Source organism: Mustela putorius, unplaced genomic scaffold (assembly GCF_011764305.1).
Source record: "Mustela putorius furo isolate JIRA1106 unplaced genomic scaffold, ASM1176430v1.1 tig00003983_pilon_pilon_pilon, whole genome shotgun sequence".
NCBI classification, from domain to species: Eukaryota; Metazoa; Chordata; class Mammalia; order Carnivora; family Mustelidae; genus Mustela; species Mustela putorius.
In genome coordinates this window covers 10,960,450-11,095,000 of record NW_025422123.1, presented here as the reverse complement: position 1 = coordinate 11,095,000, position 134,551 = coordinate 10,960,450, and the positions used below count along the sequence as shown (strand labels likewise).

The following is a 134,551-nucleotide window of genomic DNA, read 5'->3' as shown; positions in this document are numbered from 1 at the left end:
GCTGTGTGTCAATGACAGCTCAGTAAAACCAGGAGAGAGCTACCTTTCCTGTCTGAGCCTCAACTTCCTCATCTGTAACATGGTGAGAGTAAGCAATACCTCATGCCTTCAGGGGGTGTGGTAAGGGTGAGCGATATTGACTCGAAGTGCTCAGCAAGGCACCATTGCAAGGCAGACATTGGACACCTGCTGATACTACAAATGACAGCATAAGTTTATGTGATCTCCTGTGATAACACATGATTGTCATGATAAACCATGGCTTCTAGTTCCCTTCCTTCTCATCTACTCCCAGCCATCCACCCCAAGGTATCTGTTCGTTGTTTGGCACTGGTATTATTTCCATGGGTTGGATTTTCAGAACTAAAAATATTGGGCCAAAGGATAAAAAAAAAAATCAGAGTTGGAATATATTGGTAACTTCACTTATATTTAAAAACAGGACCCTATGAAGACCTAAGAGATGTTGTTAATGTTGAATAAAAACCACTAAGGACATGTTAATAGAAGGAATTTCTTGGGAAATGCTCAGAGGTATGGAGGTAAGGAACGGCCTGGAACACACCCAGACAGTAGGAGGATGTTAGTAGGAGCAGGAGGTAAAGGACATGAGAGAAGACATGGAATCTGGTACAGATGTGGATTTTACCCTGAAGGCAGAGGGGGAGACACTGGGCTTTAAAGTAAGTGTCAGGCATGCACCCAAATGTTTATAGCAGCAATGTCCACAAAAGCCAAACTATGGAAAGAACCTAGATGTCCATCAACAGATGACTGAATAAAGAAGATGTGGTCTATATATGCAATGGAATATTATGCAGTCATCCAAAAAACAAAATCTTGCCATTTGCAAGGACATGGAAGGAACTAGAGGGTATCATGCTAAGCGAAATAAGTCAATCAGAGAAAGATAATCATCATATGATCTCTCTCATATGAGGAATTTGAGAGGCAGGGTGGGGGGATCATGGGGGGTAGTGAAGGAAAAAATGAAACAAGATGGGATCAGGAGGGAGACAAACCATGAGAGACTCTTAATCTCAGGAAACTCAGGAAATCTCAGGAAACCCCAACAACTGAGAGTTGTTCGGGGTCAGTGGGGGGAAGGATGAGGTGACTGAGTGATGGACACTGGGGAGGATATGAGTAAGCGTGAGTGCGGTGAATTGTGTAAGCCTGACGATTTACAGACCTATACCCCTGAAACAAATAATGCATTAGGTATTAAAAGGAAAAAAATAAAAAATAAAGTAAGTGTCAGGGCTGGAGCCATATCTCAGGAAGCAGGCAGCACAGAAAGTGGGGATTGAGAAGAGGGGCAGACCAGAAGATGCTTAAAATCACTGTTTTAAGTTGTGGTAAAATACATACATATAGGGGCGCCTGGGTGGCTCAGTGGGTTAAGCCGCTGCCTTCGGCTCAGGTCCTGATCTCAGGGTCCTGGGATCGAGTCCCGCATCGGGCTCTCTGCTCGGCAGGGAGCCTGTTTCCTCCTCTCTCTCTCTCTGCCTGCCTCTCTGCCTACTTGTGATCTCTCTCTGTCAAATAAATAAATAAAAATCTTTAAAAAAAAATACATACATATAAGGTTTACCATCTTAATCATTTTCAAGTGTACAATTCAATAGATTAGGCATATTCACATAGTTCTGCAAGCTGTCTCCAGAACTTTCTCATCTTGCAAAATTAAAACTCTGTACTCATTGAACAACTCCCATCCCTGACCCAGATCACTTTTTTGGGCTTATTGACCTACTAGATGTGGAGTTGAGCAAGATGGGACATGACAGGTTGACTCCCAGGTTTTAAGGTTAAAAGGCTGGTTGGGTGGCACTGCTGCCACCCAATCTAGGGGTATAGGATACTTCACTTATCTACTGCTCATAACAGACACCCAAAACTTAGGGACTTAAAGCAACAAAGATTTACAGTTGCTCGTGATTTGGGGGTTAGCTGAATGCATCTTCTGCTGGCTTTGTCTGGGCTACTCATTCAGCCATAATGAGCTGGTAGAGGTTCTAGGCTGGAAAGTCCAAGCTGGCCTCACCCCTGAGCCTGGCGGTTGGCACTGGCTGTCAGCTGGGGCACTTCGGTTCTCCCACACCTCGCACCCTCTGTCAGGCTAGACTGGCTTCCTCACCTGGCAGCTGCCTTATCCCAGGCCTCGGCTTCAGACTCTTACAAAGTCCCAAGGCCAGCCCAGATTCAAGGGGAGGAAAAGTAGATTTCACTTCTTGATAGGAGGAGCTACAAAGAAGGTGTGGCCATATTGGATGAGCCACAGAAGAGGAGGACCAAGTTTTCTCAGGGAAAAAGAGTTTATGGCCACAGAGATAGAAGAGGAAGTTGGCATCAACTCCAAGAAAGAGACTTCCCAACCCAAAGGGAACATAACACTACAAGGATTGTAAAAGAGAGGGGAAGAGATGGGTCCAGAGAGACAGAGATGAGGTGTCCAGAGGCATGGAAAGAACCAGGAGAAAACTCCTCTAGAAGCTGAGAGAGGAGAGTAGTTGACAGAATCGTATGTTGCCAGCACACAACCTGTCTAAAAACGAGAAAAAAGAATCGCTACATGTGATAATAATCATGGTGAGGGAATTCTGATAGAATGCTAAGAACAGACACAAAACTACTCCAGATAAGTCTGAGGGAGCTGAATTTTTCCTGGTATACCCAGGACGCATCACACCCGTAAATGGAGATGCTTCTGGTAGCACTCCCTGGCGTGATGAAATCTTCCTCCCCATCCCTCTGACTTCAGACTTGGTCATATGACTGCTTCAGCCAACAGGAGGCGAACAGAAGTCACGTGTGCCAATCTAAACACAAGTATTAAGAACCACCCAGGGTTGCTCTCTTTTTCCCCCTCTTGGTCCTGTTCCTTCAGCCTGGATCCCAGAATGAACCACTGAGAAGTTGGGGTTGTCGGCTGACCCACTATAACTTAGCAAAAGCTGACTTATCTGGTAGTCAGTAAAAGTTCATCGAATTCTATCAACTAAAGACAAAGTGGTAGGAGCCCAAAATTGGAAGTGCTCAACTGTGACCTGGGGATGGTTAGAGAGGGACCCCAGAGAAGGGAACTTTTGTGCAAAACCCTGAAATCTGGCCAGGATTTAAAGAGGAAGCAACTGGAGAAGCAGTATGTTTGTGTCCCAATAACCAAGACCACGCATAGTCTTGGGGAGATTTTTTATGTTACAAATTCTGTATAAAAACTTTCTAGTTCCTATGAATTACTCATTTAATGGTTCATTTTGGTTCCCTTTTGAAATATGCTTCAAAAACCTGTAACAGCAAATAGAGACTGCATATTAATGGCTTGGCCCAGCTTGTGCATCAGAAGGAGTTCCAAATAAAATTGGAGTTACAGAGTCAAGAACATAAAGAGGGATCCGAAAAGAGCCCCAGGTTCTTGCCACCCCCCCCCCGAAAAAAATTACTCTCTTTTTAAAAGACAGACATCTAACACCCAGGAGAAGCTCACTCAGAGAAACTGAGCCCCCTTCACAATGTGGTTAGTTGGGGCCTTGCTGTAATGATATGGCCTCACGAATGTTCCCCTTCCATCCCCCGGGCCTAGCTGTCTTCAAAATGTAGCAGGAGAAGGCAAGCTGAGAGCAGGTTGGGAGTCGGAAGCCTCTGGAATTCAGAGGCTATACCTCCCCTATTCCAAGGCTTTGGGTGAGCAGCTCTGACTGGGGTGACTCTGTGAGTGTGTGTGTGTGTGTGTGTGTGTGTGTGTACTCATGCACATTCAATTTAGCAGAGGAAGTCAAGGCAAATAGTTTAATCACAACCATCCCTCGAGGCAATTTGGAATAATTTTCTCATTAGAGAACGTAACGTGCAGCATGACTAAAGCTCGGTCAGACAGTAGCTTGCAGTCCCGGTGCTCACCACCGCCCCGCTGGCCTCAGCTCTGATTAATAGCGGAGGAGGGCGTCCTCCTTCCTTTCTGGGCCTGGGATGGCGGCTGGAGTCTGATGATGGGGAAGAGAAAGGCAGGGGAGGGAACATCCCGTTTCAAATATAAACATGATAAATAAAATAATGGGACCCCTTCAGGGCTTGGAGCGGCCGCGATTAGAGCTGGAAGCAGTGTCCTCCTCTTCCCCAGGGGACCAGGAGGTTGGAGCAGCACACTCCACCCCTGAAGAAGGCAGAGCCGGGACCCTCCTCTTCTCCCCATGCTCCCATTTCCCTCCACTCCCCACCTGTGCTGTCCCAGGCTTTCCTCCTTCTCTGTCTCTGTGCGCAGGTCTCCCCCTCTGTGTCTGCTCCCGGCCACACGGTGCCCCCCACCCGTTTTTCCATCCTTTCTGCCTTTGTCTCTGCTCCTATGATATGTGTGTGTGACGTCTGAGTCCAGAGCTGTGTCTTGAGAAAACCTCTGAAATGGGGGGACCCCAGCTCTGCTTGCCCACTTCAAAACCACAGTTTGGGACACTCACATGGAAAGGACTCTTGGGGCTCCTGGGTGGCTCAGTCGGTTAAGTGCAAAGCGTCTGATTCTTAGCTTTGGTTCTGATCATGATCTCAGAATCATGAGATGGAGCCCCAAGTCCAGCTCCGTGCTCAGCCTGGAGCCAGCTTGAGGTGCTCCCTCTCCCTCTGCCCCTCCCCTCCCTAGGGGGAAAAAAAGAGAGAAGAAAGGACTCTTGGCAACTTTCTAGAGCTTTGCCATTCCCCGTGTAGCCTGTGGAGCAGCAGCAGTGGCTTCATCTGGCACTGGTTAGAAATGCTCTCAAGCCCTTCAGATCTACCAAATCAGAGCCTGCGTTTCATCAGGATCCCCAGGGAACTGATATGCATAGGAAAATCTGGGAAGTGCCAGCTTCGCTGCCTCACTTCAGAGGACACACTTGCCCTGAGCCCCAGAGTGACACAACTCACCCTTAGTTAAAGACTGTCGCGGCCCCAAACCCAGGACCCCTACCTCACCATAGTCCACACTGCACCCGTAATGACAAGAAGCCCTGTTATTGTCACGATGCCTCTCATTTTAGGACGTCCAGTTTTCAAGTGTTTCCTGCAGAGGTCACTTTAGAGAAGGGTTAGCCCCAAATACAGAAAGATCTCTCTCTTTGCTGGGGAACCAACCCCACGCCTTTTACCTCGAGTGCATTAAGTTACAGGCATTCAGAAAACCTAATAACACACACATGTTTTAGAAGCACATCTGTGCTATGGCAAGTGAGCCCATTGTCCAGACATGATGCAGGGCTATAGGAAACTCAGAGCTCAGTTCCTGCCTCCAAGAAAACTTCATTCCCAAGGATTCCCACCTGCTCCAAGATACATCAACAGCTCAAGTCCTCAGGCGCCATACACCCTTGTACACTAATTATGCCCATGTCAACACACACACGCATACACACACACACACACACACACACACACAGATTAAGTAAACCAAATAACCCAACCAGCATGGCATGACTGGGGCCAGATACATAGTTATCAGGCAAGACTCCCGTTGAGCTAGAACTTCTCACCACCCTCCTGAAAGCTGCTTTGGGGCAAACCACCCCCTCCCACGCCCCAGTTTCCCCAGTGTGAAAAAGCAGCAGGACCCGAGGAGCAGGAGGGAGTCACCCTTCTTTTCTCCCTCTCGGAAGTCCAAGGTTCCATGAAGCCGGAAATGGAGAGACGGGAGGGGACGTGGAGCAGGGGACCCCAACTCCACATTTCCCTTCTCCCGTCCCAGGCCTAGACTATGGGCATTGGCTACCGCACGGCTACAGACACCCAGACAGGAACCTGCGCACGCGGTACCGCGCATCACGGTGAGCGCATCCCACCCCCACCCCCACTCCCACCCCCACCGACCTGCCCCGCCCACTAGCCTAAATGCCAGAAATCTGACCACGGTGGAGGAAGCATCGTCGGCGGCGGCGGGGTCAGGAGGACCTGCATGGTGCCCAGCCTCTTCCAGGCGTGCAGACCCGACGTGGCCCTCGACCTCCCTCAGCCTCGCCTTCCTCATCTGGGGAACCAGCCGGCGAGGGGAGGTACGTGTTGCCTCTGGACTGGGGCTTGTGCGCCTCCCGCAGGTGGCGCTCCCAGGGGGTGCTGGCGAAACCCTTGAAAACCCCGGAGGCGCGAAGCCGGAGGCCTGGGGTAAGCTCTGGGATGGGCCGAGTGTTGGTTTTCATTACACAGCACATGAGAACTCAAAGGTCTGCCAGGCCTCCCCGACCCCCAGCCCCACCTGGCAGCTCACGGAGTCAGGGGCACAGCTGGAACCCATCAGCACCACAGGTGGGGACCCCTTTCAACACCACCTTGTGCTTCCACAGGCTGGAGTGCGAGGTGGGATGTCAACACCAACGAAGAACCCACTTCACCCCCTACCGCCTCCCACGGAAGCCGCTGGACAAGCCCCCACCTGCAGGCCTGAATGCACCACCGCGGGGAGTGCGTGTGAGGAGAGCAGGATTTGCTCTGGGGCACCCCCCTTCTCTTCACCACACCCATGTCCTCGGGGCAAGCACCACCCTCTGCCAACACCTGGCACATGCCATTTAAGCAGTCGCCCACCCTTCAACATGCCCAGCCCATGTTTTCATGCCCCTGGTTGCCCAGACATCCATGTGGACCTTAATGGGATGGTCAGTCGCCCCCTCCCCCTCAAAGCCCTCAGTGACTTTACAGGAGTAGCCACCAGCTTAGTGAGGGGCTGACCCCTTACCTGACTCGTTCAAGATTATTCACCCCAAAGTCATGGCTTAATAAAGCAATTGAAGTCTAAATCGAGAGGAGGAGGAGCGGGAGGAATACCAGCCAGGAGAGGCCTGCCGAGCCCAGTGTGGGTCTGCCAACCAGGGTCTAGCAGGGACCTTCTGATTCCGCAGCTTGCGGAGCTGGACAGGGATGGGGTAGGGAGCAATGGGCCTGCCTCCGCTCTGCCCTGGATGCAGCATGACCCTGGGCCAATATCTTCTTCAGTCCCACTTACCCAGGGACAGATAGAAAGACCTCCACGTTTTTAGAATCCTGAATCCCCTGGGTTGCGAGCCTCTTCCCATGTTGAACCTGAACCCTTCACGACCTTTGACACCAGCTCCCCTTGTCCCATCATCCCTCCTCCCTCCAAGCGCCCCAGTCACTTCGGGCCTTCAGCAGCCTCCCCACACAGAACTAAATCCCAGAAGGGGATGGGGGCGTGACCGCTGGGGGCAGGTGGCTCCAAGCCAGCCACCTTCTCTCCCAAGGGCCCAAACTCTGATTTTAAAGACTAAATGAAATGGAGGACATGAGTATGATTTAGAAACTGGGACAGTGAGAGCAATGTTCTTAGAGTTACCTGTATCTTGACTTCTCTCCCTCTCTTGAGGGTGAGGACCTTATTCTTTCATTTTTTAATCTCCCTATGGTGCATAGGACCATTCCTGGCTCACGGTAGGAAAGCAAAAGATATTTTGGATAGATGGATGGCTGGCTGGCTCCATGGTTGGGAGGGTGCAGCCAAGATGAAGGAACGTTGACTGCCAAACACAGAGAGTGGCCAGCCCTCCTATGGACAAGGCCTGGAAGTTAGGCCCAGTGAAAAGCAGTGGATGGCATTCTAGTAGTTCAGCAATCAATATGGAATATTTGTCATTAAATTCACATCAGTCTTTTTATCATTATGTTCAGTTAGCCACCATATAGTACATCATTAGTTTTTTTTTTTAAGATTTTATTTATTTATCTGACAGAGAGAGAGAGATCACAAGTAGGCAGAGAGGCAGGCAGAGAGAGAGAAGGGGAAGCAGGTTCCCTGCCGAGCAGAGAGCACGATGCAGGGCTCCATGCCAGGACCCGGAGATCATGACCTGAGCCAAAGGCAGAGGCTTAACCCACTGAGCCACCCACCAGATGCTCCTCATCATTGGTTTTTGAAGTAGTGTTCAAGGATCCATTTGTTGCGTATAACACCCAGTGCTCATCACATGCCAAACCAATCTTTCAAAAAAAAAAAAAAAGCCCAGTAGAGAGCCTCTCTGCATAGAAGGGCCACACCTGACACCTTCACTGTCTAAGAACCAATCCATCTTCCCTGGTCAATTCCTCAAACCAAGCTTTGCCACAATGATGAGACATAGGAAGAAGGAACTCAGGGGATGGGGACTGGGATCCCACAGCCACCAGCTGCCAGTCCCCAGTCCCTAGCATCCTGCATAGAAAAGACCCACTGGGATCCTGAGTCCTGGAAGGTGACTCAGCCCAGGCTCCCCAACCTGAGCCTCGGTCTTCAGGGCTAGCTGGTCCGGTGCCCTCCCGGCCCTAACACTGTGGGTACAGTGATTGTGGTCCAAGTGCCCACCACACTGGATGTCAGCAAAGGCTCCCACACCGCAAATGTCTTCTGGACACTACTGAAGCTACCCTACACCAAAGCCTCATTGCTCCAAGAGCGGTCCAGACCGGTAGCGTGAGCACCACGTGGGAGCTTACGAGAGAGGTGCCCTCCCCAGACCAAGTGGATCAGACTCCCCATCGTCACACCATCCCCAGGGCACACATATGCACACCGACGCGTGAGAAGAGGGTTCCGAGCCAGAGGGCCCCAGGCAGGGACCCAAGGCCAGCAGGCTCTGTGCCTCACTAGCTGCGTGGCCCCAGGACTTTGGCACATCTGTGTTGTGGCTTTATGTCTGTAAAGAAGAGGGATGATGTCTGACCTACGCCCATCAGATACCAGACGGGAAAGAGCTTCTGTAGGTCAACTTGTGACCAGTTAGGTGCTGGCCAGCAGCAGAGCTGAGTGCACCCCCAGCGTCAGCCGGGAGGGGACCGCTGCGGGAACAGAGCTGAGGCCACACCGGGCAGGACAGACCCTGGAGAAGGATAAACGAGGTCTATGGGCTTGCTGTCTGTTTGCTAAGTGAAAAAAGCAGAATTGTGATATGTGCAGTGTGATGCCAACTGGGTCAAAAACAAAACACACCCGGACATGTCTATGTACAGATGGAAAAGTCTGGAAAATTATAGCCCAAACTGCTCTGTGTGGATAACAGAGAAATAGAGGAACCGAACGGGGGGCAGAGAAGAGGCTTTTGCTTCCTCGGTGTTGTTTCAAATATTAAAATGATCAAAAAAGGGTGCCTACGTGGCTCAGTTGGTTAAGCATCTGCCTTCTGCTCAGGTCATGATCCCAGGGCTCTGGGATCAAGTCCTGCATCAGGCTCCCTGTTCAGCGAAGAAGAGTCTGCTTCTCCTTCTCCCTCTCCCTCTGTGCTCTCTTTCCCCCAAATAAATGACAGAATCTTTAAAAAATAAAATGGATCAGAAAAAATATACCATGCTGTGTAAATCTAAAGTATTGTTACCACCAGTACTGATGGGATGGAAGTAACGCAGTGGTTACCCAGGAGAGAGAACACATTCAGAGAGTTGTTCTCTCCTTTGCACTACTAACCTCCACTGGATGGAGACACTGGGGCCACGGGGACAGTGTGAGGCTCCAGGGGGTTCTCAGACTTAGTTCCTGGGATCAGGTATGTTGCCCTTGGTGAAATAACTCTCGGAGTGTAGAATGTTTCTGAATCTAAGTGTTGCCCTCCCTGTGAGCTTGTTTCTACTAAAATATCCTCAATCTCTAAGAGCATACAGGTTAAAACGGCATCCAGTTTAGAGCAGACTTATATGGTACTCTGTCATTCTGACTTGAATATATCTGTATCTCACGGGGTTCCACAATGTCCTGAGCCCCACAGCTGTGGCTAGCAGGTGGTGGCAGGTCTGTGGGGTGCTTGGGGGATACCAGGCGGGCTACAGAGGGGTCAAGGGGCACTGCAGGAGATCGCCATGCCCAGGCAGCCCAGAAAGGGGCCCCACGAGAGGAAGGGCATCCTGGCAGACCCCAGTCTCTGCCTGGAGATGCCCAGGAAAGTCAGTTCTATATGAGCCACCCCAGAAGGGAGGATAAAGACTGGGGTCCAAGGCCTTCTCAAATGGCAGCACTGCTGCCGTCCACTCACACCTGCACAAAAGATTGAGCCTCGGCGGGATCCGAGGAGACAAGGGGAGGCTGGATAAGTAAGGCCTTTGGGGAAAACCACTCCTGACCCGGGGCTTACCTGAAAACAAGCATAGAAAGCCAATGGCTGAAGCCCCAGAATTATTTCCAAATATACTCCCTAACGAGGCCCAAATGGGTTCTGGGTGCAGGTGAGGTCTGGGAGGCCGAGGGAATCAGAAGCAGGGCTCACACCTACAAACAGGGGGTAAACGTGGAGACTGGAGTGTTTACCACCTGCCTGGCACACAGTACATCCTGTGTGAGGGCGCCCTCCCTACCCCTGCTGCTCCAGGGCCTCTGTCCTCCTGCCTTTGTCAGTGCTAGAGGAGCTGTCTCCAGTCCAAGGATGGATGAACCCTGACCTCCCTGGGAAAAAGGAGCCCTCTTGACCCAAAAGGACAGGGCCAGCTGGGGCCCTGAGCAATCATCCTGCCAGAGCCTATCTCCAGCTCACTTCCACATGCTCCAGCCCAGGTAGGGTTGCCAGAGAAAATAAAATGAAATACATATCTCTCCTGAATAGTTACTCATGGTTCATTTGCAATTCAAATTTAACTAGGCCTCTTGCTGGGTTTTATGTTGTCTTGTTTGCTTGTTTGCTTGCTCAGTGGGGCTAAATCCAACTCCAGAACAATCTCTGGGCAGGCAGGCATCAAGGATGTCAACACCCTTCCACTGCAAAGAAGAAGGTGAGGTCCAGGATTTCTTACCATGCTCGCATCCCCAGGGCTGGTGAGTGATGGGGCCAGGACAGAAACTCAGTTTTCAGATTCCCAGCCTACCCTGTCCCCCACGATAGCTCCCCATCTTCCCATGGAGTAGAACCAGCTGGGGAAGGAACTTAGTAACACTAAAAATGAGAGGTGCATCCCTAACCCAGGGGCCTTCACAGGGGGACATGCTCAGTGGGGGAAACCCAAGGACTGGGTGTTTGGTTTCACACACCTTCATACTGTTGGACTTGGTCTCCTTGAGCACGCGTTAAAACTACGAAAATAAATGGGCAAATGCTCCTCATTGGTGGTGGGTGATTTGGGGGGAGCGGGACCCAGCACAAGGGAATGCACAATGCTAAGTATTTCAAACTCTTGAGCTTTGTCACATACCCAAAACCCAGCCTGCGGAAGTAAGCAGCAGACATGCAGACAAAGATTCCCTTATGTGTGGCCTGCACAAAACATGCTTTCAGAAAACACTGAATGTCACGAGAAAATACTTGTGATGCGCAAAAAGGAAAGGACACCAAAGTGGCACTTCTCCAGATAAAACGGACAAATGGACAAGGAGAAAGACTAGAAAGTTTGCAAAATCGTTTGATGTGACTGTTGGAGGGGATGGAAACCTTATGGGTTGATATTTTCTTCATTCTCTAAAGGTTTCAAATGAACATGCACACTTACATACTTTTTAAAATAAAAATAAAAATGCTTGAGTCCCACATGAGGTAGACTAAACCAGAATCTCTGAAGTCTGTGAAACCTGGAAATCCGTACTTGTAGAGTGTTTGGGATTCCACGGCGGGGAAGAGGGCTTGCCTGCGCAAGTCTCCGCCCACCTGATTCATTCTGCCCTTCCAGCTGGTTCTAGGGAAGGAATGGCCTTAGGGGAGAGGGGGGCCCATCGGGGAGGAAGGTCACCTCCCAGGCAAATGCTCACCAGCACGTGACTTCCTCTAACTTGAAGAAAACAGAGCTCTGTGGCTCCATGGAAATCACTTTGCAAACAAAATGGAAAACAGGGCCCTTGAGTCAGCCAGCCCCGCAACATGCACCCAGAGTCCCTCCTTTGGAAACACAGTTATCACCAAACAGGTGGCACAAAGCAACAAATGTTTCACACATCACTCTGCCATGGGGGCCGCCATTTTGGCCTTTGGAGTCCAGGAGGCCCTTGGGCTTCACAAGAAGAAATCCACATACAGTCGGACCAAGTCAGTGAGTAGGTGACCTGTAATCATCTTAGCCAGGGGTCTGGTGGCGCCTGGGCAGAATGGGAGATAGAACAGGCCAGCTCGGAGAGCTGAGAAAAGGTGGACCCCTGAAGTGCCTAAAATGCCCTCCCACAGGTGCCACCATCTGGGCCCCCCCTACAGGTCTGTTTACTGAAATTCCCTCTCTCAATCTGTTCTTTCTCCCAAGAGAAAGCCCCTTGGTGGGCAGGCTTGACTGCATATTAAGCAGAAAGAAAAATGATCCAATTAATTCACATGAAGGTGGGAGGGACCTGCAAATGGACCCCTGTGAGCCACAGGACGTGGGCAAGCCACGGAAAACACCTTGGTTCCTGCCCCTCTCTGGGATCGGGGGCCTGCACCCCACGAAGGGCTCGGAAGAGAGGCTCTTTTAGATAACGGCCACCATCTAGAAAGGAGGCTTCTCCCTGGGCCGCCTCAGTGACCATCAGCAGGCCTGGAGCCCTGACGAGAGACTCACGGGGCAATTACATCAGCACAGGACGCCTTTGTTTTGAGCTGAGCCTGCTTTTCCCACAAGCGACTGAAATAAATTAGAGCATTTTCAACGAGGGCGGTTGAAAGCAGCCCTCTTGGAAAAATCTCAGCAGCTGCTCTTTATTGGATTATAACTAGGAGCAAAACACCCCAAACCACACAATCGGCCTGCAAAGGGGGGGAAAGAATCAAATCAAATGCAACATTGTTGTAGGCTCTGGAAAATGTTTCCCCAGGAAAACCAGCCTGGGAACCTGGTCAATGTTCTCCAGCTCCACGGCTGGAGGAGACAGACACCGCTCCTCGGGGGTCAGATATAGCTCGTCTACACACCCGCGGCCAGAGACACCGACAGACAGCCACACACAGGCAGGCTGGAGACAGGGAACAGGCACCCCAGTGCACACTGCCGCCGCGGGGGGATGCAGAAGCCCCACGAGTAGGACCTATGTGCAGGGGCGGCCCAACCCCGGGCCGAGACACACTGGGCCCTCTTTGCCAAGAGATCTTTGAAAATAGGTGAAACCACTCTATTTGTGAGGCAAGCAATTCCCACCGTGCCCTGGAAGCCAGAGGCCCTAGGAAGCCCACGGAGGCACCAAAGCCACTTCTCAGTTCAGCAGCTGTTTGGAAACAGAAGAGGGGGGCACTCGGCTGGGAAACCGGAAACGTGGGTCATTTGAATTCTGCCACCACCTAGCTCCGTGAGCTCAAGCAAGCCATTTGCATTTCTCTGAGCCTCTGTTCTCTTATCCATAAAATGGGTATTATCTTACTTGTTTTCCTTCTTTCCAGGATGGTGAGGATGGCGGGGACTGGGGGATGTTTCTAAGCCTCAAATGAAAAGCAGAAGGAGACAGGAATGAGAACAGAGGTTGTTTGATAGGGCTGGGATGGACCAGGAAGGGGCAAAGGGAAATCTCTGGGCAGGCGTGAACATTCCAGATCTTGACCGGGGTACCAGTCCTCCGGGTCCAGGTCCTCGCATCTGTCAGAACCAATCAGGCTGCACATTTAAGATCTGTACGTTCCACTACATTTAAAGTTGAGGAATAAGGTTAAAATGCTGAACAAATGAGTGCGACTCTTGCCATAAGGGAAACTCTGCTGGCCTGCTGGGAACAGGACACTCTCAAGCAAATAAGTCTCACTTCGCCCTCGGATAGGAGATTATTTTGAAGTTCAGGTTCAATAGTTTCAGAAAACACACATGTTTGTGTCTAGTTCAAACTGGCTGGGTAGGTATTTAAGAAAAAAACAGTTCAACTCAGAGTTCAGTCAAAAAATAATAATATTTGGATTCGGTTTTGGGTTCAGTGAATCAGGGCAGTGTTTTCCAATTTGGGGGTCATGGTTCGGTTCAGTTCAAGTTCTTTTTTTTACTTTTAAAGATTTTATTTATTTACTTGAAGGAGAGAGAGAATGAGAGAGCATGAATTGGGAGAACATTACAGGGAGAAGCATACGCCCCTCAGAACTGGGAGCCCAATACAGGACTCGATCCCAGGACTCTGGGATCATGACCGGAGCCGAAGGCAGTGGCTTAACCAACTGAGCCACCCAGGTGCCCCTCCATTCAAGTTCTTATTAGAGCAGCCCAGTATGGGGCTAGGCCTATGGGACACAGCCAGCCTGGCCCACCGACCATTGTCTGCATACTTTCAGCCCTTTCAGATCTGCATCAGTCAAAGGGGTCCTTTCCAGCCTCTTTCTTATGCCTTCCAAAAGAGAAAAACCAGAACACAAGAGAAAAAAGAAAATTGCTAAATTCTCTGGCTACAGAAAACCAAACTTAGGTCCAAGCTGGTATGCACGTGGGCGAGAGGCAGGAGTGGGTCCTCGAGATACAGCTGCCCACCAGGAGGAAGGGTAAATAATTTGACATCTGGAAAGCGTATGCCTTGGCCATGGGGAGAGTGCAAGCCGCTGGGCTGTTCTGCAGGTGGGGGGATCCCGAGGCCCTCCACAGGGGTAGAGACCGTGCCCACAGCCAGATCTACACAAGCCGTGGGCAGGTATGAGGAGTCCTTCCAGACCAGCCCAAGCACCGGGCGGGCTCCTTCCAAGCACCAACCCCCGCCCAGCACTCTTTGCCCCCCGTTACTCCCAGCAGACACACGGGTGGTATCAGAACTCTTTTCCTCGGACGTGGCATTACTGTTGAGAGTCAGGTTCCCAGCTTTTATTCCCAAGACTCCCAGTAGGAGCAGGCACAATGGGCAGAAGGTGGAGCTCAGAGCTACGGCTGGAGGTTTCTGGGCATAGCATTTATGTGGGATGTGATTAAATACGAAGGGAAGCTACGGAAAAGCATTTCCTCCCCCCCCCCCCCCGCCGCCCACCTTGCTGCCCCCTTCTCTGCAGTCCAGCTCACCCCAACCTCAACTACAGAACAACGCACAGACACCCAGGCCTCTGCCGTCTGGCCCTGGCTCATTTCGTCACCCACCATCCCCACCTTGCACTCCAGGCAGCCTGGAGATTTCATGCCTCTGTGCCTCTCCACAGGCTATTCCTTTTGCCCAGGAGGCACCTCCTCCTTGTCTTCCTGAGTAACTTCTCCTGGGCACTTCCCAGGCAGAGGTGACCACTCTGAGCACACTCCAGCTTCACTCCTGAAGCCACTCCTGCCTGTCACTCTCCTTCTTCTTGATGCTTTCTCTCCCAAAAGGCTTCTCAGTCCCTGATGCAAACAGGGTTCCGTCTGCAGGACAGCCATGCACAGTTGTGCAGTTTACACACTGCACAAAGGCACCCAGCTGAGGGGGCTTGTGGGGTCTGAACTTGCAAAGCAGTGCTGCTGAGAGCTATGCTCTGGTGCATTTTTCCTTCATCACTCATCCTGCTTGCAGTGCCTTGCTGTGGAGTCTGTCAGCTGTAGGACTGGGAGCTCTCAAAGACAGAGACAGGGGGTGCCTGGGTGGCTCAGTGGGTTAAAGCCTCTGCCTTCGGCTCAGGTCATGATCCCAGGGTCCTGGGTTCGAGCCCCGCATCGGGCTCTCTGCTCAGCAGGGAGCCTGCTTCCTCTTCTCTCTCTGCCTGCCTCTCTGCCTACTTATGATCTCTCTGTCAAATAAATAAATTTAAAAAAAAAAAAAAAAAAAGACAGAGACGGGAAAGCTGGGGCTGCTGTCTGTAACACTGGTCCTGAGCACAGCACTCAGCCTGGGTTGACAAGAGTTGCTTTTACCAGGTAGACCCAGGACCCTATGGATCATTTCATTTGGGTTTTCATGCGAGCTCGAGTGTTTTCCCAGCTTCTCTGTCAGAACCTGACATCATTTCATGACGAGCTACGGAGGTAACCAGGCTCGCAAGGAAGAGGATGGTGAATCTTCCTTCAGGATCTGCTTCTGCCCACGCACCTGGTCCTGTCCAGCTCAGCACACAGAAGTCATGAGCCCACCAGGCTTGGGGCTTTTGTTCTTATACTAAAAGATATTTCCAAAAACTGTCCGGGCTACTAAGGACGTAGATGAAGTTATCAAGGCCTTCTTGGTGGTGTGGTCTGGCCCCTCTCCAGCTGACATAACCTGGTCTTATCTCCCCCCAAGCCCCAGCAGCCCCAACAGCCCCAGCAGTGCGCCCTTGGCCTGGCCCACCGCACACCTTTCTGCTGCCTGCGCACTCGCTGACAAGTCCCCATCTCCCCCCACTTTCCAGCATGTTGCTTCCCTCACAACTCCAAGCCCTTGAGGAGCTCCTGGGCTGCTGCCCCGGCTCAGGCAACCACCACAGTACAGGTTATAATTATCTGTGCCCACGACCCACAGCTGCCTACTGTTTGGGCCTCCCAAATTGGCCTTTGAAAGTCACTTCTCAACTCCCAACTTCAGAGGCATCCAGGAGACCATGGAGTGCCATGGAAAGAACACCAGTTAAAGGGACTATCATTCAAATGTCAGCTCTTCCCTCCCCATTTGGAGACACTGGCCAGCTTGTGGAGCCTCTCTGACCCTTGGTTTCTTCTTCTGAACAATGGAGAAAACCATACTACCACCGATGTGGACTAAATGAGATAAAGCCTGAACATTGGCTGGTACCCAATTAGGATGACCAAGGTGTTCTCAGCCGCCTAGGGATCCCTAGGGCTTAGCACCAAAGTAGTGCATCCCACCAGCCTCCCAAGTGCTGAGGAAAGGATACCATCAGTCACCCTCTAACCCTATTCAGCTGAGCTACTTCCTTTTCTCCTATTCTCCTATTATTCAAGGGATGACTGAAAACCTAGAACAGACTCTTGCTTAGAACAGCCTCTGGAGTCAAGAAAAACCGGCTAGGAAGAAAATGGACTGGGCTTGTTGGACCCACGCTAGGTCCCTCTTTGTTACACTTGCAAATTCCCCTTCAAGTTGTCCATTCCCCGGCTGGATTCTGCAATCCATAACACCCTTCATCCGAGCACCCTGACGGCTCCATGCAGAGCCCGGCAGCAGCGGTGCCCTGGGGCCCCGCGTGCTGAACAGGCCCTGGCCAGTGGGTGAGGGACACCGCAGCGCGCAGCCGACCTGCACGGAATTCTCTTCTGAGAGCACCTTCCCAGCCTCTTGGCGGGGAGGAGAAAGCGGGCTGCCACTCCTCTTCACAGGCGGCAGTCTGGGGCGTGGGGGCGAACGGGCTTCTGACCCTGTGCCTGCCGACCGCAGAGCCCGCCAGGCGGGAGCCGAGCGGTTGGGCGGTGCGCGCGGCCGTCCGCTGGGGCAGCAGCGACACCTGCTGGTCGGGGCCGCTGAGGCCGTGCTCCGGCCGTAGTTCGCCGCCGCCGCCGCCGACACCGCAGCGATCCCCGCCCAGCCTCCGAGGCCTCGCCCTCGCCCTCGCCCTCGCCCTCGCCCTCGCCCTCGTCCGCCCCCGATCGCAGGCCCTGGGGCGGGCAGGCGCGGCCTCCGCCAGCCCGGAAGCGCGAGCACTGCTGGCCGGGACCCAGCGCCGGGCCTTGAGCCGCCCACACCCCTTCCCCGACGACCCCGTGGCCCTTCGGAGCGCCCCAGATTCCCCAAGAACACGTCCTTTCCCCCAGAACACTTCCGAACTGTGAGACTCATCCAGTTCTCTGCATCTTCATTTCGTCTCTGTTTCAGTTCTAGAGCTGGTTCTCTCTTCGGGGCTTCTTCCAGAAAGTACTATTTTCGCAAGGAATGAGCATTGTGGGGAGCTGCCACCGCCTGCCCTCCCTCCGTCCCCCAACCCCCCCGCCCCCCCGCGGCCTCCCTCGCAACAGCAGCTACGCGGAAGATGAGGCCACATCAGGGCCGAGGATCCATACAGCAGGCTGTCCCCGAAGGACCGATGGGGAAACGGAAGTGCCGAGCAGTGGAGTGACTCTGTGCCAAGCTTTAGGCTCCTGGAAGAAGTCTTATACATATTTGGGGATGCCATGATAGCAGAGAGAAACTGAGCACAACCCTAAATGTTTATCAGTGGGGGAACTGATGGCATAAACAGTGCCCCTCCACTCAGTGAAATACTGTGCTCACCTTAAAAAGTAGGACGGACAGCTACACAGAGAAATACCCTGCTACGTTTTGCCCACGCACGCACATCCATATTCATCTGTAGATGCAGGCTGCAAAACAACATACGTCCCTACTGTCAGTCAAGGTCCTACAAAACCTGAAGCGGGGTGATCTAAGGAGCATTTCATAAAAAGGGTTCTTTATAGGGCTGAGGGAACGTGCAAGGCACAAGGATGCGCCCAGGGTGAGCGCATGGGCACGCTTGCTCTAAGGTAAAGGGAAGAGGCCTGGTGAGAATGCAGAGAATTGGGGAAGCAGCCCACAGGAGCTGTGAGCTAGAGCAGAGACACCTGGCAGAGCCGTAACTAGCCAGGGAGTGAATACTCCGCACTCACGGTGCCCTGCAGGGGCAGAGAGAGGCACAGCAGGGTGGAGGAGAGGCACGCACCTGGAGGAGTGTTTAGGGAAGACATCAGGCAGGTTGTGTACATATAAAAATGTCCCAAACGATACAAAGCAACGTCCTGAAGTGCTGAGTGTTCATCTTAGGGGTGGGGGGCCAGAACTGCCGGCAGTGGAGGAAATGACATGTTGACCTTTTACTTCTATGCCTTCACTTTGGAACTGATAACAAGTAGCGTAGAGGAAAGGTACACTTGCTGACAAGAATGCATGTATTCCATTTTGGGAACAGTCCTTAGACTTCAGTGAGCTCTGATGGAAAGAGTCCCATGGGGGAAGGAGGGTCACCTCCTACAAGAGGTCCTGCCAGGCTTCCCACTCCAGCCACGTTCAGTCCTGCCTTCTCAGAGCGCCACGTGGACTCCAGCTCATCTTGGGCTGTCCTGGACTATTCCACTTAAGCGAGGAGCAGCCACCTCAAAGTCCTTGCCAGCAGCCCAGAGCGGGGCACAGAGAAGGAGGGTGCAGTCATGACAGACTGATGGAATGTGCAGGGCGACCAGCACTGTGAGTCATGAGGCATCCTCAGCTCTCGGGTGCAGAGATGAATGGAGGCCTTGCTCATTTCCCGGGGCTGCTGTGAACTGAAGCATTCCTCCAAAAAGGCAAAAAGCACATGGAAACCCAATGTGTCAGGAGTAACACATTTGGATTCATGCACCTTTGCAAATGCTTTTCTTTTCATTATATATATATATATACTTTTTTTTTTAAGTGTGTATAAGAAGAGTGATGGCTTCTCTTCATTTCCTGCCCTCTCCCCTTCACGGGGCCATGAGACATTTCATTCAGGGTCGCTGATTCTGTTTCCGTCTGGGGGAGGCGGACCTCGGGGGAATGGGCCCCCTTTAGGAATTGATACCGGCTGGGAAATATAATCCAGTGTTTTCCAGCCATCATTTAGCAGAAAGTTGTCATCAGAGTGGTTTTCTCCCGCCCAGTTCTGCCTCCCACTGGACCCCCTCCCAGCCCCCGAAGGACCGACTTGGTGACTCTCTTCGTAGTTATGAACAAGCAAATCTGCGAAAACTTAGGAGGCCTCGGCTGAACCAAAACGTTTTTCAAAGAAACACTTTCCAGCCCAAGAAAGGTAATATCCTGGAGGGCTGCCCGCCTTCCTGCAATTAACTAGAATACCACCCAACGGCGCTTTTGTTGGCTACCATTTCCCGTGGAAATACCTCAAATGCTTTTCCTCCTGGTGGCTCAGCAACTAGACATGGAAACAGACAGCAGCCCTCAAATGGGACCTTTGTCTCTTTCCTGTTCAAGCCACAGATGGGCAGCAGGGCCCGGGGAGCCCTTCCTCTGCCGCCCACCGCAGCCCGGGCAATGTGGGCAGGGACGAGGGGTCTGGCTCCCAGGTGGAGGGAGAGAGAGGAGGGGAGAGGAAGAGGCACGGTCTTGAGAACGGGCCAGGGCTTGAGATCCTACCAAATGTGCTTTTAAGAGCAGCCCCACCAGGGAACCGTCAGCTCTGTGTCCTCGACCCAGTAACTACCTGCTCTAGCCCCCAAACCTCCGCTTCCCTACCTGTTAAATGGGGAAGTAAACCCATTTGTTGTGGAGATGAAATGAGGTGATGCTTGCGCCCCAACACCCAGGAGGTGCTCATTTCTTTGGAACGTTGCCCTCTCCAGCTGCCTCACTGTCTCCTTTTATAATATAAATACTCCAGGAAGGGATAACGTTGGAGGGTTTCCAGGAGCCTATCAGGAAGAGGAAAGGAGGTGGTGATGTCAGGCAGAGGGGACCAAAGAAGTCACATCAGAGGAACCAAGCCACAAAGCAGCCGGTCTAGGAGATAGGATGAAGAGTAAAAGGAGAAAAAGAGCTGGGAGAAAGGGAGATGGGCTGTGTGATTCACAGGCAGCATGGAGACAGAGAGCTGAAACGCTTTTATTTACGACCCTAGTGTGTGTTTTATTTTGTTCACTGAATCATCTCATTCGGTATTATTTTCTCTGATCAGTTTTGCACTCAGGCAATGTATAAATTCGTTACTCCATGTAAGTTGGATATAGTCAATTTCAACATATAATTTGGTCAGAAAGTAACAACAAAGATGCTAATTGAATTCCATTTTTTACTTCTTGGTGTGTGAAAAACAGAGCTACAAGCTGCTGAGCCTTTATGAATGTAGTGTGTTGACTTTTGTCCATTTCTGAAAAGCCACTAAATTTATAGCAAAAGAAGAAATCTTTGCTATCACAGAGCAAAACTTTGGTTGGCTATTCATGTCCTTCAGATATCTTCAAGGAACAAGGAAGGAACAATTCAAAGTAAAAATAAGATAGCCAAAGTCTGGGTTTAAGAGGAAGAGACAAGGCACACCTGCCATCACCTGCCATGTTGTACAGAAGGTCAGGGGTGGTCAAGGACAGACAGTGGGGAACAGAGTGACCACGGGGACAGAGGTAACAGGGAAAAGAAACTGGAATGAGGAATTTTGAAAATAAAATTTACCTAATTTGCAATTTTTCTAAAAATCCCACTGGTGCCAAATGACCCCTTAGCAGGTGTACTTGTTTTTGCTGTTTTTTAAAAAGATGTCACACAATCGAATCTTCCAGAAATGTTTCAGATGGTCTAACTTTTCTCTTTCTGGGAATTTTTTTCATTCAGTACAAAAGATTAGAGAGAACAATACCAAGCAGTCATATTCACAGCACACTGAAATGGACTGTTCCTTTTCTAGGGAACATAACTGCGAGCTATGAACCGTGATGATTGTGCCTGTTGGGCTTTGCTTAGAGATTTGTGACAGGGATCTGTATTTGGGCAGTTCCCAACTGTACTGGTTGGCAGAAAGTTGAAGTTTTTGTATAGCGGTTGGCAAATACCCCTTGCCCTGGGCTCTTACCTGGTACTCCTGCACCTGTCCACAGCCCAGCACCTTAAGAGTCAGCACTTGGCAAAGCCCAGGGCCCGGGGAATCTAGGTTCCTGTTCTGTCAGCTCTCTGGAGCTCCCTGGTGCATGATGCCATCCCCATCTGCCTCCTCGGCCACAGCAGCCTGAACTCTATGTCAGTGGGGTTTCCATCCCGCGTGGAAACCACCAGCCCCCAGCCCCACTCTCAGAGGCTGTAGCCAGCTGCCCTTGCCCACTGCCAAGGATCTGGAGTTGCCCTCCCATGGCCACATGGAGGAACTGCAGGCTCCAAGGGACGGACAGTGTGAGACAGAAGTGGGCACCCATGAGGAAGGCAGAGATGATATAGGATGCCCAGATCTGTAGGGTGTAGGTCCCTCCTTCCATAGTCCCTGGTGAATTTCACCTCCTTTGAATGGAACGTGTATTAAAACTCTTTAAGCCCCAGCCCATCACTGGGATGAGTAATCTTAATTTAATTAATAGAAATAAGAGTTCACACCTTAACAGTCTGGCAACAGAGCCCACGCTCTCAGCCAAGCATGCCGCCCCCAACTTCTCATCTGCCTGTAACACTGGACTTGACCTCCGACCTTCCAAGGAACGATTTTCAATGATGTTGTCAATAATTAAAGGTATGAAATACATAGAAAGCTCAGATAATTTTATAAGGCCTGGAAAATGTTTAATTGCTGTTAGGTTGGCAGTATCTGAGAAGAGATCAGCGTCATTTATGATATCACAGACATTCAGAAAGATTTTTCACTTACGGAGGCTACAAGTTACCTAATGTAGGGAGCTTAATAGGGAGATTGCAGATTGCTGGAAGAGCTTGATGCCATTTCCTGCATCAAATCATGGCCCAGGCAGGAGCATCACCTCAAGAGGGTAGGCCACAATGAACACAAGCCCACACCAATAGTTCCTAAATGTGAACAGGTAATTTGGAAATTATCAGATATGTTTGATGAACCCTTTGTGCTACAAATGAATCCAAGAGAATAGATGTTTTAATTTATTCTGTCATTCTGAAGAATGGCAGACTTAACGTGACTCAAGTTCTGTTTCTTTGTCTTTATAATCATCACACCGTCATTGTCCATTTCAAATCTATTGTTTAAAAGCAGGAGGATGGGGTGCCTGGGTGGCTCAGTGGGTTAGGCCTCTGCCTTCGGCTCAGGTCATGATCTCAGGGTCCTGGGATTGAGCCCCACATCGGGCTTTCTGCTCACTCAGGGAGTCTCTTTTCCTCTCTCTCTGCCTGCCTCTCTGCCTACTTGTGATTTCTCTCTCTGTCAAATAGATAAATAAAATCTTAAAAAAATAATAATAATAGGGGAACCTGGGTGGCTCAGTGGGTTAAGCCTCTGCCTTCACCTCAGGTCATGATCTCAGGGTCCTGGGATTGAGCCCCACATCAGGCTCTCTGCTCGGCAGGGAGCCTGCTTCCCTTCCTCTCTCTGCCTGCCTCTCTGCCTACTTGTGATCTCTGTCTCTGTCAAATAAATAAATGAATAAAATCTTTAAAAAATAAAAATAATAATAATTAATTAATTAATAAAAGCAGGACTCACCCAGGGGCTGGAGACATGAATGGCTCACTAAGCCTGAATGATTCTGAGTAGTTGCAAACTTCTCCAAATGAATGTGTACACTGAGTCCCCATGGGTCGGAGGCCAACCTTAGAACAGGATGTTCTCCAAATTAACTTCCAGGTAGAATATAATACTTACTTCTTAAAGGAGAAGAAATTAGGGCACCTGGGTGGCTCAGTTGGTTAAGTGTCTGCCTTTGGCTCAAGTCATGATCTCAGGGTCCTGGGATCAAGTCCCACATAGGGCTCCCTGCTCAGCGGGGGAGTCTGCTACCCCTTCTGCCCCTCATGCTCGTTCTCTCTCTTTCAAATAAATAAAATCTTAAAAAGACAATAAAGGATAAAAATTATGACAAGCTAATTTGAAGTTTACGTGTATGTTACAACAGTAGTAACCTAGCAATTGTTTATGACTTAAGCCAACAAAACATTTTTTCAAGGAATAGGTTATCACTGCCATGGTTTGGAATTACTTATTACCGACGTGCGTGGGGATCGTGAAAAGCCCGTCTTTATTTGCTTTTGTTGTTGCTGTTGATACTTTCATACTTGAGTCAGTGTACCTCCTTGCCGACTGCTCCCACCACGCACACTACCGTCTTGCTCAGAAATGTTCCAGTTCAGATGATACATTATTTGGCCAATAATTTATTTGCATCTTTGTTTTTGCTTAGATGGGGCCAGGGTGGGGGAAGAAAATGGCCCTCGGGTACCAGCGGGAGCAGAGGGAAGCATGGAGCTACGCAGAAAACAGCCAGAGGCACAGAACCCCTGAGGCACAGCCCAGCGCCTCTGTCATCTGTCTCCGTGGAACAGCCACCCTGGCCTGCTTCCTGCCCTTTGAGGTCATGGGGGAGAAAAGCCTCTTTCATGTGATAACCCTCAAAGTATTAGAAGATGACGTGTTATGGCTGAATTGTATTCCCCCTCAAAAAAGATGCTAAAGTCCAAACCCCTAGTATCTGTAAATATCTTATTTGGGAGTATCTTATTTGGTGAATATCTTACTGGGAATTTACAGATGAGCAAGTAAAATGGAGTCACTGTGGAGTGGGCCCTAATTTAGTGTGGCTGTGTCCTCATCAAGGGGGGAGATTTGGACACAGTGAGAACACCACATGAAGATAAAAACAGAGATAGGGCTGATGTGTCTACAAGCCAAAGAATGCCAAAAGATCACTGGTAGATCACCAGAGGTGAGGACAGAGGCACCGAAGAAGGAGCCAATCCTACCAACACCTCAGTCTTGGCTTTCTAGCCTCCAGAACCGTGCAACAATTTATTTCCATTGGGCCAGAACTTGGCTTTGGCAGCCCTGGGAAACTAACACAAGGCTATTGCCTCATTTCGTCCCATCCGACCAGCTCTTTCCTCAACTGGCTGTTCCATCTGCAGTGTTTGAGTCTCTTCTGGCTGATGGCCAGTTACCCCCAAATGCACAACTCAACACAATCCCTGCAGTTAGAATTATACTGAGGCCACTGGTGTATGGGACCCACATCAGAAATTCCACTACCCGACCTCATCTTGTGGACCGTATTGCTACATTTGGTCCATAAGTCTTACTTCCTCTTCCTGTTTCTCTCATTCACAGCTGGCCCACCCTAATCGGGCGCTGAAGCCTGGTTATACCTACAGACCTCCTCAGTAGTGCGTTGGGAGACATCATCAGCTTCTTTAAGGCTATCTCTGCATGTTCAGGAAGTCCAGAGGTGGTCAAATGAAGACTAACGTAGCCTTCTCTGGTGTTGGGGACCTAGTAGCCTCTTATGTTGTTCTCTACCAGCCCGGCTTCCCTGCTCACCAGCTCCTTGTGGCATAGTGGCGACTGTGCCCTGTCCTGGCACAAACACCTAAGACCTTTTAGGACTTCCTGAGTGGTAGTGGTGATACAAGTGTCTTCTGTTATTCATAGCAAACCCCTTTAGACCTTATGTGAGTCTATGCTAATGAGGTGACTCTTGGTGGTCCCCCAGATAGCTTCAGGGCGGACAGCTGGTTGCCAGAGGACCCAGCCATGTGATTAGAAGAGTGGACCTTTCAGCCCAGCCCCCCACACACACTCCAGCGAGGGGCAGGGGCTGGAGGTTGAATGCAATCAGTTATGATCAAATCAATCACACCAATCACATCCGTAAAAACTCATAAATGACAGGATTTGGAAAGCTCCCAGATTGTGAATGCATCCACATGCTGGGAAGGTGGGGTACCCCAACCCTTCAGGGGCAGAAGGTCCTGGGCTTGAGACCCTTCCAGATTTCACCCTACGTACCTCTTTTTCTGGCCGTCCACTTATAGCCTTTATCGTATCCTTCCTAATAAACCAGTAATAATAAGGGAAGTGCTTTCTTGAGTTGTGTGAGCCATTCTAGCAAACTGTCAAAACAGGGGGCCAGGGGAACCCCCGATGTGTAGCCAGGTGGGTCAGAAGGGCAGGTGACCGCCCGGCACTTGTGACTGGCATCAGGTGGTGGCGGTCTCATGCGACAGAGCCCTCACCCCACAGGATCGGATGCCGACCCTCATCGGTAGTGTCAGAGCTGAACTGAATTGCCAGACACCCAGCTGGTGTCGAGAGAACCAGGGAGTGCTCGCTTCGGCAGCACATATACTGAAATTGGAGAGAACCAGGGAGTCGGTTGGTGTGGGCAACCAAACCCATACGTTTGGTGTCCTAAGTGCTGTGAGTAAAAACAGTGGGGAAACAGGGAAGAGGGACACATGACCTCTTTTTAAGAACATGTCTCTCTTGGGGTGCCTGGGTGGCTCAGTTGTTAAGCGTCTGCCTTCAGCTCAGGTCATGATCCCCGGGTCCTGGGATCAAGCCCTGTCTCAGGCTCCCTGCTCAGCGGGAAGCCTGCTTCTCCCTCTCTCACTCCCCCTGCTTGTGTTCCCTCTCTCGCTGTGTCTCTCTCTGTGAAATAAATAAATAAAAAGAACTCGTCTCTCACCCCCATTTCTGTTTTGAGTCCCACAGGCCCGAGACAGATAGGTCTTTGATACGTGGACTTGAAAACTTCCCGCTGGAAATGTTCGCTGAGAAAGTGGGAGTTATTTTGGAAAAATACAAAACAGGCTTAAAGGCTAGGCCACGTGTAGGCAGTTTGGGGCTTTTAACTTTGGATGCCTGTCCTAAGAAAGATGTGGAATCTATTTGTGAAGTAAGTGTATTAGTCAGGATTAAGTTCAGCTATAAGAGAAAAACCCCCGAAGTAACAGCAGTTTGGTCCCATTTCCTGTTTCTGGGCATGGTAACTGACGATAATACCTACCAGGGACCGGAGGCCTGCTCCGCGCCTGCAGGGGCCCCGACACTTCACATTTTATCTTCACAGGAGGCCCCCACTCTACAAGACAAGAGACTTATGCTCAGAGAAGGTAGGTCACTTGCCTAAGGTCACCCAGCTGCTTGGTGGTAGAGGCAGCAGGAATCCAAAGCTCTTCCCGCTCTGCGGCCTGCCCCTGGGCGGGGGGGGGGGAGGAGCCGTCTCCCTCTTAACTGCCCCATCAGCACAACGGAGGAAGGTCACCATCCAGCTAACCATGCGGTTGACAGGGGCACGTTTTTGGAGCGTGACTTTCAGAACATACGTGTGAAGGGTTGAAAACACAAACTGAAATGTGTTTCTACACTCATCCTCCACACTGGTCTTCCTGTTAATTTGTTTAAATCCCACAAAGGAACGTATTTTGGTTCACCAAGGACAGCTAGTCAGCACATCCACTCACTCAGATATAAACCAATGCCAAGGACTTCTGAGTCAAGACACTGTGGAATGACGAGTCTGCAGGCCCTCCCCCACAGTCCCCCCCCACCCCCTCCCCAGGCCCCTTTTCCTCCACAGAACAATATTTTGGCTCTCAACATGGCATGAGGCTTTCTCCGGTGTCTTTCTCCGTGAACCACGATCAAGAAGTCATGAAGAGCATGGGTGATAAGGCATCTTGCTGCTGTGGGTGCTCAGGAGCTCAGAAGCCACACTAACACTAACCAGACTCTCCAGACAATCCACAAGAGCAGAACAGCTGCCTCTCACACAGAGAAGTTCAGAGACATCAAGTCATTTGCCCCACGTCACACAGCCTGACAATATACAGAGGCAGGACTGCAAGCTAGGACTTGTGACTCTAGGAATAGAGCTTGTTCTCATTCCCAGGAAATTTCTCCTCAATGACTCCCCCTTCCCCTCCCCTCCTGTTCAGTGCAGTGGAAGTCATTGGTGACTTCCAGATGGAAGTGCTGGCGTGGGGGTCAGGAGTGGGGACTGCCGAGGGGATCTGGTGTCGGTGGATCAGAAAGGCCAGGAGACAAGAGCGGAAGGGAAAGAGACCCACAGAGTCAGAGAAACAGATCCAAAGAAAAAGAGTGAGCAAGATACTTAGATACACATGAATCTTTCCCAGGAGATCCCTGAGAAGACATGGTTCAAAGAAGCTCCTGATCTAGCTGAGGAGCTAAGATGAGGCAGGGGCAGAAACGAGGTCTAGAATACATGAAACCAAATACGTGTCAGCCCCGCAGAGGACAGAGGAGGGCTGAGTGGAGGAGGGCAAGCCAAAGCTGGCCTTGCTGGACTTGAATGGGGCCCAGCGAGAGGACAAAGTCAAGACCAAACCGAAACATAGGTGAGAGGGCAGGACAGAGGCCCACACAGTGTTCCATGGTGTGAGTGTTGCTGTGATGACTGGAATCCCTTTGTGGACATCTTGGCCGGCCCCGGAACACAGCAGGCGCGGAACCTCTCCCGTGCCGTGGCTGCAGCCGTAGGCGGTTAATCTTAGAGCTGTCTGATTGCTCCCTCAAAGAGCAGCGTGTGGGCATGCTTACCCCACTCTGCACTGCAGGACTGGGTGTTGTTTTTCTGCCAGTGCTGAGACAGCCCCTGAACTGCCCTCCTGCTGCTTTCCAGCTTTGCGATACGGTATGTGCCCTGATCGTGTAGTTGAGGAGAAGTAGAAATTAAGGTCTACGAGCTTCTTTTGCCCTTTTCAAACATCCTAGAGGGCCTAGATAGGTCTGCATGCCCCACACAGACTCTCAAATACAGAGAACAATCACTCTCTCTTTGATGCGCTGTGGGGAAATATCCAGGTTGTCGGATGGACTGGCGTTTGCTAGGCTCACTTGAAAACTGTCCTCTGGCAGCAATCTCCATGTCCCCGGGCCTGAGATGGCCAAGCAGACATGAGAATGACAAGTAGGCTGCACTGTGAAGGCCCCCTAACCCTTGTCCTCACCCTAATCTCATCTTCAGCTGCGGAGCCTGACTTGGGCATTCCTTCTCTTCCATCCACTTCAGTGTTGCTGAGTAAGCGGGTTTGCACCTGGGATCACACCGAGTCCATGTGATCTCAACAGAGTTTGAAATACACTGAAAAAGGCTATCAAAGCCCCGTGCACAGAGTGAATTCTGGGATGCTGTTGTACTTATGTGCGAGGAGAACCAACCAAAAGGGCTACGAAATGAGTCAAAAGAAAAAAGCTTAGCGACAGAGGAGAAAAACTGCAAAGACCAGGCGCTTTGCATTTTAGGCAGGCAATGTACAGACACATTTTATATGTGCAAACCCCTACATAAAATGTTGAGCTCTAGAAGAAAGGGAATACCTCTATGTTTGAAAATCCCATTTTGCTGAGAGGCCAGACTAACATTTTGTTATGTAAATCAGCCTACCTCAAGATTAGTTTCTAACCTGTTAAAATTGAACCTCAAAAGCAATGCTAAACTTGGACAGCTTCATATTCTAATACAGTTTAGAGAGCTCACTTCTGGGGCACCTGGGGAACTTGGCCGGCTAGGTGTCAGACTACTGATTTCAGCTCAGGTCATGATCTCAGGATGGTAGGATCGAGCCCCCCACTGCGCTCCATGCTTAGTGCTGAGTCTGCTTATCTCTCCTCCTCTTCCCCGCCTTGTACAAGCTCGCTAAAATAAATAAGTAAGTCACGCACTCACCTCTGCCTTGGTCACCATGCCAGTTTTCTTCTAGAGAGAATAATATGCAAGTTATTGAAAGTGCAGGGAGACAAGAGCGCATTTTTTCTTATTGTAGTTTTTGCTTTTGTTGCTGCTGCTGCATTTAACTGAGTAAGGATGCATGAGTTTTCAATTTGTAAGCCCTGTGCCTAATCCAGAACCACACCAGCTCTCTCTCCCTCTCTCCGGTGCCCAAGCACACTTCCCAGTCAGTGACTGTCCTTACATAATGAGATCACTAGCATTCCCTATTGTGTGTGTGTGTGACACACAGTGTGACAGAAGACAATGAAACCAGGTATTTGAGCTCAGTACAAGGCCCACAGCTCCCTATCACTTCAACAAAATGAGCACAGATGCCCTTGTTTTGTCTTCCAAGAAATCACAGAGCTGAAAAGCACACTTAGCCCACCATGTCAAGGGAAGACCATGCAGACCTTCAGATCTCCTCTTGTACAATTCTGTTTTGAGTGAGAAATAAGTGACTACTAGGGCGCTGGGCAGCTCAGCTGATTAAGCGTCTGACATCAGCTCAGGTCCTTGATACAGGAAACAAAAGCCAAAGAGAAATTATTAAATTTCCTTACTACCTACTGCCCATTGGCAAGTCCTTGAAACAGGCAGAGTGACATTCCTCTAGGGACTCAACTGCCTCAATGTCAATACTTTGCTAAGGGCAAAAGACAATCCTAGCCCAAACCACTGGGCCTCCTGCTCCTGGACAGGATCATGTAAGTCTACTTTAACATACAAAAGTTCCTTTAGAAATTTCCTTTATCTCTAAGCCCCACAATATATGTGTTGGCAATCATCCACCAAGTATATATGGCCCACCAATATATATCTGAAGGGTCTCATGACCAAGATTTTATTAGATGGTAATAAATGACATTTTCCCAACAGCAGCCAGCCCCCTCAAGGTCCTGGAAACCTTGCTTCCAAATTCCTTAGAGATTTACACTATCCCTAACCCCCTCCCAACTTGGGAGTATATAATGGGCCACTCCTCATGACCCTGGTGCAGCTCTTTCTGCCTAAAGGTCTTGTCCCTGTGCTTTCACAAAACCACCCTTTTTGTACCAAAGATGTCTCAAAAGTGCTTTCTTGGCCATCCCTAAGTCAGTGGGGAGTCTCCCTGTCCTTTTTGCTCTGCCTCTGCCCCTCCCCGTTTGTGCTCTTTCTCAAATAAATAAAATCTTAAAAAGAAAAAACTACGACTACATGCCAGCAGTCAGTATGTCAACCTTATATGACTTTCTAGAACAGCACTGCCCAAAAGAACGTCCTTGATGGTGGAAATATGGCTATTGAACACTTGAAATGTGGCTAGGATGACTGAACATAATTTTATTAAACTTAACTAATATATTCATTGTAATAGCTATATGGAGCTGATGTCCATACTGGACAGTGTAGCTCTAGAACCAGCACCTTTCTGAACCTTTATTTTTCCCTGGATTTCTCTGCCTCTTTGTTAAAGTACAAAAATGGCAACTTATGGATACAGCAAGAGCCCTTGTTCTCCCCATCCTCACCCCTGACTCCACCCGCCCTTTCTACCACCCTCCCTTCAACCCAAGGTCTCTAGAGTTTTCTAAGACCAAATATTATTTCTAATAACAGAGTTTTCTCACTCCAGTTATAATCACAAATCCCTCTGGGGAAAATACTGAAACAAATGGCCTATCCAAAGGTTTCAGAAAATTGCTTTTTAAAAACTCTTTGGAGTGGACTATGCAGGGAAATGAAGCAAGTATCAGGTTGGTTTGAGTAAGTTATCACATAAGCCCCATGAGCTTCAGGGCATGTTTTGAGAAGGCTTTTTTCACTGCTCCCAAATAACGGACAAATTGTTGATATAATGATGATCGAAGGAAGGGGTGGTCGGCAGCCTTCAGAGCAGGAAGGCCTCTGCAGGGAGGGGAATATTAATCAAGGCTTCCTGAGAGTGGGGAGCAAGCAGGAGAAAAACAAGCTTCTCCTTCAGGGATAAGGCAGCTCCTGGGTACAGTTTCAGCAGTTTCCCAAACTTCAGTGTGCATGCACACTATCTGGGGAACCACGTTAAAATGCAGATTCCCATCCAGTGGGAAAAGTGATACTAAAGCCACTGGCGCAGAGGCCACCCTCGGTGTAGTGACGCCTAAGACCACGATGCTCCTGAAGTCCATGGAGACATTCCACCGAGAAGAGGCAGCAGTGGTTCCAGTGCCATGACCCTCAGCCCCCTCTGCCTGCTGAAAGCTAGGTTCTCTCGAAATGATCATCCTGAAGCCTGTCTTCTAGGAAATCGGTCCTGCTTTATAAACGGACCTGCAGCCATCAGCAATCAACAGAACTTCGTGAAGTTGCCAGACCCGTTCAAACACAGAGGACCAAAGCCCTCAGAGACCAGTGTCTCTGCCAGAGAGGCAGCAGTCTGAGTGAAGGCATCTCCTCCACAAACCCGCCCTGGCTCATAGGGGGCTGTGCTGAGCGGAGGAAAGTACTAGGAAGCCACTGTTAGCACAAATCTATGCCCTATTTTCCAGTCCTGTTTAATCCGTAATAACGGTGATATTTTCATTTACTACTTCTTGTTTCCTCCTCTCTCTCACTTAATTCAGTCTTAACTGGGGGAGAGATGGGTATAATTTGCCCTCTGGAACCACTTTCCCTCCATCTATCAAATGAGGATAGGAGAGCGCCTATACTTCTCGGTTTTGTGAGGATTAAGTAACTACACAGGGATTTAGCACTATCCCTCTCGTGACAGGTGCTTACTAAATGCAAGCTGTTATTATAAGCACTTCACAGTGTTTGTTTCTTGAATCAGTACAGTCTCTGGGGATGACAGTCCTTTTGGCCTCCAGACCCAAGGCCTGCTTGGTAGTTCCACTGGAAGCGAACATTTCATCTTTTCTCCAAAATCAGTTCCCCTCACCATCCTCTGTCAGAGAGGACTAACCCAGCACTATCTTTCTGCTTCCATATCCAGGTCCCATCACTTTTTCATTCTACCTTCAGAAAACCCCCTGGATGCTTGTCTTCATTGTCTCCACCCTCATCACCTTGGGGTGACCCAACCTTGAGCTCCTGCAAGAACTTCTCACCAGTCTTTCTGCCTCCATCTTTCTCCTTCCCAACCCCATGACAGAAACGGCCTCCAAGTCAGGCTTTCCTGAGCACCACTGAAGAAACGCAGAACAAGGGTGCCTGGGAGGCTGGGTCAGTTAAGAGTCTGCCTTCCACTCAGGTCATGAACCCAAGATCCGGGGATCAAGCCCAGCATCAGGCTCCTTCTCATCAGGCAGTCTGTTCTCCCTCTGCCTGCCACTCCCCCTGCTTGTATGCTCACTCTCTTTCTCCAACATGTAAGTATATATAAAATCTTTAAAAAGAAAGAAAAAGAAATGCAAAACAATTCCAAGAAGCAGTTCCAAAGACCTGTTCTTGCTTTTGTTTTTGTTTTTGAAGCACCAGCAACACTACTGGAATTAAGTACAGACCTTCACTGCCTCGTCCACACTCGGGGAGCCCCTAGTAGGGCTAGATAGTGAGGCATGAAGAGCTCAGTCCATTGAGGGAGAGCGTGAAGTCTCAGGTCAGGTGAACTGGCTCACTGCTGGGCCTCAGTTCTCATAACCAAACACCATATTAAAACATGGCTGCCATCCCCTTTCTTCTTCCTCTACCAGATTTTGTGGACCAATTCTGAACTTTGAAGGGCAGACACTGGAAACTTCCACAGATGTTAAAAACTTAAAGATTCCTCAAGCAAGCAAATCCTCAATCTGGACAAGTTTTCTTGACATCTCCTTCCTCAAGAATTTTAAATTTAAAACTATAGTTAGCAGACCTAGCCTTTTTTGTTGGGGAGTAGGGAGTTCTCCTTGGAAGTAATGAAATAACCATTACCCACATATTTTGAACAGTTCTACACTCTGTCAAATATTAAGTTTCAAGGATGCCTGGGTGGCTCAGCTGGTTAAGCGGCTGTCTTCAGCTCAGGTCATGATCTCAGGGTCCTTGCTGAGCAGGGAGCGCGCTTCTCCCTCTGCTTATGCTCTGACAAATCAATAAAATCTTTAAAAAAAAAAAAAGAAAAGAAAATTAAGTTTCCCTGCAAGGGCTATTCTGGAAGCAGAGAGTATATTACATGTTTAATCTTCCAATTAACCCATAATATGCCTCCTAGAGGCAAGCCATATGCATTACTTCTAAAATCTGGTCAAATTTCTGTTTTCTGGCCACTTCACTATACACTGGGACAATCTTCAAGTACATTCCACCAAACGCTGTGCAAGGAGGGACATGGGGGCAGAACATCAAGTGATGATGGTGGGAAAGGATAACAAATGCTCTTCCATGAAATCAGTTTCAAGGGGAATCAGCACAAGACACACTCCCAAGATAAAGAAAGAACCTCCATAATTATTTGTGACTATTCATGACAGGTGTATTATTCAAGTTATTCAAAAAGATGGATTTCTTTAAAACTTCTGTTTATGCCAGTGTTCAGGGAGAGGAGTCTCTCAAGTTTATCAGACACAGTATAAGGGGTTGTTTTAAGACAAACAAGTGTCCTTGGATTCACTGTTTGAGATTTCAGATCCCATGATGGCCGGCTACAGTGGAAAAACAAGGCCTACATTTAGTCTGAACACCCATTTCACTATTTGGGCAATCCACTCCCCTCATGAGATTTCAGTTACCCCATCTGAAAAGGAGATTTTTACTGCACTAATTGCTTCACCTCTCTATTATCAAGATACGAAGAAGAATAAAAAACAACAATATCTAGTCACTTCTGCTGCTATTTAAATTGAAAAGTCTCAGAATCCAAGAATAAGAGTAAGGACAGGACAGTGCCACATCGCACACACAGGACACAGCCACCACCCACCTCTCTCTTAGCACCACACTTCTGATCAAAGACCAAGATCTCAATTTTGGGGCATCTCAGGATTCCTTTACACTTTCAAAAACTGATTACGCCAAAACTCTTTTATGTAAGTCATATCTATCACACTCTCTGATTTCTAACTACATTAGGAAGTTACAATAAGTAAAACAGTATGGTGTTGGCATAAAAACAGGCACAAAGATCCACGGAACAGAACCCACGGCACAGAAATAAACCCATGCATATGCGGCCAATTAATTTACAACAAAGGAGCCAAGAATATATACTGGGGAAAGAACAGTCGCAACAAATGGTGCTGGGAGAACTGGACAGCCACAGGCAAAAGAGTGAAAGTCGAACCTCGACTTACACCACACATAAAAATTAACTAAAAGTGGATTAAAGACTTAAAGGTAAGCCCTGTAACCATACAACTCCAAGAAGAAACACAGGCAGTAAGCTCCCTGACGTAGGTCTTAGTGATTTTTTTTTTTAAATATGACACCAAAAGCAACAAAAGTAAAAATACACAAGTGGGGCTACATCAAACTCAAAATCTTCTGCCCAGCAAATGAAACCAACAACAAAATGAAAAAACAAGCTATTGGATGGGAGAAAACATCCGCAAATCATGTATCTGGTAAGGGAGTAATATCTAAAATAAATAAAGAACTCATACAACCCAACAGAAAAAAAAATTTTGATTAAAAATGGACAGAGGCCCTAAAGAGACATTTTTCCAAAGACATACAGATGGCCAAAGGGCATATGAAAAGATGATCATCATTAATTTCCTGATGAAAATGCAAATCAAAATTGCAATAAGACATAACCTCACACCCATCAGAATGGCCAGTATCAAAAATACAAGAAATATTAAGTGTTGGTGAGGATGTGGAGAAAAGGAACCCCCATGCACTGTTTGTGGGAATGTAAACTGGTGCAACCACTATAAAAAACAGTATGGAGCCTCATCAAAAAATTAAAAATAGAACTACCATATGATTCAGCAGTTCTACTTCTGGGTATTTATTCAAGAAAATGAAAACACTGACTCCAAAAACCATCTGCACCCTCATATTCATTGCACCATTCAGTAGCCAAGATGTGGAAACAACCCAGATAATCTACCAATGAATACCAATGAATTCTATCTAACAAGAATGTGATACACATACACATATACACAGACACATAGAATATTATTCAGCATAAAAAAGAATGTTCCCTACTTGAGTACTCTCAATCTACAAGTAGTGGCTCCTCTCTGCATCTGCTAGCTCTGTGTTTCTTTTAAAGTTGTCTTTGCCCATCTTCGTGGTTAACCTCCTATTACTAGTAATTCTTCATATTAAATTTCCCTAATCAAATTACTGGTATGGTTTATTTCTCTTTTACTTTTTTTTTTTTTAAAGATTTTATTATTTGACAGAGAGAAACACAGTGAGAGGGAACACAAGGACAGGGAGTGGGAGAGGAAGAAGCAGGCTTCCTGCTGAGCAGGGAGCCCGATTGCAGGGCTCAATCCCAAGACCCTGGGATCATGACCTGAGCTGAAAGCAGATGCTTAGCGACTGAGCCACCCAGGGACCCCATGGTTTCTTTCTCTTGAATGGATCCTGAACCCGAAATGATACCATCATTATCTGTAAAACGTAAAAGAGAATGCATATTTCCTAAATCACTAAGAAAATTAAAGCCCAGGACATTACAGTCCATTTAGGAAATGAGAGGGTATCAGTGAGAAAGCATAAAACATGATCACAGAAGACCAGAGTCAGTAATTAACATAAAAGCAAATGGATTAGTCTCCCCTATTAAATTGCAAAAATTCTCCAAATGGGATGAAATATATAATCCAACAAAACATCCTATTTAGAGACAGAAAACTATTATATATATAGAAGTTTTTTTAAAAAGACAACTAATCAAACAAATATAAATAACAAAAAAAAGAATATTCCAATCTCAAAGAGGTAAATTTCAAAGCAGAAGTATAAAGGAGAGAAAGAGTAACTTTATAGACTAGCAAGTCTTTTATGAATGACCCCAACAGACACAAGAATTTATATACTAAACAACAGTATCAAAATGTATGAAACAAAAGCTTGAAAGACAAGCTGAAATTGAGAAAAAGATCTAGAAGATTTTAAGACACTTATACAAGATAAGAAAATAAAGTTTGAATAATATAATTAGAGTGACTGAATACTGTTCGTTCACCTCTATCGCATACAAACTGCATAAAGCTTCACTTAAAACATTCATAGAACTGTTTTTAAAATGCTGGGCCCCAAAAACCTCAATTTTTTTTTTTGAAAGATTTCATTTATTTATTTGACAGAGAGATAGACCGTCCAAGTAGGCAGAGCAGCACATAGAGAGAGAGGGAAAAGCAGGTTCCCCGCTGAACAGGGAGCCTGATGCAGGACTCAGAACCTGAGCTGAAGGCAGCCGCTTAACCCAACGAGCCACCCAGGAGCCCACAAAACCTCAATTCTAAAAAGCAGAAACTACATAAGCCATATTTCCTTGCTACAAGGTAAAAATGCTACAAGTAGCAACAATTTAAAAAAAAAAGCCAACCACACAGAAATTTTTAAATATTCTTATTAACCAAAAATTTAAGACAATAATAATAAACTACTTAGAAAACAAGAAACAACAGTAGCTGGGATATCTGAAATTAGAGATAACCAAAACCCTTCATTTGTATACAAATAAGAACAAAAACATCAGACTCAAACAGGGCAAGAAACTCTACAGAAAACAAAAGAAATACACATAAAATGAAAAATTAATATATTTTAAAACAAATGACAAGTGATAAATCCAAACACCAGGGTTTTTTCTGAAGAGAAAAGATTACCTTTAGCAAGGCAAATCAAGGAAAAAAACAGGAAATGGTAAAACTAAGGTCAATTTCTTTAACTTACCAGTAACAGACTTAATATGAGATTTCTTACTCTCTATTAAAATCCTCTGCAAATAAATGTCTTAAATTTCAACCAAATTAAGTTTTCTGGAAAAGTATAAATTACTTAAATTTAGCAAATAACAAAAACACAAAAGGAGAAATACATTTTAAAACAAAATTTTAAACAAAATTTTAAAATCAAATTTTATTAAAGATACTTCCATTTAAAAAGAAGTAACATAGTCACAGAAGAAACTGTTAGCAAGAAATTACTTCCCAAAAAGGCTCTCAGATCAGAAGTTTCTTAAGCGCAATCCTTCAATCTTCAATGGAACAAATCACTCCAATAACATAACTGCTTGATGAAAGAAAAATATACGTAGTTATCCTATTCGTCTTACACAGCTAGCAAAATCCCCATGTCAAAAATTGGACTGGGGCACCTAGGTGACTCGGTTGGGTGAGCACACCGCTCTTGATCTCAGCTCAGGTCTTGACCTCAGGGTTGTGAGTTCAGCCCTGTGTTTGGGCTCCACCCTAGATCTAGATGTAGAGCCTACTTTTACAAAAAAAAAAAAAAAAAAAAAAGAACAAAAGCCCAAGAGACTAAACTCACTTAGTAAAAATGGAATTTTCCTAAATAATCTATTAGCAAATCAAATTCTACAGGGCCAATAGGGCAGTCACATTTTAGGAGAAATGTACTGTAGGACATCATACTTCACAACTAATTTTCCAGAAAAGCAGATGTGAAAATAGGGAGGATAAAATGGTTGGACAGCTTAAGTCTACACCTGCTGTTAGGTATTTTTTTTCTTTAGAGACTGCATTTTCTTATCTAAGTGTTATTTCTAGTATTTCAAAGAGATCTCACTCATGCTGGTGGGGTTTTTTTGGCTCTTTATCGTAATTAATTTCTGTCCCAAAGTTACTGAGACCTAAACATGCTTTCCAACACTAGTTTTAACACAATCACTTAATGAATGCTTGTAAGAGAATTTGATAAATGTGAACATGAAAACAGTTACCAAAATCGCTCTCGGAGTCCTGTTGGTAAAGAACCCTGGGCTTTCCAGGGTACTAACAAAGATAATGCAGAGCTATCTGCCAGTTAAACCTGCACTGCTATATGGCAAAAGCATTCGCCGTCTGTCTACAATGCACTGAGACTGCCAGTTCTGAAATTATGCAAACCTTGGTCACTTTTTAAAATTCCCAACAGACCGTAAGCACCACAAAGCAGGAGTCATGCCTACATTATTCAATGTTCTATCTCCAAGACTCTGACACTGGGTATATAGTTAATAAATATCTGATGACTTCATGAATGAATCCCTCCTTCCCTCCTTTTAGTCCCGAGGATTCTTAAGATTGGGAAATTTCCCACATAAGTCCAACACACTATAGCCAACTAATAACTGTCCCAAAAGATTTCATGTGAATTATAAAGTCAGGTCTTCCCATTCCTACCCATTCCCCAAATTCTATACTTGGTAATGAACTTGCTAAGATAAACACAAAGCTTTACTAAAGTTCAATAGCCTTATTAAAATTAATCTTTAACATGCCTTTGTCAAAAAGACATTTACAAGAAAAGAACAGGTCGATAAAAATTGAATCTCTTGAGTCCTAATCCATAAATTGAGTAGCTGAGCAGAGAAGATACCTTCCCTAAAGTTAAACTGAGAAAAAAAAAAAAAAAAAAAACCCTAAGGTATTAAAATGTTAATCTATCTTGTCAGTGTACTGAGAAACAGTACTCTTGGCTAAAACAAAGCCACAAAAGGACTCCTCTTAAGGAATTAAGATACTGGATCACCATTTTGATTACCCAAGAGTTACTCATTAAATATGACACAGAGTACATACTTGCTGATTTGTGGGCACTTTAAGTATCTAATTACTTCAAACAAAAGGCTACACTCTCAATTTTTTATATTTTGTTTTTATTCAAGAGTTTACTCACAGGCAGCACTTAAAATCAGGCTTTTAAAATTAAAGGCCAAAACTAAAAAAATTTTGCAAATATGACACTGCTAAAAGAATGATCATCTTAATAATTTAAACCCTAAAATGTCCTGTGGAGTTAAAGTCTTTATACGTAGACTGTGTAAGATCGATATCATTTAAAATAAACAACTGAAAAGCCACAGATTGTGGGCAAATTTGTCAATGAAGATAATCATCAGTTTCAGCCTTCCAGAGTATGAAAACCAGTAATTAATTCATCTTGTGACAGAATATAAACTATGTTCAGAATTTGGACTTTAAAGTCTCTTTCTCCAGCAGCAAGTCAGCATATCTATGCTGAAGTTCTTTTTCTCTTTCCTGCTGTCGCTGAACATCTTCTTTTAGACACTTGAAGAGACAAAAATATTAAATAATTATTTCATATGCAAACACACTGAAAATTAAAAATATCTTACGGTACTTTATCATCTTACAAATAGCTGAGCTACATCATGACTCTTAAAGAGTTAAGTATTCCCCCAGAGAAACAATAAATAGCAACTACTTAGGCTATAAAACCACTGCTGCAACTATTCTCTGGCCAAACGACTACCATCCTGTTGCAAAGTCTCTGCTGCCATCTCAGATAAACAAACCACTGTCACCCTATCAACACCCCTAAACACACTTCAATAAGCCCTGACTGCCCTTTACCTGGGCAGCAACTATCATGCACACTTGGGAAATAAAGTTAAACTAAATCCTGCCAAAGGAATTTCCTGCTTTAGAATGACCAGCTATATTTCCAGCATCCTAAATTATAAAACAGACACTGGTTAAATGTACCTCAGAGAGCTATAAGGATGGGATGCAATTAAGCTTCAGGGAGACAAATCACAAGGGTTACTCATTCTATTTCACAGTGTATCAATAAACAAACCAGAAAATTAGTAAAGGAAAAGCCATTGGATCCATCACTGGACTGGTCTAACCATCTACACACAGACAATTCTAGATAAGAAAGTCAAAAACTTCAGGCTTTCATTGAAAAAAGCCAGAAAGTATCAACTTCAGAGACAGTCTGCACAGGAAAAAAGAAAAAACAGGAAGGCCCTGGTAATTCTTTGCAATTCTCTTTTTAAGCAATGCTGCAAAGCAATCATGTTACCTCTAGCCTCCGGGGAATGGCAGAATCTTCATGTTTCTTGAGTTCTTCAAAAGTACGTAACTCCAAGTAAGCCTGCTCAATTTGGTCCCATAAGTCATTCAACTGTTTCATGAGCCCCATAGCACGAGACTGGTAACCCCCAAGCAAAATTTTCATCTTCTTCTCCATCTTTGCAGCTCTCTTGGCTTCCGTCGTCATGTGACCCCTGTTTATCTGGGGCCGGGGGAAGATCACATCAGCAGGCATGAGAAAAGCAGGTTAAATAATAGAACTAAAAAGGCACTACTGCTTTGTTTATCTCCTCAAAGCAAAGGTACATCAGAATTCCTTATATTTTAACTACCGTAACACAAAATTTGGCCTGAGAAGGGTTTGTCTTGCCCTAGAGGTTTCACAGTTTAGTCCAACGTCATCTATCTATAGTAACTTCACCCAGGATTCAACTTCAAAGCAAGCTTGAATTTCGTAGTATAAGAAAAACTAATCTCTACTTCTGAAAATAACTTCTGCTATCATTAATCTGCATTGATTTGAGGACTGGCAGAGACCCATCTTTACTACCTTTATCCCCAAAGTGTACTTCGATACAATATGAAGACTACAGCTAACACTGCTGTATGATATACAGAAGGTTTGAAAAGAGTAAACCTTAAGATCACTAGAGGACATTTTTTTCTTTTTTTCTTTTCTTTCTTCCTTTTTATTTTATCTATGAGATGATGGAGGTTAAATGAATCTATCGCAATAATCATTTCACAATACATGTAAATCAAACCACCATCCTGAATACCTAAAGTTTATACAATGATGAACATCAATGATTTCTCAATAAAAGTCGGGAAAATGCACTTCTGTATTATATATGTAGTACATTTTTAACAACTGAATAATGTCCAACTGATGCACCATGGTTGTAATTGAAATATAACCCCCTTAAATTATAAATATTTTTAGAATGTTTTAATTTTAAATGTGGCACAAAACCCATTAAAGGAAAAAGAATATCACATTTGGCAAAGCAAAAAATCTTTAGTTTTTGAAAAGTGAAGACACCAGAAAATTGAGACAGTTTTCCTATTAATATGTATATTGAAAAATAATAAATAAATAAATAAATATGTATACTGAGCACAGATGGGCTGCCTCCTCAACTCATTCTAAAAATTAGGGGGAAAGAATTCAAACTCACTAAAGAAGAGGAGGAAGACCATTAACAAAGCAATGTATCAACAAAATTCTAGAGCTGATGCAGGGGAGAGAAAGCCCAGTTAAGAGTCCAAGGAGAGATGGTTGAGAAGGAAACAGGTGTGTAATAAAGAATCCCATTCACGGTATTGCTGCCGGAGAACCAGAGACGGTCCTGCTGCGGCCGCAAGCCCTTCCAGCCACCTGACAATGTCGTCTCATTTAGTAGACCAGCCACCGCTCCCGCACAACAACAACAACTGCGAAGAAGGTGAACAACCTTTGCCCCCGCCAGCCGGCCTCAACAGTTCCTGGGTGGAGCTACCCATGAACAGCAGCAATGGCAATGATAATGGCAATGGGAAAAATGGGGGGCTAGAACATGAACCATCCTCATCCTCTATCCACAATGGAAACATGGAGAAGATTCTTTTGGATGCACAACACAAATCAGGACAGAGTAGTTCAAGAGCCAGTTCTCACTGTGACAGCCCTTCCCCACAAGAAGATGGGCAGATTATGTTTGATGTGGAGATGGCACACCAGCAGGGACCATAGCTCTCAGTCAGAAAAAGAAGTTGCAGAAGGAGAGAAAGAAGTTGATTTGTTGAAGAAAAGCGTTGACTGGGTGTCTGACTGGTCCAGTAGACCTGAAAACATTCCACCTAAGGAGTTCCACTTCAGACACCCCAAGTGCTCTGTCTCTTTAAGCATGAGGAAAAGTGGGGCCATGAAGAAAGGGAGTATTTTCTCTGCAGAATTCCTTAAGGTGTTCATTCCTTCTCTCTTCCTCTCTCATGTTTTGGCTTTGGGCCTAGGCATCTATATTGGAAAGTGACTTGGCACACCTTCTGCCAGCACCTACTGAAGGAAAGAACAGCCCCAGAAAAGCGTGTGACCTGTGAAATGGTGTATTGTCACAGTAGTTTATTTGAACTTGAGACCATTGTAAGCATGACCCAACCTGCCACCCTATATTTACATATTCAAGTTCCAGTAACTCTCAAATCCAGTATTTTATTCAAACTCTGTTGAGGCATTTTACTAACCTCATTGCCTTTTTGGCCTGTAAGACACTTTTTAGAATTTCCTAACAGAGTTTACTGTTATTTAGAAATTTGCAAGGGCTTCTTTTCCGCAAATGCCACCAGCAGATTATTATTTTGTCAACAATGCTATGGTCTCCTTTTAGTGCCACTAGACTTAGACCTGCATCATTCATGGTATAAATTTTATACTTGCAGGATAACTACCACCTCTCTCTTCAAATGAGATCAGATTAGCAAATGATAGAACAGCTTTGTTGTTTTGTTTTGTTTTTTCAAGACAAAGCAAGCTTCACTAAGCTTGAATTTATAGTTATTTAAAAAGAAAACAAACAAAAAAACAAGACACAAGAAAAAAAATATCCTGGGCAATAAAAAATTATTTTAAACAAACAAACAAAAAAAAAGAATCCCATTCACGTTACACCTACTCTTGGTGTATATTATATAAGTCCCACAATATAATCACTTTGCATTTTTTCTATCACTTTGTATTTTAAAGTGATCTGCAAATACATGTTTTCAACAAATGACACAAATTACGAGGTCAGAGCCACAAGAATAATGATGAAATCTGTGTTACCTTCCTATGCATGTGTCTGTTTTCTTTCCTCCTCCCTCCCTCTCTCAGCTTACTTCCTCTCTCCCCCCACTCTCCCACCCCACCTCAACTGATTCCGTCAAGTGACTCCAAAACTAAGTACTTTCAAGATAATGTACACCCAAATAACAATCCATAAAAAGCTAGTAAGCTTTTATTCGAGTGCAATTCATTTGAATAATAAATAATGTCCTTTATAAAGGAGCCATTTTCCTCTAATAGATAACAAATCGAAGTAAATTCCATGGCAATGATGTGTGTCTAAGGAAACTGGGTGGAGTCAGGCAGCACAGGAGAGGGGGCAGCAAGTCACTCTCGCTCCCCAGAATGGCCCCCCAGCATTGCCACCCCGCCGTTCTCAGTCAATGCAAATTACTTAAACGTTCTTTCCCCATCAGTAAAATGGCAATCACTGCTGTAAGTTATTATGGAGCTTAAGTAAGACAACAGATGTCAAACCCTTAGCCTCCCAGTGACTAGCACAAAGGAAACAGTTAACAAATTGTCAGGTCTGATTACAATTATCTTATATACACTAAGAGTTTAACCTTTTTGCTCTCCCCTCTCCAATGGACCACGGGATTAATGATGAGGCTTTAAAACCTTAAAATCCCAACTTTAATAAAAAATGACCCAGAATCCTTCCTAAAAATAAAGCAAGGAAAAAATAGCTGTTTCTTCTTTTAAGAAGGCAGTTTGCCTTTCGAGGACAACCACAGCAAGTAACAGGTACTGGAATGTGTATTCTCAAGCCAGTGGCTTTCAACCCCAGCTCAACTTTAGACTCATCTGCAGAGCTTTTCAAATCTACCAGTGCCAGTGCCCTAAACTCATAGACCCTTATTTAAACGGTCTCAGACCTTGGTATTTTTAAAGCCCCAGATGACTCTACTAGGCAATCAGGATAGAGTTGCACCCAAATTCTTAGACTGTAATTCAGCATGTTCTAAGATACTCTAATCATATGTGGACTCAAATAAACATTCCAAAAACCTAACATTAACAGCACAGAATTTCAAATTAATACACATAGCACATTTTTTCTGAGAGAGTGAATGAGCAGGAGAGCAGAGGGGGATAAAGAAAAGGAGGGGGAGGGAAAGAGAATCTCAAGCAGACTCCCTGCTGAGCACAGAGCCCTACCACAGGGCTCAGTCTCACCACCCTGAGATCATGACGCAACCCGAAATCAAGAGTCTGATACTTAACCGACTGAGCCACCCAGGCACCCCTATATATAGCACATTTTAAAAATCAGACATACAAATTTTCATTTTCATTGATTAAGATAATTCAATTAGCTATGCACTGTACTGCATGAATTTTCAATTACCAATTTGGTAAAACAGCATAATACTTATGTTCTAAAAGTTTTTAATTAGTCATCAGGGCACATTTAGAATGACTGATACCTCATAACTGGGCATTACCTCACCTCCTACAGTTGAGTTATTACGCTTCCCAAACTATCAAGGATTTTAAAACTGCAAAGTTGCTAGCTTCCATTTCATGCTAACAATTTCATTTAACTTAGCTCAAGCTTTATATAAAATCTTCTGGCTCAAATATTGTACCTAAGGTTCCAAGAAAATATGGATAAACTATACCAAAAAAATTAAGCACAGGAAAAAATTAATTTATAGTCAAATAACTACATAAATTTAGTCACAAAAAGTGTAAGAAAAATTAAATGCAGCTTTAAACATTCAATTTAAGCTCAGCTACCTGACATCTACCACCTGATCTTTAAAATGTGAGGGAAGATTATCTGTACACTTTGTAAAATGTTCAACCTATACCTGCTCAATGTGCTTTAAGAGTGAAAAACACTAACCTATAAGGTCTGGCTTTTTTCTAGCCAAGAAACCTCAAACATGAAATGTACATGGATTCATGGAACAGAACTGCCTTAAATTAGTCCAATCCCCCCAACCCATACTCATACACCACAGAAACATTAAAAGTCCAACAAGGTGTAAAACCCTATTGTTTAAAATACAAAAAAAAAAAGAAAAAAAGGAAAAACTATACTGTGACTTAACCAAATTCGTATTGCTAAGCTTTTCTAAAAAAATTAAGTATTAGCAATTGCCATTCCTGAAGGACAACTTATATTGAACAAAACAATATTGGCCTAAGAAGCTTCCCCAGTGCTTTAGAACTAAGTTACAAAACTTTTCTTTTTTCCAAATCCTTATCTGCACTTAGAAATGCACTTCAAATTCTTCTTAAAACATCTAATAGAGATAGTAGCAGAGATAGGAGTGGAGATAAGGTTACTTTATAAACTTGTCACCAGACAAACCTACCACATATGGTTAGAATGGAAGCTTGTGCTTTACTTATGTATCAGCACAAAATTTCTAGTAATACTGAATAAAATTCACTATTAGAAAACTGTGCTTAGGGGTACCTGGGTGGTTCAGTTGGTTAAGCATCTGCCTTCCACTCAAGTCATGATCTCACGGTGCTGTGATGGAGCCCTGATGGAGCTGATGGAGCCCATGCTCAGCAGGGAGCCTGCTTTTCCCTCTCCCTGTCACTACCTCAGTCTCTCTCTAATAAATAAAATCTTAAAAAAGAAAAAAAGAAAAGAAAAGAAAGGAAAAGAAAAGAAAAGAAAAGAAAAAGAAAGAAAGAAAGAAAAAAAACTGTAACTATGAGAAAATTAAAAGTAGGATAACACTTGATATAATTAAAGCTGACTACATCCAAACTGAAAGAGTAAAAATTCAATCCAAAAGAGATGAATGAGAATGTATCTGTATATCAATGTGTGGGGGATACCAAACTGACAAATTTCATGTACTGTAACTCGGTTTTACAATACAATGTTTGGAATTTGCTTCAAAATAATGGGAAAGGGAAAACAACATAGGAAACAAAAGCAGCTGTGAGCTGATAACCCTAGCTGGATGCTAACACTTGAGGACTCATTAAACTCATCTATGGTAGGGTATATTTGAGAACTCCCATAATAAAAAGGTTCTATAAAATTCAAATTCAGTATCTACTGCAGAGGCTATTTTGTTAAGACTGTACACCACAAACCATGAACCATCAATACAGTGAAATATAAGAGAAATCAAAATTTACAAGTATGTCAAAGATTTCAACACACCAAAATGTATATATGAAATGTTAAATTACAATCCACAATTATGTTAAAATCCATTTTTACTAACCAAAATCTGAGCCTTAAGCCATACTCAATTTCTCTGTGAAAATCAACCATGTCTCAAATTTCAGACAGTCATCAAAATTTATAGAATAAAAACTCAGCCACTCTGTTGTTTAAGGTACCAAAAGTTACTTCTTGATATCTGAGAGCATCAAACCAAGTTTAACTCAATTCAGGTAACACTAAGGGTACTGACAGACCTGAAGAGACAGGGAGAGAATTTCCATTCACTAAACCTCCTAATTGCAAGGCACACAGTATCTCATTTAATCTTATAGTATCTCAAACTCTCACTTATGTGAGATTAAAAACTATTAGCCACTCAAATATTACAGGTAAGGAAAAATATTACAGGTGAGGCTCAGAGAGGTTAAGTAACTTGCCCTAGGCCAAACAGCAATGAAGTGAAGCAGCTACAGAATGTGTCCTACTTCAAAGTTCAACAAATTAGGCCACACCTAATGGACAAACGTCCTCCTTGCCTCAACCCCTGAAATGCAAACATGCCTGAAGAAATTCTAGCTGTGGGTCTAAATGGCTTAATGCCATCAGACAGTTCCCTGAAAAACAAGTTATTCTAGACACACATAAACAAGATCTTAATTTAATGAATCTGCCTATCATTCTTTCCCTGAGACATTAGCCTACAAGAATTTTATCTGACACTTGAAAAAAGCTTGGACTTTCCCCAGCTTATACTTTTAAATTCCTAATTCTTTTATTCCTAACAAGCTATAAAATCATAAGAAAACAAATATATCTCAGAAAAATTTTACAGGGAAGAAAAGGTTATTCAATAACTTGTTAAGAAGTTGGACAGAATATAACTAGCGTATTAATTACTTGGGGATTTTGCCAAAGCTGTTCTTTGCCACAACTTTATAAATGAGAGCAAGTGATCTGGTTTTTTTTTTTTTTTAATGATATCTGTAATAGTATACTATTAAATTAACAAAGTAGTATATGGTGATTCCAATTCAGTTCTAAACACCTTCCTCCTTTAATCCACACATAGATGCATATGGTAATTTTTTTCTATCTCTAGTCATACATACATACACACACACACACATCCCACACATATATAAATAAATATATACATGCACACATATGCATTCCTCAAAATGTTTAAGGTAATTATGTCTGGATGGTAGGTTTCTTTTCAAATTGTTTTTTAATTTCTTTTTAAACTTTCTACAAAGTACAGGTATTATTTTTAGAAAAACGCCTACAAATGTTATTTTTTAAATGCATAGAAGAGAAACTGTCTAAAAGAGACTGGCCAGAGACCAATGGAAAACTGATGGTCCCCAGGAGATGAATCAGTGGAACCATAAGTGTTTCCTCGGGTCATTACAAAAGGGGGCTGTATGGGACTTATAAAAGTGTAATTGTTACTTTCAAACTCACTAAGTTTGTTAAGGTTACTAAGCCTAAGTAATTCCAAAATAAACACATTATCCTTGGGTCGTCAATACTGTCTTCAGTTCAAGTCTGTTACAGTGAGGTTCAGAAACATTAAGAGCATCCCTCAGTGAAACTCTTGCTTGGGGGCCCAGAATATAACTTTATACCGCTGGAAAAACAAGTTTAAGGATACCCAAAATAAATACAGAGTTGATGGCAGCTCCACTTCTTAGTCTATCATTTAGCAACATGATCCTATAGTAGAACGATGCGGTTCAACCACCGAAATGTTTGCAAACAACAAGAATCCGTGAGTGCCTTTCCTTTAATCTCTATACTACTCACTAGGGTTCAGTTCTATCAGTGAAGCCTCTCCATACTGATGAGCTGCAGTAAGTGATTATTACTTATTATTAAATGATTATTATTATTATTATTAATCCAAGTAAGTGATTATTACTAGCACCTCCCCACGTTAGCAACCACCAGGCTGCATCCCCACAAAACAAGCTAAGCAGTGAGGCAAAACCTTACTAAAGGCCTTTTCAAGAACAGTAATGTACCAACAAAGCAATACCAAGAGCACTTTACATCTGCATGAGTTAGGAAATGAAACACACAAAACAAATTCAACTCCATGTTGAGGCATAACAGAAGCAACACAACTGTACCAAGGAGATCTCTGATCCAGTCTAGAGTTCTTGATAGGAACTACCAAGAAATCTGTCAGTGCCTCTAAAGGTCAAGGCAAAGAGCAGAACTTGAGAAAGGGTGCATTCCAGAGTACTATAAACTTTTCTCCTGTGCCCCATGTCACCCCTCCCCACACACACCCATAAGGGAATATAAACCTGCCGAGTGACTACAACATATAGTCAGTCCCCCACGCAGATCTGCCCAACAACTTGATCCTTACCCTAAGCTTTGACTCTCTAAAGTATTAAAGGTGAATTTTTTCCCATGTAAAAATATCTGACTTTATAACAAAAAATTGCTGAGAAAATATGACCCCATTGTGCAGTCAATTTTGCTGAAATACAACCATTCAGTAAAGGCAAGGATCCTCATAAGAGTTCTACAAATATGCAGAGGAGAAAGATTTTAAATGTGTTATCTGTGTTGTTACTTTATTTCCAAGAAGCCGATGTTACATAGTATTTCTTGACTAAGCTGCCTGTGCCAGTAAAATACAGGGAGAAGTATTACTTCTGGACCTAGTTTCCACCTCTAAGGAAAGCCTTTCCGTTTTTATAGCTAACATGACAAAATCTACTTTTCAGCCAAACTTCCTCAACACAGCAGTTTAGATACTATTTCAAATACTATTAAATTTAATAGCAGGCCTAAATTCAGACTTCTCTTTTCATTTTTGCACCTACTGGAAATTATTTCACTCAAAATAATTATGCCTTCAGACGATTTCCTATTTCCACTTAAAGTGGAAACAAATTAAAACACTTCAAATTCTATTTGCACTTCCCAAATACAGTAATGAGTCATTTATCTGGCATCATCAGAAAATGAGGTTCTCCACATGGAGCATTTTCCAGATAACTGAAGTCCGCAAGAGCACAGAGCTTGTCTGCTTTGTTCCTGCTGTGTTCCCAGGGGCTAGAACAAGGGCTGGCACAGAGAAGATGCTCAGTAATATTCACTAACCATAGGATGACATCAAGTACTAAAGACCTTTTATTTTTTTACCACCTAATAAAAATTTTCCTAGTATTTCAGCCATCCCTCTTCAAAAAAAAAAGAAAAAGAAAAAGAAAATAACCCTGAACAAAAATTAAGCATTTTGTTTGTTTTAATCTGGGACATCACTACAAACAGCAATCACTCTACTCTCCTACCACACACCTACAATACCCTGCAAAGTTATTAAAAAACCATATTTAAATGACCTTAACCTGCTATGCTTCCTAACTTTTCCTTTTCTCATATTAGCTATCATTTCTGTTTGCTGCTGCTGCCTTTACACACATTTGTCTGGCAAGGTTCTAAAATTAAATCTGCCTCCAAAGCAGAATAAAATACATGAACTTGGTTACAATTCTGGTCTTTCCGCTTACTTCTGACCTGTGACTACATTCTGATTCTATGCATTTAACAGACTCCTTACACTACCCACCACATTCTACATAAAATCTGAAATGGTTCTAGTATTTTAAACGAATATCTTAAGGGTTTTCATTTAAGTTCTACGTTTCAAATACTAATCATGAGTAATGGCTCAAAGACCAGCTCCGATATAAACCTCAGGGCATATTTTTTAATCCATTTAGGAGACACCAACCACGACAAAGCTGGATTTCATCTTGCTTGATACACTGTGATAGGGCCATAATTTAGATTCACTGTTCCAAAGTTCATGACAGCAAAAATCAAACACACTGGCAGCCATGGTGTATTGTGCTTGCACAGAAAGGCATATCTCCCTGAACCTAAGAGTGGAAAGAATAATTTAAGTATAGCATTTAGTTTATATAATATGACTGGAGTTCCTTCCCCACAACAAACTTTGAATAATGTTTATAATTTAGCAATCAACTGAAATGATGAAAGAATTACCACAATTGAAATAAAATATTTATATATTTCAAACCAGTAGAATTGTGTCTTCAAAAACTAAAATAAGCTAACGCAAACCTAGTTCTGAATTAGGGATGGCTACAAATAAAATGGGGGATTTGTTTATTTGGGTTTTTGAATCTCTTTTCTTCTTTTTAAAGAGTTAATGAACTTTCATTTGAAATAATTGTAGTTTACTAAATTAAAGGATTTGATTACATATTCTTTAAAAGTAACTAGCTGGGTAAACAATAAAGTAAGTTATCCAGAAGTCAAGAAAAGAAAAATTACTTCAGACTGTTTTATGAATATTCTTCCAAAATCACCAATCCTTCAACAAAAATAGTTCAACGGAAGATTTCAGTTCCTGGTACTGAGCTGAACAAAGAGAACCACATGTTTTTAATGGTTGCTCATAAACGACCCAAATAAATCTCCAAAAGAACAGCAGTGGTTCTTTCTGTATTTTTCCCTTCAAAACTCACAAGACCAATTCAACATAAAAATAAAAATTACTGTACTTTATGGCACCACTCACTTTGTGACACATTTATTTGCTGTCATGAAAGTTAGTGCCTCAACAAAGTAAATGAGATTTAGGGAAAAAACTTTTTTTATATCTTAAAGAGCACAAAATGTCCTTACCACTTGAGGCATAAAAAGTTTACCCACCTCCAATGAGAAGCTTTCCAAACTAAGTGAATATACCAAAGTATTTACATATCAGTGTTACAAAGAAGCTTTCCAAATAGCTTTCTAATCAATTATGATGTGACCTTAGATCAGGATTACACTGCTAACTACCATTTATTAAATAAGAAACGAAACTTTCACAACAGAAAATAGAACTTAAAATGTGACCACTGATGTTCTCCTTTCCCTGACTTTAATCTGTGAATTAAAACACAGCACAACAGCACACCCTGCTGGAAGTTAGTATGACAACGGGAGGAACTAGCAGCAACTGGATTGTAAAGATTTCACCCAATATGAGAATTACTTCCAAAAGAAATTACTTTCCCACTAAATGATAAAAGAGGCTCACAGGCATTAACCATCAGGTGCCTATACATGTGGTCTTAAAGTTCTAAAACTTAGAAAATTTTCATATTCAAAGAATGCTTTTTAAGATTCATTTCCTTAGCCCCACACAGCACCAACCACGCCAGGTGATAAGTACTACCATTTTTTATTTTAATCCTAAATAAAAACATTTTCCAAACTGCTTTCTATAAAAAGAAATTGGTGGGCGCCTGGGTGGCTCAGTGGGTTAAGCCGCTGCCTTCGGCTCAGGTCATGATCTCAGGGTCCTGGGATCAAGTCCCACATCGGGCTCTCTGCTCAGCAGGGAGCCTGCTTCCCTCTCTCTCTCTGCCTGCCTCTCAGCCTACTTGTGATCTCTCTCTGTCAAATAAATAAATAAAATCTTAAAAAAATAAAAAAAAATTTAAATCCTGCAAAAAAAAAAAAAAAGAAAAAAAGAAAGAAAGAAATTGGTAATCACGTAAGAGGAAACTGAGACCATTTCTGCATGTGATTGCCTGTAGCACCCCTTGCTCCCCCATCCCATCCCGGCCTCAGAAACATCCCTAAAGACCACCATTAAAAATCCACAAGGGGGACGCCTGGGTGGCTCAGCTGGTTAAGCGGCTGCCTCCGGCTCAGGTCATGATCCCAGCGTCCTGGGATGGAGTCCCGCATCGGGCTCCTTGCTCAGCTGGGAGCCTGCTTCTCCCTCTGCCTCTGCCTACCACTCTGCTTGTGCTCACTCTCGCTCCTCTCTCTCTCTGACAAATAACTAAATAAAATCTTAAAAAAAAAAAAATCCACAAGGCAGCCTAGTGGTCCATGAACCACAATTTACATGCCATTGGCAAAATGCCTACACAGACTCTGGAATTCAAAACACGCAGACTATACTAAGAAACCATATGCCATGAAACTCCCATCTAGTACATTTCAGTATTTCCTCAGATGTGAAAAAAAATCACAGAAGCCATTGTCTAATCCAGCTTGATGCTCTCTTGTAACAAATTCAAAGGAATTGAAGAATTAACAGAAAGGAAACAAACTTTTATAAATATGCTCCATTGGCTACAGAAGAAAAAAAAAATCTTCTTGGTACCACTGAGCTCCCTCCTTATTCTAGCACTGATGTACACTGTTCTGAGAAGTTAACATTTCTTGTCTCTTGCTCCCACATTTAAAAGGCTCTGTTTGACCTGTGATCAACCTGGAAGGCACTCTTTATTGTAAAGTCCAGCAATTATGAAAACCAACGAAAAGCCAAAGAAGATCAAACACTTCAGTGTAGTTTTCCCTCAAGAACTGCAAAAGCAAAGGGCACCTGGCTGGCCCAGTCAGAAAAGCATATGACTCTTGATCTCAGGATCGTGAGCTCCAGCTCCACAGTGAGTTGCAGAGATTACTAAAACAAATAAACAGACTAAAAAAAAAAAAAAAATTGCAAAAGCAATAATCATCTCAGACTTCAGGTCTAGTTTTCTGAAATAGTCTCCAGCAGTATTATTTGATTATTTCAATCAAGGTACACTTTAAATTAGAATTTTAAAAGGATACCAACCTCGAGCCTCTTTTCAAGTGACTCAATCCTGTCCTTTTTGCTAGCTAGGTTGGCCCGCGTGTAGCGGCTCTGCCCAGGAAGATACAAAACTTGACTGTAGCATTCTTCCCACACCTGGTTGTAAGCTTCACTTGAGAGTTCTCCGTGGCTCATACCTTGTTTGACCACTTCCATCTCCTGTACCAGAACGTCCTGGGCCTGTGTGCAGTAATAATTTCAGTAAGTTTGGGTACCAGAATAACTTGCCATCAAGAGAGAGCTTTATAAGACTAGTTTGTCCTCTTTCTTTGGATAAAGGCAAGAAGTTATGGTTGAGTGGTTGGTTTTATTTTTTCCTGGAAGGGAGGAACAATACCTAAGCAAAATGAACTAAGAAGCCAGTAAGTCGGTGCAGACTGATCTGAAAAGTCAAGCGTCCATGTATCACCAATAACATAAACACCCTTTGCCTACACTCATTGTAATAATAGCCACCATTTCTGGGGTATCTACTATATGCCAGAAACATTTACAGGTTTCACCTACATTATCTCCATATACCACAACCACTTTACAAAGTAGCTGGTATTAACCTAATTTAAAGGTGATAAAACAGGCCCAGAGAGATTAAGCAACTTGTTCAAAAACATTATCACTAGGAAAGGCAAGGCAGACTCATGACCAAGCCAAATGGTGTCTATGCTTGGCTGTGCTCCTTCCACTCTACCAAACCCATCCTACACTTTAGAGTTCACAGGATTGTGAAGGGGAACTAGACATTTCTTTTTATATATGCCTTTTTCTCATCTGATGAAATACCTGACATTGCCAGAGAAGGAGACAAGGGCACAGATCAAAATATAATGGATCACCGACCGGCTTTTACTTACTACTAAAGAAAGTTTAAATGATAGAAAGGGGGAGGGGGGCACCTGGGTGGCTCATTCACTAAGCATCTAACTTCAGCTCAGGTCATGATGCCAGGGATCCTGGGATCAAACCCTGCATCGGGCTTCCGGCTCTGTGGGACACCTGCTTCTCCCTCTCCCACTTCCCCTGCTTGTGTTCCCTTTCTGGCTGTCTCTCTCTCTCAAATAAACAAATAAAATCTTTTAAAAAATAAATAAATAAAGCAAAATAAAACCAATTTCTAACCCAAAGGTAATTCTATGGGGCTTATTTAAAAAAAAAAAAAAAAAAGATGACAGAATGAGGGGGAAAGAGTGGACAGGCCTGGATACAAATCATAGCTTCCATTGAAGGAGCTGTCTGAACTTAACATCTCTGAACCCACTTCTCATCTGTAAAATGAGGATGTATGTTATTATGATTAAGTGATACAATATACATAAAGAGCCTAGACCAACATCAGACACAATGACTCCATGAGCATACCACATGAACTTTTTCCAGCCCTTTGCTTCATAGCTCAAAACTGACAATTTTTTTGTGCCTTAAAGAAAGCTTCCAATCATTCTAGTACGTCAGAAAATAAGACAGACCAAAATACATAAAATCAAATACAAAAAACTTTAAACAATGGAAATAAAACCTACAAAAGATAAAGACTAGATACTTTAAAATAGTTATCTCTGGGCGCCTGGGTGGCTTCAGTCAGTTAAGCGTCTGCCTTAGGCTTGGATCATGATCCCAGGGTCCTGAAATCAAGTCCCACACTGGGCTCCCTGCTCCATGAGGAGCCTGCCTCCCCTTCTCCCTCTGCTGATCCCCCTGCTTGTGCTTTCTCGCTCTGTCAAATAAATAAAGAAAATCTTTTTAAAAATAAATAAATAAAATAAAACAGTATCTCTGAGGGGAAATAATGAAAACAAACCAATTTTAACATCCTTAATGAAAATCTGACACTTTCATAACAGAAATGGTATTTCACTCCCAAACTGTACTTAATAAAAATTTGCAAATTCAGCTCCGGTAATTATTAGAAAAGAGAGGGCGCCTGAGTGGCTCAGTTGGTTAAGCACCTGCCATCAGCTAAGGTCATGATCCCAGAGTCCCGGGATCGAGTCCGCACGGGGCTCCCTGCTCCACAGGAAGTCTGCTTATCCCTCTGACCTTCTCCCCTGTCGTGCTCTCTCTCACTCTCTCTTAAATAAATAAAATCTTAAAAAAAAAAAATTATTAGAAGAGAGTATGACTAAGTTATCTGAAGAATATGCTAAGTAAACAGCTGCTACAGATTCTGGAACACAGAGAAATATAAATACATACATAAAATATAAAAGAATATTCAAACTACTCTGTAATGGTTTCAAATAATCCGAAAGCACTACCTACAATTATTATTTTCCAAAAATTTTATTAGAATATACACCCACAGAGCGTATATTCTACTGGGCAAAAATAGGTCATGATAATAATTATCTAGCATAATAATACATGATCTGTATTTCAGGTTTCCAAACATACAGTAAATTCCTAAATCCCATCTCCCCCTATTTTCACTCTAAAAAGAGGAGACTGTTCAAGTATGGAGTTCAGAGTGTAATTCCCAACCTCAGTCCGATGATTAAATGTGCTTGTCACAAGCACAGGCCCTCAACAGATGTCAGTTTCCCATCGCACTTACTAAAAAAGAGTAACTGAGACTCACTCAGAAGTCAGGGACAAACTTTTTAAATATAAATCTAAACCCTCGTTTTCTCATTTTCTAAAAATCCTTAAATAAACATGTATTACTTTTGCAACAAGAAAAACAGAAAGTAAGAAAAAGGCAGAGCGAAAGCACAGGAGAGAAGATAGAAAAAAGATATCTTATGGGTTTTCTCCCAAGTGCACAATAGCCCTTACCAATCAACAGGTCTGTCACTGCCCCTTCAGGGCTAAGGCCTGACCAGTCTGGTAAAGCTAATGACCAGTCTGCTTTCAACTATGGCACCAACTGTATTTTCTCATACCATGGAACAGATTTCTATTCACAATCACAGCTGTTCCCTCTGTCAAAGCAGATATAATCAAATGCATATGGAGGAAGAGGCAGGACAGACTTCATACAAGAAAACGTTTCTGTATTTACTTATCCAAAAGGATAGTGGGAAATCCTGAGGGGGGAATAAATTCAGTAAACAGTATTTCCTTTCTGTAACTGGTGACTAGGTGAAAGGAACATTTTGAATATATGCTTGCTTTTCATATTAATCTAAATAAATGAGGTTTAAGTATTAAAAGTATTTAATTCTATTCAGAAGTAGCAGAGTTAAACACAGGAAATGGCAATTGCAGCAACTATCCATCAGACATAGGCCCATGAAACAAAAACACCTTGCCACCTAAGCCAGTGATCACCTGAAGAAGCTCTGTCACAGAAGGGGAAGGGGGAGTGGTCAAGTATGTCTTCTTCCTAACACTTAAGATGAACATTTATCTCTTAATCACATAATTCATTTATGACTATCAGCAAGAGAAAATAAGCTCACTCTCGTCCATGATACACAGTTACTTAATAAATACTTGAATCAAGACCGAAATATTCCTACTCAATCATACCTTTTTCAGCTCTTCTTTGGAGAATTTTTCGTAAGGGTTATGTTCCAGATAGGCAATGTGTTCTGAATTATTAGTACCAAATCCTACAGTTTTTCCTTTTTTATTTCCAGATGGTTCATAAGGGTGATGTAGAAGGTCATAATGAAGCATTGTAATCATTTCTTTTTTTATTAGTTCTTCACTTTTTTGTAAATCTGTTAGAGGTGGTTCTACATTTAGAGGTCTTAGAATGGTTTCATTCACCTAAAATTTTAAAACAAGTACAATCACCAAACATATCACTGCAATAGTGATGCTATTACTTGTTCTAGCATGAATTAAAGAGCAGTTTTACATTTTTAAAAGAAACTCTTTTTGTACCAAAAGAAACTTTTTCTAGGTTTCTTTTATTCTAACTCTTCTAAACTCTTATTTGTACCAGTGAAACATTTTAGAGATTAAATCTGGGAACTGCTTTACTATATTCCAGAAAGTAGATAAAATTATGGTTTCACAGACTTTATGAATGATAATAAAAACATCAATCATAGAAGAAACTTAAAACTTCCTAAGCCAGAAATTCTAACACTTACTTCTGATGGTCTTGGCAGATCTTTCTGGACAGCTTTGTGCATTCGTTTCATTTCCTTTACACGCTCTGCTTCTCGTATAGCCTTAAAAAATTATTGTTATATCCATTATTACAGCTATGCAGTATTTGCCGCATTTCAATAAAGCTGAAAACACTTTAATCTGTAAGAACATGTATGCTCAAGAGCTAATGCTATAGAAATCTGTGGAAGTTTGTAGAAAGACAATACAAGGCAACAGAAATCAGTCTATTCATTCTCTCATTACAATACAAATTAAGAACTGCCAACAGCTACTAGAGCATTCTCCAAGCTTACATGGCTCCATCCATCAGATAGTCATTCTTTTCTTATTTAAATTGGAATCCTAATAAAAATCCTAGAAAAAAAAAAAAATCCTAGAAAAGAGCACAGACAGTAATGTCCCTAACATCAGCTGTAGCAATGTTTTCTAGATATGCCTCCTGAGGCAAGGAAAAAGAAGCAAAAATAAACTGTGGGAGTTACATCAAAATTTAAAAGCTTCTGCACACTGAAGGAAATGATCAATAAAACTAATAGGCGACCTATTGAATGGGAGAAGATATCAGCAAATGACAAAACCCAAAAAGGGTTAGTATCCAAAATATATAAAGAACTTACACAACTTGACACCAAAATACAAATGATTCAATTAAAACATGGGCAGACGACACTTCTGTAAGATGACATCCAGATGGCTAATGGACACATGAAAAGATGCTCAACATCTCTCACCATCAGGGCAATGCAAATCAAAAGTACTATGAGATAGGGGCGCCTGGGTGGCTCAGTGGGTTAAAGCCTCTGCCTTAGGCTCAGGTCATGATCTCAGGGTCTGGGGATCGAGCCCCGCATCGGGCTCTCTGCTCAGCAGTGAGCCTGCTTCCCCCTCCCTCTCTCTCTCTCTATTTGTAATCTCTGTCTGTCAAATAAATAAATAAAATCCTTAAAAAAAAAAAAAAAAGAAAGAAAGAAAAGTACTATGAGATAGGGGCACCTAGCTGGCTCAGTCTGTAGAGCATCTGACTCTTGCTTTCAGGGTTGTGACTTCAAGCCCCACACTAGGTATGGAGCCTACTTAAAAAAATTTTTTTTGAAAAGCTACAATGAACTATCATCTCACACCTGTCAGAAAGGCTAAAATCAAAAACACAAGAAATAAGTGTTAGCAAGGATGTGGAGAAAAAGGAACCCTTCTGTACCGTTAGCGGGAAGCAAACTGGTACAGCCACTCAGGTAAACAGTATGGGAAGTTCCTCAAAAAGTTAAAAATAGAACTGCACTATGATCCAGCAATCATGTTTCTGGGCATTTACACACAAAAAAACATAAATACATTAACTCAAAGGCATACATGCACTCTTTTTTTTTTTTTTTAAGATTTTATTTGTTTATTTGACAGAGAGAGATCACAAGTAGGCAGAGAGGCAGGCAGAGAGAGAGAGAGAAAAAGGAGGAGGAAGCAGGCTCCCTGCTGAGCAGAGAGCCCGATGCGGGACTCGATCCCAGGATCCTGAGACCATGACCTGAGCCGAAGGCAGCGGCTTAACCCACTGAGCCACCCAGGCGCCCCCATACATGCACTCTTATGTTTAGAGCAGCATTATTTACAATAGCCAAATTAGAGAAGGAGCTATCCATGGACAGATGAATGGATAAAGATGTGGCATGTCTGTGTGTATATACATATCTGTATGTGTGTGTGTGCATGTGTATATGGATAAATAAGACATAATACACACCCACACACTACAGTGGAGTATTATTCGGTCTTTAGCCATAAAAAAGAATGAAATCTTGCCATCGGTAATAACATGGGTGGAGCTAGAGAGTATTATGCTAAGTGAAGTAAATTGGTCAGAGAAAGACAAATACCCCATGATTTCACTTGTATATGGAACTTAAGAAATAAAACAAGCAAAAGGGAAAAAAAAGATAAAGAGAAAGAGAAACCAAGAAACAAACTCTTAACTACAGAGAACAAAGTGATGGTTATCAGAAAGCAGGTGGGTGGGGGGTGGGTAAAATAGGTAACAGGGATGAAGGAGGGCACTTGTCATGATGAGCACTGGGTGTTATATGAAAGTGTTGAATCATGACATTACACACCTGAAATTAATATTACACTGTATGTTAACTATACGGGAATTGAAATAAAATTTAAAAATAAAAATAAATTGGAATCCTAAACTTAGAAGGGACTCTCAGTTGTTTCTCTTGCAATACAACCCTCACTTCCACCCCAAAAGTTACTGATTTTTAATTTAAGAAGCCCAGCCATTGAACGTGCTGTTTCCTGATTCTCAAATCATGAATAATTTGAGTTAATACATTAGAATTTCACAGCATTTCAAAGAGTAAATATACAGCAAAGTAACTAAAAGAGCTAAACACAAAAAGTACTACCCTGTATCACCCACTGAAAAGCACATTCATGTGATTTTTTTTTTAATGTGATTTCTAAAATATATTTGTATTGATGCTATTCACACTTCAGTACCATAAAATTACTCAATTTCTAAAATTATCCTGACATGGACTGCAGCAAGAATTCCCAAAATGACCTCAGTGTGAGTTCAAGATTCACCACTTTCCAAACATGAAAGCTGGGAAAGTTAATTAACCTGAGCTTATTTCCTTACTTCTAAAATGAAGCTAATACCCATCCCATTTACATCACCAGGCTGGTATGTGCAATGAGTAAGTAACTAATGGTAAGATGTATCAGTACAAGATGTTACTAATATTATTTCCACACACTCTAAATTTCCCTCTCCATCCCCGCTTGTAAACTCTCTGAATAAAAAATTAAAATCTTTAAAAAAAAAAAGACTTTGTATTTTAAAGAGGTATAATAAATTTGATATGAGATATTTAAATTATTATATAAATACACATACACATACATACACATTTTAAAAACACCTATCAAAATATTCTCAGTGTAGTATTAATTACATGACTGTATTATTAATGACAGTAAATAATTTACTTCAGGGCAATCTTTTTAAATATTGAAAAAACTTTTTTTCAAGTAGGGATCTTGAAACATTTAACGACCATTCTTCACTCTCTCAGACACTGACACACTCAGCAACTTCATACTTCCTTCCAAGCACGATCACCTACCTGCTTGCGTGCGTCCACATCGGCAGCATCTTCTATGTAAGTATCATCTACTTCACGGTCTTCCAGCTCCTTCTCAGCATTTTCTGGCAGAACAATTTCGAAGTCATTCTTAGGGGCAGGAAGGCCCAACAACCCTAAACGGAGATGTTCTCGAGATTCTCTTTCCTATAGAAAAAAATTGGTCCTTCTCAATTCACACACATTAAGAATTCAACCAATATTCTCTAAGAGTTCCTGAAAAAGAATTAGCCTATTTCAATTCTAGAAAAATGATCCCTAACTTCAAAGCTGAGACAAGTTTTTTGCCTGATTCCTATCTCACTTTCTTCTCTAAATTAAGATTAAAAACTCTGATTTTTGACCAATACAATTACTCTGGATATTCTACAGAAGGTTTGGGCATTACCTCTGTAGGGGCAGAAAAATCCTTTCAGATTTCCATTTAAGGAAAACATTTCTGACACTGAAATATAACAGCAAATGGAAAGAAGTTGTTCAAAAGTCAATCTGTCCTTGGACTAATAAAACCTAATCTGAAAAGATAACTTGAATTTTTGTGTGTGTTTATTTTTAATAGAATTATCACAGGGTACCTGGCTGGCTCAGTCAGTAGAGCATGTAACTCTTGATCCCGGGGTTTTGAGTTCAAACCCCATGTTGGGCAGAGTTTACTTAAAAACAAATGGAAGGAAGGAAGGAGAGGGGGAAAGAGGGAGAGAGAGAGAAAGAAAGGAAAGGAGGAAGCAATTACTAGATCATATAATGGCCAAAGAAAACAGTCTACATTTCCCCAGAGAAACGCCCTGGTACCCAAAGTTTTCCCCAGTACATCCCTGGCTTACCTTTCCAGTGTCATTCCCCCAGCTGCATTACATGTATGGTAGGTGTGAGGACCTGATGAGCTGCTATGTCCAAATTATGCTCCATGCTTACTCATATCATAGCCTCCATCTGAGATAGCCCCCAATCTACTGAGCATACCTCCTCAACGAAGGCTTTCCAAGTGCCCACCCAGCAAATGTGGTAATTTCTATCTTTGGCCACCCTAAGTATGTTGGTTTTACTCAGAGAGCTTATTCTGTTCTTATGTTATAACTATTTTCAGACTTGGTTTAGTATGCCAATCTCGCCAAAGTATAAACTCCCTTAAGACAAAGGACATCTTTACTCAACCTCAGATCCTTTCAAGTCTCCAGATCAGTGCTTTACACACATTACATTCTTCATTTGTTATCATTTAGCCATTCACAGCTGACATTAGTTGGTATCAACTTGGGCATCAAAAAAAATTCTAAACTAACCAAATCTATACATGAAGTTAGAATTAAATTTGTAAAATGAAAATAGACCAATGAAGTTGGAACTCATTAAAAGGAAACTCACAATGATTTTCTGTGGCATCACATAAAAGGATTCATAGTGACATAATAAAAGCAATAACAAGGGCAGAAATAAAACTGTGGCTTTTATAATTAGCTGTCTAGATCAGTTTGCAAAATACACAAAGGAAAACTTCACTAAGATAAGCAATAAACATCAACTTATCTTTGAGATCTAGACTGTTCTTCCAAAAATATAGAGCAAACAGAGGAATCATAGGTTCAATAGGTTCAAAACCTAATTTATGAGATTTTCCAAACTCAAATTTTATTTTACAGGAATAGAATAAAAAAGTATCATTCAAGAAAGTAAACTATTTAGTCATTAAACGACAAAAAATAAAACAGTATGAGATACAAGGAGCATTCCTATCAGTGTAATCAATATTCACAAACATATTACGAATAAGTAGGCTTATGAAACCAACAGGATCTCCTCCTCAAGTCCTCCAATCGTTCTTTTCTGGCATCCTCAGGTGTAGTTTCTTAAGGTGTATGCAATATGCACCAACAAGGGGAAATATTTTAATACGGCACTCATGAGACAGAACAGTTTTTTAAAAAAAGTATTAAAAGGGAATTGACATGTACCATCTGCTTCACATAAGAGGGGTCACTGTAGTCTGCCATTCCATCCTCAGGATTAATGTTTAACTTGTCTCGAAGAGGCGTTCTACCAGGGGTGGAGTTAATAACTGGTTTGGGAGTTGTCCCACTGCGGGGAGTCAATCCTTCAGATCCATGAGATGGAGTCCTAGAAAGGCAGAAATTCCAATTAACAGAAGTGCCAGTTTTATCTGGATCATGCTTTCAAATGTTTTTTTTGTTTTTTTTTTTTAGAATTTTTATTTATTTATTTGACAGACAGAGATCACAAGTAGGCAGAAAGGCAGGCAGAGAGAGGAAGGGAAGCAGGCTCCCCGCCGAGGAGAGAGCCCGACGGGGGGCTCGATCCCAGGACCCCGAGATCATGACCTGAGCCGAAGGCAGCGGCTTAACCCACTGAGCCACCCAGGTGCCCCTCAAATGTTTTTAACATCAACTATTTTATGTGAAAATAATGTGAAAGCATGAAAGAAACAAAGATCACAGAAATTTTGTCTCCTTACCTGGTTTTAAGTTAGCTCTCTAAGTTAAAATACAGGTTTAATTCTAGCAGCTTAATATGTACACATCATCTTTTCACTTCAATGACTTCAAGTTACATTTGACACTCTCTTGCCCTGCTGAACTAGGCCCACCAAACATTATTTCAACCTTTCCGTGGCACACTGCAGGGTGGCTAAGAACATGGAGGTCAGCCACCAAGCTCTAACACCCCCAGGAAACTCTTTTTGAGTTCAGAGTCTTCATCTTATCATCTGCCCTCACCACCAGGGTCTGTTGGCTAGAGCACCACTATCACGGGTGTACATGACAGTTCCTCCCTTTACATTTTGTTTGGAAACCAAATACCAGGCCTATATATGAGTGAGGACAGAGATTCTCTTAGGTATAAAGTCCATAGACTCTGCAACTTATATTTTAATTGATCAAGGTCTTTCATTGTTTTGTTGTTATTGTTGCTTATTTCCTGTACCTTGGCTCGGCTGCAGACAAGTGGCACTGCCAGACAGGTGTTCCCAAAGGTGAGGTGGGGTATTATAATGGGACACAGTCCCTGTCCCAAAGGGGCTTATAGTCTAGTTGAGACAAGACATACATGGAAAAAGAGGGATTAGGCTCTCCTACAAGCCTTCCAAAAGTGTTAAATATCATTTAAGGATTTGGCTGCCGATGTTTCTCAATCCTGCTGTCAGGTACAGCTCTAACAGTTTGAGATGCTTCCTATACCAAACAACCAGGAGGAGGACCTACCCTAACACTGAAAATTAAAAGTAAAGCCCAAAGATTTCCAACCTTAAAAGCTTAAAGTTCATTTTAATATGACTCACTTCTATAGCATTTTTATCTTAAAAAACAGTAACTTGGGCGCCTGGGTGGCTCAGTGGGTTAAGCCGCTGCCTTCGGCTCAGGTCACGATCTCAGGGTCCTGGGATCGAGTCCCATATCGGGCTCTCTACTCAGCAGGGAGCCTGCTTCCCTCTCTCTCTCTCTGCCTGCCTCTCTCTCCATCTACTTGTGATCTTTCTCTGTCAAATAAATAAATAAAATCTTTAAAAAAAAAAAAAAACAGTAACTTGGGACACCTGGGTGGCTCAGTGGGTTAAGCCTCTGCCTTCGGCTCAGGTCGTGAACTCAGAGTCCTGGATCGAGCCCCGCATCGGGCTCTCTGCTCAGCAAGGAGCCTGCTGCTTCTCCCTCTCCTTCTCTCTCTCTCTGCCTACTTGTGATCTCTCTGTCAAATAAATAAATAAAATCTTTAAAAAAAAAACAACTAACTTAAAACAAAAATTATAAACAAAGACTGACTTTGACCTCTAGTTAATAATATGCACAAGACAGTGGTAGAAGTGAAAGGCACAGAAACCTGCAACTTACTTTGAAATGCATTTAAAAATTGGGTGGACTTACAGACAGATATATGATAAAGCAAACAGAGTAAGATGTTAACAACTGCAGAATCTAGGTGGGAAGTAATATAGACGTTTGTTTTCCTACTCTTTCCAACCTCTCTGAATGTTAGAAATTTTCATAATAAAGTGCTGGGAGAAAAGCAGTAGTAATATACAGATAAAGGACTACAATTTTCATAAAATTCAACAAATGATCATGAAGAGTAGACTCACTCGTCCTTTTCTTTTTTTTTTTTTTTTAATATTTTGTTTGTTTATTTGACAGACAGAGATCACAAGTGGGTAGAGAGGCAGGCAGAGAGGGAGGAGGAAGCAGGATCCCCGCTGAGCAGAGAGCCTGATGAGGAGCTCAATCTCAGGACCCTGAGATCATGACCTGAGCCAAAGGCAGAAGCTTAACCCACTGAGCCACCCAGGTGCCCTCATTCGTCCCTTTCAATCAGATAAAATGACTTCAGAAACAAGGTGACAGCATCAGAAACTCTGAAATAAAAAATAAGTTCCAGATAGTTTTAACCAATTCCTGGATATTATTATGTTATTTACTACTATGAGTGAGAAGAAACCAAAAAGGCAGGTTAAACACTTATTTCCATTCTCCATCAACATCTAAAGCAAACACGCCCAACCCTTGGATTCCAGTTTTCCTAAAACAGGAAAAAAAACAATTTACTCACAGTACCTGAATGGGGTAGAAAGAACTGTGTTTGGGGTCTGTACAACCTGCCGCTGTGGCGTCACACCTGAGAAGTCACTCTCGTGCAAAGGCGTGTTAAGTCCACCTTTTAATGGGGTGTCCACATTGGTCAGAGCCATGAGATTCTGAGCTTCCTGATAAACAAGAAGGTAAAGAAATGTGTTTTAACAGTTCAGGCAGGATAGCAGAATCCTCTCTTCTGGTCCCATGACATGAATCTCAAAGGAGACAGAATTCTTATACCTTATCTTAACGAACACCAAGAGAGAAAATGAACTTCAGGCCATGGCAGAATTCAATATCTCCATTCCTCTGTCAGTCTAACACAGCACATCAAAGGTTTTGGAATGAAGTTTAAAATGTCAAGAAATGTTTTGAAATGAAATTATCATGACCCAAAAGCTTTATTACCCGTCCCAAATCTCTTTACAATCATAAAGAATTAAGAATTCAAATTTCCCAATGTGATCCAAGGCTAAGTGTCAGAACACCCAGATTTTTTTTTTTTTAGAGAGAGTGAGAGACAGAGCGCATGAACACAGGAGCATGCATACACGCGTGAGCAGGGGAGGTGGGTAAGGGCAAAGGAAGGGAGAAAGAATCTCAGGCTCCACACTCCACACAGAGCCCAACCCAGGACTGAACCTCATGACCCTGAGATCATAACCTGAGCCAAAATCAAGAATGAGATGCTTAACTGACTGAGCCACCAGGCATCCCCAGAATACCCAGATTTTAGTCTGGCTTTATTATGAACTCTACTCAGTCTTCATTAGCCCCTGAGTCTCAGTTTCTTCTACTGAGAAGTTAAGATACCAATAACTGGCCTATCCACTTCCTGCAAAAAAAACTCTTGAGAGCAGGTTCCTTTCTGAAGTCTTGCTGTTCTCTTTAGGCAAGTCTGACAATGCTCTTTAGCCCCCCTACCACAACTCTACACACACTACAATCACTGCACCTACAATCTCCTCATCCCCAACTCCAGCCCTGTGAGAGACTACATTTTTCAAGATAGTCACAGCCATATCTCTCATCTCCTGTGCTCTTCTTGTGATCCAACCTTGATATGCCTCCCATCAAGAGGCAGGATCTATGTCCCCTCCTTTTGAATCCAGGTAGCCTTGTGAATTAACTGTAACTAACAAAATGCAACAAAGTGACACTGCTGGACTTCCAAGGCAGGGTAAGCAAAAAACACAACTTTCTAGCACACTCTACAACACCCCCACTGGAGCCTAGAGGCACCATGGGAGAAGTTCAACTATTCTGAGGCCATATGCTGAAAGAAAGCCCAAGCCACAGAGAGGCCACATGTAGATTTACTCCCCATTCCCAGGTGAGGACCCAACCCACAGCCAGCATCAACTACCAGACACAGAAAGATGATTCAAGCCCCTATGTGTCAAGACACCCCCAAATGTTGAGTCTTCTTAGCTGAGGCCCTAGACATCACAGAACAGAGATAAGCCATTTTTGTTTTTTTAACATTTTATTTATTTATTTGACACAAAGAGAGAGATCCCAAGTAGGCAGAGAGAGAGGGGGAAGCAGGCTCCCTGCTGAGCAGAGAGCCCAAAATGGGGCTCAATCCCAGGACCCTGAGATCACAACCTGAGCAGAAGGCAGAGGCCCAACCGTCTGAGCCACCCAGGTGCCCCAAGATAAGCCATCTTTCTGTGCCCTATCCAAATTCCTGACCAGCAAAGACCATTAGCACAATGAAATGTTTTAAGCCAGTAAGTTTTGATGCAAAATGAAGATAACAAGAGACAGGCTTATTCCATTACTCTGTTGGTTCATATTCATGGAAAAAAACATGAATTTCACATTATCAAGGCCCTGTGTGTGTTCTTTTTGCTCGTCCAAATAAAAAACACTTTTCCTCAACTAGGCTCTCAAAAGGCTGGCCAGCTTTATACCTCTGGGAAGGAGATTGGAAGCCACTTCTCTCAGGAACCTAACCCAAAACTAAAGATGTAGAAATACTGACATCAAGAATTTGCCAATGATGGGCACCTGGGTAACTCAGTAGGTTGGGCATCCAACTCTTGATTTCGGCTCAGGCGATGATCTCAGGGTCTCATGATCTCAGGGTCATGAGACTAACCCCAGATCAGGTTTCACACTCAGCAGGAAATCTGCTTGAGATTCTCTCCCTCCCCCTGTGCATGTGAGCTCTCTCTAAAACAAATAAACACATCTTTAAAAAAAAGAAAAGAACAGATTTTGCCAATGAAACTCCACTAGCCAGTTCAGCCTGGAATCAAGAAGGCCTTACCCATACCCAAGGAGCTTCTAGTCTACTTTTAATTGTCATGCCTTAACCCTTAGATATAGGCAGAGAGCTAAAGATGAAAAGATATTTGAGAAAACATCTAATATGAAAAACAGAGACCAAAGAAACTTAAATACTATTCAAGGAAAAGAAAACTTACAAAAACAAAATCATCATTAATAGCCTCAAAGTAAGAAAACAAAATATTCATTAAATAAAGAGCTCTCAGAAACTAAAATGTGATAATAAAAATTCAAAACCTGAACAAAGATAAAATTCAGAAAATCTCCAACAATAAACCAAAAAGTCCATTAAAACAGAAAACCAGAGAGGAATAAGAAAATTTAAGGTTCATAAAAAGGGAAATACCAAAGAAAGGAGGGAACAAAAATTTTCAAAATAATGTCCCAGAATCAAAGGCCATGAATGAAAAGATGCACCAAGTACCTAGTACAGTGACTGAAAACAGACCCACACCAAGAAATATGCATGTGAAAAAGAGATGATCATATAAGCTTCCAGAGGAAGAGAAAAAGCGGTTCGCTATTAACAACCTAAGTGACACAGGTGCTCAAAAGCTATAATAAAAGCCCAGAAGTTGCAGGAGCACGGCCTTCAAAACTGTAAATAAAAACCACTTCAATCTGGGAGTGCCTGGTTGACTCAATCAGTGGAGCACGTAGCTCTTGATCTCAGGGTCATGAGTTCAAGCCCCACACTGGGTATAGAGGGGGGAAAAAAGAAAAAAGATTTTAATTTGGAATTCTACACCCAGTTATACTATCAATCAGTTAAGAGGATAGAACATAATTTATAGATATGCAAGGTCTTAAAAATTCCATCTGCCATGAAACCATCCTCAGAAAGTTACTAAAGGAAATGCTTCACTAACAAGGGCATAAACCAAGAAAACCAAAGGCATAGGAGCCAGGGAAGAGGCGATCCAACAGACTTTCTAGGGTGCCAGGAAATCAAGAGAATAAGCTGTTAACAAGATCTAAAGAGTAATCAGTCCAGAATAGAACATTCAGAAATTCTGGGAAAGACTTCTTCAAAAAGCTAAGAATATCTAAATTTGTTCAGATTATAGGAAATTTACAGAGATAGTATCAAGTCTAGAGTTGAATTCCTGCTAAGTAATCAAAAAACTCAGCATCTGAATAAGCATTAACTCAAAGAAAAACTAATAATGTATAATAATTATTAGCAGTATAGTAATTTTAGGCACTTCATAGGTTCAGTAACAAACTTGGGTTTACATAGTCATAAAGTAAACTATGATACAGAGCTAACCAAAATTATGATGTAACCATAATGAAATATGAAGGCATGGAAAAAAAGTGCATATGCATGGTAGAGGAAGAGGGCGTGAGAGCCAAATGTTCAAATTCCCAAGTGGAAATATGGCTAGAACTAAAAATAAGTCAGTAAATTGTAAGTGTCCTAGTAGTAAGACGGTAAAAACCAATAGCTGCAACTGGTGCCTCTAGAGAGCAAACAACGAGGAACACAACCTTTCCTCTTTGTAAGTTTATAGAACTATCTGACACCAAATCAAGACCTTAAAGTTATATTTCTGGGGGCACCTGGGTGGCACAGTTAGGCATCCGACTTTTGATTTCAGCCCAGGTCATGATCTCAGGGTCGTGGGATCAAGTCCTGCATCAGGCTCAGGATTCTCTCTCTCTCTCTCTCCCTCTGCCCCTCCACATACCCCACCTGCCTGCACTCACTGTCTAAAAAATGAATGAATGAATGAATGAATGAATAAATAAATAAATAATTAATTCTATTTCTGGCTATCAGAGAAGAGGAAATGAGATGTAAGAGTAATCAAGTGTTTTGTTAGGTTTATCAATTCTCTGACATATAAACTCCCTAAGAACACACAGAGCGTATACCTTATGTGTTTAGGACAGAGAGGGAAGGTACTGATGGCAGCCTGTCCCAAGCTAAGTACAGAAATCCAAGGAAGTTTAAAAAATCACTATTATAGGGGCACCTGGGTGGCTCAGTGGGTTAAGGCCTCTGCCTGAATTCAGCTCAGGTCATGATCTCAGGGTCCTGGGATCAAGCCCCGCTTCGGGCTCTCTGCTCAGCGGGGAGCATGCTTCCTCCTCTCTGCCTGACTCTCTGCCTACTTGTGATCTCTGTCAAATAAATAAATCTTTTTCTAAAATAAATCAATAAATAAAAATCACTATTACAACTCCTGAGACCAATACTGACTGTTAAATTTAAACAAAAACAACAACAAAAAGCTACATACACTAGCTTTCTAAGATTGCTAGGCACTGTGAAATTTTAAAATGCTGTGCCTTATTAACAGATACTAAAGATTAATGAAGGAGGAAGAGCTGGCTGCGGGGGGGGGGGGGGGGAACAACCCTATGAATTGATAAATGTGGAAATGAAACCACCTAATTAATCTGCTAATTTTGCTTCCCTAATAAAATCTCTAGAATCTATGCATTCAGGACTCAGTTTCAAACTGTTTACCCTTAAAGAAACCAAATCACATTCTCCTTCTGACATTTTCAAGGATTACAGGTAAAAGGTTCACACTACTATAGGACAGCTTACCTGCAGAATTCTATCCTGGGAAGCTGGTGTGCGAGGTGTTCTAAGAGCAATGCTGTTGTTGGTGACATTGTACTCGGACAAAAGAGTACTGGAGGCAGAGTTCGTTATGCCAGATTCCTCAGCAGTCTGACGTGCAATTTCACTTGCTTGGCCTACTTTCACAACCTCCTGGAGTTCTGCATCTGAAATCTAAAAAGACACAGTTATCACCCATGCAGCAATTTTAGCCAGAGAGTAACACATTTTAAAACTCACACATTCCAAAAAGATGAACTGCTGAAGCTATGTGAGAAGTACACAGGGGTACTACTTTCTTAACTAACTGTCAATTTGAAAATTTCTATGATAAAATTTTTAAGTCTTTCCTACATAATATAGGGGAAAATTCCATATACAATATACTATCAAGCTGCAAAGTTTTATATTTCCATAACGAAATTCTTTCAAAACAACTAACATACTAATATACCAAGAATGTAAAAGATTCATGTTTTTATAAAACTGTCAGAGGGAGGGACGGAATGAAAGCCAATTAAAAGAGTCTGGGACACCTGGGTGGCTCAATCAGTTAAGCAGGTGCCTGGGTCCTGGGATAGAGCCCCATTATCAGGGTCCTTGCTCAGCAGGGAGCCTGCTTCTCCCTCTCTGCCTGCTGCTTCCCCTGCTTGTGCCTGCTCTCTCCCTGACCCACTGTGTGCCAAATAAAATCTTAAAAACAAATCAGAGTCCCCTGAGCCACAAGATCCTGGAGAAAAATCTAAAAGCGTTATCTTAGTAATTTTACAAAAATAAACATCCTAGAGAGCTAAGAAAAAAAGTTATAGGCAAACTCTTAGTTTAAAAAGTATCCCTGGTTGGAATGGCAGCATCTGAGAAACTTATGTCAGTCACATTTATACCCAAGAATTTCATGTAGATGCAGCCAGCACATCAACTGGAGAAAGCTCTTCCATCCCCTTAGTTCCATCTCTCTGCTCCACTAAACCACCCAATTCTACGGTACTGTACAACTCAAAATAAAACTAGAGCTTATTCAAAACTCCCATAGTTTTGATCAACTATAATTAAGTCAAAAGAAGAGAGCCTGGATAAGCGGAATGAGGGTATGTTTCTTTCTCTCTTCTCCACAGCTCCCACATTAATTTTCACAGTGTTGTCCCAAAAAGAAAAGTATGACACAATAAGACAAACCCTAAAAGAAAGCACCCTAGGCATGCCTGGGTGGCTACATGGTTAAGGACCTGACTCTTAATCTCAGCTCAGCTCTTCATCTAAGTGCCATGAGTTCAAGCCCAGTACTGGAGCCTACCTTAAAAAAGGGGTGAGGGGGGTGCCTGAGTGCCACAATTGGTTAAGCCTCTGGCTCTTGGTTTCAGTTCAGGTCATGATCTCAGGGTTGTGAGAAAGAGCCCCATACTGGCCTCTGTGCTCAGTAGAGTCCGCTTGCCCCTCTACCTCCCACTCTGCCCCTCCACCTCCCACTCTGCCCCTCCACCTCCCACTCTGCCCCTCCCCCAACTCATGCTCATGCGAGCACATGTTCTCTTTCTCTCTCAAATAAATAAAATCTTTAAAAAGGAAAGCAGTCTAAAGTCCACAAAACCAAATATCACCTTTACACTACTGAGCTACAATAAGAGTCCAGGAGTGCTAACCTCTTTGCAAATTGTTAAGACACTTACTTACTAAACCATCACAAGAACAGTTTAAGGCCTGATACAACAATTTGTACAGAAAAACTGTTACTTATTTATCATACTATATCACAAAGACTTATTTTTATGTGGTTCACCTCTTACACTGTGAATTTCTTAAGGGCACCCAATGCCTAAGAAAAAGCTGGCACATAAACCCTCATACCTTACTAAATAAATAATAAAGATATGAGTTCACACAATGAAAAACTGCTTTAACAGATTACCTGAGGGGCAGGAAGTACTAGTTTGCTTCTCTTTTTGGTAAATTCAGAAACACCACTAGTCTGAAGAATGGCTGATGGTAAATCAGATTCTTTTTTCCTTTTTAAATGTTGCTTGTCTTTTTTTCTGTCTCTTCCTTCTTTTTCACTGTCATGAGTCAAAGTAGGTAAGAGATTTTGTAAAGTTACATATAATCAATAACAGCAAAAGTCATATAAATACTCATATACTTATTAAACAAATTATTGAACCAAATAATCCCATTCCTAAGAAAATCAAAGATAAAAAGACAAAATCCAAATACATTAAGTTGTGCCCTATACCATCAGTTACCCACTATACTCGAGAGGAATGTGACTTAGAACTGAAACACAATTATTAAGAAAATAAGATATAGTACTGAGTAAATCAGGTACCAAACATTAAGCCTATACAAGACTATGATGATAAGCAAAATGTTACATATAATTTCAAAACAAAAACAAAACTACTCCTACATCATAATACTCTTACAAAAGTACATATATGCGCATACAAAAATGAAGGTTACAAGCATACAAAATGGGAATTAATTATATGAACAGGATGGGATTAAAACACTGAATTTTTAAATTTCTCTTTAAAACTGTTCTTTGGGGCACCTCGGTGGTATAGTGAGTTGAGCATCTGACTCTTGATTTCGGCTCAGGTCACGATCTCAGGGTTACAGGATCAAGCCCCGAGGAGGGCTCCACTCACTGTGGCGTCTGCTTGTCCCTCTCCCTTGGTTCCTGCTCTCACTCTCTCTCTCAATAAACAAAATCTTTAAAAATCTGTTCTTCGGGGTGCATTGCTGGCTCAGTAGATTAAAGCCTCTGCCTTCGGCTCAGGCCATGATTCCAGGGTCCTGGGATCGAGCCCCGCATTGGGCTCTCTGCTAAGCGGGGAGCCTGCTTCCCCCCTCTCTCTGCCTACTTGTGACCCCTGTCTGTCAAATAAATAAAGATCTGTTCTTCAATTGTTTGTTATGATTCTTTCTTTTTCATTATGATCCTTCTTTTTTTTTTTAAGATTTTATTTATTTATTTGACAGAGAGAGAAATCACAAGTAGGCAGAGAGGCAGGCAGAGAGAGAGGGGGAAGCAGCCTCCCCACTGAGCAGAGAGCCTGATGTGGGGCTTGATCCCAGGATCCTGAGATCATGACCCGAGCTGAAGGCAGAGGCCACTGAGCCACGCAGGCGCCCCTTTCACAAAAACTTTTAAAGGATATTTGCCCTGACAATTGGATACAAACATCAGGCTCAAGGCCACCTTTGAAAGCTCTAAGAATGCCGCTTCCCTGTCAACATGGTAGCCTCTTCCAGATGATCTGCTCCCACTTCAACCTCTTCATTTGCACAGGCTACCTAAAACAATGTCTTAATGTGGGAAATAAATATAATGGAGTACATCCAAGAAAATCCTGTTTTACAGTGCCTGACATCTGTCATTTAGTAGCAATTCATGTCATCAAAAATGGAACGTCAGTGAGGTAGCAGAAAACTAAAACTCTCTGACAATCAGAAAAGCTTCTCCCTGTAATATTCAGATGCAAGAATGAAGAAACCCTAAAAATCCCTAAAAATGGGAAAAATCCTGGGGGGTAGGAAAAGAATAAATGAAACAAAATGGGATTGGGTGGGAGACAAACCCTAAGAGATTCTTAATCTCACAAAACAAACTGAGGGATGCTGGGGGGGAGGGGGTTCGGGAGAGGGTGGTAGGGTTATGGACACTGGGGAGGGTATGTGCTATGGAGAGTGCCGTGAAGTGTGTAAACCTGGCAATTCACAGACCTGTACCCCTGGGGCTAAAATACATTATATGTTTATAAAAAAAATAAGAAATTTTTTTAAAAATGGGCAAAATCCTCTGCACCCTTAGACAATTTATAAATACACTTATCCCCATTAGTTAAAAAGATTTAGGTATGCATCAGTAACTTTCTTCTTTTAATTCGAAGAAAAACAACTCAGAATTTTCACTAGAAAAGACAAAAAGAACCAGGCCAGACTTTGACAGATGCCTCAGGCCATTAGTAAAATAACTAAACTGTTCACAAATGTACATAAATGTTAAGATGGTGACTCAGTGAGCAGACAGTACACTAAGAGCCAAATGCTGACATTTCAAGAGAGCCAAAGAGCCTTCTGTGCCAAAAACATGACAGCAAGGGTCACTGGTTTTCTCAGGTGAACACAGTAAATAAATAAAAACACTATGTAGGCCACATTGTCCTGAACCATAAAAACTTGGCTCTGACAAGGACAATGCATGGCCCTCTGTAAAATTCCTACTGTACTTTTTCATTTTCTTTTTTTAAAAGATTTTATTTATTTATTTGACAGACAGAGATCACAAGTAGGCAGAGAGGCAGGCAGAGAGAGAGAGGAGGAAGCAGGCTCCCCGCTGAGCAGAGAGCCTGATGTGGGGCTCGATCCCAGGACCCTGGGATCATGACCTGAGCTGAAGGCAGAGACTTAACCCACTGAACCACCCAGGCACCCTTACTTTTTCATTTTCAAAATCAGAAAGGCAACTTACGATCTTAGTTCCCCATCAAGATCCTGTTGTCTTAATTTTCTGAAATCTGCATCAAGAGCCTGGTAGTTTTCCTCAGAAGTATCGTAAAAACCAAGAGCAGGCTTTTTTTCAAATGGAATTTCAGCATTATAATCAACTCCTCTCTTCTTTTTTCTCTTCTTCTGAATTTCTATGCCAGCTGCTCGAAGTTCTCTTCTCTTCTGGAGGGCTGCAAGACGCCTGAAGAAAAAGACAAGATCACTTTGAAAATTACATACCATGGAGAAGGGATGGATCATCCTAAGAAAACTATTTGGTTATTTGGGGATGAAATATTTATTTAAATCCTCATCTGACACCATTACCAAAACACTGAAGACTGGAACCCTTTTGACTTAAAGGTTACACACACAAACAAAAAGAAAGCAAAAAGACAAACCAGAAGGAACTACGAGTAAATATGTGTGTCTGATCTCTGGACGGGAATGTATTCACCTGATATAAATTAAAGAGCAAAGATAAAGATCAACACCTTTCTATTTCTTTTTAAGATTTTAAGTAATATCTATACCCAACATGGGGCTTAAACTCACAACCCTGATTTCGAGTTGCATATTCTACCAACTGAGCCAGGCAGCTGCCCCAATAGCTTTGAATTTCAAGTTTTGTATCTCTATAGCAGTATTTTTTTTTAAGATTTTATTTATTTATTTGAGAGAGAGAGAGAGGTCAGAAGCAGGCAGAGAGGCAGGCAGAGAGAGAGGAGGAAGCAGGCTCCCCCCTGAACAGAGAGCGCAATGTGGGGCTCAATCCCAGAACCCTGGGATCATGACCTGAACAGAAGGCAGAGGCTTTAACCCACTGAGTCACCCAGGCGCCCCAGCACTATTTATTTTTAATCATGGAACAAAATTAACAGGAAAAAACATTTGCAATTAGTATTGGCAATGGTTGGGGCGCCTGGGTGGCTCAGTGGGTTAAGCCTCTGCCTTCAGCTCAGATTGTGATCTGTGTCCTGGGGTCGAGCCCCACATCAGGTTCTCTGCTCAGCAGGGAGCCTGCTTCCCTCTCTGTCTCTCTCTGCCTGCCTCTCTGCCTACTTGTCATCTCTCTCTCTCTGTCAAATAAATAATAAATAAAATCTTTAAAAATATATATAAATATATATATTTACATATATAAATATATATATTTATATATGTAAATATATATTTATATATATATAAATGTATAAATATATATATATATATATATAGGCAATGGTTAGACAGATATAAAGAATCTACGCAGGTTTTGTTTTTGTTTTTTTTTTTTAATGTAGCCTAAGGAGGAAAAAAAGCAGAAGGAAATAAATAGTTCACTAAGGAAAAAGATGCAAATAGCCAAAATGATAAAAGGTATACATAACTAAGAATCATAAATCAAATCAAGTACCAATTCTGCATAACTCATTAAATGTTCAGTTCTTTGTTTTAATGGCAAGTATGCAAAAAATGGACAGTCACCCATCCTGGTAATGGAAAGTAAACTGGTATAGCTCTCCCCAAAGAGAATTTGGAAATACACATTAAAACCCCTAAAGTTGGGGCGCCTGGGTGGCTCAGTGGGTTAAGCTGCTGCCTTCGGCTCAGGTCATGATCTCAGAGTCCTGGGATCGAGTCCCGCATCGGGCTCTCTGCTCAGTAGGGAGCCTGCTTCCTCCTCCTGTCTCTCTCTGCCTGCCTCTCTGCCTACTTGTGATCTGTCTGTCAAATAAATAAATAAAATCTTTAAAAAAAAAAAAAATAAAATAAAAATAAAAAAAAAAATAAAATAAAATAAAACCCCTAAAGTTTCTCACCTTTTTTTTTTTAACCCAAAAATTTCACTCCTCAGTCTTTAGCCTAAAAGAAATAAACACCATGAACAAGGCCTTAGCTATAAGACTTCACTGTGCACTGTTTATTAGCTAATAACTGGACACAATCTGAACATCCAGTAATAAGAAATTAGTTAAGAGGATTTACTGAGCTCTTTCTGCCATCTTTCTTTGCCACCATAATGGTGCACATGAATGTCCTGGCAGATGCTCTCAAGAGCATCAACAATGCTGAAAAGAGAGGCAAATGCCAGGTTCTTATTAGACCGTGCTCTGACGTCATCGTCCGGTTTCTCACTGTGATGATGGAAGCACGGTTACATTGACGAATCTGAAATCACTGATGATTACAGAGCAGGGAAGATTGTTGTGAACCTCAGAGGCAGGTTGAACAAGTGTGGAGTGATCAGCCCCAGATTTTGATGTACAGCTGAAAGATCTAGAAAAATGGCAGAATAACCTGCTCCCATACCGCCAGATTGGTTTCACTGTACTGACAACCTCAGCTGGCATCATGGACCGTGGAGAAGCAAAACGAAAACACACAGGAGGGAAAATCCTGGGATTCTTTTTCTAGGGATATAATACACACATGCAAATAAAATGCCTCAGTGAACCAAAAAAAAAAAAAAAAAGAATTTACTGCATAGCTGTAAGATAGGTTATTATATAGGTTATCTGCATAACCTTTAAAAAAACCTATAAATCTACTCTGCCACAGAAATTTTCAAACATACTGGTGTGTCAAAAATGTTACCAAGTTCACATATTACAGAGCAACGTGTAAAAAGTACATGCGTATCTATCAGTGAACATATGCATATAAGATACAAAACACGTCCACCAAAATATTAACAGTAATAATCACTAAAAGTTGGAATTTTGGGACACCTGGGTGGCTCAGTCGGTTAAGCCGCCACATTCGGCTCAGGTCATGATCCTGGGGTCCTGGGATGGAGTCCCGCATCGGGCTCCTTGACCAGCGGGAAGCTTGCTTCTCTCTCTGCCTCTGCGGGCCACTGTGCCCGCTTGTGCTCTCTCTCTGACAAATAAATAAATAAAATCTTTTAAAAATGAATAAATAAATAAAATAAAAGTTGGAATTTTATTTCACCTTTACTTTTTTGTACTTTCCCATGACACTATAATTTTAATGATTTAATGATGAGAAAAGTTATCTACAATTATCAATGGGAGAAATCAGTATGCAGAGCCTCGTGCTGGAAGCCACTCCTATATACTGACAAAAATAAGAAAAAAACGTTTAAAAGTCTTTTGAAAGGAAAAATATTTAAGTCTCTGGAAAGGATCCTAAGGAGATACAGTACATGAAGAAACATTTATTCAAGAAAATCTAAAAGAGGATTTCAACTACCCCCAGGGTGATATTAGTCTGTACTTTCTAACTGATTAAGTTATTTTTTCCAACTTATCTCTTAACTCAGGAAAAGACCCTGGAAGCAAAGCAACCCCTGATGGGAACAGAAACTACCCCCTCGAGCAATAAGGACTACCCGAGCCAGTGAGACACTGCATGACTGACTCTAAGACAGTGACTGACCTGCCCATGCTGCCCTTGGGTAGCATGCAGGTACCCACTGACCTTTGTTCCAAAAAACCTGGAAATATTTTTGGCACTTTGGAGACAGTCTCTGAGATGCTAGTCCATGGTCTCCCCGGTGGTGGCCTCATCGAAATACTTTTCTTGTTCCATCACCAGTTGTCTCTGCATTTGGATTTGGTCGCAGCGAGTGGCGGAACCTGGTAGGTTTGGGACACCCGGAGCCGGGTGCTCTTCCCCCGCTGCGCCCTGGCTACCAATCTAGTAAAACTCGATTTAAAAAAAGTAAGAGTCTGTGGCAGCTGAATTAAGACCCACTTTCTCTTCTCTCACCCCCTCTCAGCTCTGGGAGATAGAAATGCTATTCCACGCTGATGCAGCCAAACACACAGGGTTCTCTTCCCGCTCCAGTTCCCAATAGGCGGGCTTTCATTCAAGCAGGTACAGAACCTCACCAAGTCCCATCCTGCCTTCCAAAAACCTGTTGTAGAGGATAAATTCCAACAAGAGTTGCCCTGACCCAGGACGACTTCCTTCTTCTGCCCAGTCAGAGGCTCTATTTTAGGGCACAATGCTCCTAAGAATACTGGAGCTCCAGTAAATAGTCCTTGCCCCAGCCTGTGAGATGAGGCTTCCACAGTAGGAGAAGCAAGCCATGGAGACCTGCAGCTGCTGCCCACACAAAGCATCCAGCTCCTATGGCAGTATGTCACTGAGAGCCCAGGGGTAGAACAGAGAACTCCAAATCTCCCCCCAAAAGAAACTGACTTCATTTGTCAGAGTATGGAGAAAATGTTCACGCCTAAGCGCACCCTCAAAAACAGTGGAACATGTGAGAGGTAACTGAGGAGTTTGGTAGATTCACTGAAGATACAGGCTAAACTACAGGCCCACTAGTTTCCCAGAGAGAACCAAGGAAGAGAAAAATCGAAGGGCCTTCCTAGGGTCAGAACAAATAGCAAACACTGACCTCTGAAACTATCCCTTCAAAGGAGCCCAAATTTAACTGCATCAGTTTGTTGGGAAATTTATGCCCCACGACATTGCTGAAAACAATACAGCAATCAGTGGGCAATTAACAGAGTTTAAAAGATGGGTATAGCCAGGGAAAAAGATGTCAAAGAAGTATGGTAAAAACCGTATCATCCCTGGGGTGCCTGGGTGGCTCAGTGGGTTAAAGCCTCTGCCTTCAGCTCAGATCATGATCCCAGGGTCCTGGGATCAAGCCCCCATCGGCCTCTCTGGTCAGCAGGGAGCCTGCTTCCTCCTCTCTCTCTCTGCCTGCCTTTCTGCCTACTTATGATTTCTGTCAAATAAATAAATAAATAATCTTTTTTTTTTTTTAAAGATTTTATTTATTTATTTGACAGAGATCACAAGTAGGCAGAGAGGCAGGCAGAGAGAGAGAGAGAGAGAGAGGGAAGCAGGCTTCCCGCGGAGCAGAGAGCCCGATGCGGGGCTCGATCCCAGGACCCTGAGATCATGACCCGAGCCGAAGGCAGCAGCCCAAACCACTGAGCCACCCAGGCGCCCCAATAAATAATCTTTGAAAAAAAAAAAAAAACCTGTATCATCCCCCAGGATGACTGTGGGCATACCCATGACTATACCACCCATAAGGAGCAACATCAGAGGCTTGACATTTCTGAGGGGAGGGAAGGAAAGACACTTCGCTAAACAAACAAATAATAGTAAGTTAGGGGTGGGGAGAACACAGTACCCAAAATTGCTACAATATACCATCTAAAGTGTCCAGTTCCCAACAAAAAAAATTTGAGACCTGCAAAGAAACAGGAAAGAATGACCCATACACCAGAAAAAAAATCTGGCAACAGAAACTGCCAGTGCGAACAACCAGATCATCAGATTTTACTAAATCTGACATCAACAGAGCCATTTAGGTTCAAAAAACAAAGGAAACTGATTAAAAAAAAAAAAACCAAAGGAGGGAAAGATGAAAATATTGCCATCAAAGAGAAAACCGTTAAACAGAATTACTTAAAAGAACCAAATATAAAATGTGGACTTGTAAACTATAAAGCTAAAAAGAAAACTTCACTAGAGGGGCAACAGTAGGTATGAACCAACAGAAGAAATTATGAATTTACTGCTCAGCAAGGAGCCTGCTTCCCTCTCTCTCTCTCTCTGCCTGCCTCTCTGCCAAATAAATAAATAAAATCTTAAAAAAAAAAAAAAAAAAGAGGTGCCTGGGTGGCTCAATGGGTTAAGCCTCTGCCTTCGGCTCAGGTCAGGATCTCAGAGTACCAGGATCTAGCCCCGCCTCTCTCTGACTGCCTCTCTGCCTACTTGTAATCTCTCTCTGTGTCAAATAAATAAATAAAATCTTTAAAAAAAAAAAAAAACAGGAACAGGAACAGAGCCTCACAGAAATATGGAGCATCATTAAGTGCACCAACATATGCACAACACCAATACCAAAAAAGAGAGAAAAAGAAGAATAAAATATGCAAAAACATAATGGCTGAAAATTCCCCAAATTTACTGAACCTATACACCCAGAACGATCAGCAAACTCCAACTCAGACAAACACAAGGGAGCGCCAACAGAAACATCGTGCTAAAAATGCTAAAAGCCAAGGACGAGGAGTAAATCTTTTTTTTTTTTCTCTCTTTTTTTTTTTTTAATTTTTTTTTATTTATTTTATTTGACAGAGAGAGAGATCACAAGTAGGCAGAGAGGCAGGCAGAGACAGAGGGGGAAGCAGGCTCCCTGCTGAGCAGAAAGCCCGATGCGGGGCTCGATCCCAGGACCCTGAGATCATGACCTGAGCCGAAGGCAGCAGCTTAATCCACTGAGCCACCCAGGCGCCCCAACGAGGAGTAAATCTTGAAAGCAGCAAGAGAAAGATGATTTCATGGCTTACAATGAACTCCAGTAAGATTACCAACTAACCTCTCAACAAAACAGCATCTATAATATGACCTGATTTTAGACAAATGTTACTGTGTGTGTATGTACACGTAAATGTAGCTCTGCATTGAAAGAAAGATTGCAAGGATACATTTACAAAGTAATTTTATTCTTTAAATACAGGAAATAAAGACTTCAAATGACATCAGAAAATCTGAATAAAACCAAGCTTCAGCATTATATCAACCATTCCCCAAAGAGAAAATAGTACAACACAGGAGAAAAAGTGTATTACTTTCATAATCAATAAAAAGCTTTAAAACAGGGCACCTGGGTGGCTCAGTGGGTTAAGCCGCTGCCTTCGGCTCAGGTCATGATCTCAGGGTCCTGGGATCGAGTCCCACATCGGGCTCTCTGCTCAGCAGGGAGCCTGCTTCCCTCTCTCTCTCTGCCTGCCTCTCTGTCTACTTGTGATCTCTCTCTGTCAAATAAATAAATAAATAAAATATTTAAAAAAAAAAAAAAAAAAAGCTTTAAAACAGACCTGTAATTTAGCATTAAAGGAAATAGGCCTGCAATGTATTTTGCATACAAATCAATCTATTTTAAGATATATGTACAACACAGGTTATTAAGATGTATAAATTATACAAAAAATCTATGAGACAGTATAAAATAAATTTCAATCTGCAAAACAGTATTTAAAGCAAGCGATACCAGTTACACTCAGAGAGAAGGATCCTTGGTCCAATCTCCATGGTTAAAAGGCTCAAAATATTCGGTCTCCAAACACCAATGGGCAAAAATGAAAACGTGAATTTTTTTCAACTCTACTCATATAACTTAACCTTCAATAGTGTATAAAAGAGAAAAATGACTAAAACTGGGCAGAAAACTGAGCATCTCCTCTTAGTTTGTTTACTGTTCCAGGCAGTCATACCCCTTTACATAACTATTTTGGTCTAGTTTGGCCAGCTATGCCAACAAGCATCCTCAGGCATGAAAGAATCCTCCATCACAGGATCTGGAACTCTGAAGTCATTACCAGGGAAACCATCAACACCATGCTAGTCATCAAGTCAAGAAGCACTTCCCAGTGTGGGGACCAAAAAAGGCAGCTGTGCAGGCTGAGAAGGTTACGCCAATGCCTGAATTCCAAAAGCTAGTAAGCTTTTTTACAATTAAGATTTTCCCTTTATCCACTTCATCTTGGTTTCTGGGCCATTAGAAATTATGTCAATCATAGATCTAACCAAAAGGAAAAAGGAAGGGGAAAGTGGAGAAAACCTTGAACACACGGCAATACTTAATTCCACTCACTTTTTAAATGAAAATTTCTATGAGAGCCTGAAAATTTGGTTCAAGGCTCATTAACTCCTTCTACATTCAGCCAGGTTTCCTATTTCACAGCCAGTGCCTGCACAACACTAATCAAGAAGATTAAGTGGCAGTCATGCAAAAAGTCACATAGCCTTGTGCATCCTCTAGCCATCTGACTTCAAGATGGCTATAACAAATGAAGCTCTCCTATGGTAACAGAACAAATTAACATATCAAGTGACTATCTGGGCATTACCTCTGCCAACATCTTTTACTTCTTACAACATCTTTTTAGTTTTACTTTTACTTTTTACATTTTTCTCTGTATCTATTCTGCAAAAGTTAAGGGGGAAATAAGACTTTTCCAAAAGATAGGGGTACCTGGCTGGCTCAGCTGGAGGAGCATACAACTCTTGATCTTGGGATTGTGGGTTCAAGCCCCACATTGGATGTAGAGATTACTTAAAAAAATAAACTTCAAAAAACTTTTCCAAAATAAAGAACTAAAGTATATTACCAAAACTGGAACTAGACAATTCTAATTATTACTTACCCAATGGAGTTGATAAATCACAGTTTTACTGGGCCTAAAAATACACAGACTAATTATTCAACTATAGACGGAAACAACCATACCTTGCTTCTTCCAATTGTTTCTCTCTTGCTTTCCTCTTGGCTTTCTTTCCCTGAGTATTTGCCAGGCGGGCTCTAGCTTCAGAAAGCATCTCAAGTTCATCTTCAGAAATAAGAGAAGAAAAACTAAGTTCTCCAACAGAAGCAAGGTATGTGAGAGACACTGTACTGCTTAGAAGAAAAACCACAAATGTAATCACTATATGGCATAGCGTAATGGATATAGCTTGGGTTTTGAAGTCAGAAAAACCGAAGTTAAAAACTAGGCCCATAGGGGCACCTGGGTGGCTCAGTGGGTTAAGCCGCTGCCTTCAGCTCAGGTCATGATCTCAGGGTCCTGGGGTCGAGTCCCGCATCGGGCTCTCTGCTCAGCAGGGAGCCTGCTTCCCCTCTCTCTCTCTGTCTGCCTCTCCATCTACCTGTGATTTCTCTCTATCAAATAAATAAATAAAATCTTCAAAAAAAAAAAAAAGAAAACAAACTAGGCCCGCTACCTGCTAGCTATGTGACCCTGGATAATTTATTTATCCTCCCTGGGCATGTTTATCAACTATTAAAAAAGAATAACAAGGGGCACCTGGGTGGCTCAGTGGGTTAAAGCCTCTGCATTCGGCTCAGGTCATGATCCCAGGGTCCTGCAATCAAGCCCTGCACCTGGCTCTCTGCGAAGCAGGGAGCCTGCTTCCCTTCCTCTCTCTCTGCCTGCCTCTCTGCCTACTCTCTGTCAAATAAATAAATAAAATCTTGAAAAAAAATAAATAACAATTCTTTATAAAAGAGAGTAACAATTCCTATTTCACAGGAATGCTGAGAAGAACTAAGTAAAATATAACAGGTAAAGCATATTTATCATATAATTATATCCTTCATTATCAACAGCCAACTGGCACAGCAACAGTCATGAAAAACTATTGTAAACAACTACTATTTAATTATAAAGAAATTGATAATCCCCATTAGATACACCCTTTTTCCCTTTATTTCTCTCTTCCAAAACATTTCCATGGCTCCCACAGTAAAAGAGATCTCATTACTGATGCCTTAGAGCAATTCTTATAGAAGGCTGTCCAGTGGACTCACAAGGAAACTTTTTAAAAAACTCAGATTCCAGGGACGCCTGGGTGGCTCAGTTGGTTAAGCAGCTGCCTTCGGCTCGGGTCATGATCCCAGCGTCCTGGGATTGAGTCCCACATCGGGCTCCTTGCTCAGCAGGGAGCCTGCTTCTCCCTCTGCCTCTGCCTGCCATTCTGTCTGCCTGTGCTCGCTCTCTCCCCCTCTCTCTGATAAATAAATAAAATCTTTAAAAAAAAAAAAAACAAAAACAAAAACTCAGATTCCAGAATTACCCCCTCCACGCTCCAGCTAACTGACTCAGGTCTTCTGTGGAGGCCCTCATACCTGTTTTTTTAAAAGTTCACCAAATGACAAATGTGTAGGTGGAAACCACTACCTTTAAACTTTTAAATTTTAAAATCTCAACAAATACTTCACAACAACCCTGTGGGGTGAGATCTCTATCTGGCAGGAAAGAGAATCAAATCTCACAAAGATTATACATTTTGACTAAGGTCAAATAGCTAGTAAGTGGCAGATGTTGAGTCTAAAATCCAGTTCCTCTGATTCTTGATCCAATGTCTGAAGAAGGGGTCATGAGTCGGCCTCTCAGTATTGCAGAGCTGCCTTTTCATGAAAATTAAATTACCCGCCTGAAGTCAAATTAGTTAACAGAACTGGAACCCCAATTCCTGTCTTCTTGTTGCCACCTCTCTTCATGGAATGGGAATGAGAAAACAATCCTCAAGGGCTTACCACTAGCCTTTGGGAAATCTGTCTAGTAGTATTACGCTGCTTCATTACATGAATTGAAAAATCAAAAGCTAAAGACATACTGTCCAGAAAGAGCAATCACTCTGTCACAGAAGACTGGACACATTTAGAAAGAGAATAACTACTGCAGACAGAACTGCGGTTCTAAAAAGTCAGAGGAACTTAGAAAGAAACTCAAAGAGTTAAAAAGAGACTGGAGGAATCTATGGTTACCGAAAAAAATAAATTCCTCACCCTCATCCATATCAATCGGATCAGGCCTTGCTGGTTTTGTTTCTGGATTTGGATCTATTTCTCCAGGTTTAAGTTTTCGTGGATCATCTGTTGTTTCCTCTTCATTATCTCTCTGTGCAGCTTTATCCCTAGAAAAAGGCCCAGAGAAGTTTGTCACACTATCACACCATACAGTCTTAGAAATACTGGGTTTCCTAGCACTGACATTCTTTTCTTTCAAAAACCAAACAGATAGGCATTCACAAAATAAAGTGATTCTACTATTGCTTCACCTGAAAGAGATAGTATTAAAACTCTAATTTCAATGAGTATTTCCATTCACTATGAAATACAATCCAAGCAGCTCCTTAATCACAAATGCAGGAAAGCCATACAAATAAAGAAATTTTTTTTTATAGTTTATTTTTTTTTTATTTTTTTTTTTTTAATTTTTTATTTTTTATAAACATATATTTTTATCCCCAGGGGTCAAATAAAGAAATTTTTAAGAACCAAGATGTTCTGGTTAACTCTCAGCAATGTGGTGATTATTTGCTTTTTTACTACTTCATCCCCAATTTTCTAGAATAAATACATATTATGTGTCTAACATGTTTAAATTATTCTTTTAAAAAATACCTAACAAGTGGGGCTCCTGGGTGGCTCAGTGAGCTAACCCTCTGACTTCAGCTCAGGTCATGATCTCAGGGTCCTGGGATGGAGCCCCACATCAGGCTCTCTGCTCAGCAGGGATCCTGCTTCCCCCTCTCTCTACCTGCCTCTCTACCTCCTTGTGATTTCTCTCTTTTAAAACAAAATAATAATAATAATAAAAAATAAATATATATACACACACACACATATATAACAAGTATATAATTTTAATCAGTCATATGAGACTTAAGAGTATGTAATTCAATAGCTTTAGCTACTTTGGCTTTACTCAGACAGATATGCAACTAAATGTTTAAAGACAGAACATGCTAAAAGTTTATTCAGCCTCATTCAATAGAAATACATCATTTTAATACTGTTTTTGGAAATTGACTTACAAAAGAAACTCGTAATGTTCCAAGCACTGGGCAGCTGTTCTTCCGATGATTGGTGCAATGGTCCTCCACTGAGTTGGCATCAACTTAGCCAAGTGTAAGAGTTTTTCTTCTTCTTCTCTGGACCATTCTGTTTTCTTAATGCTTGGATCCAGCCACTCGTACCTATTAAAGATACCATGTTACACATTAACTGGTCACCTAATGTGAATATCCTATTTAAACATTAGATATGCTAACCTCTAGTGTCTGGAAAACACAAGCTTCCAGTCTTCAATTATGAAAGCTGTTCTTTGTTCACAACAGAATGTTCATTATTTGGTTAACTTGACCCCATTCAATATTCTCTAAGTCACCAAATTCTACTATATTTTAATTATGCAAGATTAGAAGGCACCTGGGTGGCTCAGTTATTAAGCATCTGCCTTTGGGTCAGGTCATGATCCCAGGGTCCTGGAATCAAGATCCGCATCAAGCTCCCTGCTCAGCAGGAAGCCTGTTTCTCCCTCCCCCATTCCCCTTGCTTGTATTCCCTCTCTCTATGTGTCTCTCTCTGTCAAATAAATAAATAAAATCTTTAAAAAAGAAAATTATGCAAGATTAGTAATGCGTGAAAAGGTAACCCAACGGAAACATGATCATATGCCTTCTCATCAATTGTTTTCATTCATTTTTATTAGAGATTTTGAAATTATGTGAAATATGACAATAACACCTCACATTTTTACTGTTTCTAGTTTTCAAAACACTGTCTCATACTTTGATTCAGTTTCCACAACACCCTGGCTTACTTCAAGAATCTGACTTACAGTCACTAAATGCTTTCCAACATCATATGCTGCTTTATGTGGAGTTTTTAAATTTTAGTAAAACTACTATGCCATCCTCTATCTTCCCTATCACACCACCCAACCCACCTTTTCCATCCAGTTTACTTAACTGGCAAACAGGATACAAACCTTACTAAATATTAAGTCAGGAGCTTAGCTCCACTAACAGAAGCAGAAATCAAAACTTCTTTAGGCTGAGGACCATCTTCCTCTTTGGGATCCAATTTCTACATTCCGAACCTTTCTCCCACCCAGGTCCCTAGGAAATTAAATCACTCTTGCACAATCCAAAATATGATCCTAGTACCACATGGGTCAAGGCTGGGGCCAGATGACTCATGCCAAGAGCTTAATGTGCCCACCACCCAGTGACTTAAGAGGGGACACCACAAGTACAATGCTGGGTTAAGTTATATTCTGAGGTAACAAATATACAGTATTTCAATTGTTTTAAGGGCACTTGAGTGGCTCAATGGGTTGAGGGTTTGCCTTCGGCTCAGGACCCTAGATCCCAGAGTCCTGGGATCAAACCTCAAACTAGGCTCCCTGCTCAGCAGGGAGTCTTGCCCTTTCTCCTCTTCATGTTTGGATGAAGAGCCCTCACACTCTGTGCCCCCCCACCTCTCTGAAATAAATAAAACCTTTTAACAAACAGTATTTCAACTGTATTAATAAGGAAACTCAACTGTGAGCTAGCCTAAAAATTTAACCATTACTTATCATTAACTTCTTCGGCAAAATAAGTTCTACATCAACTTACAAACTTTTGGAACGCAATCCACCTAGAAGCTGAGGTCCATCTGTACTAAACACTTCACGAAACACTTTCAAGCACATTAACTTGTTTGAACCTCGTATTTCCATCAGATAAGACCAAGTATTATTATCCCAATTGGGAGAAAACAGGGACAGGAGAGAGGGGACAGAAAAATGGCTTGCCTAAGATCACACAGGAAGCAAGTGACAGCTAAGGCTTAAATCTAAATTCCCATCTCCCACTCCGTACTTTCTGTTCTATCACATTGCCTGCTTTCTTTGGCAAGGTTCAAAGAACTGACATTTTCCTCATCATAATTAAGGTCGCTTTCTGCTTTCCACTCATTAAGTGGTACATACCATCTGGCTTTGCACTGCTTTGCTGATTTTCTATGCAACAGTGAGGCAATCCTAGACCACTGGTTTTTTCCATATTTCATTACCGCTGCTTTCAGAATTTCATCCTAAAAAAATTGTCAAAGAAAAACAATATATTCGATCACAAAATTCCAAGTGAGAAAAGACAAAATTTAAATGAACTCTGACAGGATTCCTAGGAAGAAAGAGAAAGTCATAAACACACACACACACACACACACACACTAGGTAGGGGGGGAGAAAAGTACAAAAACTGTGTTTACTATAATAACAAACAACAAAACAGAACTGGCAAAATGCAAAAAATTAAGGAAAAAAAAAATCCCTCAGCAGGACAGCTATACTTCCTCATACACAAACCCTTCCCCACCCCAATAAACTGGGAGTACAGCCCAATCTGAGAAAACCTACTTGGCAGTGATTAACAAAAAGTACTCTCCAATGTTTGGCTGTCATCCTCTCAAAAGGATACAGCTCAATCATCTATTCATTCATTCAAAAAACATTCCCTGAATACCTACCTGGTACCAGGCTTGCATACTTAGCAAGAGAATGAAATGGGCCCCATCCAGGCCTCAAGAAGCAAGTCAAGACTCTAATGAATCCATTCTCCACTCCAGTCTACAAATATCATTTTCTCCCTAGTCCCACAGCCCTTGCTTCGACTCAAAAATCCACATTTCAGGTCTAACCTAGGAATTAAGAATTTCTTCCCTGTTACACCAGTCAGTTCATTTACTGTTTCACCAGGGGACCAACCTGATATGGAATTCACGAATTCCAGGGGAGTCCAAGGGTACGCCATAGATCCATCCCAAGGATAATAGAGCAATAGATGAATGCACTTGGGGCATTTTAGCCTTTTTTCCACATTGAACTTGAGATACATACCTAATACATTCCACCGCATTCCATGCCCGCACAACGCCCCCCCCATCAGAGATTTAAAAAGACTGCAGAGCTTTGGCCACTACACAAGAATCCCACTGTTATTTGATTTTATACATCTGTCCTCCTCCAGAAGTCATCTCTTCTCAAATTTAAACAGTCTAGTTCCCTCTGTGCAAGTTGTGAGACAAGGTTGTCACAGATTTTATGTTAATTTTGCTGCAACACTGCTAGACTTAGACACATCTTCAACTAAGTACATATAGCAGTTATCCACCCTACTAGATTCATTATGCAAACATCTGCCAAACAACCTGTTTCATGTTGGTTACAGTCCTAGGTTCTAAGGATTCCAAGACCTGGTCCTCTTGCAGTGCTGTCTGCTAGGAAAAAGCAGCTATCAACTAGCATTTACTGAAAGACTCCTCGTGCCAGACTGTTCTACATTGTTGACTCATTTAATCCTCGAAGAAGAAGAAGATTCCCATTAGAAAACTGAGGCTCTGAGAGGGTAAGAAATTTACCAGCATCACACAGGAGAATGTGATGCTTGCAAAAGGGTAAAGCAAGAGGTGCCATGGGACCACTGGGGGTGTAAATTATTTTTACAGAGTGATTGAGCAAAAATTCCAAGAGTTTCTGTTTTGAAAGATGGTCAGGAAGATGTCAAGCAGTAGGAGGAGAACATTCCAAGAAGGTACAAGAAGTAAAAAGACCCTGCGTAAAAAGATACAATGTGCTCACGAAACTGACAAATTCAGTGCACTCTGAACACAAACTGCACCAAAATCTTAATTAGTATTTTGCTCCTTCGCCGCTGCCCTTCAGCCAGCCATTGGCATCATCCATTGCATTTCTGGAAGCAGAGAGACTACCGTACGCAGTTTGTCCTATCTGGCTTCTATCCTGGCTGAGGCGGAGTGACAGGAAAAGACAGGCCTTGGATCTGTGGTGACGACAGACAAGCTATGCCTTGATAACAGATAACAAGAAGGTTGCGCGCATATACGGGCTCTGAACTTGGCACTCCAGCTGCTTCCCCTCTGCAAGGAAGTCAACGAAGGAACAAAGTTGTGGCCATAGCACTTCTCTACATTTGAGTTACCAGAGAGGCACCCAGGCCGGGCTGAGGGAAGGGGGTGTAACAGATTACCAACTCTCACTGCTGTTCTGCCCCGCCCCCTCTACACTGCGAGTTCCTCCAAGGCGGGGGCGCGTCCTCAATCCAACAAATACTCAGTAAGGGCCTAACATGTGCCTCGGGCGTCGTCAAGCGATTAAATCACAGTCCCTGTCCCTGGGGTGCTCAGATAACGCAGGGCGGGACACCAGATTAAGACCCCGAGGGTCCGCCCCGCGGTGCCCCCCTCCCCCCGCCTCGCCAAGCAGACCCCGCAGGGCATCCTCCTCTCCTCCCCGACCTCCGCGCGCGTGCGCAAAAGCTGCCAAAGGGGGCGGAGGGCAGCGGACGGCGGGAAAAGGGGACTTACCTCGGTATTCCTCCACACGCCCCCCTTGATCATAATTCGAGGCATCTTGACTGCGGGGTGTCTCGGCAAGTGGCCGAGAGGAGCTTCACAAAAGTAGTAACGGCGCTACGGCCACGGGACCTAAAGCTGCCACTTCCTCCAAGCGCGACCTTCTGGTTTGAAGAGATCTGCGCAGGCGCAAGGCTGGGGTGGGGGTGGGGGAAGCAGAGTAGCAAGTATCGCGAGAACCCGTTTGCTGAAAGGAATCAGCGCCTTGTTTGTTAAAACAGCTCTAGGAAGACTGGCAGAAAACCATCAAACACCTCTAGGTAAAGCGCCTTGCGCCGCGCGCATGCCCAAAACGGGTTGGAGGAAACCACGGCTCTCGCGAGATATCACCTGCAACGTTCAATAGAAAAGGTTGTAGTGGAATTGATCGTGACGTCACCTAGTGGCGAAGAGAGGGAACATCACGCGTGCGGAATTGGCGCCGTTCCTCTGAGAAAAGCTTTGTTAATTTATTAATTTAGCATTTTATTAGGCATTTAACCAATAGGGATTTGTTCGCAAAATACTCATGAAAGGAAAATGCTTATTTAAGCCTAATTTTTTTTAATCTGTAAAATAGAGGTAATAGTATAGCAACCTCATAGCGTTGTCCCCAGGATTAAATGGGATCATAAACCTAGCCCAGTATCTGATACATAACTGCGCCCGAAAGTGGCAGCTGTTGTTACAAGAAGGACAACACCGGATGATCGGTGATTGTCCCAGAAACCTGCAAAAATACCTCGTCAGAGTTTGTCATACATAGCTAGACAGTCTATGCGGATTGATATTAAAGAATTATCATCGACAGGTACTCGTATTAGACAAACTCAGGTTGGATTCAAATCTTAGCTCTCCCATCAACTTGGGTAACAACCTTGCTGAATCTCAGTATCCTCATCTGAAAAGTGGGGTTAAAGCCTAACTCATAAATTTGGGTGGCAAATTAATTGAAACATACCTAAAGCCCAATGAAGTAGAGATTGTCAAACTGCCATTCTACCTCCCAGGGCCTCACTCAGTGTCCCTTGCCATTTCAAAACATCCCCTTGGTGTCAACCCTGGAAAGTATGAAAATATTTAGTGGACTAAGAAACATCTGAGTATTTATATAATGCTTTTCTCTTTGTATTTCTTCATTTGCCTCTTCTGGAAAAGCTACATAATCTTCTAATTACGTATTTGTTAAATTTTTTTGCCTTGAAATGGGAAGTTGTACCAATAAAATGACTACTTTGTTGAAAGCAGTGTTGGCTTGTGAAGGACACATAGACTTGTCCAGGTAAGATCTCAGTCCACTCTTATCTCTGATATCCACTGGCTCTGTGACCAGTGACAAGCCATTTTCTGTCTCTGGACCTCTGTTCACAATGCTCCTCTATAGAATGTGTGACCTCCTCTATAGAATGTAGAATCTCCTACCCACCTCAGCTCCCATCATCCACTCAGTTACTGTGGTTACAATGTCTCATTCTTTCTCTTTCTCTCTCTATATATATGTATATATTTCTCTCTCTCTCTCACACACACACACATACACACACACACACACACACACACACACACAACGCGGGCACGCACACACACACAACACTGGCCATTTGATTGATCTGATCAAAGCTGAGCCAATTAAGTCTCCTCCCCAGGAATTTTAACCCTGGAACCTAGAAGAGGCCAGTCTCTCTGCTGGCCAATGAATCTCTAACATGTGACACCAGGAGTTGTCTGTCACCACTTTTCTGTATGATGTAGACTAAGAAGAGAAGAAAGCAAGTTCTCGATTCGTTGAGAGCAGCAGAGAGGATGGCATAAAACAACAGAGGTAGGTCCTGACTATGCCAGAGTCCCTGAATCCAGTATGTTCCTCGATCTTAGGTGCATCCCTGTTCTTGAGTTACGATTAGTTCCCTTTCTGGCTTTAGCCAGTTGGAGTTGGGTTTCTTTTATTTGTAGCCAAGATTCCTACAAATCAGAGTTGGACCATCCTCTCTCAAGAGCTGTTTCAGATCTAACATTACAAGTGTCCATGATGATGGCTTCTCCTCCTCAGGACCACCTTTATCCTACATGTAAACCTCTGTACCAACTAGGAAAAGGTGATTCTTCTTCAAGGCACTTTATTAACACCTGCTGGAGAATTGTCACAAAATACTGATTTTTGGAAACAAAAGATTTGGTACACGAATGTGAGATCAACCATGTCTACAGCATAAATGGTGCCCGCTAGGAGCATGCATTGTACAGCCTGCCCACTGGGATGGTGCAGCCCTGACAAATGTCCTCCAAGGCTCCCTTGACTATGCAGACTGCATATCTAGGGATTCAGAAAATGCAACATCATGCCAGTTCCAGGATGTCTAAAACAAGACCGCATAGCCATGAACACAAAAAGTTGTCCTCCAACATGGCATGGGTTGGCCAGCAGCCCCACTATGTCACTCCAACCTCATCAGCCAGGACTCAGGACCCCTACAAAGAGGCCATTGCCACCCCAGGGGCTGCCAAGGATCTCTGGCATGGCAGCCTTAACGAGCAGCCCTCATCAAGCAACCAGACTATACAGTCAGTCACTGTGATCTTCAGGAAAGCAAATGGTCAGTTCCAGACAGAGGCTTAATGAGAAAGAGACTCCACTTCCTTCTCATTCACCCATATGTGTTCCTCAGAGCTCTGGTTACATGGGGACAGACCATTAAAAATAAACAGGCTTTTAAAATAATTATTTGAATTTGAAAAAAGCAGCATGCTCTGTCCACTCTTTTTTATTATTTTTTTATTTTTAAAGATTTTACAGAGATCACAAGTAGGCAGAAAGGCAGGCAGAGAGAGAGGAGGAAGCCGGCTCTCCACGGAGCAGAGAGCCCGATGCGGGGCTCGATCCCAGGACCCTGGGATCATGACCTGAGCCGAAGGCAGAGGCTTTAACCCACTGAGCCACCCAGATGCCCTGTCCATTCTCTTTTACACAGTTGCCAAAATCAAAGCCAGTATAGATGTTGTAAGATGAAGAAATCTGTCTCTCCCTGTCACAGGTTAAATTGTGCACCCCACAAATATGTTCCAAGTTCTAATCCCTGATACCTGTAAACATGACCTTATGTAATCAAGTTAAGATGAGGTCATACTAGAGTAGGGTGGACCTTAATCCAATGACTGATGTCCTTAGAAGAAGAGAAGAGACGTTGACACACAGGAGGAACCCTATATGAAGAAGAAGGCGGGGCGCCTGGGTGGCTGTTAAGTGACTGCCTTCAGCTCAGGTCATGATCCCAGGGTCCTGGGATCAAGCCCCGTATCAGGCTCTCTGCTCAGCGGGGAGCCTGCTTCCCCCTCTCTCTCTGCCTACCTCTCTGCCTACTTGTGATCTCTATCAAATAAATAAAATCTTTAAAAAAAAAAAAAAAGGACCCCAATTTTTACTCTGACCCACAGTGCACCCAAACAAAAGAACACATTTCTAAGCAGATGATCAGAGCCATGTGCACACCATCACTCCTGGAAGCTGTCCCCACACTGTTCCTATATTTGATGGTCGAGACCAAAATACATTTCCTCGGAAGACAAATCACTGGGACTTTTGGCTTTGCACTTGATATGAGGCTGGGTCCCTCCATGCACATTAAGAAGTGTTTATTTCTCGCAGATATATTTCTTACAAAGTTCGGGTTTGGGAGCCTCACTGTTGGCTCCTCAAGTCAGTAGGGGCCCCCACATCCCTAGAATAGGCTCAAGCCATAATCCTTCCTAGAGTTCCCCAGCATTGGAAGGACACCAAATGGTCTCCCACATCCTTTCTCAGAGCCCACTGGGAATGTGGCCAGTAGACCCCCTAAGAGGTACACCATTCCACATCAAGCCCATTGTTTAGTTTCAGGTCAAGGCATCACTCTGTCCTGATTTTCCAGTCTCTCAGTCACTGGCATAATCTAGAGGAATTCCAGCTCTAACATACTTCAGCAAGTCAAATCCTATAAACAAGGCTTTTATCTGCCCAACTTTTGAGGGCCAAATGCCTACGAGCAAAAGAAAACAGTCTAATCCAACTGGATACTCATTTCTGGAAATGCAGAATTATACAAAATATTCATAAATTGTGTGTGGAATTGTAGAAGTTTAACATCCTAATATCTTAATATTTTGGCAAATGAGAGTGCAGAGACTGGAGAAACAGTCTTGGAATGGTCTTCATTTAGCTTATTTGGACTTCGGGGCCACTAGCACTAAACAGAATATTCCCTCCAGGCCACAAGAGCCAGTTTTCATTTTTCCCAAGATCCAAAATTAGAATACCTTGCATACAACGTCAAGTTGTTACTCTAATGCATTCACTTAGAAATGTCACATACAAGTTGTTTCTATTAAGACTGCAAGCTGGGACGCCTGGGTGGCTCAGTTGGTTAAGCAGCTGCCTTCGGCTCAGGTCATGATCCCAGCGTCCTGGGATCGAGTCCCACATCGGGCTCCTTGCTCGGCAGGGAGCCTGCTTCTCCCTCTGCCTCTGCCTGCCATTCTGTCTGCCTGTGCTCACTCTCTCTCCCTCTCTCTCTCTCTGATGAATAAATAAAATCTTAAAAAAAAAAAAAAAAAGACTGCAAGCTGCAGTTATTTAAAGAAATGAACACACACGGGGTGCCTGGGTGGCTCAGTGGGTTAGGCCGCTGCCTTCAGCTTGGGTCATGATCTCAGGGTCCTGGGATCGAGTCCCGCGTTGGGCTCTCTGCGCAGCAGGGAGCCTGTTTCCTCCTCTCTCTCTCTCTCTCTGCCTGCCTCTCTGCCTACTTGTGATCTCTCTCTGTCAAATAAATAAATAAAATCTTTAAAAAAAAAAAATTAAAAAAAAAAAAAAAAAATGAACACACACACACACACACACATGCATACGCACACCTGCACACTAAGGCTATTTACCAAGGAACCTAAAGTGGGTGAAGGGTATTTTCAAGCCTTAAAAGGTCCAATGTGGGCTGCCTGGGTGGCTCAGTGGGTTAAGCCTCTGCTTTCAGCTCAGGTCGTGATCTCAGGGTCCTGGGATCGAGTCCCACATCGGGCTCTCTGCTGGGCAGGGAGCCTGCTTCCTCCTCTCTCTTTCTCTCTCTACTTGTGATCTCTCTCTGTCAAATAAAAGTCTTAAAAAAAAAAAAAAAGGTCCAACGTTTTTGAGCCTAGAAGAAGGACTGGAACAGCTAGGACATCCACATATTTTTCCCACTTGGCCCTTTGGTCTATGCCTTAGTCTCCCCAAAAGATGCATGCATGTGGATTTATGTCCTGCCCAAAGTTAGCAGCGAAACTCCTCAGCTGCTGGTGGTTGGCAATGCCGAGGAGTAAGAAAGACCTGGCCACTCAGATGTGCTCACAGAGCACCCCAAATCCAGTGAATGATTTCTAGGAGATGGAATGTGGCACTACAACTCAAGATCAATTATTCAATAGCCTTCTTTTTTTAATCCTATCTCCTTCTGTTTAGAGCCATATATTAGAATTACATAGACCTCTTTGAAATCTAAAGGTTAATATACACCTTCTGAAACTGTCCTTCAGTTGGTTTCCTTAATACCTTTACTGTGTAGGACTTCTTCCCTCCAAAACTGACAACGCAGAGTGTTTCCTATTCCACTTAGATAATCCCATCTGGAAATTCCTGCAGAATCACTTTTTCCATTTCTATTGTGTTCTCCATTATCCATCCACACAAGCGGTCGCAACTGACTTTTTTTATATTTTAACACACAGAAGCATAAAAATTTGCTTTTTTCAGGAGTGCATGTATTTGAGAAAATCTGTTGGCAACCTCTTTTTTCTTTCCTTTTCTAAATTGTTTGGTTTTATTTTCTTTTCTGGATTTTGTTGTGGACGGGAGTGAGCTTTGTGTCCCATGGGCAAGAAAATCAGCCCAGGGACATGTAGATGCTAACCCAAGAAGTGGTCAAACCCAGTTGCTGGTGGTATGACTACAATGTTCTCTGCTAGTTGGTCCAAAGGCCAGTATGAAGACAGCGTTCACGTACTGCATCCTAAACCTGTTTCCTTTACTTTGGCTATGTCTAGAGACAATGCTTTGCCAATGAAAGAAATCATATCTCGTGTTTTGGGTATTTTGAGTGTCAGTCTGGGCCCCAATTCTTTCTTTCCACCTTAAGGTTTGGGCAGACCAGACCTGCAACCCTCATTAGCCAACCAGCAGGGGTCTCCTTAGTAGAACAGATTGGCTACCCGAGGTGCTGAATCATTAGGGGCACCTGGGTGGCTCAGTGGGGTAAGCCTCTGCCTTCAACTCAGGTCATGATCTCAGGGTCCTGGGATGGAGCCCCATATCACGTTCTCTGCTCAGCGGGGAGCCTGTTTCCCCCTCGCTCTGCCTGCCTCTCTGCCTACTTGTGATCTCTCTCTCTCTCTGGGTCAAATAAATAAATAAAATCTTAAAAAAAAAAAAAAAGTTGCAGAGGGTGACAGCCTGGCCTGACTGTATACAGTTGGCTTTTGTTCCCACCTCTTTCTCCAGATATTTGCTTCTTGCCTCATTGAGGAAAGGCCCTAAGACTCAGGACTGGTCCTCATGGAGCTCTCGTCCTGCGTGGCCATGTGGACAAACGTTACAGAAGTGGAGAACAGCGATGCAGGACAATGGTATGAATGACCTGTGGAGATCCAGCCTTCACAATATCCTGACATGTACCAAGCAAATAGCAGAGAAAATCTCAAAGTAGTATTAATAAGAACAATTTTACCAAAATTAATGAAAGCCCCATGCCTGCATTTTACCAATAATTTGAGAGTATCCTTCAAAAACTAAATTTAACTGAATAAAACTGAAGACTGGCTGTCTACCAGTAGAATTGCATCAGTGTTAATTTTAAGTTCTCTGAATTTGATACTTATATGGCAACCATTGGAGAAGATCCTTTACCTCAGGAGATACATGTTAAATTATATAGTAAAGGACTATGATGGCAGCCACTCATTCTCAAATAATTCCACAAAACAATAAGAGTAACAAAAGAAAGAGAGAAGGCACCAAGTTTGACAAATGTTAACAGTTGTAGATTCTGGATGAGGGATATGTGGGGATTTTTTCATTGAATGAGTCTCACAACTTCTCTGTAAGTTTGAAAGTTTTCAAAATATAAAGTTAAAAAGAGCACAGCACAGTGATTACTCATCAAAGTCAAGCGTTTGATTTAGAGCAGTCACACTGACAGAAGCGATCGATCGGAAGAGGCTCCCCTGACTAGTCAGTACGGGTTCTACGGACCTGTTTCTGTTCAGGACTGTCTTGCGGAATCCAGAGAACCTGTGGATAGAGGCACAGAGTTAAAGGCTGTGCTCCATTATAAGATTACCAGTGCTCAACCAACACACTCAACCAGTGATGCGTGGCCGTGTCATCAGCCCAAGGACCACGTTGGGGCAAAGGACACCATCTACTCTGGGAGAGGCTTCGCCTTCTTTCCTCTCCACTGTGAAGCCTCTCAAAGGCCTTCTCTTCCAGGCTTGCCTCCAGTTTTTATACTGTTCTTTGAAGGTTCTTTAACCCACCAGGAGGGTATAAACTGTGCACCAAGGGGGACGCTGGTTGCCAGTTATCAAGCTCCTCCACCTCTCTTATCTCGTGCTTCAGCCTGTTGGCTTTCTCCTTCACCCAGAAAGGCAAGCTGTGGAAAGAAAACAACACTTGGGTTTGAGTTTGTATGCAGCAAAATGGACAAATACCTTCAGGGGATCAGACACGGCATCCTCCAAAGCAAGAAGGCCCCCCAATTTAGGAGACTGGCGATGAAACAAACCACCATGTTAGTTGTTCAGCATTTCCCTCTTCCCCAGACCTAACTCTCTTTTCTGCCCTTCTCTGCCCAGAGACCTGACCCCTGCAACTTGTACCACCTTGACCCTACCATATGCCCCTAGCTTTCAGCCAGGCTTGGCTAACACCTGGCTAATCAACAGGAAACCAGAAAGCAAGCAGAGGTTGGGGTATTTCTCACCTAGCTCCTCTACTCCTACTATCTCCTGAGGTACCCCACTTCTGGCTGTGACTACACTCTCCACTGCCACAACACCTTCCTGACAGCCATTCTCCATCTCCTGTCAAGCTGGGCAATGAAACCTTTGGGAGTGGTGACAGTGGTGACTGCCCAATCAAGAGAGCCTCAGGGGACTTTGCCCTTCCACGAAATTTCCCTCCAGCTGTTTATCCATCCGGGAACAGTCCTTTCATTCAGCTCTCTTGAGAAGCCCACCTGAGTGTGCCTTCTGTTGTTTTGCTGTGGCCTCAGTTAAGTCAGACACCGGCATCCTCCCAAGTCTGCAGAGATTTGAAAGGACATATGCTGGCCTACACTGTGTGTATTCCAAGAGGTACCAGGAATTGGGACTCCTGGGATGAGTCAGACATTCTTCATCTTTTCAACTTTTGGCAGCTACGGCATACATTTAGGGAGAAATGCACCATGACTGGGGGAAAAATGCCCTGATAAATCTGCTAGCAATGGGGAAGTCCTTGCAGGAAGGAAACAGGATGACTACATAGGTAATAGGTGGGGGTCAAGGGTATCACATAAAGAAGCCCAAACAAGACGAGCGGGCTCTTATTTGGGCAATATAGAAAGATACTAGCAGAAAGCATCAATAGAACAAAACCACAAGCATTCCCTAACATCGAAAGAAATCATTTTTTTAAACTTTTGTTGAAGTAATAAAAAAAACCAGACTCATGATAAAAATAATATAATAAACATAATAATTGTAACAAAATATTATGATAGACTTGAGATCAAGTCTGTCAAATTGGGGCATCCGGGTGGCTTGGTCCTTGAGCGTCTGCCTTCAGCTCAGGTCATGATCCCAGGGTCCTGGGATCAAGCCCCACATCGGGCTCTCTGCTCAGCGGGGAAGCCTGCTTCCTCTTCTCTCTCTCTGCCTGCCTCTCCACCTACTTGTGATCTCTGTCAAATAAAATAAATAAAATCTTTTAAAAATAAAGTAAAATAAATAATTTTTTAAAGACTTTATTTATTCGACAGAGAGATCCCAAGTAGGCAGAGAGGCAGGCAGAGAGAGAGGGGGAAGCAGGCTCCCCACTCAGCAGAGAGCCCGATGCGGGTTCAATCCTAGGACCCTGAGATCATGACCTGAGCTGAAGGTAAATGCTTAACCCACTAAGCCACCCAGGTGCACCTAAAATAAATAATTTTTCTTAAAAGCTCTTACTTTAATTGATCTTTTCTACTGTTTTTTAAGTCTCTATTTCATTTATCTCCCCTCTGGCTTTTGTTATTTCCTTCCTTCTACTAACTTTGGGCTTAGTTTGTTCTTTTTTCTAGCTCCTTGAGGTGTAAAGTTCAGTTGTTCATTTGATCTTTCTTTTTTCTTAACATAGGCATTTGTTACTATAAACTCTTTTAGACCTGCTTTTGCAGTATACCATAAGTTTTGGTATGTTGTATTTCCATTTTCACTTGTCTGAAAGTATTTTTTGATCCCTGTTTTTATTTCTTCTTTGATCCATCACTTGTCATATATTTGTGATTTTTCCAGTTCCCCTCTTGTAAATGATTTCTGTTTTCACAACATCACAGTCACAAAAGATACTTGATATGATTTCAGTCTTCTTAAATGTATAAAGACTTATTTTGTGCCCTGGCAATTACTTTCATTTTAAATATTCTAGAAGAGTGTTTACAAAAAGTGCAGAGTACGGACATGAGAAGCCCTAATTATGTGCCTCGAGGAATAATACAGTACCATGAAGGTATTAAAGCTCAAAAGTCTGGGGCATCTGGGTGGCTCAGTGGGTTGAGCCTCTGCCTTCAGCTCAGGTCATGATCTCAGGGTGCTGGAATCAAGCCCTGCATCGGGCTCTCTGCTCAGCGGGGAGCCTGCTTCCCCCTCTCTCTCTGCCTGCCTCTCTTCCTATTTGTGATCTCTGTCAACTACATAAATAAAATCTTAAAAAAAATAAATAAAGCTCACAAGTTCAGAATAAAAGGCTTTTATTTTGGGGCGCCTGGGTGGCTCAGTGGGTTAAAGCCTCTGCCTTCGACTCAGGTCATGATCCCAGGGTCCTGGGATTGAGCCCCGCATTGGGCTCTCTGCTCAGCAGGGAGCCTGCTTCTGCCTCTCTCTCTGCCTGCCTCTCTGCCTACTTGTGATCTCTGTCTGTCAAATAAATAAGTAAAATCTTTTAAAAAAAAAAAAAGGCTTTTATTTCCACTAAGCTCCAGGGTTTGGTCTCTTCTCTCAGCTGAACGTAGGTCAGACTGTGGGTCACTTGCCCACTCTAGCCATACTTACATGACACTGTTTTGTATTAGAAAGTGAAATTTTGGGGGCGCCTGGATGGCGCCAGTTAATGCAGTTAATGGCATCAGTTAAATGTCTGCCTTCAGCTCAGGTCATCATCTCAGGGTCCTAGGGTCGAGCCCCGCATCAGGCTCCCTGCTCAGTTGGAAGTCCTTTCTCCCTATCCCCAAACTCATGTTCTTTCTATCTCTCTCTCAAATAAATAAAAATTTTAAAGTTAAATTACTTTAAGATTTATTTATTTATTTATTTAAGAGAGAGAGAGAGAGAGAGCGCACACACACACACACACACACACAAGCAGGAGAGGGGCAAAGGGAAGGGCAGAGGAAGACAAGCAGACTCTCACTGAGCAGGGAGCCCAACACAAGCTCAATCCCAAGACCCTGAGGTCATCACCCAAGCCAAAATCAAGAGTCGGTTGCCTAACAGATTGAGCCCCCCGGCGTGCCCCTGGAAAGTGAAATTTTTTATGCTGACACATATAATTTTCTAGGTCTAAACCCTACTTGGGCAAATAAATGAGGTTCAGAATGATGGTGAACTTAAAATACGAGATCAGAAGAACGATATTTCCCTCAAACATGAGAATATTCAGATGGCTTTTCCTCTGCCTCTTCAAACTCTAACCAGCCTCCTTCGCTGCACTCATTTAAGCACTGGCCTTTCTTTTCCAACAGCTCTTGGGTTTTGAAAATCTTTTTGCTCCATATAAACCCCCCCATAGTGTTTACCTAGCACAATATGGGGCCTCTGGCGGACTGTCCATCTTACCTGCTGAAGATGAGGACAACCCAGCTGCCAGACTCCACAGCACTTGCCCTCCAAGTGCCTCACCAAAACCCTCCATACAAATTGCCCCACCTGCTGGAAGGCCAAAGGTCCCTCTGTGTTGGGGGCCTACGAGCTCCTTCGTAGGAGAAAATTATTATAAATAACTAATAATTTCATAAAGATTGGATAATATAAAAACACGGTGCGAGAACTCACGTAGGAATTTGTGGAAGAGGCTCTAGTGGAATAAATGTATCATATTTCTTTTCATAAGGCACTCTGAAAAACAGAACAGACAACCATCAAATTGGCATGGCTTCTATAGCAGAGAGATTGGTACATCATCGTGTTCAATAGAATGTTTAATTTTCCGGTTTTAATGGCCTCCTACGGGCCTCACAGCTATAAAGGTCATAATTCTTATTATAATTTGTACTAAACATCATGAAAGCAAACGTGATCCATTTTTTAAAATATTAATGCAATATACCTACTATTTTTCTTTTAACTTAACAAACCTCCCTTTCTCCTCAGTCACTTTGGCCTAAGTTTAGTTCCAAGTGTAGATCAATTCAAACAGTAGTCACTGATGAACAATCTGATTCGATATGAAACTGAAAAGTCTTCAGACTTACAGTAATAACGATAGGGACAAAATTAACAACCACATTTTTGTAGTCAAGATCCTGTGTATAATTTCAGTTACACACACACATATACGCGGACACTAAGGAACTAGAAATGAACTTTTCTAGGAATTGTCGGCAACCATGCTTTGTTGGAATCTATTCCTTATGAAATATAACATATATAGTACAAAGAGATACAATTACTTTAAAATTAACACAAGAGGGGCGCCTGGGTGGCTCAGTGGGTTAAAGCCTCTGCCTTTGGCTCAGGTCGTGATCACAGCATCCTGGGATGGAGCCCCACATCAGGCTCTCTGCTCAGCTTCCTCCTCTCTCTCTGCCTGCCTCTCTGCCTACTTGTTATCTCTGTCAAATAAATGAATAAAATCTTTTTAAAAATAAATAAAAATAAAATTAACAAAAGAACCCTAGTATTCACAGACACTTACATGGAGAAATTCACTAGTGGGAGAGTTGATCCTGTTTTGTGGAAGTCTTTACTCTGTTCTGGGTACATATATGGATTATCTCCTGGAGTTAACTTTGGTATTCCATTCCTAGGATCAATATCTGTGAATGATATTTAAAAACATGGGTGTGCCTGGGTGGCTCAGTCATTAAGCATCTGCCTTCAGCTCAGGTTACAATCCCGGGGTCCTGGGATCGAGCCCTGCATCAGGCTTCTGCTCAGTGGGGAACCTGCTTCTCCCTCTCCCTCTACCTGCTGCTCCCCATACTTGTGCTGGCTCTCTCTCTCTCTTCAAATAAATGAATAAAATTTTTAAAAATTTAAAAACATGATCATAAAAAGGACTAAAGGTAATCCAAAGATAGGCTCTATCAATATGACAATGGAAACAAGATAATTTCATGTTTTTTTATGAGGTACATATTATTATGTTTGTGATTGTCTTGCCTGGAGAAGATGAAAAGTGTGCTTGAAAAACACTGTGTTTGGGAGATTTTCCAGAAAGTGCCATGATAACCCCACCCTGGGAAAGAATAATCGCTTAGGTTCAGATGGGATATTTTGGTTTAAAGTGAATGGTGAGGGGCGCCTGGGTGGCTCAGTGGGTTAAAGCCTCTGCTTTCGGCTCAGGTCATGATCCCAGGGTCCTGGGATCAAGCCCCGCATTGGGCTCTCTGCTCGGCGGGGAGCCTGCTTCCTCCTCTCTCTCTGCCTGCCTCTCTGCCTACTTGTGATCTCTCTCTGTCGAATAAATAAATAAAATCTTTAAAAAAAAATAAAGTGAATGGTGAATCAAAGGTATCTGCAAAGAGTAAGCAAGGCGTCTGCTTAAAATCTGAGCATTGGTGCTCTTTGAATCCCTGTATCTTATAATGCTTAAGAAGCAAAGGTAATTGGAATCAGTGTCTCTGACTAGATCTCAGAAGGAAATTAGCTAATGAGGAAGAGCTACAGAAGAGAAAAATTATATTTTCAGGTCTATTTCCCCATAATTTATAACTACAGACAACATTTTGTTCTTTGTTCTATGACAACAAATTAGGCCTTGAAGGAACTCCACCAATGGCCTGATCATAGCTAATGGGTTAGAGCCAACCATTAATGAAACATATTTCAATCTTTTTTTTTTTTCTATAATAAAGGTGTTGAATTTCAGTTTGTAATGGAAGCTGACTGGCAGTCATGATGCTGTCTCTTCATCTTATCCAAGAAATAACAAGAGAGAAGAGAATGTCACGAAAAGAAGAAATGTCTGGTGCCAAGCTTAACAGTATCAAGCACTGTAAGAGATTGAGGAAGAGAAAAAAAATGGGAAAAGATCATTTTATTCTGGAGTTAAAGAAGTCACTGCACATCACCTAAGAAGTAATCACACCTAAAACAAATCAAGCCTATAGGTCCTACTATCAGTTTACAAGAAATACACAGGACAGAGAAACCTGTTAAATGGTACCAAGAAGTGTAATTGGCAAAATCCTGACTGGCAAACTCTACAGGATACATGATCTAGTTTCTTTCTGGTTTTTTTTTTTTTAAGATGTTATTTATTTATTTGAGAGAGAGACAGAGTGAGTGAGAGAGCACACACAGGGTGAGCAGCAGAAAGTGAGGGAGAAGCAGACTCTCCATTGAATCATGATCCCGATACAGGGCTCGATCCCAAGACCCTGAGATAATGACCTGAGCCAAAGGAGACACCCAACCAAATGAGACACCCAGGAGCCCATGACATAGTTTCTACACCAAATAAACTGCAAGGAAAGGGGAGGACCTATATTAAAAAGAGACTTGATGGATGCCTGGGCGGCTCAATCCACTGGGCATCTGCCTTCGGCTCAGATCATGATTCTGGGGTCCTGGGATCCAGCCCCACATTGGGCTCCTTGCTCGGCAGAGAAACTGTTTCTCCCTCTCCCTCTGCCTGCAGCTACCTCTGCTTGTGCTCTCTCACTCTCCCTCTCTCTATGTGTCAAATAAATAAAATATTTTTGAAAAAGAAATTTAAAATGTAAAGACAATACTCCATTTCTTTTTTTTTTTAAGATCTTATTTATTTATTTGACAGAGAGAGATCACAAGTAGGCAGAGAGAGGGGGGGAAGCAGGCTCTCTGCTGAGCAGAGAGCGAGATTCGGGGCTCGATCCAGGACCTTGAGATCATGAACTGAGCTGAAGGCAGAGGCTTTAACTCACTCAGTCACCCAGGCGCCCAACAATACTTCTTTTCTTAAATGGAATAAGAAGCATGAAAGTGATTGTGATACTTTATTCTATATATTCAGTAAATATTTCATAAGTATATCTTTGCATTTATTCAGCACATATAAAGACCATAAAAGGAAGGAAGGAGGGAACAAAGGAATGAAGGAAGGATGGAAGGGAAATAATAATGCACATAATTCAGGATAATGTTTACTTTGAGCTAGGAGGGAAGTCATGGGTTAGGATTAGGATTTGAGTCGATCGTGATAATCCCATTTATTTCTAACGAATACTTAACACTGGCCCAGTTCTAGGCAGTGAGACGGGGTGGATGGAAGTCTCCTAAAGACCATTTGAGAAAATTTTCCCTTTGTTCTAAAAGAGAAAGGCAACAAGAGAGATTCCTCTTTTTCATGTTTTGAATAGAGATACAATGCTTGGAACAGCAACAGTTCTCTTGTAACCATAAGATGACAAGTATGAAGACAAAAATCCAACACAGTCTGAGAATAGCAGCACAGAAAGACAAAATGAACTGGTGTCTTTGATGACATCATTGGGCAACCAGTCCATATAGGCCACCTAGATTTCAAAGCTTCTTGTTAAATATATAATAACTAACTTCAAAAAAAGCATATAATATCTGGGGCACCTGGATGGCTCAGATGGTGAAGCATCTGCCTTCAGCTCAGGTCATGATCTCTGGGTCCTGGGATCAAGGCCCATATCAGGCTCCCTGCTCAGTAGGGAGTCTGCTTCTCCCTCTCCCCTGCCTCTCCCCCTGTTTGTGTGCACTCTCTCTCTCTCTCTCTCTCTCTCTCAAATGAATAAATAAAATCTGTTCAAAAAAACATATAATATCTTGTGATTTAAGCCTCTGACAGTTTGGTTTTTGTCCTACTGTGGCCAAGAACATCCTTAAGTACTATACAGCTACACTTAGTCCCTTCCTGATTTTTCTCCATTATCTCATATTTAAATAAATCTTCCCCATTCTACCCAATGGCTGCATCTCAGTTGGGAGTGAGAAGTCAGGGTGTGCACAACAGACTTACATGATATCAGGGCTCTGGGGTAAGGCTTTGGGTCCTGGGTCATGGACTGCAAACCACACTAGTATCTGATACTCACATTATCTCTGCTACTCTCTGAAAGCTGCCATTTATTTTTGTTGTCTGCTAAAACATGTCATCTAATCTGATCCTCAGGAAGCCAGCCCCCTCCACAATGTATCAGGTGAAGCATCAATTTATTCTCCTTCGATCCCTAGCTTGATGGTCCCCCACCCCTCATACTGTGGTCTCCCAGCATTTCAGTTGTAAGACCGGGGCAGTTCTCCTGGCTGGCTCTCTGTTTCTTACTTTCTCTGTATCCCAATCTTTAGTCTTCACAGGGCACAAAAATGCAGCTATTCCTCTGCATCTCCTGGGTAGGTGAGACCTTGAGGCTGGCTTTCTGCCCAGACATTGCCCATAGCAGTCACACTACCCTGCTGCTCAGCCAGAGCAGATAACCACTTGACTCTGAAGCTTGAGATCTCGCCCAGCCACCCTCAGAGGCAGAAACCCCAGCTAGGCTTTGGTGTTGGGAATCAAGCAGAATGCGGGACTCCCCAAAGCTCTCCCACCTCCTCTAGCATGGCTTCTTGTGTATTCTCTTGCCAGACAAAAGCCTTGATCTTTAAAACTATTTGTCTCTGGGGATGCCTGGGTGTCTCAGTGGGTTAAAGCCTCTGCCTTTGGATCGGATCATGATCCCAGGGTCCTGGGATCGAGCCCCGCATCGGGCTCTCTGCTCAGCAGGGAGCCTGCTTCCTCCTCTCTCTGACTGCCTCTCTGCCTACTTGTGATCTCTGTCTGTCAAATAAATAAAATCTTAAAAAAAAAAAAAGAAGAAGAAGAAGAAGAAAACTATTTGTCTCTGCTCTGAGTTTAAAGCCTATGTTGAGGGGCACCTGGGTGGCTCAGTGGGTTGAGCCTCTGCCTTTGGCTCAAGTCATAATCTTGGGGTCCTGGTATTGAGCCCCACATTGGGCTCTCCACTCAGAAGGAAGCCTGCTTCCTCCCCGCCACCCGCCTGCCTCTCTGCCTACTTGTGATCTCTCTCTCTGTGTCAAATAAATAAATAAAACCTTTTTTTTTTTTTAAAGGCCTATGTTGAAACTCAAGAATGAGAACTTTCTATTTCTTTCCCTCTGTATCCCTGTGACAGCAATCCATGAAGCAATGGCTGCCTCCTATACAGGTATTTCCAGAGAAGCATGTGCTATAATGGTCCTTGGGTACCCAGCAACCCTAGGATCTTTCCATAAATCTATTATGGGTAGGTTGGGACAGAGAACTCCCCATGTTCCAAACACTCACTCTCTCTCTCTCTCTCTCTCTATATATATATATATATATACACTCATCTCAATTACCTTTAATTAAATAAGCTATGAAATAACAGCATGCACTTCAGGCTAAGGTTTAAGGGAATATTTTCCCTTTGAAGAATATAATGTACAATTTAAATACATATGATGGGCAGCAGCTAACTGAAACCTAAATTATTTTCTGGAGGCTTGAATGAAGGTTTCTATTAATAAGTATCTGAGAGAACTTATCTGAGGACTTAAATGTCACATTAGCATTTTATGAAATTCAGAGAAAAACAAAAATGTGGATCAGCATATGTTGTGAGTTCTTTGCCAGAAAGTGCAGTCTGCCAGCCGTCCCCTTCACTTTCCCATCTTCCTGGCTGCGCTCGAGTGACATGGTGACCCCAGAGGGCGGATGCCAGCCATGGAATGTTGGGCCTACAGAACCACAACTCAGGGAGTATTTTTAGGCATGGCACAGGCAAGGTCCAGGAGGAAAATATTACCGTATTTCTTCCTCCCAAAGCACTTGTCCACCATTCTCTCTGACAGAGACCTCCTGTTGCCGAGGAAGACCCCGTTAAAGAAACACTGCTTTCCAACATGGTAGGTGTGGATATTGCTGCTAAATCTTGGGTAAAATGTCCATTCCGGACGCTGCCCATCTTCTGCAAGACATCAGAAATCCTCCCATCAGCATCGCTCCCAGCCTCACGTAACGCAGTTAAATCACAGGAAAGTTGTCCCAGGCACTCTCTGTTTGGCTGTCCTTTATCAACGTGTGTAATCCCTTGGTTCTACATCAGGGGCAATGTCAGCCTCGGGCGGATGAGGCCTGAAAGGAGGGAAGTGGAGAGAGAGGGATCTAAGAGGCCTCTTTTTTCCCTTTTTACCCTCTCGTCCAAAACTGAAGCCAAGTTTTTAGCTGGAAGTGATGTATCGAATGGAAAGCTCTGAGACACTTTTACGTGTCTCAGAGCACCTACATTCCAACCTTCACCCTGATAAGTGGGTAGGAAGAAGAGCATGCCTATCAGGCAGGGAAGGGCCTGGCAACCACCGCAACTGGGCAGGATGGCCCGTGGTGGTGGCAGCAACGATGGCGGGCGCGTGCGCAAGAGTGACACGGGAAGATGTCTCCACGCAACTCCGGCAAAGGAGAAAGGCCCCTGCGAGACCTCGGGCAGGTTGCTGGACCTGTCCGTGTCTTTGTTTCCTCATTCAGTACCTTTCTTATAAACCACTAAAGCAATTTTAAACAATGAGAGATCCCCTAACAGCGTTAGGGTTGCTTGAGAAGCCCTTGGGCTCTGTGATGGCCAAGAAAGCACACAGGCTCTGGAGGCTGGCAAGTTCCAATTCTAGCCCCAACACCGTGTTCTCGTATGAGTGACGAAGTCTCTCCAAGCCTCAGTGGATTCTGTGTAAAATGGGTAGGTCTATATTAGCCACCTAGATTTATATGTGTGACACAGAAAGAGGTCCATGATCTATTTGCCTTGCGTGAAAATAGTTTATATCTTATTTTCCACGAGTGCAAATATGATTGTATATATAATATAACCTATATATGCCTGAGTACATGCATGCATGCACATACATGTTTCAGAATTCCTCACAGATACAGGGCATAATGGAGATACTGTTGGAAAAACACTGGGAAGGGTTTCTATACTCTAAATACTCCTTTATTATTTTAATGCTTTGCTATAGTACTTTTATGGTTTTTATATAAACCATTTTAGTTTTAGAAAATATATTTTATGACATACAATTTTAATATACATTTTATATGTATTTCATATTCAAAAATATATTTCATATATTCAGCAGAGTCACTGTGATAATTAGAGATGAAGCATGTCCACCCCTGACACTTCCTGAGTGAACAGTGCTCAACAGCACGAAAGACTTCTGGAAAGCCCTGGGTGTGGAGGCATACAGGGGAGAGGCTATGACATACTCACTTGTCTGCAATTTAAGCAGACTGAACTCCTCACGATATTTATCCTTTGGCACTTCAGGCAATGAGGTTTCAGAGGAGTGATCAGAATGTGAGGAGGAGGATTTCAGACCCAAATCTGCAGCCAGGCTGGAAAGAAAGAGGATTAGATTCTTCCATGGGCTTAAATTGGTAGTCAGAACCTAATGTTACATATCTTACACTAGAATTACTCTCCCTTATGACAACTAGGTCTGGCCCCCATAAATGTCCACGACATATCATTTATTTACCCACAACTTGAGGGGAATGACACAGTGTGGTGTTTCCTCAAAAAAGTTAGAGAATTACCATATAACCCAGCAATTCCACTCCTAGTCATATACCCCCAAAGAACTGAAAACAGAGACTCTGATACTTGTAAAGGAATGTTCTTTGCAGAATTATTCACATTAGCCACACAGTGGAGACCACCCAAATGCTCACTGACCAATGCATGGAGAAGCAAAAGTGGTATTGACATACAATGGAATATTATTCAACCATAAGAAGGAATGGCGTTCTGATACATGCTGCAACATGAATGAAACTTTAAACATTGTGTTAAGTAAAATAAGCCAAACACAAAAGGACAAACATTATAGGACTCCATTTATATGAAATACCTTAATAGGTAAATTCAGAGAGACAGAAAGTAGATCAGGTTAGTAGATTAGGGTAGATTAGAGTACCAGGGTCAGCAGAGAGGGGAGAATGGGGAATTACTGCTTAATGGGTAGAGCATTTCTATTGGGACTGGTGAAAATGGTTTGTTTGTTTTTTTTTAAGATTTTTTTAATTTATTCATTTGACAGACTGAGATCACAAGCAGGCAGAGAGGGGAAAGCAGGTTCCCCGCTGAGCAGAGAGCCGGATGCTAGGCTTGATCTCAGGACCCTGAGATCATGACCTGAGCTGACCTGATCACGACCTGAGCTGAAGTCTTAAACCACTGAGCCACCCAGGCGCCCAGGACTGGTGAAAATGTTTTTAAAAGTAACAAGGATGGGGGCATTTGGGTGGTTTAGTCATTAAGTGTCTGATTTTGGCTCAGGTCATGATCTTGGGGTCTTGGGACTAAGCCCTGCAGGGAGCCTGCTTCTCCCTCTCCCTCTGCTGCCCTCCCTGCTTGTGCTTGCTCTCTCTCTCTCTCTCTGTCAAATAAATAAGTAAAATCCTTTAAAAAAAAATAGCAGTGATGGTTGAAAGGTAATCAATGCCACTGGGGAAAAATGGATAAAATGGCAAATGTTATGTTATATATAATTCACCCCAATTAAAAAAAAAAGAATGATGTACTGATACATGCTGTAACATTAATGAACCTTGAAAATGAAACACTGAATGAAAAAGGCCAGACACCAAAGGCCACATATTCCATTTATATGAAATGTCCAGAATAGGCAAGTTTACAGAGATAAGAAGGACATCAGCGGTTGTCTAGCGCTGGTGGGTTAGGGGACATGGTGGGAGTGACTGACTGCTCAAGAGGATGGGCTTCTTTTTGGGGGTGATGAAATGTTCTAAAATTGATTGTGGTGATGGTTTAGTGAGTATGTTAAAAACCACTGAGTTTGGGGCACCTGGGTGGCTCAGTGGGTTAAAGCCTCTGGCTTTGGCTCAGGTCATGGTCCCGGTGTCCTGGAATCGAGCCCCGAGCCGGGCTCTCTGCTCGGTGGGGAGCCTGCTTCCTCCTCTCTCTCTCTCTGCCTGCCTCTCTGCCTACTTGCGATCTCTGTCAAATAAATAAATAAATAATCTTAAAAAAAAAAAAAGAGGGACGCCAGGGTGGCTCAGTTGGTTAAGCAGCTGCCTTCGGCTCAGATCATGATCCCACCGTCCTCGGATCGAGTCCCGCATCGGGCTCCTTGCTTGGCAGGGAGTCTGCTTCTCCCTCTGCCTCTGCCTGCCACTCTGTCTGCCTGTGCTCACTCTCGTTTCTCTCTCTATGACAAATAAATAAATAAAATCTTAAAAAAAAAAGAAAAAAAGAAAAGAAAAAGCCACTGAGTTTGCACACTTTAGAAGGGTGAAGACTTTTTTTTCTCATGCACATAAAAAAACAACATCAAATCACAGACCTGTACCCCTGAAACAAATAATACATTAGATGTTAAGTTTAAAAATTTTAAATAAAAGTTAAAGAAAAATAAATAACTTCAAAATGTTAACATTAAGGCACACCTGGCTGGCTCTGTCTGTGGAACCCATGACTCTTGATCTCAGGGTTGTGAGTTCAAGCCCCACGTTGAGTGTAGAGATTACTTAAAAATAAATCTTTTAAAAAATATGTTAATATTGATTCTCTAAGAGGTGGAACTGCCATGAGTTTTATTTTTAATATTGTTTTTATACTTTCAAAATTTATACGTGTACTTACTTTCCTTATAACAAAAGCCATTAGAGGGGCGCCTGGGTGGCTCAGTGGGTTAAGCCTCTGCTTTTGGCTCAGGTCATGATCCCGGGGTCCTGAGATTTAGCCCCACATCGGGCTCCCTGCTCCGCGGAGAGCCTGCTTCCTCCTCTCTCTCCCTGCCTGCCTCTCTGCCTACTTGTAATCTCTGTCAAATAAATAAATAAAACCTTTAAAAATAAAAGACATTAGAAAAAAAAAAGTTCCAAAAAGAAAAAAAAAAGGGGGGGGCTCCAAAACTTTTACTGTGAAGAAATCTAAACAAAGGGGCATCTGGGTGGCTCAGTTGATTAAGCCTCTGCCTTCAGCTCAGGTCATGATCCTGGAGTCCCGGGACTGAGACCCGAGTTGGGCTCCCTGCTTAGCTCAAGGAGTCTGCTTCTTCCTCTGACCCTCCCCCTTCTCATGCTCTCTCTCTCGCTCGCTCAAATAAATAAAATTAAAAAGAAAAAGAAAAAGAAAGAGAGGGGCGCCTGGGTGGCTCAGTGGGTTAAAGCCTCTGCCTTCAGCTCAGGTCATGATCACAGGGTCCTGGGATTGAGCCCCACATTGGGCTCTCTGCTCAGCAGGAATCCTGCTTCCTCCTCTCTCTCTGCCTGCCTCTCTGCCTACTTGTGATCTCTATCTGTCAAATAAATAAATAAAACCTTTTTAAAAAAATAAATAAGAAAAAGAAATCTAAACAGAGAAAAGTACTCACCACAAATAGTTTGACAAATAATTATAAAGCCAGCCCTCCCCTCCACTCTTCCCCCCATCCATTGCTCTCCAGAAACCATTTGTGTGTCCCTATCCCCGAGCATTAATGACTATCCTGACTCTGACTTTTATAGTAATCATGGCTTTGCTTTTCTCTAAGATTTACCACCTAAGTATGTATTCCAAAAAATACAGCTTGGTTCACTTGCTTTTGAACTTCATAATGACAAGCATGTCTACAACACATATTGTGCGTCACGGAGTCTTCCAATCCCTTTCCATGTATTAGTTCATTTAAACCTCAAAACAATTCTATGAAGTATTATCTCCATTTTACAGATGCAAAAACTAAGGCCCAGGAAAGTAAGTAATTTTCCCAAGTTCACACAGATGAACTTGGCCGAGCTGGGGTTTGACCTAGACAGTCCAGCTCCAGGATCCATGCTCTTGCCAAACATGTCATGCCACCTCTCAGAATATTGGCTTCCTGGTCAGAATTTACCCCAATAGTTATGGTCTTAATTGCACCCTTACTTACTCTAGGTGAGCAGACACTTTGCAGAGGCCTGGAGGCTCGCTCACACTAAGACATGTTTCAACAGAAGATGAGCGGCTGACCTTTCTGCTGGAGGATGTCGTGTTGGCAAAGCATCCCTTAGATTCCAGAAAATTGCTGTGTTTAGTACCTGCAACACATCACCATCAGATTTCATTACTGAAATGAAATGAAATGCCTAGCCCTCCATCTTGTTCCCTAGATTATATAAATTATTTTTTCAAAACTAACATTTATTGAGCATGTACTGTGTATTGAGGATTATGTTAACATTTTACATGCATTATCCCACTTAATTCCCATAACAACCACAGAACTAAGTATTGCTTATCCTTCCAGGGAATTAAGGCACAGATGGTTAAGCAACTTGCCTATGATCACACAGAAAATAAACACTTCAGTCCAGATTTGATCGCAGCTCTTGTGACACTAAAGTCAAAAATCCTAACCATATGCTAGACTACTTGACCCTCCAGAGTTTACCTACTTGGAATTAAGTGAAAGAGATAACATCTGAATCAAGCTATCTATCTGTACATTGCATTGAGCATCCCAAAACAAGCTTTCAAAGGATTATTCATGGAAAGACTGATGAATAATCCAAAGAACTACCATCAGAAACTTCCATGGGGGTGCCTGGGTGGCTCAGTGGGTTAAAGCCTCTGCCTTCAGCTCAGCTCATGATCTCAGGGTCCTAGGATCGAGCCCCGCATTGGGCTCTCTGCTCATCGGGGAGCCTGCTTCCTCCTCCTCCTCTCTCTCTCTCTGCCTGCCTCTCTGCCTACTTGTGATCTCTGTCAAATAAATAAATAAAATATATATTTTTTTTAAAAAGAAACTTCCATGGGTTCCACACCCCCCACTGTCATTAATTTATATATGCGTCTTCCCCACCAGACTTAGTATGTCTTACTCATCTTCGCAGCACCCAGAACAGTGCCTGACTCAAAGCAGATGTTCAACACATATTTGAGCAAATAAATGAAAAAGAATTATAACTTCCCAAATTCCCCAAGTAAGAGAGTCCTGAAAGCCAGGCTTTTCAGATACAGAATCATAACCATTATCTTCCCTCTGCTATACAATTACTGATTCGTGAAAGTCAGTCTGTTCTCTTGTCATTTTATAGAGCTATGTGCCTGACCAGTCACTTAAAAACAAAAAGTAAGAGGAATGGATATTGCATTTCTTTATGCATGATTTTATAGTGCATAGAAGCTCAATAGACATAATGTAACCTCTAGTTCTAAGAAAATTACAAAAAAGAGGAGTCAGATTTCTGTGACTCTTGAGTACATTCCCTTCCCCTCCCCCGGGATCTCTATTCTTGAGTTTTTCAGGGTATGGCATAAGGACTGCCTGCATCAGAATTATCTGAGAACTCTGTTAAAAAATACAGATTCTTAAATCCCATCACAACCCACTGAATTAGAATCTCTCTAAGTGAGGCCTGGGAACACGCATTCTGAGCACACCCTCCTTCCCCTGCACCAATTAGGCTCACGTTCTGCAGTGATATTCCTCCTCTTCAAGTCTAGCTCCGCCACTGCATTCAGTCCCATCCCACTTCCTGATTCCCCAACTGCACAGTTTCTCCAATTTGCTAAGTCATGAGGATCACCTTGGGGCACTCAGTTTAACACTTGGATCCCAGAGCTCTGACCCAGACCTGCAAGGGAAGACCTGGGTGTCAGTATGGTTAAGAAACACCTCAGGTGATTCTCAGAGCCGGCCAAGCATGGGAAGAGCTGTTCTGGAATGTGCCACAGCACCTAGAGCAACCCCAGGTAAAGAAAGGGTCACCTGGTTGCTTGATGTGTGAGTAGTTGGGTGGGGTGAGCCCAGGGGAAGGGCTGAGAGAGACACGGAGCTGTGAAGGGGAGAGCACAGTTTCCCAGTATCAAAAAGTAGTGTCCACAAATGTAACATAGACCACACTCTCTGACTACAATGCAATACAATTAGAAATCAATAATTAAAAAACAGCCAAAAGCATTCATAAGCTTAGAAACTCAAACCACACTTCTAAATAGTTTATGTAAATGAGGACAACACAATGGAATTCATGAGGTGCTTCATGGTCAATGACATAAGTACTATAAATCAAAACTTGTAGTTATCCAAGTAAAGCAGTAAGTAGAAAGTAGAGCCTGAAATGCATTTACTGTAATCCTGTATTTCACTGAATATAAGGGTCTAGCATATCAGTATTTTATGTACCCAAAGAACGAAAGCTGCCAATTAAACTATGACAGAATGCTTTACCGCTTATGAGTTTTTATTATATATTTATTGAAGCAGTCTTTCAACCTTACTTAGGTGTAGATTTTAAGGACCTGTCATTCATGTGCATGTTTACAAAAGGAAAATATAAGCAAAAAAATTGGTTAAGCCATTCTTGCATTCAAAAGTGTGATTACTGGGGCACCTGGGTGGCTCAGTGGGTTAAGCCGCTGCCTTCGGCTCAGGTCATGATCTCGGGGTCCTGGGATCGAGTCCCGCATCGGGCTCTCTGCTCAGCAGGGAACCTGCTTCCTCCTCTCTCTCTCTCTCTCTGCCTGCCTCTCGGCCTACTTGTGATCTCTGTCTGTCAAATAAATAAATAAATAAAATCTTTAAAAAAAAAAAAAGAAAAGAAAAAAAAATTCTTATAAAAAAAAAAGTGTGATTACTGAACCCTTTTTCAGTGCAATCACTGATGCCCACATTTCCCATCTAAGTTGACCTCAGTGCAACAAGCACATGGGTGATGCAGCACTTCTTAAATGAGTGCTCCTCGACTACTTCTGGAATGTTCTTCCAAGACACAGACATACCTTCTGCATTATTCAGTGCTCATTCAGCAAAGTTTCTAACAACTATTTCACACCTGCTGCTTGGCCCGCTGCACTAGGAAGACCAGTCCAACCTCAGAGATGCAAACTCTGAAAAATGTCCACCTTAGAATTGACAGATTATAGTATTTAAAAAAAAAAAAAAGATTCCAGGGGCACTTGGGTGCTACAGTCAGTTAAACATCTGACATGTGGTTTCAGCTCAGGTCTCGATCTCAGCATCATGAGATCAAGCCCTGCATTGCGTTCCATGCTTGAGATCTCAAGTCTGCTTGAGATTCTCTCTTCCTCTCCTTCTACCCCTCCCATTGGTCCTCTCTCTCTCTCTAAAACAAATAAGTAAAGCTTTAAAAACAAATAAAAAGACAAAGATTCTAGGACACCTGGGTGGCTCAGTTGGTTAAGCGGCTGCCTTTGGCTCAGGTCATGATCCCAGAATCAAATCCCACATTGGTTTCCTTGCTCTGTGGGGAGCCTTTGCCGTTCCCCCTGCTTGAGCCCACTCTCTCTCTCTGACAAATAGATAAATAAAACCTTAAAAAAAAAATTCCAAAATTAATGAGCTAAACTTGCAATGCAAGAAATAAGGGGGAAAAAATAACCCCCCAAAATGACAAAAAAGGATACCATAACATAAAAACAGAAATGAATGAAATAAAAATTATTAGAATTATGGCTTCATGGGAAAACGAATAATGTAGATAAACAAAGTTCAAGAAAAACCAATCTTTAAGAAAAGTAAACAGTAAACTGAGCCTGGGTGGCTCAGTGGGTTAAGCCGCTGCCTTCGCCTCAGGTCATGATCTCAGAGTCCTGGGATCGAGCCCCGCATCGGGCTCTCTGCTCAGCGGGGAGCCTGCTTCCTCCTCTCCCTCTGCCTGCCTCTCTGTCTGCTTGTGATCTCTCTCTGTCAAATAAGTAAATAAAATATTAAAAAAAAAAAAGAAAAGAAAAGTAAACAGTATTAGCAATGAATTACCATAATCGCAAGTAAAATAGAAATAACATTACACATAAAGAAATCAAGTGTCAAAAATGCCCAATTACTTGTTCAAGGTTATAGAGCTATAGAGTGTAATTTATAAAATGTATCTTGAGGGGCACCTGGGTGGCTCAGTGGGTTAAAGCCTCTGCCTTCAGCTCAGGTCATGATCCCAGGGTCCTGGGATCGAGCCCCGCATCGGGCTCTCTACTCCGCAGGGAGCTTGCTTCCTCCCCTCTCTCTCTGCTTGCCTCTCTGCCTACTTGTGATCTCTGTCAGTCAAATAAATAAATAAAATCTTTAAAAAAAATGTATCTTGATGTTACAATAATCAAGATGGTACTGACACTAACCCTAACAGCTAAATCAAGAGAACAAAATAGAAAAAGTAAGTAGAAGAAAATCTTATATAACAGTGGCATCTTGGAGTGCCTGGATGGCTCAGTGGGTTAAAGCCTCTGCCTTCAGCTCAGATCATGATCTCAGGTTCCTGGGATTGAGCTCCACAACGGGCTCTCTGCTCAGCAGGGAGCCTGCTTCTGCCTCTCTCTCTGCCTGCCTCTCTGCCTACTTGTGATTCCTCTCTCGGTCAAATAAGTAAATAAAATCTTAAAAAAAAAAAAAAAAAAGTAGAGGGGCACCTGGATGGCTCAGTCAGTTAAGCGGCTGTCTTCAGCTCAGGTCATGATTCCAGGGTCCTGGGATTGAGTCCCATATCAGACTCCTTGCTCAGCGGGGAGCCTGCTTCTCCCCTCCTTGCCATTTCCCCTGCTTGTGCTTGCTCTCTCTCTCTCTCTCTCCCTTGCTCTGTGTCAAATAAATAAATAAAATCTTGAAAAAAGAAAAAGAGCATTTACTTACAATGATTTTTGCCCATAGGTCTTAACAGTTTCAACAGCAGTTTTTTTTTTTTTTTTTAAGATTTATTTATTCGTTTTAGAAGAGGAGGAGAGTGCATTGGGGGCGGGGGCAGAGGGAGAGGGGGAGAGGGAATTTTTTTTTTTTTTAAGATTTTATTTATTTGAGGGCGCCTGGGTGGCTCAGTGGGTTGGGCCACTGCCTTCGGCTCGGGTCGTGATCTCAGGGTCCTGGGATCGAGTCCCACATGGGGCTCTCTGCTCGGTGGGGAGTCGGCTTCCTCCTCTCTCTCTCTGCCTGCCTCTATGCCTACTTGTGATCTCTCTCTGTCAAATAAATAAATAAATAAAATCTTAAAAAAAAAAAGATTTTATTTATTTGAGGGGCACCTGGGTGGCTCAGTGGGTTAAAGCTTCTGCCTTCAGCTCAGGTCATGATCTCGGGATCCTGGGATCAAGCCCCACATCGGACTCTCTGCTCCGCAGGGGGAGTCTGCTTCCCCTCTCTCTCTGCCTGTCTCTCTGCCTACTTGTGATCTCTCTCTCTCTCTCTGTGTGTGTTCAAATAAATCAATAAAATATTTTTTAAAAAAAGATTTTATTTATTTGACAGAGAGAGAGCAGAAGAGCACAAACGGGGGAGCGGCAGAGGGAGAGGGAGAAGCAGGCTCCCCGATAAGCTGAGAGCCCAATATGGGGCTCGATCCCAGGATTCTGGAATCATGACCTGAGCCAAAGGCAGTCATTAAACCACCTGAACCACCCAGGAATCCCAGAGGGAGAGAATCTTAAGCATTTAAGCAGGCTCCACATCCAGCCCAGAGCCCGAGGTGAGGCTTGAACCCAGGACCCTGAAGTCATGACCTGAGCCAAAGTTAAAAATCAGATACTTAACCTACTGAGCCACCTAGAGGCCCCAGTGGTTGCCTTTTCATAGCATGTAAACATTCTAACTGTATATTTGCTACTAGCGGACTTGAGGTTCACCAAAGCAAGAATTGGTTGCTATGGACGGCATCACAAGTTTCTAGGTTCATTTTTTTTTAATTTTAGGGGCAAAATTCGAACATATTATATAACCCTGAGCTGCAAACAGTGAAATCACTGTCTACAAATTTAGCACATTTCCTTGTTTGAGTAATAAGTTTTGTGTTGGTGGGACATCTGGGTGGCTCAGTCAGTTAAGCTTCTGCCTTTGGCTTGGGTCATGATCCCAGGGTCCTGGGATTGAGCCCCGCATCAGGCTCTCTGCTCAACGGGGAGTCTGTTTCTCGCTCTGTCTGCTGATCCCGCTGTTTGTGCTCTTTCTCTGACAAATAAATAAATAAAATATATTTCTTTAAGATTTTGTTTATTCATTTGACAGAGAGAGAGAAAGCAAGCAGAAGCAGGGGGAGCAGCAAAAGGAGAGGGAGAAGCAGACTCCCCGCTGAGCAGGGAGCCCGATGTGGGGCTCGATCCCAAGACCCCAGGATCGTGACAGGAACCAAAGGGAGACACTTAACCAACTGAGCATGCAGGCTCCCCAAATAAATAAATAAAATCTTAAGAAGACGAACAAGGAGGAGGAAGAGGAGGAGGAGGAGGAGGAGAAGTACTAGTAGTAGTTTTGTGTTAGCAAATGTCTAGAAGGTGGCTGCTGAAACAGGAAAGGCTTGTCTGACAGCAAGGGTAGGAAGAGCAGTCTCTCTGCTAAACAGGCAGAGAGTACATCCTTCAAACAGCTGACTACAGGATCTTCCTAGAAGTAACTAACAGAGCCTCGAATACAACCCAGAGACACTTAGATACAGCTTCTAGGGCTTCTGGCTGCCTCTCTGCATCTCCTCAAAGAGAAGAGAGCTGAAATTACAAGTCTGAAATTACAGTGATGCTCCCATTGTGTAAAGTAACTTCAGTCATTCTAGCAAGTCAATTACCTCTCCAGCCCGGCTCCCCACACCTGCCCCACCTCTCTAACTCTGGAGGCTCTTGTAATACAGAGAAGCTAAACCACATCCTTCTGGAAAAGGTCATCACCTTGCATGATCATTGTTATTCAAATTCAATGTCCGGTCAGCCAACCAATAGGAAACTAACAAGTTCACTAAACCGCTCTGATACAAGACGATTCAACTAAAAGGACCAAGAGAAGGTTCCAGCAACTAGAAAGGAATTCAGGGGGAAATGGGGAGTTAAGAAGAAAGTCTGTTTCTTTGGTACCATCTGGAATTCACGCTAATTATTTCCATGTCTTTAGTCAGGAATAACACCTTACATAACCAAGAACTTTCGCACACTTGTCATCTCGGCTCATTTACACAATAGCATGGTCTGGCAGCAGAAAGTAATACATCTAGCCAAGCTAGCTTAATGTGGATACCTTTTGAACAAACACTCTGTTTCTCGCCCATTTCTTGACTCAACAAACAACCTGAGGGTCCAGGACAGTGGTTTTTTAACCCTGTTTTTGGATCACTGACTCCCTTGAGGAGTCATGAAAGCAATAGGCCCCCCTTCCTGGAAAAATGCATATACACCCCCGTTTTGCATTCATCTTCAACAGGCTCATGGAGCCCCTTCCTTCCCGAAACCCATGGACTCCGTGTTAAGCTGAGCTCAGATGTGGTCTCCTGAGGGGACATACCTACAGAGCAAAACAAGAAGTCATAGATCTTTGGGGATCTCAGGGTCTGGTGTTCTTCCAGTAACCCTAACTCAAAAACATGGAGCCCCTCTACTCCATCTTTAAAACCCCAGCTCCCTCCATTACCTGAACTCAACCTGGAAACTATGGAAAAGTCTGGAGCTTAACATTAGAATCCCAAACCCTTTTCCTCCTTGCTGACCTAGCCACATCGGACCATTAATGGTTCTAACTCCTTCTGCTCTTCTGCTCTCCACTTACAGGTGGGTATGGAGAGTCACACCTCCTTCCTCTCCATGCACTTGTGAAGGAGAAAAGGAGATGGGAGATCTGTAATACAAAAGACCGAGGACCAAGCTATGATCTGATGGGGCAGAGACAGAACATCTAAAATGTTCCCTTTTTCCCACATGCAGGTCACTCACCTACAAACGCTCATACACTCACTCCAAGGTTTTCTGAGAGACTGTGGCTGTTCTGCCCCATGACCCTGTTCTCTAAAGGCCGTGGGCCCCCAAACATCCTTCTCAGCCTTCAGAACCAATTAGGGAGCCACCATCCATTATCTAATGTAAACCTTTCTTTAAAGGGATCATACTTTCCACCCAAGCTCTCCCATCCAATAAACAGTGCCACCAATCTAATGTCTGAGCAAGGAAAAATGAAAGGACATAGGTTTGGGAGACCGGAAGACTGTGGTCAAATCTCAGTTTCTCTGTTTATTGACTGAACCCTTGGGCAGGTCAAACCTCTGGCTCTCTTTATTCATTAGGAATATACCTCTGGGGCTGTTACAGAATCCCAGGAGGTAATTTGTAAGAACCTCTGCTTTGAGCTACTATCTGCCTCATCCGATCTTGGGTTAAGGGGCAACCCTCTAGGGTCCCTCCATTTTCAGGAGCTTTGTCCTATAACCCAATAAACTCTGCTTACAAAACAAACAAACAAAATATCTTGGTCTAACACAGACAAAGGCTACTATTTAAGGAGTTCTTTTTATATTTAAGGAGTTCTTTTTATACGCCCGCAAACTGGCCGTCCTTTAAGTGTTTTGAACTTCCCGGCCTTGGTATATACTTCGATCTGGCGACCAAATCCACACCCAGCCCTTCCGACTTCCTCAACTCAACTGTCTCTCTTCTCCACTGTGGTCATGGCGGAGTCTCCTTTGTCTTGCCTTCGCCAGTTCTCTGCTGCAGGGCGCTCTGCCGATGGAGGGGAGAGGACAGTCCCGTGGACCATTTCCAGGGTACAGGGACTCATCTACACGTGTGTTGATTTTAAGTATTAAAAGCAACCCGGAGACCAAGGAAAGACCTTTTTTAAGAAAAGCATCAATCAAAGCAAAAAAGGAGAAAGTCCACAAGCCATCAGGTCCAGAGGGGGCAGGGTTGGCGTTTTAATCAGAGCTTCCCTCGCTCCTCCCTCTCCCCGGGCTTTTGTGGTCGAGTTCCAGTGGGTTCTCTTCCCCGCCCAGACTCACTGCCCCGCCGGCGCCAGGTGCTCCTTCCCCTTCCACCTCCCGGGCTTCCACCCGTTCCCTCTGCGGAGATCTCCACCGAGGATGCGGCCAGATCAACGCACCAACCGGCGGCAGAACTGCCGGGCGCCGGGCGGGCGAGGAACCCGAGCCGAGGGCGAGAGCTCAGCGGGTCTGCTGGCTTCCCGCGCGGAAGCGCGTTCCGGGGTTGCCAGGACACCAGCCCGGCGCGCCCCCGCCCTCTGTCGGTGCCGGGGTCCCGGGAGGAGCCGCGCTACCCACCCCCAGCCAGCAAGGGCGGGCGGCGCAGGCCCGGACCTCTTCGAGGGCCGCTCAGAGTTGCTGGACTTCTTTTTTTTTTTTTTTTAAAGAACTGTGGTTTTTCTCAAAGGCAGATTTCATTATTGGAACTGTAGCCTCGGGTGGCAGTGAAGGATGGGCGGTGCACAGAGCTCGCAGATGCCTGTTCATAATTGGCATTGATGAGGCAGGATCACCTACCACTTTTCTGGGCCAGGCGCCCTGCTGGATGTTATCTTCCCTAAGCAGCCAGCTGCATTTTTCAAAATAGAAAGCTGAATTTGAGCAAGGACTTGCTCAAGGTCACCCAAAAAAACCCGAAGATTCATTTCCAAGTTTCCTCACTCCGAATGGACCACTCTTTCCATCATACCAACTTGAATGTGTCTCTAATGCGTTCAAGCATCTTATTAATCTTGCATGGAAAATTTTCCCCCAAGCCTGGTTTAAGTCCCTCAATTCAAATTCAGACCTAATTTCTCCCTTGGTGAAGTGGGGAAAAAAATAGACCATATTTTTCTTCTTCTTCTTCTTCTTCTTTTAAAGATTTTATTTATGTGACAGAGAGCAGGAGTGGGGTGAGGGGCAGTGGGAGAGGGAGAAGCAGACTTTTGGGTGATGGGAAGCCCCACACAGGGCTGGATCCCAGGACCCAGAGGTCATGTGCGACCTGACCTGAGGTCAGCTGCTCAACGGCTCAATCCACTGAGCCACCCAAGTGCCCCCAAGTTTTTATTCTCAATAACAATTTCTAATCAATTATAAAAGAAATAAATGGTTACTGCTGAAATCTTGGAAAATACAGAAAAACAGTGTTGATACCCAGGATCCCACAATCCTAATAAACCACTTTTTCTGGATATCTATGGTCATATAAGAAATCATCCCCAAACTCTGGGGCTTTAAACAACTATCATTATTATCTCCTGATTCTGGGGGTTGGCTAGGGTAAGGTAGGCTGTTCCTGCTTAGGGTCTCTCATGAGACTACAGTCAGAAGGTGCCTGGAGCTTCCTGCTTCGTGTCTGATGACATGTGTTGGCCATCAGCTGGGACCTCAGCTGGGGCTTTGGCGTATACTTCTAGCAGGTTCCACAGCGAAGTCAATGGGAGATGGCCCCATCTTTTGCCCCCAGTTTCCCACTCTAACATGCAGGACCCTATTTCGTGTTCACAGACCTGGGCAGGGATCAGCTCTGAGAAGGGACAACAGGCAGAAGGCTGGGAGGTGTAAGCAGAAGTGTGAGGCAGGTGGCTGCAAGCCCCAGCTAAGGAGGGTCCATTCCTTCTCTCGCTTGGCTCCGATGCCTCCTGTGACCCCAAACCCTTGAAGGCAGCTGGGACAGCGCTAAGAAGTAGGTGCCCAGGGACTCAGAAGAAACCAGATACCAGATGGGGAATAGTATCAGATAAACTCTACTCCCTTCCTTTTGGCCAAGGCCAGACACAAAGTGCCTGAGAAATTTGAGCCTTGGAAGATGGCATTATCTGATGGCCAGAGTGGTCGGGGACGTTGGTAAAAAGCCTCTTGTGTTTGGTAAGCCTCGGGAGTTGCAAGATAAATTGGGGAGGGGGTCTTAAATACTATGCATTGCAAACAGCCCCTATAGGGGAGCCTCTCTTCTCCAATGTCAAGAAAGTCACGACAAACCCTCCTTTAACATGCCTGTCCCTCAAACACCCAGCAGAGGGCAGTGTAAGCCAGGCCATGGGAAATACAAGGGGCCGGAGAGTTCACTTTTGCCTTCAGGCTGAGGCATCACAAGGGCCTCAGACAAAGAGGGCGCTGGGAAAATGAGGGCAGAGTGGATTACTGAAACCCAATCACCTTCGAAGACCTTCAGGGATACGCAAGGGGGCTTGGCAGAGGTGAGGGAGAGGGAACTTTAATTACCTCAGAACCTGCTAACACTACCGGTACCCAAATCCTCAAAGGGCCTCACCACCCGTTCAGGTAAGGAAACCGCTCCCAAGAACCTGCTACACGCAGGGCCGTGTGCTAGGGACAGGGATTCAGAGGTGAGTAGAGGGGCACCTGGGTGGCTCAGCGGGTTAAGCCTCTGCCTTTGGCTCAGGTCATGATCTCAGGGTCCTGGGATCAAGCCCTGCATTGGGCTCTCTGCTGGGTGGGGAGCCTGCTTCCCTTCCTCTCTCTCTGCCTGCCTCTGCCTACTTGTGATTTCTCTCTGTCAAATAGATAAATAAAGACCTTTTTTTTTTTAAAAGGTGAGTAGCGCCCAGTCCCTTCCGTAGAGGAGGGCCTCTGATATGCCACTCTCTTCACCTTCATGATCTTAGTTAATCCTTACAATAGAAACCATGCTGTAAGAGCTATCCCCATTTTACAGATGAGGAAAGACAGACTCCAGGGGGTGAGGTAGCAGTCCAAGGAGTAAGTGACAAAGTTGGGAGTGTAAACCCAGTCTCTCTAGATTCAGAGCCGAGAGTCTCACCGCTCCACGAGAGCCTTCTTAGTATGTGCCCTGAGCAGGGAGAGGTCCATTCACCATCTCCTTACCAGCCAGGCTGTTCCCATCTTAAGCTGCCAGACTGCCTAGGAGACGGTGCTTGTCCCGACAAGCACAAAAATCCCCTTGGCCTGGGTATTGGAGTAACATAAACAAATAAGATTTTTAAATATATGTAACATATACAATGGAGCGCCTGGGTGGCTCAGTCGTTAAACATCTGCGTTCAGCTGGGATCATGACCCCAGGGTCCTGGGATGAGTCCTGCATGGGGCTCCCTGCTCAGTGGGGAGCCTGCTTCTCCCTCTCCCTCCCGCTACTTGTGTTCCCTCTCTTGCTGTGTGTCTCTCTGTCAAATTAATAAAATCTTAAAAAAAAAAAAAAAAAGCATATATAATATATAAAACAGACACACAGAGTAAGGATACCAGCAAATGGAGTGTGAGGCCTGTTCTCCAGGGATCCAGAGGGGAGAAGGCTGAATTTGATGGGGTTGTTGTGGAATTCCTTGAATACCAGGTTTGGCCCAACAGAAAATGGTCCCTGCAGATCCCCCAGTGGAAGAAGGAGGTGGAAAGCAGTGTGTGTTCTGTACCCTCATATCCTCCCTTTGCCCCTCCAGGGCCACGCCCCACTGTCCCCACCCCACTCTGAGCCCAGAGGCTGACTGGTATGGAATGCATTCCCAGCAACCTTGGGAGGCAATGGAGAGAAGAGGGGGGAGGGAGAGGCAAGCTACTCAGCTTCTGTGAGACTCAGTTTCCTCATCTCTAAAGGGGGATAATGGCAGTACCCACTCTGAAAGGTAATGGAGAGGCTTAATGAATAAACACACACAAAGCACTTAGAATGACATGCACGTGGTAAGAAGCCAGCAAGCGTGCACTTCTGTTAAGAGCATTTCCTGCTAGGACTGATTTCTATAATGAAATACAAACTCAAATCGGATGCAAGAGGAACTGAGCAGCATTTGGCCTGTTCTCCTGGGGAAGGAGAGAGGAGAGAAAACAGTAGAAGCAATTTTCATTGTTGCAAGTTGTTGAAGAGCCAGAGGCCCTTGGGGAGGGAGGAAAGTCATCCTCCTCACCCTGCTCACCACACGCTCTGTGAAGAGAGCCGTTAAATCCCTTTGTGTCCCCAACCCAGGGAGTGAACAGGACCAAAGACAAAGAGCCTCTGGAAGGACTGCCTATGGGAAGCAAATGCTTTCTGGGGCAGATGGGCTCCTCAACACAGACTCGAAGAAAAAAATGTCAGAATGGCTGGGCAGGGAGCCCACTGATCTGGGAAATTCTCCCCCTAGAAAAGGAGAGCCCAAGACAGAACTAGAGCAATCATATACGGTAGATTAGGAAACTAAACACAAGTTAGGGTTTAGAGAACAGTCTAGCTAAAAATACCCCAGCTGAAGTTGTGAAAAAAGGTCATCTGATCCTTTTTATACAGCAGAGGTGTGACAGAGGGGTTACCCAGCTCATAGGGGAAGAACCATCTAGAAAATAAAGTTGCTCACAGCCCAAGCTGGTGGTCAGGTGAGACACCCCACTGAGCTCTGCGGTCTGCTGCTTCAGGTCCAACTCCACCTTGCTCTCCCCTACAAGCTTCAGAATAAACAGACTTCCCTTAGGAAAAAAGAAGAGGAAAACAAAAGCCAGTGAAAAGCCAGTGGCTTTGGGCTGATGTGGCCTGAAGCATAAAGTAGTAAGTAGTGGGAGACCTGCTTTCTGCTCAGAGGACACCAGCGAGAGTTCAGGACTTGGTCACGTGCTATAATCCATTGGGTGGGACTCCTGTCTTTATGAAATATCTAGGCTCAGAAAAACAAGGTGTGTCCATTCCTTACCGAACACTGGATATCAGTTCTTGTTACAAAATGGCAGCATGGTCATTGGTGTTCATCCATGGAGGGCCTCACTTTGTGCCAGGCGTTGTGGTGGGGGGCTCAAAGCCTCTCACACCTCGGGACAAGCCTGTGCGGTAGGTACAATGAGTATTTCCATTCTCTTGATCTCTGTCTGAAGAGATGAAGTAATTTCCCAAAGGTCACAGGACCTTACAGATCCCAGCCCACACCAGACCTATGTGCTTCAGAGAGCCTATCCCAGGAGCACCTGGCTGGCTGAGTCAGTAAAGGGTGCAACTCTTGATCTTGAGGTCATGAGTTTGAGCCCCACGTTGGATATAGAGATTACTTAAAAATAAAATCTTAAACCCCCCAAAAAAGTGCCTCAGTTGGTTAAGTGACTGCCTTTGGCTCAGGTCATGATCCTGGATCCCAGGATCCAGTCCCTCATCAGGCCCCCCATTCAGCAGGGAGTCTGCTTCTCCCTCTGACCCTCTCCGTCTCATGCGCTCTCTCTCTCTCATTCTCTCTCTCTCAAATAAATAAATAAGAATCTTTTTTTTTAAAGATTATTTATTTATTTATTTGACAGAGAAAGAGATCACAAGTAGGCAGAGAGGCAGGCGGGGAATGGGGGGGGAAGCAGGCTCCCTGCTGAGCAGAGATTCCCGATGCGGAGCTCAATCCCAGGACCCTGGAAGCATGACCTGAGCCGAAGGCAGAGGCTTAACCCACTGAGCCACCCAGGCGCCCCAATAAATAAGAGTCTTAAAATAATTTTTTTTTTTGCAACTGGGTGATGGACATTAAGGAGGGCATGGGATGGAAGAGCACTGAGTGTTATATAAGACTGATGAATCACTGCCCTCTACCTCTGAAACCAATAATACGCTATATGTTAATTAACTGAATTTAAATTAAAAAAAAAAAAAAACACATTTCGGTGGTGCTAATACTGACTCACCAGAGTTCTGTCCTTACATCTCACATACCCCAACTCCATTATTATTCCATCTGTATATTGCAACCATGAGCCCAGGTTGACCCTAAAACTGGGAGTCTACACTTTCCTGGGAATCCAACACTGACTCCCTCCCTGGAAACCTCTCAGATAACACTGAACAATGACACCAGAAAAGCTCAGTGCTGATCAAAGGCACAGAGGGGCTAGATCGTGTGTGTGTGCATGTGTGTGTGTGTGTGTGTGTTGTCCTGATGCCACTGCCCATCCCAACATCTGAAGGAGCTTCAGTGGCCCCAATACTTCTGGCCTTTCATCCTCACCTTATTCGTCTTGGAAGCCCTTCCCTACTTGTTCTTTGTTCAGACCCCACCATTGCTTCCTTCCCTCCCTAGGCATCAGCCGCCTGCTTCATTTAAACTTTTGCTTTCTGCTTCTGCATTTTGGTCTTTGCATTAGTCATCCATTGCCATAATACTGCTCTGTAACAAACTCCCCCAAAACTTGGTGGCCTACCGCAAGCATATATTTAATCACTCATGAATTTAGAGGCCAACGAGGTTAATATACTTCAGGCTGTGGGTCAGCCTGGCTCCAGAAAGCCCCTCAGATTCAGGTTTGCTCCTTGAGACTGGATCTCCTTCTCCTGGGATCAGCAGTTCCCCAAGGCAGGCTCTTCTCACATCCAATGGCATCAGCACAAGAGGGCTGGGTGAAACAGCACGCTCTCACTTCCGCCCATATTCTGTTGGCCAAAGCAAGTTACGTGGGAAAGCCTAAAACCACTGAAGGAAGGACAGATACTCCATCCATACCAGTGGGGGTAGATGACACAAAATCACATGATACAGGGCATGGCTGTGTACTTATAAATAAGGGGAGGGCGCTATGAGTTGAAAACTGTAATTTGAGCTGATGAAACTTCATCTATCCTCAGTAGTTCCTTCAAAATATGGAGTGGGGAGAGGTTGCGACTGGGTGGCTCAGTGGGTTAAAGCCTCTGCCTTCAGTTCAAGTCCTAATCCCAGGATCCTACCCCCACCCCAATAAGGCTCTCTGCTCAGCAGGGAGCCGGCTTCCTCCTACCTCTCTGCCTACTTGTGATCTCTGTCCGTCAAATAAATAAAATCTTAAAAAAAAAAAAAAAAACCACACACACACACATCAGGGTGTTTGAGGTTGTTGGTACTTGTTGCTTTTTTTTTTTTTTTTTTTTTTTTTTTTTTGAGAGAGTGCGCACAAGCAGGGGAACAGCAGAGGGCGTTGCAGAGGGAGAGGGAGAAGCGAACGCCAGGCTGAGTCAGGGAGCCCTGTGTGGAACTTGATCCCAGAACCCTGGGATCATGACCTGAGCCAAAGGCAGACCCTTGACTGACTGAACCACACCCATGGGTCCTAGTCCTTGTTACTTTAAAGTGGAGGGAAATACACTTTCTCTTCTGTCTATGCCTACTCCTGTGACAAAATTGTGATCCAGTTTTCTGACACTTGGACTGCTTACTGGGTTGGCTCTATGCAGTGTTGGCGAGAGTAAGACCTCACTTGCAGGACTGCCCGCTTCCACCAAACCAAATGTCCTCACGATTCTCATGCTCTAGAATAAGGCATGGGCCCGTTCTCCCAACACTCCAATCTTTTCAAATTCTGATTCTGCTTTTTTCATTTTCCAGAAACCCTCTAAATCAGATCTGCCTTTCTCCCGGATGAAACAGGTCTTTAAAAAGTTCCAGATGTTCCTGGCTCAGCGACACAAGATTCCGATTTAAGGAAGGAATTGGGGCAGGAACGAGGCAGAACTGCATACTTGACACATTTTTCTTCGAAGCAGAGACGCTTGAATACAAAACCTTCGTATTTAGGGAGCGAGCCTTTCAGAGCAGATGAAGAAGAAAAATTCAGAAATCATCACTATTGGAAACAGCATCCTTCAAATGTGGCTTCGATTTATTCTAAGAGATGGCATTCAAACCACCGCTGAGCCCTTAACCGAGTCCACTTAAAGGGAAGGAATCCAATGATAACTGTGACAGGCAGGAGCAGTTCACTGGGAAGCCGGCAGCTCCTGTTACTCATCCCAGAGACCAGGATCTGACACTGAAACATGAGTGGCAGAGCAGTTTCTCCTGGTGATGATAGGAAATGAGAGAAAAATCTATGAGGACTGTCTTCAAGGCACCCATGCTGGCTGGGAACTGTCAGTGCACAGCTGGACATTAATAAATTTACACCAGTAAAAAGAAATGAGAGGCATGTTGTGTCTGGTCCCAGGGCCATGGGCAGTCCACTTCATATCAGAAGTCCATGGCCCTGCAGGAGGTCCCGGAGGCATCAAATATATAGACAGTAGAATGCTAGTTCTGGGGCGCTGGGGAGGGGTGGGGGGGCTGGTGTTGCCTGGGGACAGAGTTCCAGCTGAAATGGACAAAAACGTTCTGGAGATGGGTAGTGGTGTTGGTGATACAGCAGTGCCACTGTCCTGAAGGCCACCAAATTGTAAAACAGGATGGTAAGGATGTCATGTAGATTTCACAATAAAAATAAATTTCTTGGGGTGCTGAGTGGCTCAGTGGGTTAAGCCTCTGCCTTCAGCTCAGGTCATGATCTCAGGGTCCTGGGATCGAGCTCCATGTTGTGCTCTCTGCTCGGAGGGGAGCCTTCTTCCCCTCTCTCCCTCTGCCTGCCTCTGCCTACCTGTGATCTCTGTCTGTCAAATAAATAGATAAACTCTAAAAAAAAATTTATTAATTTAAAAAATAAAAAATAAATAAGCAAGTAAAAATAAATTTCTTAAGCCCGTGATGATTAGGAAATCTACCCAGCAGTTCATCTAAATGCACTTTTCTGCACCTATATTATATTTCAGTGACAAGGTTTAGAATGGTGGAGGGGCACCTGGGTGGCTCAGCCTGTGAAGTGTATGCCTTCCGCTGGTGTCATGATGCCTGGGTCCTGGGATCGAGTCCCATATGGGGCTCCCTGCTCAGCGGGGAGTCAGCTTCTCCCTCTCCCCTGCTCCACCCCACTCATGTTCTCTCTCAGATAAATAAATCTTTTTATAAAAATGTGGGGAAATAAAGGTGAAGATGAGAGACACAAAAAAGTCCTGTGAAGAAAGTGAAACCGGGAACAGGGACGGAAAATGTGAGGAGGAGGCAGGACTCAGGACACAGGGCTTGCTAGCCTAGGTTGCAGATTTCACTCTCTCCTAAGAACATCAGGGAGCAATTTAATACTTTCTTTCTTTTTTTTCTGTTTTTTTTTTTTTTTTTTTTTTTTTTTTTTTTGCAGGGAGCGATTAATTTAAAATTCAAGTACTTAGCACAACGTGCCAAAAACTTACTGTTCAATGTATTTATTATATCAAAGAGGACAGTGTTCATTCCAAGTAAATAGACACCTTCTTACTTATAATTGAAATTTTGTTTCAGCAAAATTCAAGGGCTTTTTGTTTTGATACTTTATTTATTTTGTTTTAGGATCTTTTTTATCTGGCATGGTTTTGCATGAAAAACAAATGTGATAAGTGTTTCTTAAAAGTCAAAGAAAAACATTTTTTTAATTTAAAGGATTTTATTTATTTATTTATTTGAGAGGGAGAGACCATGCAGAAGCAGGGAGAGGGGCAGAGGGAGAGGGAGAAGCAGACCCCCTCACTGAGCAGGGATCCCGAGGTGGGGCTCAATCCCAGGACCCTGAGATCATGACCTGAGCTGAAGGCAGATGCTTAATTGGCTGAGCCATCCAGGCACCCCAGGGAAAAATATTTATATGTATATGTATATACATGTATGTGTACACATATATACACACTATATGTATGTGTGTGCGTGCAGTTGAGGGGGACAAGTTTTCTTAAAATAAAATTTAAGCAATTTTCTTAAAAACCCATGACAAGCCTGGGTGGCTCAGTGGGTTAAGCATCGGGCTCAGGTGATGACCTCAGGGTCCTGGGATTGAGCACCCCCCCATCCCAATGATGGCAGGCTCTAAGGCTCCATGTTCATCAAGGAGTCTGCTAGTCCCTCTCCCTCTGCCCCTTCCCCAGCTTGTACTTTCTCTCACTCTCTCTCTCTCAAATAAATAAATAAATAAATAAATAAATAAAATCTTTAAAAAAGAAAATCCATGACCATATACTGTTAAATTTTGACTTTGACTTAGGGCTCAGCTAAAATCAGACCCAAGTCCTAACTCTGGGGACTAGAGAGCTAAGGAAAAAGTCTGGGGTGAGATCCTAAGGAAGCTAGCCGCAAACCCCAGTTTGGGGAAAGACAGCTCCCCTGTCTGCTCTGCTCTGTCTTTACCAGCTTCTCCTCTGTGTTTCTGCAGTTTACCCTTCTACCCCAACTACCACAATCCGGATGCTTCCCCTGAGTTCATGCTGTCTGGGGAAAAGAAAATGTCAAGTGTCTTTCAGGCATCGATATTTTGCAAGACTGCTCCAAAGTCATTAATTACTGCCTTTCCTTCTCAGGCTGCCAAGTGCCATCTAATACCTTCGATGTATCATTCCGTACAGTCCCTGCTCCAGTGGGGGTAACACTGTCATCCTCAGAACTGACAGCCGGAGTTAAAGCACTTACCCGTCATTTACCCGCCTGTCACTGAGGGCAGAGAGTGAGCCAACTAGTGCTTTCATGAGCCCAGATTTAACTTGTGAGGCTCCCGGTCACTCGTTCAGCTCTTACTGCTACTTAACGATGGAAGAACAGACACTGTTAGGTAAAGACCCTTCTGATTGCTGGATGACATATCCTAGGTAATGCCTGCTTACCCACATCCTACCCTCAAGTTTGCTGGAATCTGTCCCACGTGTGGGATGATCTTGGAAGAAGAAGGAAAGGAGAAAGAGGGACACTGAAGATCCTCATTTCATCAGTTACATTTCTCAAGGCAGAGAAGGCTTCTCGGCTCCAGCTTCCATAACACACAGATACTGCTCTCTTCATGGAAAGTGTAACACTGCCAGGAGCTGGAACAATGGCCCACAAAGCTTCCACTCAGCCCAAAGACTCTGCTCACACGCCCCCCCCCCCAGAGAGCTTCTCCTGATGCCCCAAGTCGGGGTTGGGTGTGTGCCCACCAATGCTGATTCCTTTTTATATCCATGTTCAGCTCTCGGGTCCCTGCACAGCCCCCACCTGACTACGAGCTCCCAGAGGGCAAGGACTCTGTGGGTGCGTGGCAGCCATTCCGTAAGTGTTTCTGGGACAGAACTAAATTTACGTCCTCTCCATATTCCATCAACCAAGTAGAGTATAGTTCTTTTTCTGTCAGCATTTAGAAAGTTTCCAGGGATGTTTCCAAACAAGTAAAGTTGCCCTATTAGGCCTCAAACCCCGTTACTGAACTCTTTCTAAAATGCCTCGAATATTTACTTGATTTGTTAACAAAATACAGTGCTCGCTTTGGCAGCACATATACTTTAAAAATGTTAACAAAATACAGCAGATTTAATGTAGCCTTTCCTTGACGTCCTGGGGGTATTCATTGGCTTGTGAGCTTGGCTGTTCTAAGGGAGAGATTTACCATGGCTTAAATGAGAAAGCTTGTTCTCCCGCCCGGGACAACACAGGACTCCACAGGATCGAGGTGAAGCTATTTCAATCCCTTGCTATTATCCCTGGGGGTTTCCCTTCTCATGACCCTGGCCCCTAAGACCACATCCCAGCCCATGGAGAGGAAGAGGCAGAGGGAAGAGCTTGTGAGATCAGGCACATCTCACTTCTTTTAGCCGAGGGCCCAAATTAAGCCACTTGGCCATGCTTAGCCATAAGAGAGATCCTGCAGGTGCAGTCCACGGGAAATTTGGGGGGTTCTAGCACTAAGAGAGAGAAGGGGATAGTGAACATTGGGGACAGCTTATAGTCTCTGCCACAGCTGTCTTTTATAAATTTTCATCATGGCTCTATTCTGAACCATGCAGGGCTGACTCCTAGCAAGGACCCAGCCTGCTCAAGGTTGTGGGTTCTTCTGCTCCATCACCATTTGGTGTTATGAATATGCTTGTTTCTAGAGGCCCCCACTGTTTATGTGCAGAGAGCTGGAAAACCAACAAGCCAAGCTTTTTAGAATTACATGTTTTAACTTTTTTTAAGATTTTATTTTATTATTCGACAGAGAGAGACACAGCGAGAGAGGGAACACAGGCAGGGGGAGTGAGAGAGGGAGAAGCAGGCTTCCCGCCCGATGCGAGGCTCAATCCCAGGACCTCGGGATCATGACCCTAGCCGAAGGCAGACGCTTAACGACTGAGCCACCCAGGTGTTTTAAACACGTGCGTGCGTGCATGCACGAACACACGCAAACACACACTCAGCCGGGAAGCTGGGAGAGAGGTAAGCTAGGCCTGGGAGCCAAGCTGCTTGGGTTGAAATTCCTGTTCTATCACTCACTGGCTCTATGTCCTCACGCAAGTTACTTAACCTCTCTCAGTTTCTTCATCCATAAAATGGGAACGATAATAGCAATTTACCTCATTGGGTAGTGAGGATTAACTAATTATTCTATATAAAGCATGTAACCCGGCACATAGCAAGTGCCCAATAAGGGAAAGCTATTATTATTAATATGGAACAATTTACTGATTGTACAGGCTCTGAGTGACGGTGGGAAAGACCCTCCTTTGAACTGAGCTTCTCGTGCTTTATGGCAGCTCTCCTCTGCGCTTAGGGGATCTTTTTCCTCACCCCCGTGCTCTGGGCTGGGCCCCAGATGGCTAAAGCTTCTAGAAGCCAGAGGGCCAGAGCAGTGAGTATTGATGGAAATTGGAATCAATTTGAATTTTGATATGTTTTATCTCACACACATCCTGCATGCATTTTTAATAGCGTCTCAGAGACAATGGAATAAGCCGATATCAAATGAAAATTGCATTAATGTTAGGATTTCTAATCCTGTGTTTGGATTTCCATTCTCCTGACGTCCTCGCAGACAGACAGAGGCTCCATTTCAAGAAGGAATAATGGAAGTCTGTGTTCTAATTTATTCAGTGCATTTTGTGGAAGGGCTTCTCATCCGAAGTCTCTAGACGAAAGTCAGAGTGACTAGCTCTCCACCCCTAAAAGCTCAAGTGACAAGGAGGGAGGCGCAGGGAAGTCAGATCCTCGGGCAAGTGAGCGGATTTGACTCCAAGAACGACAAACATCCCATAATGACTGCATCCCCCAAATCCCACAAAGGCTGGGGTCTGCCCAGATATCTTTGTGATGGGAGAAGTACGTGGGTGGGTGGCCTGCTTAAGATTCTCTCTCTCTCTCTCCCTCTGCCCCTCCCTCAAGAAAAAAAGGCAGAGTCTGTCCATCACAGCATAGTGCTGGTCTTTATGACTGGAATTGTGATTAGTCAGGGAATACCAAAACCCTAAAATATCCCATTTTTACGTGTTCCATACTTTAATTTTGAATAGGAATCCATGTACAAAGATTGCAAAATCAAAAACTATAAAAAGGTATACAAGGCAGGCATCCAAGCAGGCCCTTCCTCCACCCCATCCCAACAGAAGCCACAGTTTCTGCTTGTGAATGCCTTCCAGAGCCAGCCGATCAAATACCAGTCTGTTTCCTGTTCATCCCTTTGTGCACAGCGCTAGCATACATTCACGCTATTCTCTTCACTGTTGGAGGTATTTTCACAGCATTACATACAGAATTTCTTTATCTTTTTTTTTTTTTTTAAAGCAAACTCTGCCCCCAATGTGGGGCTCGAACTCACAACCCGAGATCAAGAGTCACGTGTTCAGGACGCCTGCGCGGCTCAACTGGTTAAGCCTCTGCCTTCAGCTCAGGTTACCATCCCGGGGTCCTGGGATGGAGTCCTGCATCGGGTTCCTTGCTTAGCAGGGAGCCTGCTTCCCCCTCTGCCTGCTGCTCCCTGTGCTTGTGCTCATGTTCTCTCTCTCAATCTCTCTTTGTCTGACAAATAAATAAATAAAATCTAAAAAAAAAAGGGGGGGGGGTCACGTGTTCTATCAACTGAGCCAGACCCGCACCTCCAGAATTTCTTTCTTCTAGATTCCCTCAAGAAAAGAAAAAAACACTACACAGGACCCCTGGCCATGGTCAAGGCAGGTAAGAAAATAGCTTGTTATTTGTGCAGCCCTAAGAAAACTGCTCAGGCGCTTCCTCCAAGGAGAATTATGGGTTAGTCAAACCCACCGCTGAACAACAGGCCAGGGCTCAATAACGTGCTCTCTGTATATTGTTATAATGAAAACCACAGGCCCCAAATGGAGTCATTTAGGTTAAGGCTCCAAGTCAGTAAACCCAGACTTCTTACCCAACCTAACTGCAGGCTCAACCCCCCAGAAATGTGACCTCTCACCAGTATAACACAGGAATTTCCTGGGCAGCCCTAAGAAATTTACTGATAGACCCCTTGAGTTCCCCTTAGGAGTGCGACCTTGCCTAAAACAATGGATCCTTGGCTGATAATTTCCTTTTATTTTCTGCTCCCTCTCTACCTTTAAAAATATTTCCTTTTCTGGGGCCCTTCGGAGCTCTCCTCTACTTGCTAGATGAGTTGCTGTCTGACTTATGAATCAATTACTAAAGCCAATTAAATCTTTTTTTTTTTTAAGATTTTATTTATTTGACAGAGAGAGACACAGTGAGAGACAGAATGCCAGCCAATTAAATCTTCCAAATTTCTGGGGCACCTGGGTGGCTCAGTGGGTTAAGTCTCTGCCTTC

At 43.5% G+C, this 134,551-nt stretch overlaps 2 protein-coding genes and 2 pseudogenes across 8 annotated transcripts; 2 read left to right on the top strand and 2 right to left on the bottom strand.

Moving 5' to 3' along the window:
* Positions 1-36,494: 36,494 nt before the first annotated feature.
* CDC5L (cell division cycle 5 like) lies at positions 36,495-89,423 on the bottom strand. 2 transcript variants are annotated; one of them, XM_004739784.3, is made up of 16 exons: positions 89,106-89,421; positions 86,710-86,813; positions 84,767-84,928; positions 83,736-83,863; positions 81,678-81,777; positions 73,452-73,670; positions 70,890-71,034; positions 68,969-69,157; positions 64,096-64,244; positions 61,489-61,651; positions 59,519-59,683; positions 56,372-56,452; positions 55,800-56,042; positions 52,317-52,514; positions 39,745-39,957; positions 36,495-38,984 (listed from the first exon to the last, which is right to left on the bottom strand). In XM_004739784.3, the coding sequence occupies exons 1-16, from the start codon at positions 89,148-89,150 to the stop codon at positions 38,880-38,882; spliced, it is 2,409 nt and encodes an 802-aa protein (XP_004739841.1). In that variant the 5' UTR covers positions 89,151-89,421; the 3' UTR covers positions 36,495-38,879. The 2 variants fall into 2 exon arrangements, with proteins under 2 accessions (XP_004739841.1, XP_044926988.1); XM_045071053.1 differs by lacking the exons at positions 36,495-38,984; positions 39,745-39,957 and adding an exon at positions 49,412-49,605 and having other exon boundaries at positions 89,106-89,423.
* Positions 41,140-42,006, top strand: LOC123389511 (annotated as a pseudogene).
* On the top strand, positions 75,459-75,874 carry LOC106006892 (annotated as a pseudogene).
* Positions 89,424-94,876: 5,453 nt separating the features above from the next.
* On the bottom strand, positions 94,877-120,503 carry SPATS1 (spermatogenesis associated serine rich 1). Of its 6 annotated transcripts, none has more exons than XM_013061791.2 (8): positions 120,295-120,503; positions 119,942-120,016; positions 111,495-111,642; positions 107,831-107,955; positions 106,370-106,531; positions 101,284-101,404; positions 100,422-100,484; positions 94,877-96,784 (listed from the first exon to the last, which is right to left on the bottom strand). In XM_013061791.2, exons 2-8 carry the CDS (start codon positions 119,964-119,966, stop codon positions 96,637-96,639), a joined length of 792 nt encoding a protein of 263 aa, XP_012917245.1. In that variant the 5' UTR covers positions 119,967-120,016; positions 120,295-120,503; the 3' UTR covers positions 94,877-96,636. The 6 variants fall into 6 exon arrangements, with proteins under 6 accessions (XP_012917245.1, XP_004739845.1, XP_044926990.1 ...); XM_004739788.3 differs by having other exon boundaries at positions 120,396-120,479; XM_045071055.1 differs by lacking the exon at positions 120,295-120,503 and having other exon boundaries at positions 94,877-96,423; positions 96,669-96,784; positions 119,942-120,278.
* Between the last annotated feature and the right edge of the window lie 14,048 nt (positions 120,504-134,551).

What these genes read in the sequence shown, in the direction of transcription:
- CDC5L (XM_004739784.3), bottom strand. Translation starts at nt 89,150, where the DNA reads ATGCCTCGAATTATGATCAAGGGGGGCGTGTGGAGGAATACCGAG. An exon ending in CCCAGGATAGAATTCTGCAG is followed by an intron (nt 64,245 to 68,968) that starts GTAAGCTGTCCT and finishes CTTGTTTATCAG; the next exon opens with GAAGCTCAGAATCTCATGGC. An exon ending in ATCTGCCAAGACCATCAGAA is followed by an intron (nt 56,043 to 56,371) that starts GTAAGTGTTAGA and finishes TTAAAATTTTAG; the next exon opens with GTGAATGAAACCATTCTAAG.
- SPATS1 (XM_045071054.1), bottom strand. Translation starts at nt 120,074, where the DNA reads ATGAGTCCCTGTACCCTGGAAATGGTCCACGGGACTGTCCTCTCCCCT. An exon ending in CACAGTGGAGAAGAGAGACA is followed by an intron (nt 111,643 to 119,941) that starts GTTGAGTTGAGG and finishes GATGTGTTGCAG; the next exon opens with GTACTAAACACAGCAATTTT. An exon ending in CCTCTTCCACAAATTCCTAC is followed by an intron (nt 96,785 to 100,421) that starts GTGAGTTCTCGC and finishes TTCTTTCCACAG; the next exon opens with CTTGCCTTTCTGGGTGAAGG.